Source organism: Monodelphis domestica, chromosome 2 (assembly GCF_027887165.1).
Source record: "Monodelphis domestica isolate mMonDom1 chromosome 2, mMonDom1.pri, whole genome shotgun sequence".
NCBI lineage: Eukaryota > Metazoa > Chordata > Mammalia > Didelphimorphia > Didelphidae > Monodelphis > Monodelphis domestica.
In genome coordinates, this window is record NC_077228.1 from 169,459,730 (window position 1) to 169,601,513 (window position 141,784).

The 141,784-nt window shown below is 42.6% G+C and overlaps 6 protein-coding genes and 1 long non-coding RNA gene across 16 annotated transcripts in view; 5 read left to right on the forward strand and 2 right to left on the reverse strand.

The window, feature by feature from the left end:
• Positions 1 to 3,799: 3,799 nt before the first annotated feature.
• On the reverse strand, positions 3,800 to 42,167 carry PRCC (proline rich mitotic checkpoint control factor). The gene is made up of 7 exons (XM_001367613.4): positions 39,834 to 42,167; positions 26,540 to 26,587; positions 14,714 to 15,301; positions 10,694 to 10,789; positions 8,894 to 9,037; positions 6,252 to 6,317; positions 3,800 to 4,293 (listed from the first exon to the last, which is right to left on the reverse strand). The coding sequence occupies exons 1-7, from the start codon at positions 40,302 to 40,304 to the stop codon at positions 4,207 to 4,209; spliced, it is 1,500 nt and encodes a 499-aa protein (XP_001367650.1). The 5' UTR covers positions 40,305 to 42,167; the 3' UTR covers positions 3,800 to 4,206.
• LOC107651173 (uncharacterized) lies at positions 42,167 to 60,246 on the forward strand. Its single transcript, XR_008916288.1, has 2 exons — positions 42,167 to 46,000; positions 55,367 to 60,246. It is a non-coding gene; the product is annotated as an uncharacterized LOC107651173 (long non-coding RNA).
• A 9,461-nt stretch (positions 60,247 to 69,707) lies between these two features.
• HDGF (heparin binding growth factor) lies at positions 69,708 to 86,387 on the forward strand. Of its 3 annotated transcripts, none has more exons than XM_056816237.1 (6): positions 69,708 to 70,398; positions 80,410 to 80,486; positions 80,696 to 80,834; positions 82,379 to 82,564; positions 84,030 to 84,280; positions 84,610 to 86,387. In XM_056816237.1, exons 1-6 carry the CDS (start codon positions 70,312 to 70,314, stop codon positions 84,614 to 84,616), a joined length of 747 nt encoding a protein of 248 aa, XP_056672215.1. In that variant the 5' UTR covers positions 69,708 to 70,311; the 3' UTR covers positions 84,617 to 86,387. The 3 variants fall into 3 exon arrangements, with proteins under 3 accessions (XP_056672215.1, XP_056672214.1, XP_016285919.1); XM_056816236.1 differs by lacking the exon at positions 69,708 to 70,398 and adding an exon at positions 79,281 to 79,417; XM_016430433.2 differs by lacking the exon at positions 69,708 to 70,398 and adding an exon at positions 79,339 to 79,409.
• A 9,898-nt stretch (positions 86,388 to 96,285) lies between these two features.
• Positions 96,286 to 101,622, forward strand: MRPL24 (mitochondrial ribosomal protein L24). 6 transcript variants are annotated; one of them, XM_016430429.2, is made up of 8 exons: positions 96,430 to 96,568; positions 97,177 to 97,223; positions 98,425 to 98,501; positions 99,153 to 99,337; positions 99,427 to 99,522; positions 99,728 to 99,831; positions 100,301 to 100,431; positions 101,371 to 101,622. In XM_016430429.2, the coding sequence occupies exons 4-8, from the start codon at positions 99,155 to 99,157 to the stop codon at positions 101,505 to 101,507; spliced, it is 651 nt and encodes a 216-aa protein (XP_016285915.1). In that variant the 5' UTR covers positions 96,430 to 96,568; positions 97,177 to 97,223; positions 98,425 to 98,501; positions 99,153 to 99,154; the 3' UTR covers positions 101,508 to 101,622. The 6 variants fall into 6 exon arrangements, with proteins under 6 accessions (XP_016285918.1, XP_016285917.1, XP_007482147.1 ...); XM_016430432.2 differs by lacking the exons at positions 96,430 to 96,568; positions 97,177 to 97,223 and adding an exon at positions 96,286 to 96,417; XM_016430431.2 differs by lacking the exon at positions 97,177 to 97,223 and having other exon boundaries at positions 96,370 to 96,460.
• A 367-nt stretch (positions 101,623 to 101,989) lies between these two features.
• On the reverse strand, positions 101,990 to 110,150 carry METTL25B (methyltransferase like 25B). Of its 2 annotated transcripts, none has more exons than XM_007482083.3 (9): positions 110,013 to 110,150; positions 107,455 to 107,574; positions 106,771 to 106,895; positions 106,390 to 106,582; positions 105,697 to 105,759; positions 105,241 to 105,384; positions 103,009 to 103,511; positions 102,578 to 102,762; positions 101,990 to 102,296 (listed from the first exon to the last, which is right to left on the reverse strand). In XM_007482083.3, the coding sequence occupies exons 2-9, from the start codon at positions 107,563 to 107,565 to the stop codon at positions 102,145 to 102,147; spliced, it is 1,476 nt and encodes a 491-aa protein (XP_007482145.1). In that variant the 5' UTR covers positions 107,566 to 107,574; positions 110,013 to 110,150; the 3' UTR covers positions 101,990 to 102,144. The 2 variants fall into 2 exon arrangements, with proteins under 2 accessions (XP_007482145.1, XP_001367562.1); XM_001367525.4 differs by having other exon boundaries at positions 101,990 to 102,327.
• A 5-nt stretch (positions 110,151 to 110,155) lies between these two features.
• ISG20L2 (interferon stimulated exonuclease gene 20 like 2) lies at positions 110,156 to 117,702 on the forward strand. Of its 2 annotated transcripts, none has more exons than XM_056816235.1 (4): positions 110,156 to 110,293; positions 111,287 to 112,083; positions 115,294 to 115,494; positions 116,804 to 117,702. In XM_056816235.1, exons 2-4 carry the CDS (start codon positions 111,421 to 111,423, stop codon positions 116,918 to 116,920), a joined length of 981 nt encoding a protein of 326 aa, XP_056672213.1. In that variant the 5' UTR covers positions 110,156 to 110,293; positions 111,287 to 111,420; the 3' UTR covers positions 116,921 to 117,702. The 2 variants fall into 2 exon arrangements, with proteins under 2 accessions (XP_056672213.1, XP_056672212.1); XM_056816234.1 differs by lacking the exon at positions 110,156 to 110,293 and adding an exon at positions 110,529 to 110,666.
• A 21,778-nt stretch (positions 117,703 to 139,480) lies between these two features.
• CRABP2 (cellular retinoic acid binding protein 2) overlaps positions 139,481 to 141,784 on the forward strand; it is an 11,751-nt gene continuing 9,447 nt past the window's right edge. Inside the window, exon 1 of the mRNA XM_001367482.5 lies at positions 139,481 to 139,751. Coding sequence (XP_001367519.1) covers positions 139,682 to 139,751 — 70 coding nt within the window. The 5' untranslated portion in view covers positions 139,481 to 139,681. The remainder of the gene's footprint in view (positions 139,752 to 141,784) is intronic.

Genomic DNA, 141,784 nt, shown 5'->3' on the forward strand with positions numbered 1-141,784 from the left:
AATCCATCCCACCTTCTTTGGATAACTAGCCCCTCCTATTCCCCTTACTATCCTAGATGTTACCCCAGTGGCTGACTCTCCAATGTGCTCTAACTTCCAGCTCTCATTAGCCATAGCTGTCTTTCCCCTCTTCCCAGCTTCTTTTGGGACCCCCAAAACACCTCTCCCACAGGCTCATTATTTCTTCCCACTTAATCCTTTAGCCAACAAGGCAGAGATATCTTAAAGACAGCCCAAATCATCAAGATATGAGATGGCAAAACCCTAAAGAAGTAAGGGAAATTCATCTCAAACATTCAGCTCTTAGCACAGTGTCTGGCACACAGTGTGCCTTTAATAAATGCTTGTTGACTTGACTCGATCCCAGGTAAATTATTTTATTCCTTCCATTCCAAATAAACCCAAATCAACAGTCTACCCTAGCATGAGGGTAAATCTGACCCTAATCTGTAAAACAGACAGAGGGGAAGGTGTGGGAGTGGGAATTAGACCAAATGATCTCTAAGCTCCCTTCCTGTCCTAACATTTGAAGTGTATGAGAAATTTTCGCAAAGCACATGGTACACCATGGCTCCTCCTCAGATGTGCAAACAACAGCCTTCCACCTCTTTATATTTCCACTCACCTTGCCAGCAGCATCTATCTCAGGGAAATCTGAGCTAAGAGGAGCTCAGAATGGTTTCAAGACGGTATATTTTGGTACAGATGGCAAGAAGGTATATTTTGGTACAGATGGCAAGAAGGTATATTTTGGTACAGATGGCAAGGGCTAAGAAAACAGAAAAGAAGTGAAAAGGAAAAATACAGTTGTTTAAAAAAAAGAGACAGAGAAGTCACAAGAGGTGAAATTACACAAAGGTCCTATCATCCCTGAATTCATCACCATCACCACTGCCATCTCATCCCCAGCCTATGGCTAGCAGAACCCTTTCATTATCTCCTGGGGGTTATTTTTGCCCTATTGCCAATTGCCCAGCTTGCCTGAGTACCAAACTGGGGCCTTTCTTCCCAGGTATAATGTCTTCAGAGTAGGAAAGGAAAGAACTTTGCCATGTGCACTCAGCTCTACTAGGAACCCATTTTCCAAGAAAGACTGCAATCCAAACTATTGACTGGTCTTTGTTCTAGGTCAGTGATGTTGGACCTTTTAGAGTGCTGGGTCCACCCCCCACCAACCTCCTCCCACATACACACACAGGGGAGGAAGCTCTCCCATTGGGCTGCTGGGTGAAGGGGTAGTGAGGAATGCCCTCAGTGAGTGTAGAGAGGGAGAGGGGAGTGGCCTGAGCCCTCTGCTCCCCTCCAGCTCTGTCACCTGTGAGCCACCCACCTTCCTCCTTTTGAGCTCCCACTGGATGCTTGGCAGAGGGGTGGGACGTTGGGAAAAAATATCACGGTGTGGTAGAGATGGGGCAAAGGGGGAAGGGGAACAGCTTTGCCCAAGTCCTTCTGCCTTTCTAATAACAAATAGGAGAGGGGATGGGGAGGAAGGGAAGCTATGTGTCCACAAAGCACTGAGTGCCATATTTGGCACCCATGCCATAGGTTTGCCATCACTGGTTTAGGTCTTTTCTTCTACTGCATCTTAAGCAGTATCTTCATTTTGGTTCTTGTAGCTCCAAATTCCCCCCCTAATTTTGGGACCAATTACAAATTACTTGATAGACTTTCAAATGCCTTCTATCAGCTCTTGGACATCAATTGCCCCAAGGTTTATCTTAGCCAAACTAGCTTCCCCAACAAACCAATTGCCCTTCTCTATCATCCCTACTCTACACCAAGACCTTTTTTGATGAAGTCTCACCATCACAACACAATCTTTCTCCCCATATTTTCATGACAGTCTCAAGAAACCTTCCCCAAAAAACTTCCCATTTTCAAGCCCAATTTGCCAGGATCAGTTGTTTTCACATTTCAGCCAATATGATGTTTTTTACTATTTGCCTTGTTCCCTGAAGTCTGAATTAATTTTACCCTGCATCCCAAACTACTCCCACAACACTAACCTTCATGGAACTTCAAAGGCTCAATTATTAAGCATTAACACAAAAACTATTGTCAATATATTGAGAATTCAAATAAAATGAAAAGCATCTATTGTTATTGTGAACTTAAGAGGTGGAAGGAACCTTAGAAGTCATTTGGTCTAGGCATACTATTAAAAAAACACCTCTTACCTTCTGTCTTAGAATGGATACTAAGCATCCATTTCAAGGCAGTAGTAAGGTTTTATACAGTTAGGGATAAGTGACTTGCCTAGGGTCACACAGCTAGGAAATGTCTGAGGCCAGATTTGAACCCATGAGCTCCTGGTTTTACTTTTACTTTGAAGCCCAGGTAAAGTATCCTGCTCAAGCCAAGATAGCATTAATAGCCTTTACTTCTCAAAGCACTTTTCATTCTATTTGTTCATCTGTGAAGAATAATAATGAGAAATCATATGTAAAATGTGAACTCATATTAAATTATAGAGCCAAGTTAAACAAGGGGGTGGGGGGGAAGGGGGCAGCTGGGTAGCTCAGTAGATTGAGAGACAGGATGTCCTAGATTCAAATCTGACCTTACTTCCTAGCTGTGTGACCCTGGGCAAGTCACTTTAACCCCCACTGCCTAGCCCTTACCTCTCTATTGCCTTAGAACCAATACACAGTATTGATTCTAAGATAGAAGGTAAAGGTTTAAAGAAAAAAAAAGTTAAATTGGGATCTTCAACTCCCTTTCCAGGTTTCCTTTGGTACTCCAAGCTGCTGCCCTTGGGAGTAAGCTACTCAGAAATTAAGGACTTCATGTGGTTGAGTCTAAAATGGGCTAGCTATGAAAAAGAATTGAAGGTGGGCAGTACCACCTAATTTTGGAGGCTTCTATAAATTGGAGCATTTTGTATTCTTTGGGCCTGAGAATCTACTATGTATTTTATAGACCCAGGGCACCAGGCCTCACAGCCTTCACAAATAGGGATAGTATGCTCTATACTGCCAATGGATGGACTGGACTGACTGCGAGGTAGATAGTGCCCAAGTGCCCCTTGTGGCTCCAAACTGAAGTAGGTCAGATTTCAGATAAGCCCATGGTCTTCCTGTAAATGATGAAACTCTCCTCTATACTTAATGAGAAACAGACCCCTAACATACCCAGGGATATCACAAAGCATTTGCCTCAGTCCTGACCTTTCCATTTTTCAGATTCTATTCCAGTCACCATACCTCTCTCAATCTCTCTCCTGACCTCTTCCCATTTGGCTTTAAAAACTGACTCAAGAATCCTTCAGTCCTACTCATCCCTGCTCAAACAGTAACTCCCTGTAGCCCACTGGAACAAATCCAATCCTGTGCTTCACCCTTCCCCTATTCCTTCAAAATGGGATTCTAATTCCTTTCTGACAGAATGATTATCTCTCTCCAGTAGCTCATATTTCTGTAGACAAGTGTCCTCCTCAAGTATTATGCTTGCACATTGACTTATACTATACAGTTGACTTGAATGTTGTTCTAAACTCCTAACTGAACTATAAACAATTACAGGTTCCTTATATTTAACCTCTGGGTTGCAGGTTTTGGAATAGTGAGCAGAAAGTTATACTCTATGAACCCTCCTTGAACCTTCTCTCAGTCATCAAGGATTCCTCTTAGGTGACAGGACCAAAAGAGATGAAACCAGTAAGGAGAAAATCCAAGAAGTTATCACAGAGTACTTTACACAAGGTACAAACAAATTAGGGGCAAAGAACAAATAAAGAGGTGTGGTTCAGAGAAAGGAAACCACACCAGAGGAGGAGGAGGAAGGGTGCAGGGTAAGCAGCTTCTGTCAGGATGGATGTTTTATTTCAACAGATATCTTTGTTTTTGTTTAAAAAACAAAAACAAAAAACAAAAACAAAAACAAAATCCAGAATTCAACCAGTCATCTCACCCTGTTAGGGAGCCAAGTTCCCAATCTAGAATTCAAAAGTTGTTTTCTGGAAGAGTCACAGAGTCTTTGCTGGCCCCAAGAGAGATGGAAGCTGCATTTTCTAAGTTTTATTAAGAAAATGAAATCCAATGTGTTCATTCTCAAGAAAGTGATGGCTGGGGCCCTTAGGGAAGAAGGTCCTGGACTTGAAACTGCTGGGAGCCCCAAAGGTGTTAGCTAGGAAGGGCAAGTCCAGGCCACCTGGTACTGGGTAAAGGGGAAGATGGGATCCTTGAGGAAATCATCAGTTCCAGAAGCCTAGAATCCATATTTGGCTTGGGTCTGCCGACGGCTGAGCTTGTTCTCTGACCAGGTATTCTTCAGCTCCAATTCTCGCTCCTTAGCCTAAAAAGTCAGGGAGACAATTTTAGGAAAAGATTTAGTGTACTAAGAGTTTTCCTCTTGTCTCTAGGAGCTATTTGATCCCAAATTTTCCCACTGTGATAACTATCCAAAGTCTAGACCTCTACTTGCCCAAATAGATTGGAAAATCATACCATGCTTTTGAGTAGAATAGTGAAGTGATTACTAGAGAGTAAGGAAGATACACAAAGCCAGCCAAAAAGAATGACAGACTACCATCAGAGCAGTCAGGAAAAACCCATCAAGAATACTCTGATATTTCCTCACATGGAGTTAAATCCAAATGAAAAGTAGCCAATTTGGAAATACAATCTGAAACCGGGAAGAAAGTTATAGGGAAGTTGCTACAAGGAGATATATACATATATAGCTAGCAGAACAGTAAAAAGAAACTCTGCTTAGGAAAGTCAACTTTCAACCATGATTCTATGAGAAAAGCTTTAATCTAAATCTAATCTAAAATAAGAAATTAGATAAACTTATTTGTACATTGCTTTGGAATGTGTTTTTGTTGGTTTAACTAAAGATGTGCTGAGAATTCATAGAAGTCATGAGGATACACTGAAAAGAATCCAGTTAAAAGACCAGTCTCTAATAATAAGTAGATATGTGACCCTATGTAGGTTATTGATCAAAATGCTTTGTAAACCTTAAAATGTCTTCTAAATATGAATTATGACTAATCATAACAATGCCAAATAGCTATTTACTTTCCTGACCTGTCCTTTGGTTCAACTACTTCCTGCTTCCTTCTAGAAATGAACAGCATCACTCACCTACTTGAGAAGACTGCCCATTTATTTCTCCATGTCCCCACTCCCCAAAAAAGAAAAAGTCTGACACTTAATTTTCCTGAAAGTGACAGATTTTTTTTTAAGATCAGATTCTCATTCAGTTACGAATTTAAGGCTACTGAAGTTCTGTAATAACTTATTTTCCCTAATGGTTGTAGGGATAAGACTAAAAATAATGATTATATCAAAGGATAACTGAATTGAGGAAGGTGAAAAGGTAAAAAAAAGTGAAAAATATCTGCTATGAATATTTTACTTGAATATAAGCTATCCAAGGAAAGTTTCCCTTAACAATGCTTAGCATAAATTCTGACATGCTATAAAGAGTCAGGTATTATAATAATGGCTGCCATTTATACACTGCTTTCAAGGGATACAAAGAATTTTATTATCTCATTTGTGATCTCAAGTTGAAAGAGTTAGAAGACTTAGGAGAGAAGCGAGTCAAACCCAAAGTCCAACAGAACCGTGGACAAGTTCATTAACCTTAATAATCCTAAATTTCTTTCTATAAAATGGATACAACACTTATTCTACCCTCAAAAGGATGTTTTCAGAAAAAGCACAATCTTAAAGTGATATATAAACAAGGTAATCTTAGGTATTCAGATGTTCAAGAGCTAACATAAAGTCACATTCAAAACAAAAACAAAGATATCCCAAAACCATAAAGAAATTTAATTTTTTAAAATCAAATTTACCTGTGCTAATGCTTTGATAGTCCTAAGGACTTTGATAAGTCCTATAATGAATAAAGTATTCATTATATAAGCAATTCACTTTTTATATACTAAATATGCCTCTGAAAATTTGGACAGAAACTGAATTTTGGGAAATCCAAACCTGTCAGCTGTAGGGGAAGAGTTGATTGGTTTAAGGAATTCTATGAGGGAACCTTTTAAAAAATGACTTGCTTAAGGCAAGGCACGAATAAGCAGGATCTCTTCTGGAGTTAAAAAAAAGAAATGGGGTGACAATTCCAAATGAAACTATCGCCACCTAGTGGCAAGCCATGGAATAGTTGGAGATTAATGTTAAAAGTTAGCCACATTTCAGGCAACTTTCCTCCACAGAACCAGATCTCCAGATTCAAATAGTGCCCCAAAGCTATGTGGGTGGGGAGGCTGGGTTCCTTCCCTTGCTTACCTGGTGAATAAGATATGTGATTTGGTGTTTTCGCCTCTGCTGACCTGTTGGCTGTTCACCTTTCTTCTGCAAGGTAAAGAAAGAAAATGTCAGTCTGAGGAAGGCAGACCTGTCAAAAGATTCCCCCATTCAGGGCTGGGGGCTAAAATTGCAGGGAAATAATTCAAGATAGGCACTTGAGAAATGAGATGCTTATAGCTCTTGGGAAGAAAATTCAACATCACCAAGCACACCCGCTGGAAATGTCCAGGATGGGTTGCCATCATATTAGATTTATTGAAGACAAACAGGGGCCTCTTTCTTAAACTGTTCCCAGCATACTGAAGCTGTCTTGGACATTCCCCCCACCCCCCCACCCCCAATATCCACTCCATTCCAAACTTGACAATTACTGTAGAGGGCATCATTATCCTCTTTGTAATCCAGGTTCACAATCTCAGTGACATCTGCATATCATCACTAACTTCCACCTTTCAGATATTCATATCAATTGCATGCACCTCTCCCATCATGCTCCTCTCTACTTACAAGGCTATTGCCTCAAGTCTCTCCCCTCTGCAATCCATCCTCTACACATCTTGGACACTTCCTCACCCAAGTCAACCTGCCTGACATTCACTTCCAATCAGAAACTCTTTGACCAGTTGATCTTTCCTCCTCTCCCATCCTTCTCTGGAGCCACAGGCCTAGAAGATTTTATCTCCTCTCTCATTATCCAATCCACCTCTGGAATTGCCCCTCCATTGGAAATCGTTCCCATTCCATCATATGAAAAACATTTCTCTGAATTTGTATCCCACAACCATAACTGTCCTGTCACCTCCTCCCTACCTCCATGTCCTCCTATATATCCTCCACAGGAGGTCCACCCAGAGAACTGGGAAGGGGTTCTTCCTAGTTACTAATGAATCTTCATGTAACAATTACAAAATTAGATTTAGCAATAAACTCACTGAAGACAAAAACTGCAGGCTCCTATTTCTTTTGTTCTTATACACAATAACATTGTCCTTTATATGTAAATATGTTAATGGCCTACCATCAGTGGATACACCTTTTGTTTTTTTAGTAAATAATAGTGAATTTATGCTGCTCTAACTCTACCCTCTTGCTCAACATAACCTGAGGCATTCAGATGCAAAACAAATGGCTCCAGCTAAAGTGACCATCTGGACCTTCCCTGTGTTGATCATTTCCAATTCATCCAGTGTGTATAGTTTGCTTGTCCACAGTTCTTTACATGTTGCCCCATTCCCCCCACCCCCATCAGACTATGAGATCTTTGAAAGAAAGAACTGTCTTTTGCCTTTCTTTGCATTCCCAGACTTGCATAGTTTGGTACATAACAGGTACTTAAATGTTTATAGAATGAATGTGCCCATAGAACTGAATCAAAACAAACTAGAAGGAAATAAAGCTTATGACCTTGATCTTATTACTGCTGTGCTTGCCTGGGGCTTCCCAGTATTTTCTCCTTTCCATGTTAGATCATAAATTCCTAAATCTGATGCTGCACATTGTGGGGTACAGGAATCACTCCCATTAATGAAAACTGGCACAGATGGGAAGGCTGCAGGAAAGGGACAAGGACCATAGGAAGCATATACTTTAATACAATAATGGAGGTAAAAGGATGTAGGAAAATGCATGTGACCATTTAAAATGAGCCCTACACTGTATTCTGATTCAACAGGGTAGAAAGAAGAGTGTGAATGTGGGCTGATGGGTATCTGGGGAGGAATGGGAAGACAAGAACATCTTCCAATAGCTGTATCTATGTTGAAAAATACCAACAAATTGAACATGAGTTCAAATTCTTAATACACATCATCACACTTACAGTCCTTTTCACAATCCCCCCTCCCTCTAGTACTAAAAGTAAATAATTGCCTACTAAAAAAAGTTCTATGAATACCAGATTGCTTACCGTCCAGATGAGGGGGGAGGGGAGGAAAGGAGGGAAAGAATTCAGGACACACAAAAAAGTTTAAAACAAGTGTTAAAAACTGTTTTTACATATAATCAGAGGATAAATAAAATATCAAATAAAAAAGTAAATAAAAGTTCTGCAAAAACAAGGGAATACTCGGGAAAATGAAACCTTTCCAAAATTCTTTCCAAAACCCCCAAATCATCAAATAAAGAGAGTAAAAACCCATATGTACAAAAAAAAAGGTTCATTTTAAAATGGCAAAGATCTAGAAGCTAAGAGGTCAAGCAGAACAAATTATGGTATAGGAATGTAATGCAATAGTATTGTACCATAAGAAGTTATGAAAAAGAATAATTTCAGATAAACAGGGGGAAAGTTATATAAACTGATTTGCAGTGAAATAAGCAGAATGAAAACATACAATATGAAGAAAAACTTTAAAGAACTTAAAGAACTCTGGTCAATGTAATCACAATTCCAGAATATTAACGAAGCATGCTATCCACCCTCCTGACAGAAAGGTGATCAACTCAAACAAAATGCAGAATGAGACATACATCTTCAGATTTGGCAATGTGTTCTAATTAATTATGTATATTTGTTAACTGGGTTTTGCTTCCCCCCCCCCCCCCCCTCCAGGATAGTTGGAAGAAGGGGATGGAGGACCAGCCATTACCAATAGCTCTTAAGGCCACCCCTCTCATTCTACCTTGCTGAATGACTTCATGGTTTTTTCTTCTGTCAAGGACTTGGTCATCCACTGCTGGGCCCCACTGAGCTGGTCATCCCCTTTGATCTCTACAAAGTTAATCTCCTCCCTTCCTCGGTTCCTCTTGCCCTGAAGCCGCTTGAACTAGGAAAAAATATAAATTAGAAAAGTTACAGATAAAGGAGGATGAGACAAAGGGTGGATGCAGAATAATTTAGGCCACTTGGATTCTCAATAAGTTTTGTGAGCCACCATTACCAATCTTCCCCTAAATGTCCCCTCCACATAATGTCACCCTGCCAAGCTACCTCTCCTTTCAATTTCCTCTAACATGCTACATACTTCAGGAAGCCTTCCTAGATCTAGTGCAAGGATGGCTGAGTTAGGTGCAAATATATGAAAGTCTGTCCAGAGACAGTTATATCTAATTTATATTGAACCAAAAAACACCCGAGAACATTTTCAGGATTTCTCTACTAAAGTTTTTCTTACTCACTTAGCTTTACTAACCCATGTTCCCATATATTCGAGGTATACAGGAAAGAGGAAAGCTACTGATTTGAGTAAGGATTGTAAGAGGAGAGTGTTGTAAAAGGAGAACTTTGCAAAAGAGCTAAAGGTAAAGGATTTCAGAACACTTGGCAAAAAAAAAACCAACCAACAACAACACTTGGCTATGGTTCTAATTACTGCTATTTGTTGCCCTTCCTAGAAAAATACAAGTTACCCCATTGGGGAATGAAGAGAGAATTTAAGGGCATAAAGACAGAGAAACAGCCCAAACTCCCAAAAATCTCAATTGGATCCAAATATCCAGTCTAATCACCAATGAGACCACTAAGATAACTTGTGCCTGATCCTGAAAAGAAGATTATCTGGAAGGTATCCTTCCTGGGTTTCTTTATTGAGGATAATGTACTAGAGATAACATAATCATGATGATGGTAATATTGGAAAGGGTGAACTCAATGGAATGAATAGAGTAACTTTAGATATGAAAAGATAAAACAAAGAGAAGATAATTTTTAAAAGTTTTATGCAAAGAGGTAATTTTAGTTCGACAATCACAGAAATTTCACAGGAGACAAAAATTTCCTTGTCTAAGAAATCCTATACTATATACCTCAGGACAGACTATATGTAACCCAAATAATAAGTTTGGCAAAGTGCCAAAGAGGCTGGTCACTAAGGGATAATTTTTCTTAGCTAAAGTAACTTGTGATAGTCCACTACAAAAATATAGAAGGACTATCCTATGTTATTAGTTGGAGAGAAGATAAATATCAAGAAATTAATGGCTCTTTTTATTTTTTATTTAATTATTTAATTAAAGCCCTTACCTTCCATCTTGGAATCAATACTGTGTATTGGTTTCAAGGCAGAAGAGTGGTAAGGGCTAGGCAATGAGGGTTAAGTGACTTGCCCAAGGTCACACAGCTAGGAAGTATCTGAGGCTAGATTTGAACCTAGGACCTCCTGTCTCTATGCCTGGCTCTCAATCCACTGAGCTACCCAGATGCCCCCAATGGGTTTATTTAAGGAATGCCATGGCTAGGGTGGTCTCCATTCAAAATACCCTAAATATGAACTTGAAGAATACAAAGTTTATATGCTTCCTTCATATAAATTAGGGAAGCCTTCCTGCAGGAAACAGCATTTCAAATGACCTAAAAAACACATCTTGAGAATATATTTCTGTGAAACAAATCAGCTAAGAACCCTAAATCTCTTAGTATCTGTTTTCTATACCCATTAATGGGTCCTAGAGTCAAAATTAATAAAAGTAATATGTTAACTTACCGCTTCGTCATCAATGAAAGAGGCGTCTGGGGTAATCTCCTGGGAGGGAGCTAAGGCTGGATCAGATTCAGGGTAGTAGCCACTACTATAATAATCCTAAAGTCAGAATAAATGCAATTTAATTCAAACATTTATTAAGCACTAAATATGTGAAAAGAACAATACTAAGTATTTGCAAACAAAGATGAAATAAGAGACACCAACCTTAATCTAACTGGGTGAAGGAGAGAGAAAAAACATATATGTATAATACAAGGCAGGAAGTGATATATGGGAAAGAGAGATCCCAGTAAAAACTATGAGGAAGTCAAGGAGGGAGAAGATAAAATAGTTGTGTAACACAGGGAGAAGTCTACAAGGTATTTTGAGGGAAAGAAAAAACATAAAGGTAATAAATACCAATACCAACATCCTGGATTCACATACTTGTAAACAACTTATTTTATGATTTAAATACACTATATTCTTTTAGATCTCTATACAAAGGGACAGATCATTTTCAAGAACAAGGAATTAAAGACCAGATTATCTTATTTTTACCATATTTTCATAGGATATCAATCTGGTAGGCACTCAGAGGGGTGTCTAGACCATGTCAAATTCAAATGTCAAATTCAAATAGAAAGGGGTTTGAGGGGAAAAACTCAACTATACATAAAAGGTTCCTGATGGCCACATATTGACTCAGATTATATAATTATATAATTACAATTTGTTTTATTGTTTTTTAACTGTACTCAATGTTATAGGCTGTTTGTCTGACACCTCTGATCCAACCTAACACCATCATTCCTCAAGTGAGGAAACAGACAGCATGGTAAAATGTTTTATTCAATGACATACAAGTAGGAACAGAACAAGGATTTAAAGAAAGGTCTTCTAAATGCTTTTCCCACTACACTGTCCCAATATTTCCTTCAAAAGTACCCATCAATCCCATGCTCCTGAGAAATATACCTTCAGCAGAATGTCATTAGATAAATACGAAGGATTTTTAGAATTGGGACTTTGCTTCAACCCATACCCAGAAATTAATTCCCACTATGATACACCTAACAAATGATGACCTTGCCTCTACAGGAAGACTTCCAAAAAAGAATAGGGAAACCACCCCACTACCTCTTGAGGCAGCCCATTCTACTTACTGAAAGCTCTAAAGTGAGCAAGTATTTCTTTATACCAAACCTAAGTCTGCCTCTTTACATCTATCCATTGTTCCTAGTTCTGTCCTCTAAATCTTAACCAAACAATTTTAATCCCTTTTCTCCATGACAGCCCTTCAAATGCATGTTCTCTCTGAGCCTTCTCTTCTTCAAACTCAATATCTGCAGTTCTTTAAACAATTCTCATGTGTAAGAGTCTCAAAATCTTTGCTGCCTTCCCTGGATATTTTCTGACTTAGAACATCCTTTCTAACTTGTGGCATGCAGAAATGAATACAAAATGCTACAGATGTGACCTGAATAGGGCAAAGTATAGTGAAACTATAATTTCCCTAGTCCTAGACACCGACTTCACTAATATAGCCCTAGATCTTTTTTTCATGATAAATTGTTAAGTATGCTTCTGATATCTACTATTTATGAAGTTAATTTTTGAACCCAAATATAAGACTTTACTTTTATCCATAGTGAACTTCTCGTTTAATTCAGCCAAAATTTCTAACCTACAAAGATCCTGTCCTCAGGGGCATCACCTATCCTCAGCATTGTCAACTGAAAATCTAGTAAGCATGACATTTCCTTCTCGTATCTGCATCCCTCACACAGTAGATGCTACACACTTACTAACTCATCCCTTTATCCAACTCTTGACACAAATGTTAAAAGCACAAGCCAAAGATCCCTAGGAACTTCCATTGGAAACCACCTGCCAAGGTGGCATCAAATGATTAATGATTATTCTTTTGGAAGTAGCCATTCAAAAAGCTCCAGATCTACCTAATTATACATTCGTCTAGCTTACATCTCTCCAGCCTTTACACAGAAATAGCATAAGATGCTTCATGAAATACTTTGTTAAAATCTAAGTAATTCTACCTAAAGCATTCTCCATTTAGTAACCCTGTCAAAAAAAGAACTAAAGCTAGTCCAGTGTGACCTAGGCTGTCTTTCTTTTTCTTTTTTTTAACCCTGACTTTCTGTCCTTAGTAACAAATCTATGACAGAAGGACAAGGGCTTGGCAACTAGAGTTAAGTGACTTGCCCAGGGTCACACAGCTAAGAAGTATCTAAGGCCACATTTGAACCCAGGACCTCCCATCTCCAGGCATTGCTCTCAGTCCACTAAGCTACCTAGCTGACCCTTAATGTGACCTATTCTTGATGAAGTTACAGTGGCTTTTGGCAATTATCCTTTGATTACCCAATTATAAAGTGTTTTTGTTGTTCAGTCATTTCAGTTATGTCTGACTCTTTGTGACTTCATTTAGGGTTATCTTGGCAGTGAAAGAGGAGATATCCTTGACTCCAGGTCTGACTCTACCTACTGTGCTACTTAGCTGCCCTATTAAGTAATACAGGTATGATTTGAATTCTGGCCTAGCCCCTCTGGTCACACCCAGAAGTCATAGAGTTGGATAATTCAGAAGTCTCCCTTCAAAGAATGTATACCAGACTGGTGCTAACACACAAAGAAAAAAAAGAAAAAGGAACCTTTCTGGCCATGGCCAAGTTGGAGAGTCACAGTCCTCATAAGCTACTCTCTCCTTGCTCCTGGAGCTCTCCTAACTCTTACTCCACTCTTAGCCTACATTTACTAGACAATCATTCATTTTAAACAAAGAACTGAATAGAAAATGAGGCTCAGTAATGTACAAAAGACAAAATGTGGTAGGTGATTCTTCACTTTACAAAAGCATCTGCAAGATAGTAAATTTCAATACAAGCTTCTCTAATACACTTTAAAAATTAATTTCCCCCAATCAAAGGCTGCTTGACATAATGGATAGAGTCAAACTTTAGGCCAAGAATACTTGGGTTTAAGTCCCACCTCCAACACCTACTAGCAACTTTCTATGGTCCGATTCCTCATTTGTAAGTCCCCTACACCAATCAGCCACAAGTGTAGGTTCTTATCTCTGTTCTAAAAAAGATACACTTTGAATGCAAAATTATATTTATGTAATTATACAAAATTATACGTAGAGCCTCATTCTCTTAGTATTTAAGTTCTGTAAGAGCAGGGGCTTTCTTCATGTTTGTTTTTGTAATCCTAACCCCAGGACAAAACTTGGTATAACCCTGTTACTTTGGACTTAGAGATACTTTTTGCTAAAGACATGAAAACATTTTCACACTTATAATCTCAATTTTTCTTATTATTCTTGGAAAGAGAGTGATTGGTATAAATACTGTCCTCATTAGATATATACTGCACCCAAGATTTAGAAATTAAATTTTAATTGAAATGGACACATCTTTTCAAATCTTTGGTGTATCTGGAGAGTAATTCCTCATTTAACCCAACATCAAGGCATTATGCTTCTCAGAATTATTCAGAAGCCAAGTACATTTAGCACATAGGCCATTCCTAAATTTCAACATGCCATGGCTGCCTGCCTTCCTCTCCAATCTCACTTTTATGGACTAACTGCCTAAGGTCTCCAGAAAAGCTTTTCTCACATTCACTTCCATCTCTGTAATGCCTGGAGTTCTACCTATTTACTGTCCACATTTTAAAAGGGTATCCATTTCTCTTATTTGACTGGGAACTATAAAAAAGCAAGGACTATATCTTTGTCTGGCTCTAGATCTCACCCAAGCTGTTAGTATTGAGCTTTGCTTCTAAAGGTACTAGAAATGTTTGGTATGTGGTCCTTACTGATTAAAAGACTCTAAGACATGGAGCAAATTTTAGCCAATGTTAACCTGAAATTTTTTATCGTACTTATTATGATCAGATAAATGCAATAAAACTGAGACCCCAGAAGAGTTTAATTTAACCAAAATAACATATCAAAGCAATACAGGCTCCAAAGCCATAACATACTATAAAACTATCCCAGGTCATTTCACCTACCTGATAGTAAACGCCAGTGGCATTAGCGTCACCATATGTAGGGAACTGGTTATAGGGCTGACTGCTGTAGTCCTCCCCAGGCTTAGGCACCCAAGGAGCCCCACTTGAGCCAGCCACCATCTTGAATTCAAGGGGAGCATTGGCTGCATCGTCCTGGAAGGTGGGATCTGGCTCTGTGCCTGGGGGTGGCTCTTCAGAGGCAACAGGGACAGGGTAAGGATATGGCTCAGCTCCAGGAGGCTCAGCCTTGTCTGGAAGGGAGAAGAAGTTCTCAGGGGCTACTTCCTCATCACTGTCATCCTCCTCTTGAGTGATCTGCTTTGTCACCTGTAGAGCAGCACTCTTGGCAGCTGCTTTGATGGCTGAGGGTGATGGGGTAGTAGTGGTGGCACCCACAACAGGGGTAGAAGAGGAAATAGAAGAAGCAGATTTGGTCTTGGGGGCTGGTTTGGAGAGCTTGGTGTCAGCAGAGCCATCGGTGGGTTTTCGAGAGAAAGCATAGGGCAGGAGCAATCGGTTAGTCTCTTTTGTGGTCAGGTTTTTGGGTTGGGGAAGCAAAGCTGATAAACCTGTCCCTTCACCAGATCCCTAGTAAAACAGGAGAGAAACAGGACAGGTAAGACTTTGTATTTTCACTTCAACACCACTATTATCAACAATAATAAGCCCAATATTACAAAATCTAGCAACCCTCTTTTTTTTTTTAATCTGCCCTTCAATCCCTCATCCAGTTAAGACTACATAAGATAACTAGAGAAAACTAACTGGCTTATCTTTATGCAAAGGGTGTGTTTCTTCACTTTCCTTCCCATTAATTTGGGAATACCTTCTTTCCCCTAAAGAAATTTCCTTAGGCAAAGGGCTAAATATAAGAAATATTCAATACATGTTGATAGCCAAAATAAAATCTTTTCAAACTCAATTGTGTGCTCAGAAACTTATGAACAGCTTGGTACTCTCAAGAAAGCAAACATTAACTTGTCAGTTTGCAATTATACCATTCTAGTCAGTCTCCCATAACCCAAGAAAACCTCTTGGAATCTACTTCCCTGAGTGTTCTGCTTGGCCCAAGAGTTACCAGTTCCGATGTTGAAAAGGGAATTAGAATAAGGTCACTGCCTTCTTCCCTCTCCCCCACCTCCTTCCTCACAGTCAAAAGAAACATCTAACCACACAGGGAATGATTTTTCTAGGTCAAAAGCAACAGAAGGAAGAAGTCAATAATCAGCTGTTGAAAGTAATTTTCATTGCTTACTATTAATGCTCACGATGGTAAAAGTTGGTCATTTTCCACATGAGCAGATGGTATTGTCAATACCAGCTCCAATCCTCATCATCACAATTCATTTCTATAAGGTTTTACAGTTCTCTTATGCACTTTTATCACAACAACCTGAGTAAGACACTGCATATACTATTATCCCCATTTTATAGATGACAAACTTATCCAAAATCCCAAAACCTAACTCTTAGTTCAGATCTCATTACGTTCTAGAATAAGAGAAGGTGGAAAGCCAAATTGTATGAAGTCCATTCTAGGACCACACACAGAAATACTTCCTAAAATTATGTTCAGGTTAATTTCTAACCTATGTTACTAAGAGGGATCTATCCAGAACCCCCAACCATTAGTAGTTAGTATAATCCACCAAGCCATTTATTAAGCATCTATTATTTCAAGGTATTATGCTAGATGCTGGGAATAAGATAAAATGGGAAAATAGTCCCTGACTTCTTAGAACTTATACTCTACTAGTAGAAAGGATCTTACAACATTTATACAGTTAAATAAATGTAAGATAATTCAAAGAAGGAAAGAGTACTTCAAGGAGGTACCACCCAAGTTGAACCTTAAAGGGAGAGAAGAGAAATATACTCTGAAATTTGTGACAATCCATGCAAAGGCAAAGGAGTGAGATGTGAAATGCAGATTTTAGGAAATAACAAGATGTGTGAATGAAACAGAGTATGAAAGGAGAATAATGGAAAATTAGTCTGGAAAGATGGGTTGGATTTCTTTATGGTAGCAAAAAAGTGCCAACCAAGTGGGTGCCCATATACTGGAGAATCCTAAAGAACTGGTATATGAACATTATTGTCAGAATATGAATAGCATATGAATGTGGTACCTTAATAGTACTGCACCATAAAAAATGATGAATTCAGAAATATGGGAAGCCTTTTGTGAACTGATAGAAAGCAAAGTGAAAGAAAATTATGAATAATGACCATAATAACAAATGAAAGAGAAGACCAAAAGACAACACAATTTAGATTAAATGCAACTCAGTTAAGAGGTGAAAAATGTAGCATACATTAGATGAGGACCATATGATGGGGGGGGGGGGGTGGAAAATGTAGTATAAAAAACAATGTCTCAATAAACCCTTTTTAAAATTAGGCTGAAGTCAAATGGGAGTATTTTTAAGTTTTATTGATATTTTTAGTTTTACAAAACATTAGGCAGGTAGGTTTTGTAATAGACATAGAATTAAGAATTCTGAATCTCATTTCAGATACTCATTAGCTTTATGAGGATGAGTAACTTAAATTCTCCATGTCTCAACTGTAAAAATAGAGACAATAACAAGCACCTATCACGCAAGTTTGCTTTGAGGACTAAATGAGGTAAAGACTGCTTTGCAAACCTTAAATATAATTTGCCAACCATGATTTCTTTTTAATTGTTTAATTGATATTTTACATCACCTTCATTTCCCAATACATTCTTCATCCTTTCCACTCACAGAGATAATTTGCCAACCATTATTTCTTTTTAATTTTTTTAATTGATATTTTACATCACCTTCATTTCCCAATATATTCTTCATCCTTTCCACTCACAGAGAGCTACCTCTATCAAAGATTAAAAAAGGAGAAAACAAAAAGTTGAGTCAAACATAACAACAAATTAACTAATCAAGCAATCAGTATGTATTAAGTTCCTATGTGCAAACTGAAAGTTCCTGTCCTTAAGGAGTAGAAGATTCCCCAATGGGGAAATTTCCAACATTCATAAGTCTGAGAAATTTTGAGGTTTACAGAGAACATTAACAAAATAGATTATTTTTGAAGAGATGGTTCTAGAAGCTGAGGAATCAAGAAAGGCTTCATGTAGAACACAGTACTTGGGATGAGTCTTAAAAAGAAATAAAGGATTCTATAAGTTAGAGGAAGGAATACATTCCTGGCATGGAAAACAGCAGAGGCATGTAAAAGGGAGATGTGAGGAACAGCAAGAAAGCCAGTTCAGCTGCATTACTGAGTCTGGAAAGTAGAGGCAGGAAATGTATTTGGAGGACATATTATGAAGGCTTTAAATACCAAACAGAATAGTTTTTATATTACACTAAAGACAAAAGAGAGTCCCTAGAGTTTACTGAGTAAGGAAGTGACCTGGTCAGATCTGTTTTAAAGACTCTAGCAGGGAGATCAACCAGGAGGCTACTGAAATAATTCAGGTGAGAAGTAATGAATTTAAGGGGTCAGAGAGACAGAAAGATGATGATGAGGTCCTCAACAGAAAAAGATGTTTGGAAGAAGGATGGGTTTTAGAGGAAAGATACTGAGTTTTGTTTTGGATATGCCAGGTTTGGGACATCTGTGATGTGAAAATAGAATTAACTCTCCCATGGTCTATTTTAAGTTAATCGAATCAAAAACTTGAAGTACCTCTACTTAGTACCTAGCTAACCATCAAGTAAGAGAGCTCACAAGTCACTTACCAGTTCATAACCCCAAAGGTTACAAGCACTTCCCCCGCCTTGGGCTTGTGGAAAAAGGACTATAAAAGACAAGATGGAAGGACAAGATGTTCTCTTTACTTCCTTGGTTCTTCAGCAAGGAGACCCTCTATTGGTTGTACTTGGTGGGACACTCTTAAGCTTTGAGGTCTAGTAGGACTCTTGGAAGCAGTCACGTTGTCCTACACTCATCCTTAACTGGAGCTTTCTACTCTGGAGAGGTTTGTTGGGTGAGTGACTCAGGCTGAAGGAAAAGGCTTGTGTTGATGGATTTCTGGCTGAAGATGCCACCAAGACTTCCATGTGGATATCAGGGAGCCCTTGCCAGGGGCTGAGTCGGACTTCATCAGATCAGCATTTAGGCTATTAGGCTAGACAAGGCTCTATCTCCTTCCTACATTTCCTACTTTCAATATCTCTAACTTGTAAATAAAAGCAAGTCATTTTTTTGACTTAAGGACTAATAGTTTATAAACGGCAACCCCAATGTCACTTTTATAACTCTCGTGTTGAGTCAAACCTAATTTTAAATCTTACATTGGGACACACAATTTAAAATGTGTAATGGGGCATTTCCCACCTTTCCATGCTTCCAATGACTAGGATAGCTGCCGTAGAAGCTCTGTTTTTAAAAAATTATTATTGCATGAAGTTGATAATCATCAATAAATATGACCCTGTCCTTATATAAGGACAAAGAAAGAGAACTGTATGTGATGCCAGGCATTTATTATGAAACCCTCAATGCTCAGATACCTTCTAAGGCTCTAAACTTTCATGTTCCATGATTTTGGCTCCCACATCAGAAGCAGGAAATAAGGGAGTCAGAGGAAGCCCCAAGAGAAAAATAGTCTCCAATAGAGTGCAAACAAGGATCTTTCTTTCATTGTCTGCTTTCTGACATTTCTGACATCCACCTGGGCAGAATGAATGATAGCCTAAACAAAACACATGTCCAATTTGCAGATGGCATGAAGCTCAGAAAGAGCAAGAGGCCAAATCTAATGTGATATTTAAGGATGTCTTAAAGGAAACACACACTCCACAATATAGGAGTCAAAGGACAGGCACAAGAATTGCAAGGAGTGCATTTGGTCTATTCTGAGGATAATATAAACAGCTGGGCTTCAAGTTAACAGGAAGAGTAAGAGAACTGACTGCCAAATTTTGGCTTTGCAGCCCCGATGCCAAAATTTTACTAAAACTATTTTTGTTATATATCTTATCCATGGTCATGTGTGAGAAAGAGAAACTGAGGCAGCTGAAAATACAAAAATAACATGGAAGTTTATTTTAAGACAGACAGAAGATGAAGCTTAAGTCTGACTGGCAAAATAATTTGTGTGAAACCAAGGAAAAGTCCTCTCTTTGTGAACTGTTCTTTTATGAGGAGGGGCTATACTTATATTACCTTATGTGGCTGTTCTGATGCCCAAGAGGGTGGGGGGATTGTTACCATTGACTTCCTCACCCTGTACTGATGCCTCTTGAAACTTTGGCAGCCATGACTGTCCAGTTTTCCTCAACAATCTGGAGGACTGAGAATGTTTCCATCCAATTGGTTCTCCAGATTTCAAGGATTTCTTTCTGTAGACCATACTCATCACAAATCTTTGGTCACTTTTATCCAGTGAGTTATCATTAGAGGTCACTTAATCCTATACCAGGAAGCAGCCAGTAGCACCTCACTAGTCTTTCAATAAAATCCACCAGTTATCCAAAGAAGCAATTTCCCTCCCTTCCTTATTTCTGAAGCTAATATGTTGTGACATACCAAATTATACTTGGGGGTTGGGAATTCTTGGGATCAAATGTCATCACAGGTGGCAGTTTACATTTTTCTTACAATTTTCATTTGCCAATAAACATCCTAAATCAACCAATAAAATAAAATGTCCAATGGGTAGTTCATGGTGTAGGACTAGAGCCCAGGAGAGATTCTAGAACTGGATGTATAAACTAGGGAGTAATCTACACAGAAATGTTAATTTAACCCAATGGAGTTGGTATGGTCAAAAAGGGAGAGAGTTAAAGAGAAAAGAAATCTTAAGAACAGAGCCTCTGGGGGGCAGCTGGGTAGCTCAGTGGATTGAGCCAGGCCTAGAGATGGGAGGTCCTGGGTTCAAATATGGCCTCAGACACTTCCCAGCTGTGTGACCCTGGGCAAGTCACTTGACCCCCATTGCCTAGCCCTTACCACTCTTCTGCCTTGGAACCAATACACAGTATTGATTCCAAGATAAAAGGTAAGGATAAAAAAAAAAAACCAGAGCCTCTGGATAGGCCCAGCACAATTAGGGTCCAGTATCAGATGCAGTACTCTACATTGACTGTCCCCAACCTCTGCAAAGGAGAGAGTTGCATTATCATTTCTTCTTTGGGGCTAATCAGTATTCAGTTCTGATTTTCATGGTGGTGGTTTTTTCTGTTTTCTACTGTTGTAGTCTTTGTGTAGATTCTTTTCTTAATTCTATTTATCTCACTTTGTGTCAGTTCATTTTTTTCCCTACTTCTCTATTCTTCAAATTCACCATTTCTTTTTTTTTTTAACCCTTACCTTCCACCTTAGAATCAATACTATGTATTGGCTCCAAGGCAAAAGAGTGGTAAGGGCTAGGCAATGGGGGTCAAGTGACTTGCCCAGGGTCACACATTGCCCAGGGTCACACAGCTGGGAAGTGTCTGAGGCCAGATTTGAACCTAGGACCTCCCGTCTCTAGGCCTAGCTCTCAATCCACTGAGCTACCCAGCTGCCCCCAAAATTCACCATTTCTTATATAATGTAACATCTATAATTAATCTAAGCCTTATTTTATCACATTCACATACCAAAATTTGTTTAGTCCTCCCCCATAAACGACCATTTACATTGTTTCTAGGTCTCTGCTATTACAAAAAAGTCAATTATGAATAAATTAGTTTTGAGATCTTTCTATCTTTGACCCTAACATATATGCTGAGCAGTTCTGGCTCGAAGGATATAGCCACTAATGTCAATTTCCTAACATAACTAGGTCTTGCTTTCCAGAAAGGTTAGACCAATCTACAACTCTTATCAAATAGTTTGTCTTTCCTTCCACTGTCCCTCCAACATATTTCCATCTTTTGTCATCTTTGAAAATTTTCTGAGTAAGCATTGCTTTGATTTATAGTTCTCTTTTTTGCTGATTTATAACAGTCTTTCCTATGGTTAACAGTTATTGAAATAGTTTTTATTGATATTCTTTGACCACCTATCCATTAGGGATAAACTGTGTGTATGTGTATTTATGTTTTACATATATATATATATATATATATATATATATATATATACACACACATATACAAATATATAAAATATCAGATTTCTCAAGCATATTTGAGCTAAGGAGTTTATATTTTATCTCAGAGGCAATAAATAAGAAAACACTTGACAAGGGGGCATGAAATGTTCAGACCTTTGCTAGAGAAAGATTTGTTTTGGTTTTTTTAGCAATTATCTATGAAGGGTGAGTTATAAAGAGAAGAGACTAAAAACAGGAAGACCAATCAGGAGGCTACTTCAATAGTACAGGTGAAAGGTGATGAGGGCCTAAAAATCAGGGTGAATGGAGTAAATGGGATAGATTCAAGAGATGCAATGGAGATGAGACTCCATATGAGTTGGCAAATGACTGAATGGGAGGAGTAAAAGAGAAACAAGTCAAGAATGACTAGGCTGTGAACCTGACTGGAAGGATAGGAGTACTTGACACAAAATCTAGAGATGAAGATTTTAGGTGAAAAAAGATGAGTTCCATTATAAATATGTTGGGTTTAAGATGCAAACAGAAAATGAAGATAAAGATCCACAAGGCAGTTCATGACACTAGACTGGACCTCAGGAAATATTGTTCCTGCCATCTGCTAAAGTGAAATTTGTGCTTGAAATAACTTCTAAGGTAATCTCTGACATCACCTCAACAGCTCTTAAAAGTCTACTTCTTCCAGAAAGCTCTCCTGGTCTAACTGAAGGATGGTTTTTTCTGGTTCTACCTTGTCATGAATGAGGCTTTTAAAGAAGAAGATTGGGGGTGACAAAAATATTTATAGTAGTTTTTTTTGTAGTGGCAAAGCAGTGGGAACTAAGGGGGTTGCCATCAACTAGGGAATAGCCAAACAAATCATAGTATACGCATGTGATGAAATACATTGTGCCTTAAAAAATGGCAAAATATATGGTTTCAGATAAATAGGGAGAACTGTAAGCAAAATGAGCAGAATCTGAATATCAATTTCTATAAAAAACAACACTGTAAAAAACAAGTATGGAAGACTTAAGAATTCTGATTAATTAAGAATGATTAATGAGGGGGCAGCTGGGTAGCTCAGTGGATTGAGAGCTAGGCCTAGAGACGGGAGGTCCTAGGTTCAAATCTGGCCTCAGACACTTCCCAGCTGTGTGACCCTGGGCAAATCACTTGACCCCCATTGCCTAGCCCTTACCACTCTTCTGCCTTGGAGCCAATACATTGTATTGATTCTAAGGTGGAAGGTAAGGGTTTAAAAGAAAAAAAAGAATGATTAATGATAATCAATCATGATTATAAAGAAATAGTGATATGCTGCCTGCCTCCTGAAAAGGGAAGTGATGAATTTGAAGTGCAGAATGAGTCATATTTTTGACACTATCAGTATGGGGATATGTTTTACTTGACCATAAATATATGCATATTTGATAAAAAAGGTTTTGTCTTTTTTTTTTAATAAGAGGAGGAAGGCATCACTTGTGACAGTGTTACCAAAGTGAGGGGAAAAAAAGAAAAAAGGTTATTAAAATACTTTCTAAATGTACCAAAGAAAACAAGAAAGGTCAGTAAGAAATATGGATAAACAGAACTGAAAATAATAATGTTGCATTTGCTCTACACTTGAAGGGAGAAGCAAGCTGTATGTTGTACATGTTCACAGCTGCTTCTGCAATTCTTTTCTTTTGTGTTTTGTACATGGAAATGATCATCTTATTTGATATTTACTAAGTTCAGAATTTTAAAATTAAAATTTTTTAAATATGAGCCATAAACAACTTTTTCCATCTATAACTTCTCACCTTAAATCTAGGCTTCTCTTCCATAAAAATATAACCATTTTTATGTGTTTGACATACTGGGTGCAAAGAATTCCTCCTGCCTAGTTATCTAAAAGTTTAACAGTTCATATATCTGTATAATGCTTTAAGGTTTATAAAACACCAGTAGGCAGTGTAAGTGATTACCATGCTCTACTTTTCATATATACATTAATGAGTAAGGCTCATTGAAATAGACTGAGTTGCCCAGGGTTTCACAGTAGTAGATTTCTGAGCTCTAATTTGATCTGGATCAAATTAGTTTGGATCTGCCTGGATCTGCTGGCTCTAAATCCAGTACTCTTTCCACTATATGTCATGGTTACTGTCTAAAATCTTTTTTGGAGCACAGTGCTATGCACATAATAAGCATTAAAAAATGCTTACTGACTAACTAAACTTATTGTTTTTTATTTCCTCAAAATGTTGTGATCAAAATTCCTTGCTGTGTGACCCTGGGAAATCACTTAACCCTAATTAACTAGCCCTTCTGCCTTGGAACTGATACTTAGTATTGATTCAAAGACCAAAGGTAAGAATTTTAAAAAATTGTGATCAATATAGGAGCTGAGGAAGGGGTTAAGAATGCTTGTTGCTAAATGTGAGAAAATTAATGCTAAAAACTGTATCTACATGTAATTAGGGGGAAATTAGTAGGAAGAAAGAATGCTTATTGCTGCTGACCATGGAGAAGGGAAGGAAAAATTCCTGGATTTCAGGGGTGGGCCTTTCCACCTAATGGATAAGAAACATGTCAGGGAGTAATCAGCTTAAAAATCAATCAAGTGTGACACTTCCTAGCTTGTGACAAGTCACTTAACCCCCATTGCCTAGCCCTTACCACTCTTCTGCCCTGGAACTAATACATAGTATTGACTCTAAGATGGAAGGTAAGGGCTTAAAAAAACTCAAGTGATGATAAAACAGTTCAGCAATTGTAATTGGTTTGGACCCCCAGCTTGGGCTCCTTATGAATGCTACTATACTTGTTTACATTCTCTCCACAGTTAATTTTCGATCCCTTGAATGATTCTTTTTTGCTCATACAGGCTAAGTGGGCAAAAATTAGTTTTGGATTCTCCAAAAACTATTAATTACTATGTCAAAAGGATTCTTTTCATGGTATCCTGCCTCAAGGATCAAAGCTTCAGGATAAAGAGCTTGGCAGCCTATAGATTTCACTATTCATTTAACCAGTTCAGCTAAAAATCAACAACTTTGAAACAAGAGCTTAAGGGTTAAGAGGGAACCCAGGATTCCTAGCCTCCTATGCTAGAGCTCCACACCAAAACCACCAGAGGTTGCCACCTCCAGGATTCTCTCCCTTTCTAACTATTAGCTTGTGGGGGAACCTTGATGATATTCTAAGACTTACATGAAGCCATATTGCTTTATGAGATACAGTTGGATACAGTGAAAAAAGCAGTAGCTTTAGAATAAGGGCTCCCAGCTCTGATATTTAATGAGCAACAAACAGCACAAGCCCATTCCTACCTGTTTCCAAGAGTCCAACCCACTCCATATATCAAAAAATTCATCCTGCCAAAGGATGAAAACACTTAAGACAGGATGAAGATTCCCCATCCTCCCTCAAGCCTTGAGATCAGGGATTCAAGTAGCTGAGAAGAGGTCTTGCCATTTGGGAATCTATAGGACGTCATCACAAAAAAGTCATTATCAAAATGCCTAATAACACTAAACATCATACCAAAAGAACTAGTCAAAGAAGACTGTAATGGAATGAATAATTCAATATTCATTTCTACCTAATATGTTTTAATATTTACATTTGAATAATATCAGCAATTGATATGTATGTGGCATTTTATAATGAACTTTAAAGTTATTTTCACAAGATCTTTGAGGTAGATAATGCAAATGGCATTATTTTCACTTCACATAAGGAAACTGAGGCTAAGAAGTTACATGACTTGCCTACAGTTTCAAGAATAGTAAATGGCAGCACTGGAACCTGAACCTGGATCTTCCAAACTCCACGCCCACTGGTCTTTCCAAACAGAACTTTAAGTGTGTACCTGCTCATGAGACAATCCTTCATACCAAATAATGAAACCCCAATGTAAAGTCTCAACTCTAGAGAAGCTAAAAAGCTGTTCAGCTTCCCCATCCCCCACAAACTCTGGGCTTAATTCCTCCTCACACAATCATTCCATACTTGTTCTGAACATCATCATCTTTCAGAAGTATACCAACACCTGTAGTCTGCCTCACACACCTGCCTTTAGTGAAATGTAGAATTGAGAGCATTTTGATTTAAAAGGCTTTTTACTAGGCAAGAGGAAATAGATTACTGGTATCAACAAATATTGAGCACACTTAGACAAACACTTAAAATTAAAATTTGGAGATGAGTCAAGAAGCAATTGCCAATAGACTATTACACTTTCTTCTCTTCATCCCCCAGTCTGGATTTTAGTCTAGGCTAAGATGACCATCTTCTGAATCAGAGCTAATTCGTTTATAAAATTGAAGAGGTAGACCAATTCTAAAACTCTTCTATGCCCCTAATTAGATCTTCTATTCTGTAGTAACCTCATGGAGAGCATAATCACGAACTCTCGACTTGCTACCCTTTGAGAACACAAGCAACAAGTAAATATAAGTTTATTTTATAGGTTAAAGGGACAGGGAAAGACTAGATAATTCAAAACCATTAACAACCACTTCTATCTCTTTTCTCCACAAAATCCCTGGGCCTGAGGTATAAAGTCCAAAAACCGACTTCTTTGAGTTTCTTCTCCTTTATCTACTCCTACTTATCCCTCAATAGACATAAGGAATTGGGAAAGCATCAAACCCAAGGAATAATATAGAGGCGGGAGGGACCTAAATAATCCATACAAAATAATCAATCCTCCCCCAAACTAAGAATTACCTAGAGCCTACTTTGGAAACTGCTAGAATCTGGACTTCTAGGATACAACATGAAGTTGAAGAAGAGCTAAAATTATTTCATAATGAATAAACAATTACCTGAAGGACAGTTTTCTTCTTTGTAGGTTCCTCTTCCTCTGAATCTGACTGAGAAAAAAAGAAACAGAATTAAGTTCCATTTGGGGATGGGGGGAATGGATGACTTATATAAGGGGAAAAAAAACAAATCGCAAATTAGGAGAGTCTTCCATTCCTTCCCCCACACCAGTCTAGGAATAAGAGACAGAAAAACCTTCTCTCTTCTCAAAGGAGTTATAATTCAATTCAACAAATATTTGTTAAGCACATATTTTGTATGGGAACTGTGTCAGACACTGGGAATACAAAAATAAATATTTTTCACTTATCAGTTCAATGAAAATTAATTATCTATGTGAAAAGAACCATGATAGCCACTTAAAATGCATTGAAAAAAAGGCAGTTCCTAACTTGTTGAGTTTAATAAATACAGAAATAAGAAAAAAAAATGAGGTAAAGTGTGGAGAAAAAGAAGAGATCCAAAGTTCTTTAAGAAAATAAAAAAGATAAGAATATTCCGAGGAGAAAAGAAGAGAATCAGCAAAAACTCTGGAAAGAAGTGGTATCTAAGCAGAGACTTGTAAGAGTTGATTTCAACAGATAAACACATGGAAGGAGTATGTCCAGGAACTGGGAGAGCAGGCTGAATTAATGCATGAAAGCAGAAGGGATTTTAAGACTGGAAGCCCAAATGGGTTGGGACATAGAGTTCATATATAGGAATAATACAAAATAAGTCTACAAAAGTAAACTGGAAGCAGATAGGTACCTAAATCGATAGAGAGCCAAGCCTGGAGATGGGAGATGCTGGGTTCAAATCTGGCCTCAGGCACTACATTAGTTGTGTTACCCTGGGCAAGTCACTTAACCCCCCCACTGCCTACCTCTTACTGCTCTTCTGCCTTGGAAACAATACTTAGTATTGATTCTAATATTAAAGATAAGAGGTTTGTTTGTTTTTTTAAAGTAAAATGAAGGGAAAATTATAGCAGGCCTTAAATGCCAAACTAAAGATCTATATTCTATATTATGAACAGGAAGGCACCAAATTTTTTGAGCAAGGAAATGACACAATCTTTTATTCTTTAGGGAAATTTCTTGGAGCAGCTAAAGTAAGTTGGTCAATAACCATTTATTAGGAATGTACTATGTGCTATGCTTAGCACTGGGGATACAAAGAAAAGTAAAAAATAGTCTCTGCTTCTCAAAGACCTCACAGTCTATAATGGGGGAAATGTGCTCTCAGGGTAAAATAGAGAAGATCAACAGAAGAAAAGCACTATCACTAAAGTGGGCTGGTAAAGGCTTCTTCCTATAGAAGGTGGAATTTGAAGGAGGTCAGAAAAATCAGGAGGCAAAGTCAAGAGGAGGGAGAAAATTCTAGGCATAAAAACCAGCCAATTAAAATATTTGGAGTGAATGAGGAAAGGTCTTATGCAGAGAATAGCAAAAAAGTTGATGTCATTAATGGAAGAGTACTGAGGGGTGAATAAAACAAGCTGGAAGACTGCTAAAATGGGGGGGAGGGGGGGAAGAGAGAAAAAGAGCAGGTCCTGAAGGGCTTTGAATGGTAAACAGAGGATTTGATATCTAATTCTGAAAGTAACAGGGAGCTACTACTGGAGTTTATTTAATTGGGGCAGGTAGGGTTAGGGAAAGGTAACAATCAAAGACCTATGCTAAAGCATAGACAATTTGAGAGCTCTATGGAAAAAAAAAGGCTGAGTGGGGAGTCAAGAAGACCAATCAGCAGACTACTGCAATGGTCCAATCAAAAAAGAGATAAGGGCCTGCCTCAGGGTGGAGGCAGTGCCAGAGGCCAGAAAGGGGTATACACTAGAGATGAGGCAAAGATAAAAAAAATCAGAAGGGCTGGGCTACTGATTGGCTAAGGGTGTGGAATCAAGGATGACACCTAGATTAAGAGTCAGGTTAACTGGGAAGATAGTGGTTCCTTTGAGAGTAATAGGGAAGTTAGGAAGAGAAGGTTTAGACTCTAAACCTCTACACTTTAGAGGGAGGGTAGGAAAAATGGGTTCCATTTTGGACATATGTAATTTAAGATGTCCACTGGCCATCCAGTTCAAGATGTCCAATAAACAGTTGAAGATGAAAGACTGAAGGACAGAATAGGGGTTGGGATGAGGAAGTAGGTTTAAGAATCATTAGCAGAGTGGGAGCAGGGAGGTGTATCAGTGGATAGAGAGCCAGGCCTAGAGACAGGAGGTCCTGAGTTCAAATGTGACCTCAGAGTCTTCCTCACTATGTGACCCTGGGCAAGTCATTTAACTCCCATTGCCTAGCCTTTACTGCTCTTCTGCCTTAGAACCAATACACAGTATTGATTCTAAGGTGGAAGGTAAGGGTTATTATTAAAAAAAAAAAAAGAATCATTAGCTGAGATGATAATTTAATCTATAGTAGCTGATAAAATCAAGTAAGGGCTAACTTGGATGAAAAGCCAACAAAGGAGAGGAAGGAGTGGTTCTATAGGCAGGAAAAGAGCCAGGATAGAGTAATGTCACAGAAAATTAAAAAGAATAAAGTAGGAGAAGAAGATGGCTGATATAACAAAAGGGTGAGGTCTAAGAAGGATGAAGATTGGGAAAAAGTCATTAGATTTAGTAAATGAGAGATTATTGGAAACTTTGAAGAGCTAAATGGATGGAATGGAAAAACTAGAGCATGCATTCTTAACCTGGGATTTTTGAACTTTTAAAATCCTTTAATTGCATTCCGATGATTGCTTTCTTTGTAATTTTATGTATTTCATTTTATGCATTTAAAAACATTCTAAGAAGGGATCACTAGCTTTGCCAGATTGCCAAAGGGGAACAATGACACAAAAGAGATTAAAACCCCTGGGACTAAAGGCTAGAAGCAGGAAAAGCAGTTAGAACACTATTACAAAGTGTAAATGAGAAATGAAGATGGTCTGGTGTGGGCAACATGAGAGGAGAGGAAATATGGGGGTAGACGAATCATAAGGACTTTAGTAACTGAAAAGATGCAAAGAGTGAAAGACAGAGGAGTCATTGATACCTCATAAATTTCAAGTTTGAATGCCATGGAAAATGATGCTAGCCAATCAAAAAGGGGAAGTTGGAGAAAAGATGATAGTAAGTTCAGCCCTGCCTAGCTGGGGAACATCTGGGTAGATATTCAGCAGGCAGTTGGGAATAATCTGTAAAGAAATAAATGAATATATGGGAATAGATAAGGTTTCAAATAAAATAGTGAAGTACACAGAAAGAGAAAAGGGCAAAGCAAAACATATTCCACATGCACATTCAAGAGTGGAAAGGCTGACAGAACTAAAAAGGAGAACAGAGTATCATAGGCCAATGGTGCCAAATGTGTCAACTTTTGTTGGTAATTTATCTCAGTAACCTGAATATTACTAGCAAGTCCTCTTATTATTTAACCACACTGCATCCTCCTACATCCTCTCATCTGGTCCTTGCTAGAGATGAACAGATAGTCTCTATCTAATACTTGCTTCAATAAATCTGACCACTAGAAAGATCAATAGGGACTGGCCCACAATCTCACCCAGGAAACATAAACCACTTAAAAAAGAAGGAATATATACAACCAGAAAGCAGAAAGAATCCACAGGGATAAGTGGTATGTTAACTACTTTCCGGTAGAGTATTAAAGGTCAAAGCCACTGGAGAAATTCATTTCCCCTCCAGGTTAGATCTCCAACCACAGAAACTAAGAGGTGTTAAAGATTCCCAGAGGGCCTAGAGAAAATCAAGTTTAATGGTTTGGATTAAGTCACCAAGTCATCCCCTTAATCTCCCTACTTTTATAAAATGTGGCTCTACTTTTGGTAGAGCCAAATCTCCAATCCGAAGAGAAATTTAGAGAAACTTCCTAACATTTATTTGCACAAAGGCATTCTTGGCCCCACACCCTTGCTTTTACAGCAGGAATTTTATATCCTGGTTTAATATTTCTTCACAATAGTAATCAGTACATAGCAGATAACTGCATAAAGTAACCAACAACTAAGAACTGCTTTGCTGAGCTAACTATATCCTGAATCAGCCCCAGTCATCTACTTAAAAAAACATATACATAACCCCCTTCTACCTGACAAAAAAAAAAGTTACTTTTTTCTAATATTTCATAAATAATCAAACCTCAAATCCTCAATTCTTTCATAATTTTCTCTCTCTGCCTCATTCTGACTGGTTTCTGGCTACCCTCACAGCTTTCTCATTCTGATAATCTCCTACCCCAAGAGATTAATAGGGTTAACACACTATTAATACCTTAAACTGAACACAGGCTATCCAAACAAGTTTTAAGTGGCATTCAAAGGCAAATGTATTAACATTTGGAACAACATTATACAATTAGAGATATGTTCTTTTTTCCAGTGCTTATAACAAAAATGCCTATCACACAAAAAACTGTCCCCAGAGGCTAATTAATTAAATTAATTAATAATTTTATATAATTTCTCTATACTATAAAAATAATTAAATAATTAAAATATATGTCCACTATGGAAGACTATTCAATCTATTATAATACCTATTCCATAATTTATAACAGTTTAGAAGTCATAGACTTTCAATTAGATGGTGCATCCAAAGTCAGCTAGTTCAACTTTAACCTGAACAAAATTCTCCTTTATAAATTCACTGGTAAGAAGTCATCTAGCCTCTATATCTATCTAGGTCTGAGGATCTCTATAACTTCTATTTTAAGACTTCTAGTGGCATATGACCTACTACCTCCTAAGCAGCCCATACATACCCACTTCTGAATAGTTCTTATTAGGAAGTTTTTTATTAGATCAAGCTAAAATTTGTCTGAATCTTTGTTCCTAGTTCTGTCCCTTCAGAACCAAGCAGAATATCCTCTTCTAGGACAATCCTTCAAAGTACTTGAAAACTGCTGAATTACAACCATAATTTTCTTCTCAAAGCTAAACAACCTCAGTATCTTCAAAGATCTTCATATGAGAAAAACTAGGGGGGATCGTCAGCATTTTGATGGGCCTGCTCTAGAAATTCTGAAGCTTATGTTCTAACGAAGTCTTGGACAATGCAACTTAAGAGGGCATTGGCTTGGGGCAGCTAGAGATGAGAGGTCCTGGTTTTAAATCTGGCCTCAGACACTTCCTTGCTGTGTGACACACACCCTGAGCAAGCCACTTAAACTCAACTAGCCCTTACTGCTCTTCTGCCTTGGAACCAATACTTAATATTGAGTCTAGGACAGAAAGTAAGGGTTTGGGGGGGGGGGGGGGGGGAATTAAGGGCCCTGGCTTTCTTGGCAATGTTTCAGAAGATTCTTGCTGTCCACTAAAATTCCCAGATTACAGGATTATAGTTTGAAAGTTGGAAGTGACCTCAGACATCATTTACAACTCCATCATTTTAAAGATGAGGTATATCTGAGGCTCAAAAAGATTGGCTTTTCTAAGGGTCACAATTAAGTGAAAAATGAAGGACTTAGACCCACATCTACAGATTCCAAAGCCATGGAGAATTCCATGATGACTCGCTGTCTAGTCGTGCCTATACCAATATGTACTTACTTATGAAGTTGATTTTTTTAATCCAAATGATTTTATCCTTATTAAATTCTATATTATTAGATTCAACTCAAAGTTCTAACCTGTCAAGATCTTTGAATCCTATCAACCTATGAGTTCTCTTTCCTAGCTTTATAAAATCTTCAAATTTGATAAGCAAGCTAATAATTTTTTTTTAAAGACCTTATAAAACCTACTGCATTTTGTATTTGGGAGGATTCCCAGAGCTCTTCATAACAGCAAACCTTCTCTGAATGCCTTAAGCTTCTACTAAACTCAATTATTAGAAATACAGTATCAGTTCACTATTTCCTAAACAATTCCATATAATAAAATCATAGACCCTAATGTATGTGTTTGCCTCTTTCTCAGCATCATACTGAGAAATAACATTTTGTTATAGTAAATTACCTTGTGCTCTCATGAATACTCCTTCCCCCACCTTTTTTTTTTTAAACCGGAGAGGGAAGTTCAATTTTAAAGATATTAGACTGCCCAGACATTAAAAGGTCACAAACAGGGGCAGCTAAGTAGATGGAGTGAGAGCCAGGCCTAGAGATGGGAAGTTTGGGGTTCAAATCTGACATGGCCCTGTGTCATTTAATTCCCATTGCCTATCACTTACTGTTTTTCTGCCTTGGAACCAATACACAATCTTGATTCTAAAGCAGAAGGTAAAGTATTTTTTTTTAAGTCACAAAGCAAATCTGAGGATCTCTATAACTTCCATATATATATAATGTTTTAAGAATTACAGACAACTTTCCTCACAACTATATTGTGGGGTAGACAGTACAAGTATTTTTATCCTTATTTACAGATGAGGAAACGGAAGCTCAGAAAGGTTGATTTGTCCAGGGTCAAAAAGCTTAATTAAGTGGCCAAAGTATTCCTGTTGGAAAGTTGTGGAAACTTGTGGAAAAGAGATTTTTAATAATGTGTGTGACAAAAATCCATATCAGAACTGGAGAAGTGGGAGGTAAAGGGAACTGAAGAAGGCCACAAGGCCAGAAGTACTAGATAGCCTTCCTAGTCAACCTCAATCCTGACTTTGAGATCCAGCTGCCAAGTCTGACAAGAAACAGCCCAGAATGTAGAGCAGGAACGGAAACAGACACTTTCCATTAAGCTTGGGTCCAGTGGGATAAATAGATCTAGAGACTCATTCCCCTTGACCTGCCTCTCTTATCTTTCCAGGTCTGGCTCTTTAAGCCATCTTCTCCAAAAAGCAGTCACCATCACTACTGTCAGGGCCAAGAGCCAAAGAGGAAATAAGGGCCCAAGTACAGACCCTCAGGACTCCCAACTACATTTCTCTGAGCTGTTATCTCAATTAATGAATTTTCTCTGTGTGTGTATATATGTATGTACATATGTATATGTGTGTGTGTGTTTTTTGGGAGGGGGCCATTTGGTTTCAGGCATCTCCTGAAATTGTACCCTAGTCTTTTCCCCTCAATTTGAAGTTTCTCTTTTAGTTCTCTAGAATGCACCTTTTATTTTTTTCCTTCTCTGATATAGCCCTTTTCCTTTCTCTAATTTTCTCCCCTGCCCTTCATTCCATTTTGTGGTAGGTACTAAGGAACCTAGAATTCCAAACTTTAGATAACTTTTAATTATTTCTATTTAATCAAAGGTTTGGCCTAGATAACAAAAACTTACAAATAAACTCCAACTCCTAAATCATTAGTTTGGTTATTTGCATTAATGATGAAGCAGAGGACCTAAATCCAGATAATCCCAAAACTTTTATTTGCCTTTAGAATCAGTATGCCTAACAAATATAAAGAGATAAATAGCTATGCACATGCAAAGAGCACTAGATAAAGCATACAGGAGCAAACATTATAAATAATTTATCCAAAAATTATATAAAATACGGAAATATTTTTAATACTAATATCAAAATAAATTTGCATTCTCTAAGCACCCCAAAATAGGGATCTAAAGGAATTGGGCCAAAAGAAGCACTTCAAGGAAGAGAGAATGAAGTCACAACAAATCTACACATTGATAATAAGATTTTTTTTTTAAACCCTTACCTTTTGTCTTGGAGTCAATACTGTGTATTGGCTCCAAGGCAGAAGAGTGGTAAGGGCTAAGCAATGGGGGTTAAGTGACTTGCCCAGGGTCACACAGCTGGGAAGTGTCTGAGGCCAGATTTGAACTTAGGACCTCCCATCTCTAGGACTGGCTCTCAAGCCACTGAGCCACCCAGCTGCTCCCCCCCTTCCCCCCCATAATAAGATATTATTAACAAGAACTAGGCATGTTTAACCTGGAGAATAGAACACTAGAAGAGGATATGCTATCTCTACAATTATCTGAAGGACTGGCATATAGAGGAAGGATTACATTTGTTCTGTTTGATCTCAAAGGGTACAGAACCAAGACTAAGAGATAAAAGTTGCAAAGAGGAAAATTCAGGTTTGTTATCCCCCCAAAAAATTCCTAACAATTAAAACTATCCAAAAGTGGAAAGGGCTGCCTCAAGAGAGGTGGTTTCCCCACCTTGGAGATCTTCAAATCGAGACTAGACAATGGTTTATTAGGAACAGTAAAAATTTCTTTGTGTATTAGATGAACTATTTGAAAGACCACTGAGATCCCTTTCAATTCTCAATGGTCTATGATTCTATAACTTTGAAGGTATATGTCTTTACAATGCATTTAGAGGCAAACTCAAACACTGTCTACCTGGATCTTGCTCTCTTGACAGAGACCTGGCTACAGAGTAGGGGGCAAAGGGGAGGCCCATGAAATTTGTGAAGCAAACAACTGTGAATTTACTATAGAAATAACAACTCACTTTCACACAGCATAAAACACTGTCCTTACCATACCCCTAGGAAGCTGGTATTGTCATTATTATTCCCATGACCATGTAGCTAGTTATGAATGAGCTCCTTGACAGCAGAGACTATTTTATTAGGTCTGTCCCAGAATCCCTAAAACATAGTAGACTCTTCGTAAATATGTTAATTAACTGGAAGAAGGCTTGAACCACAATCTCCCTACTCTGAATTCGGTGAGCTTTCCTTCTTATTCTCTAACCACTGCACACCTTTGTGGAGGTTCAAACAAGCAAGTGCATACAATAAAGAAATTAAGTTAAGGGGAGAGCCTCTTCCTAAATGACTCCTGAAAAGAAGCTTCCAAGCCTAAATCAGAAAAACCTTAAAAGGAGAAATGTTTAAGGGACATACACACATATCTTCTCTCTCATCAAAACTCTCACCTTTAAAATGAAGATAGAGATCATTGATCTGGAATTAATTTTCCTCCATCAATATATGTATTCAGGGATCAATTCTAATTTGGAAACTGAATAATGAAAAATAGAAAGCTCAATTCCTATTCAAAGGATATGTAGAAAATCTAAAGCAATACAGATACTAATTGGATTATTCCTGGATGGTTTTTATTACTATTACCATTACACATACCATTGCTCATCAAAGAGCTAAATGAACTAGAAAGGTAAGCTCAAAGCTTAGATAGTTGAACCACACTAGTCTCTATTTTATAGGGACTTCATTGGCTATGCTTCTGCTTAAAGAGCTCCAAGCCAGGAAATTTCCCATCACTTTTCATGGCAATTTATTCTACTTTTAATTATTAGTTTTTCCTACCATCAAGTCTAAATTGGCCTCTTTGTAACTTTTACTCTCACTGCTTCTGGTTCTGTCCTCTGGAACCAAACAGAAAAAGTCTAATGCCTTTTTACATACCATCCTTTCAAATATTTTTACCTTTCACAACTTTTCTTAGTCTTCTCTTTTCTAAACTAAATGTTCCCAAGTTCCTTTATCCAATTTTTATATGATATGGGCTCAAAGTCCTTCAGTGCCCTGAATCCCCTTCTCTGGATGCTCTCCAACTTATTCCTTATTATGTGATGGACAGAACTAAACAAATTATGGAGGTGGTGTGACTAGGGCAGAGTCCAGCAGGGCTAGTACCCCAAAGCAAATTGTATTTTTAGCTAGCAAATAACTGACTCAAAGGCTTGACTTACAAGATACCAATCCACTAAAACCCCCTAATCTTTTTGGATAAATTGCCGAACAGACCTTCCCCCATGCTGTAGTTGTCATTTTTTTAAGCCAGCAGTAAGAGTTTATTTACACTTATCTGTATTCAACTTCATTTTATTAGATTTAGCCAAATGTTCTAGCCTATCGAGTTAATTGTGAATCCTGACTCTACCATACAGTGTGTTAGCTATAGCTTTGTATCATCTACAAATATGGTTAATGTGTGCTGTCTTTCTCTTAAGTCATTGATAAAAAATGTTCCAACAGGACACGGCAAAGAACAGATCCCCTAGGACACTCCATTGGAGAACTCCTAAGTTGACAAGGAACCATTACTGACAGAAACCAGCCATTCAGAGAATCCCAAATCCATCTAATTTATACTATCATCCAGTCCATATCTCTCCATCTTTTCAACAAGCTTAGTATAATATACTTTACTAAAAATCAAAATACCACTGCCTCCCTGAAGCTTGCCTATATTCCTCCCTATCAATGAAGACCTCCCTTCACACAGTCCTTAGTTTTTCACTTCTTTAAAGCACTTATTCCATAGTTTAGTTATCTGTGTATCTTATACACTATTAAAACATAAACTATACAAAAAAAGGACCATAGGGTAACCACATTTGTGTATCTTCTCTAACTCCTAAAATAGTCCTCAACACAGTAAATGCTTAGTGTTTGTTGAATTTAATTTAAAATATTGTATATGTAAAACCCAGTGGAATTGTGTGTCAGCTATGGGAGGCAGGTGGAGGGAGGGAAGGAAAAGAACATGAATCATTTAACCATGGAAAAATATTCTAAATTAATTAAATTAAAATTTCAAAATAAATAAATAAATGAAATATTGTGTAAAATGGCAAGAAACGAGTCAGAGATCTGGAAAATCTAATATAAACTGATAAAACAATTCATACTAACAATGCAAAGACAAACAGCTATGAAAGACCAGAATTACAATCAATGCAATGACCAACCATGATTCCTGAGGTCTGATGATCTATCTTGCTACCTTCTTACAGATCCATTCAAGATTCAAAATGAGACATACATTTTGGGACATAAATAAAATGAGAATATTTTGTTTGACTATGTAAATTTGTCATATATTTGTTATTAGAGTTTTGATGGGATTTTTTTCCCTTTTAAATGGAGGGGTGAGTGAGAGGGAAAATAAATACCTGTTGTATTAGCTGGGAGAATACTGACTTGAATCCACAGAGAGAGGCTGTTCTAACCTCACACCGATCAAGCCTGGTTCTGGCAGCTAAGTGGCTCAGTGATTTGAGAGTCAGGCCTAGAGATGAGAGGTCCTAGATCCAAATCTGACCTGAGACATTTCCAAGCTGTATGACCCTGGACAAATCATTTAACCCCCATTGCCTGTACCTCTTCTGCCTTGGAACCAATACACAGTAGTAATTCTAAGACAGCTGGTAAGGGTGTCCATCAATTGGAAAATGGGTCAAGAAGTTATAGTTTATGCCTACAAAGGAATACTATTGTGCAGTAAGAAATGATGAAGTATGTGGTTTCAGAAAAGCCTGATAATATTTGTCTAAACTGAGGCATAGTGAAGTGAGAACAACCAGGAGAACAATTTAAACAATAACAATATTATAAAGATAATGAGTTTTGAAAGACTTAGGAATTCTGGTCACAATTCCAGAGACCTCATGATGGAACATGCTTATCCACCTCCTGTCAGAAAGGTCATGAATTCAGAGTGGAGAGTAAGAACAATTTTTTTGGACATGGACAACAGTGGAGTTTGTTTTGCTTGACTACTCCTGTTTGTAAGGATATTGTTTTTCTTTCTTTTTCAACAGTGAAGGGGAAAAGGTGGATAGGAGATAAAAAGATTTTTGTTAATTAAAAAATAAAATTTCTAAAACTTTAAAAAGAAGGAAAATTATTCCACAACCCAACATGACTCCAAGAAGTTCATGATGAAACATGCTATCCCTTCCCCCCCCCCCCCCCTCCTGACAGAGAGATGATGGGATCTGGAGCAAAATGGGTCATTTTATTTTTTGTTTTTCCTGGACTATGTCAATGTGAGAAAATTTTGCTTGGTTATATCCTTGCTTGTTACAAGGCCTTGTTTTTTGTTTTCTTTCTTTTTCAATGTGGGGAGGATGTGGAATGGAAAAGGGAATTTTGGTTAATTGAAAAAAATGTAATTTGATTAAAAAAAAGAATCCACAGGGGCTCTACCTCTTAACCAATTTATCAGCTTTAAACTTCCTACCAGAACTACAAATGCTCATTCTAGTTATTGATAGTAGAATAAGTCTTCTGGTTCAAGGTGATTTTCCCCCCATTCAGTACAAGCACCCCTTAATTTACTCTAAAGTTGAGGGCTATGACAACAGCAAACAATAAGCAAAAAAAAAAACGGAGAGCCTATTTTTCTTTGTTTCACACAAACCCTTCCCCCTCTGTAGGATGGGGCAAAGGCCTTAAGAACTATTACAGGAAAGTACAAGAAGTGAGTTTTGCAAGTTTTCAACTCAAAATGCCAAATCTAACGAAGGACCTACCAGATAGGGTCTATAATACTGTGTTCTCCTTCCTAGAGAGAATCCAGGATAGGAATGACACCTGAATTTACTAATAGTAAAACAGGGGAAATAATGAAACTCTTTGAGGAAAAGAACTGCCAACCCTGAGAATCAGTATGCATTATCAGCCAGGGACCAGTCAACAGCTCAGAATAGGCAGGGGTCAATACTATTTTGGGAAAAGTGAAATTAGGTGAAAAAGTTAGAGAAAGAGCTTCTGGGGAATCCCTGAGCTCCCTTCCAAAGCCGGTAAACTGAGGAGAGCAGGTAACCCCATTACTATATCAGAGTTTTGCTGTTTCATTAGAAAAGAAACCACTAAAACCAAGAGATATATATAGAACCCAAGTACCTCCATCAGACAGCCTCAGTGTCCTTCCCTCTCTCCTGCCAATAAAGGGAAGAATTGAGGTGAGAGGAAAGGTAGTCTGGATTCACAAATGTTCATGAAGTACCCCCTTTTCCCTAGACAGTGATCAGTTTTCAGTTGACATATCTTTCTGTAGAAAGGAAAGGAAGGGTAATGGACAGAACTGTTCCTAACTGAAACTCACTGAGACTGGGAAAGAAAAGCTAAATTTAGGATGCCAAGACCCTCATCCAGGAACACAGTTCGACGTTTGGTATCTATTGAGGCCTCCGGTTCTCTCTTATGGGGGAAAAGGAGAAACACAAGCCCATAGGAGAAGTGAATGGGGTGGAGAAAAGAGCGGCAAAGGGGGCTCCGGGGTCCAGATGCCTGTCATGGGACCCGGATAAGCCAGACCCTTAGAAGAGCGCGCCAATTTAAGAAAAAAACTTAAGTTGGCCTCATACATCTCCTAGCTGTGTGACCCTAAGCAAGTCACTTAACCCCAACTGCCTAGCCCTTACTGCTTTTCTGCCTTGAAACCAACACTTAGTATCGATTCTAAAACATAAAGTAAGGATTTGAAGGGGGAAGAAAAGTTTAAAGAAAGAAAAAGTGCAAGCTTCACCAACTTTCACTAAACTAGAGCACCACCAAGTGACCTCGGGCTCAGTTGACTCGAAGGGGCTCCGGGCTGGGAGGGCCCCCACCTGGAGCCTGGAGCCTGCAGCCTGCAGCCTGGCGCCAGAGCTCGGCGGGGTGGGCAGCTCTGGGGGCGGGGCGGGAGCGCGCTGCGGCTACTCACATCCCCCTGGTGCAGCTCCGGCGCCGCGATCCGCACCGGCTCCGTCGTCCTCTTCTTTGGCTTGGGAAGCCCCAGAGGGGGCCCGGCACCGCCGACAGGAGGGGGCAGGCTGAGGCCCGGGGCCCGTGGCAAGGGCAGCCCCAGCCCTAGCCCCTCGCCTACCCCTGCAGCCTCGGCCAGACTAAGACCCGGCGGCGGAGGAAAGCCGCCGAGACCGAAGGGCAGCGGGGGCGGGGGCTGCAGCCGGGGGTCTCCGGCCGGCGGCGGGGGCAGCAGCAACGGCGGGGGAAAGGCTGGGGGCAGCAGTTGAGGTGGTGGGGGCAGCAGGGCAGGCCCCTTGGGCGGGGGGAGGGAGGCGAAGAGGCCCCCCAGGCTGGGTCCAGCGGCCGGAGCCGTGGCGGACGCCTCCTCCTCAGGCTCCGCCTCGTCCGGCTCGCTCTCTTCGCTGCTAGCATAGGCGACTAGAGACATAGCGCTGCCCGCCCGCCTCTGGGGCGCCCTTGCCGGAAGGAGCGGCCTAATCGAGGCCGGGGATGCACAGAGGCCTAGCGGGCCCCACCGCGAGACGAGGCGGGAGAGGGGGCGGAAGGACCCGCCTGCTCCACTCTCCGACGCCTAGCCTCGGCGGGAGCCCATGGCCGCAGTTGCGTTCCCACCCGACCAAGGCCTCCCTCTTCGCTAGGGCTCCCGGTCCCGGGCAGCTCCACACAGGTAATGGCCGCCGAGTCACTCCGCCTCCCCCTCGCCTCACCGCTCCAGTACTACAGCTCCCAGCGTCCACCTTGGCGAAAGTCTCCTTCGTCGTCTCCAGTGATTCGGCGCGGGGCACGGCGGGAGGTGGAGTCTGAGGTGAGGGTTAGGCGCAGAGCAGAACCCGCCTTCGGCGCGGGGGAACCTGGGGTAAGTAGTTTCCTGTGCCTTGGCGTCTCCGGCGGGACTACAATTCCCAAAGAACATAGCAGTGATCGCTAGTTATGTACCGGAGTATCTCGGGACCTGTAGTACCCAAATTGGGGAAATTACGGAATGTGCCGCTTAGACTTGTGGGAAATATGGTTAACTCTGGGTAACTGTGTTGTGGTGCTAGGAAGGAGAGTGGTGCTTGGGAATTTGGAGGACTAAAGAAGGTTATATTTAAAGGGAAAGTAACCAAGTTCAATTAAATGCTAAAGCCTACTTTCTACTCTTGCTTAGTACTCCTGGGGCTCTTAAGAGTTCTGTCCACCCCACCCACCCCCCAAAAAAAGAGTTTCCCAAAAATACCAGGATTGGGTGCCGGCTTGGAGGCTTGAATGAAATCCCACTGTTGGCCTGAAAGAAATCAGGCTGTGGTCCAAAAAGGAGTCGTGCTAAAAGCCATTCATAAATTCGAAATAAGATGGAAGACATGATACCGCACCTGTTCTTCCCCTTTCTTGCCCATCCTTCCACTCCACCTTCCAACCAGTTCTTCAACCACCCCACACTGATCTTAAAGACCTTAAAGCTTAAAGTTTCCAGGTTTCCTTCCCTTCTTCCTGGAAAAGGCAATTTAATTCTATTAAATTGAAAAACTTCCAAACAGGAAAAATAAGTAATTAGAATCAGAGGGGAAACAACAGAAGAAAAACCTTCATAGCAAATTTCTCTAAGGAACTAATATCCAAGATGTACACAATATTCATACCAATATATAAAAATAAGATCCAGTTTTCAATAGAAAAGAGGTCAAATTGGGAATATGAATTGAAATCTCTTGAACTATGAAATATATGCTATTGTATAAAAATGTTTTAAATCATTAATGATTAGACAAAATTAAGATAATTCTGAGGTTCCACCTTATAACCATCAGATCAACAAATGGCAAAGGAAAAAATAGCAATTGTTGGCAGGATAGGACAAAGATATTACTACGCCCTTTGTGGGGCTGTGAATTGACTCAACTATTCTTGTAAAACAATTTTGAATTATATGTCAACATGGAATCAAGAAGCCCCCAAACTTGTAGCCTAGAAAGATTTAAACCTGAGGCTTTCACCTAGTCGAATGAGAGTTCCTCCCTGAGGGAAAGTCCTATTTCATCAGTCTCAGACTAACAATAGACCTTAAAGTAGTTTAAGTGGGAATGGCTAATCCCATCAGATGTTAAGTATCTCTTTTGTCCCAATGGTTTCTCCCCTTAGGCCAAAATCCTTTACCTTTACCTTACCTTTACTAGCCAAAATGGCCTAGCCCTTGGCTGGATCCTTCCCTTTTAAAGTGTCCGTTGTAAAGCATCATTACCATAGTAAAATCAATCAACTGCCCTTCTCATCCTCAGCTCCTATGTTTCACCTAGAAAGGTATTTAAGCTCCCCAACTTTAATGGCTCCTCGGAATTGTCCAATCTAGTGTGGTTGCCTTTTTTCCTAGAGCGACCAGAGTTCAATCCTCAGGCTCTTCGTTGGCATGTGGCGAACAGGTCTTCTATTGCATGGAACCCCTTTCCCTTGATTGAAGAGCGGTTTTTCTGACTATTTAATAGTTCTGTGTTTTTCTAAGTCAACAATACAAAAAATCAATAGATCTTCCATACTCTTTGACCTAGAAATACTATTAGGCATGTATGTAATCCAAGAAAGTCAAGGACAGAGAAAAAGGTCCTAGATATGCAAAAATAGATCGGTAGCAGCACTTTTTGTTATAGCAAAAAAAAAAAAGTAATCAGAATAAGTGCCCTTCAGTTGGGGAACCGCTAAACAAAATTGTGGTATTTAAATGCAATGGAATTGTATTGTGCCATATAAAATGATGAATATGATGGATTCAGAGAAATATGGAAAGACTCGTGTGACCTGATAGAGTGAAATGAACAGGACCAGTAGAACAATTTACTCAATGATAATATGAGAAGCAATAATTCTGAAAAACCTTCTTGGAAAAGGGGTCAAAAAATTCAAGTTTGCCTGCAAACATCTCCTTTCCCTCCCCATTCCTGTGCAGGAAAATCCTTGCCTCCAGCATTTGGTTTCAACCCAACATCTTGGAGCAGGATTGCCTTCTAATAGAACAAAGTTTGATGATGGAATGCTATAATTGAAAAAGGTCATTTAATTCAAATAATTCCTGAGCAAAAATCCTCTGTATAATACCTCTGATGATGTTTATCCAGCCTCTGCTCGAAGACTTCTAATAAAAGAGAACTCTGGGATAGGTCCCAATAGCTAAGAAGTTTTTCCTTTGAAAATACAAATTACTTGGAAAGGAATTTTCTACACAATAGGAAATGTTGGGGAAAATGCAATGGAAAGCAATCTAACAGAAACCTGGCATGGACCAACAGCTTACACTAGATTCCAAAATAAATTTGAAATAAGTACAAAATTTGATCATACTATAAAAGAATTTAAAGAGAACTTGATTGTGTGCTTTTCACAAATAGATAGGAAATGGAATCCTTAACCAAACAATGAGAAGCAGAAGCAATTGCAAAAGATAAAATAGATCATTTTGTTTACATAAACTTGGAATGCCTTTGCCCTGGTTATATACCTAGTGTCTGAGGTGTAATTCAAATTCATTGCTCTATCACTAAGCCATCTTGCTATAAGCAGAGAACATGAATCTAGAATAGAGAAAGCCAGTGACTTGGGGAAGAGGGGAATGGTCAGGAATTGTATCAAATTTCTTAGTTAAAATTTTGACATCAAGATATACACTATAGACAACTTACAACATAATACCAAAATCCATTTTCCAATAGATAATGATGAAAGGATATGAACAGTTCTCAAAAGAGTTGCAAACTATTAACAGCTATATAAAAGAATGTTCCAAATTAGTAATAAAAAAGATATTAAAACCATACTGAGGTTTCACCACATACCCAGCAAATTGGTAAAGATAACAAAAAATTGAAATAATCCTAGAGGGGTTGTGTGGAAAGACAGGCATACTAATGCATTGTTGCTAGGGATCCAAATTAGGACAGCCATTCTGAAAAAAGCCGTTTGGGATTAAAATGGACAAAATATTTATAACCTTTGATCCAGAGATTCTTCTGCTAAGTATTTACCTTGGGTAAGTCATTGCTAAAAAGAAAGGCTTAAGGAACAACTAGATGACTCAGTGGATTGAGAGCCAGTCTTAGAGACCAGAGGTACTAGATTCAAGCCTGGCTTCTGTTACTTCCTAACTATGTAACCCTGGGCTTGTCATTTAACCTCCATTGTCTAAACCTTACCACTCTGGAAGATTAAGAATAAAAAAATAATAATAATAATAAAGAAGGAAAGGCCTCATATATGCCAAAAATATAATATATATGTTGTTGTAGCAAAAAAATAAAATCTAAGTAACTTGGAATGAATGAATGACTAAACAAATTGTGGTACATAAAGGTGATAGAATATTACTGTGCTAAAGAAAAGACAAATTTGATGAATACAGAGAAGTCTAAAAAGAATTACATGAACTTGTAACATTTCTGGAGCTGCTCAGTTCCCATCCATTCAATTATGGGCCTAGTCCATAATCTGTTCTCCTAAAAAAATTTGTTCAGTTATACAAATTGGGGGAAAAATCTTATTGCACTGACTGAACCTAGGCTATATAGCTGGGAAATTAGGCCACCTGTACCTGCTGTTTAGAGTCCCCCAAGTGCCAGAAATGCAGGTCAGATCTTTAAATTGATGTAAGGTGTTTTCTTATAATTGTTTAACTCAAACAACCTATATGTCTTATCTGAAAACTGGCTCCATACCAATCAATCAGTTATTGTTTCTGTGTTTCATTGATTGTATATAGGCCCTTCAGAAGAGAGGGACACCTCTTTCCCTGAATTCAGAGAATTACATCTATTCACTCTCTCCCTCTGGAAAGTCCCTAATCTTTCATCCAATTGGAAATTACCTAATGTATTATTTCCTTTTAATTAATTGGTCTTATTTGATTAATTGGTTTTCATGTATAAAAGTCTGTCACCCCTTATTCAGGATCCAGCCCTAAACTCAGGAAGGAGCTTGGTTCTGATTTTAGGCAATTGCCATACATTGCTTAATAAATCGACATGCCCAGAAGATCAAACCTTTGTTTCCTCAGTCATTTCATCTTTTGCTCATTACACCCATAACAACCCTGAGGTAAGTGCTGTTATCCCCATTTTGCAGATAAGGAACTTAAGAAAGACAGAGGTTAAGTGATTTGTACAGGGTCCCTCAGCTAACAATTATTTTAGATCAGACTTAAATTTAGGCCTTCCTGACTCTAGGTCAAATGGCCCATCTAACTAAAGCTACTTTTAATGATGCAATTTTGGCCTAAAAGGAAATCACTTCCCCACACTTCTTTGTGGAGGATCCACAGGCATGTAACATTGCAGTCAATAAACATTTATTAAGTGCCTACCTATGACCATCCCAGTTGTAAAGGAGCTCACACTCCAACATGCAAATAACTATGTACAAATTAGATCTATCCAAAATAAAATGGAGAAAATTAACAGAGGGAAGGCATTAGCATTAAGCAAGATTATTAAAGGCTTTTTGTAGAAGGTGGAATTTTTTGGGGGACTTGAAGAAAGTCAGGGAAGCCAGAAGATGGAGGTGAAAAGGGAAAGAATAACAGGCCTAGGAGATGGCCAGTGAAAATGCCTGGAGTCCAGGGAGATGGAATGTCTTTTTCATTTTTATTTTTTATTAATTTTTTTGGGAAATGTTTATTGATGATTTAGATATAGATGATTTAGAATATTTTTCCATGGTTACAAGACTCATGTTCTTTCCCTCCACCCCACCCCCTCCTGATTCTAACAATTCCACTGGGCTTTACATATGTCATTGATCAAGACCTATTTCCATATTATTAATATTTGCACTAGGGTGATTGTCTAGAGTCTACATCCCCAACCATATCCCCATCTACCCATGTGATCAAGCAGTTGTTTTTCTTCTGTGTTTCTACTCCCACAGTTCTTCCTCTGAATGAGGATAGTGTTCTTTCTCATCAGTCCCTCAGAATTGTCCTGGATCATTGCATTGCTGCTAGTAGAGAAGTCCATTACATTCCATTGTACCACAGTGTATCACTCTGTGAACAAGTTCTCCTGGTTCTACTCCTGTCCCTCTGCATCAATTCCTGAAGGTTGTTCCAGCTCACATGGAATTCCTCCAGTTCATTATGGAATGTCTTTTTCAAACAACAAGGAGGTCAGTGTCACTGGAGCACAGGTGGAGGGTGGGGGTCAAGCAAGGAATGAGCTGAATCAAAGGCTGAGGTTATGAACTGCCAAACAGAGTATTTTATATTTGATCCTGGAAGTGATAGGAAGCCACTGGAGTTTATTGATTGGGGCAGGGTTGGGAGTGATATGATCAGAGCCACAATTTAGGAAGCTCATTTGTTTTGACAGCTGAGAGGAGAGAAAGACTGCAGTTTTAGGGAGAACCTTGTGTCAGGAAGACCCACCAGCAGGATATTGCAATAGTCTAAGCACAAGGTGATGAAAGCCTGCACCAGGATGGTGACAATATCACAGAAAAAAAAAGGGAGTTTATTGAAGAGATATTAAGGTAAAACCAACTCTTGGCAAGAGTGCAGTTGTTGGGGGTGTAGCAGGGCAGTGAGAGTAAATAATTGAGAATGATAGGTAGGTTTCAAGCCTGAGTAATTGGGAGGTTGATGGTACCCACAAATATGAGTCAATGTATTGATCAAGTTTTGCTGAATTTTTTTCCTTTTCCTTTCCCCCCACCCAAATTCTCTGTTATAAAGATTGATGTTGGGAGGGATAAGGAAAAGGAAAAGGATAGCTGGGAAAATCTAGGTGATTATAAAAAAATTAGAGCTATCAAATAATTTAATTTTAAATGATTTTAAAATAAAAAAAATTTTTAAGAGTTTTTCTTTATATGGGACCTAAATGGACCTCTCTGAAACTTTCACCCATGGCTTCTAATTCTGTCCTCTATGGAAAGGTCTCATAGGTCTCTCCAAAGGAGGTCCTAGCCCAGTGTTTTATAAGCACTTAATACAAGTCCTGTTAAAGTCACTTGACTCTAGCATTTATTCATTCTGTGACCTCTGGGGAGTCACTTAATCTTTCTTGGCTTTCCTTTTCTTAATCTTGCTTTAAAAAAGTCACTCTAGAGCAAAAATGAATAATATGGAAATAGGTATCAAGTGACAACATTTGTACAACCCAATGGAATTGCTTGTCGGCGGCTCTGGCTCTGGAAGAGAGGGGGAAGAGAGGAAGGAAAGAAAATGAATCATGGAAACATGGAAAAATATTTTAAAATTAAAATTAAATAAAATAAAATAATTAGGCACTTTTTTCCTCCTGAAAAACTTGAAAATCATAAGAGTCATAGGGAGGCAGTGTGGCCTACTAGAGAAAAACCAAAACAATTAATTTAGAGTTAGACTTTGAAGAGGTCAGATCTGGGCATGGCCCTTTAATGTGGAACTATGGGCAGATCATCTAACCTCTCTAGGCCTCTGTTTTCTCATCTGTAAAATGGAGCTAAAATACCTGAAATGACGATGTTACAGAGCTTTTCCAGGAAAGTATTTTGTCAATCTTAAACTTGCCATTAAAATGTGAGCAATTATTACAGAACTTCCAGTTAGGTTTTTTTTTACTACTATCAGCGGTGCTCTGTAATGTCTGTGCTTTGTATGTCTTTCTTTGAGGCTGGGTCCCAAAAGTCCAGGACATTGTCTATATAATCCACACTGGCTGCTCAACCCAGGGAGGTATACTTAATAAAGTTTTGTGCCAGTGAAGAAGCAGCAGGATATCATGGTGAAAAAAATACCAGGTCTGAGTCAGGAGACCTGGGTTCTAGTCCCACTCTGTCTCTGAACTAGATCTGCAACCCTGGAGGAGTCAATTCTCTGACTGCTCTTTCCCCTGTAAAACACAAATATTTCCCACCTGCTTCTTCATAGAATTTCAGGTTGTCTTTTCTTACCGTTGTGATATCATCAGCTTGGGGCTCTTGGGGAATAACTTCTACCAATGGTGATCATAGACCCCTTCTCTGCCAAATACAGCATTTGCCCCGAGTCACAAAGCCAGCACTGTCCGTGGTGGCACTTGAATCCAGATCTTCCTAATTGCTAACTCTCTATTGAATACTTTAATATTTCATTTTCCCTCTATACCAGGCTCCCTCTCATAGAGTTGTTATGAAGACTGACTGAATAACATGAAGAACTTTCTACCTATGAACAGCCTCTTAATAAATGTGGGTTGGCCTTGGTGGCTCCAGGTCCGACCCAGGCCCAGAATGAAGGCCCCGGGCAGAGGCTGAGGGAGTTCTGATCTACAGTATGGGAAAGCCCGCAGAGCCAGAGTCTACACTGAAGCCAATGCCAATATGGCGAGCCCCGGGACACGGGGGCTGCCAGGCTTCTTTCAGAGCTCTAATCAACTTTTCGGTACTTTCTGATCTGCCTCTCTTCCTAACCTGCATAGGCTTATCTCACAAACCTGCTCTGTGGACAGTGTTAACAGGCCAGAAATGGTGCCCTTCTCCACCAGAAAGCGCCCAATTTTTCTCATCCCTAAGGTGGACAAACCAGTCAGAAATGGAGTTAATTAAAGCTCTCCTGGACTCAGGCTCAGTAGTAGTAGTAGTAGTAGTTAGTAGTGGTGGTGGTGGTGGTAGTAGTAGTAGTAGCAGTAGTAGATGTTTATTGATGTGTGGGATGGAAATTGAGGGGACCTTGGAAATTTCAAAGTTCACCCTCTCTTACCACATATTAGAAATATATGATAAGGCAGAAATCAATCATTTAAAATATAAAGCTTTATTGGGGGGCACTGTCTCAGATTGAAGACCCAAGACAGATGCCCCAAGAGGTTATAGAAACAATGTGGGGTGCTGCCTCAAGTTGTGACCCAAGAAGAATGCTCAAAAATTCACAGAAAAATCCCTTACTTCAAGGAGAATCCCAGGAATCAAGTCTCCCCCAAGGGATTATAACATTTTACTAGAGGTGGAGACAGAATGATGAATAGTTTTACTTTACCAGGAACACTTTCAAGCTTATTAACATCTTCAAGAAATGGGAGAATAGCATCACAATCACTATTTTAAAGAAATGCCCAGGAAGTTGGAGACATGCAAAGAGGGGAATAGCTCCTGACAGGATTATCTAGGAGGGGCTACAAAGATATAAGGGGAGAGTCTTCCAGGACAAAAGGATATTCCTTACCTCAGGATCTAAGAGGCCAACCTGGGACCCCTCCTGGGGCAATTCCCAGACAGGCTCCCTTAGAACGGCAAAGCTTTGATAAGAATGGGGGGGGGGAATCCCCCAACCTTTAGATATTAATAACTTTTAACAACTTGAGAATAACACCAATTTCTCACTCCACACATTGAGGACTTTAAGATGGTAGAAATGATGATGTTTAAAGGGAAAGAAGGCTCTTTCAGAAGGCTCCAATAGGCAGACCTGAGTTGGACCACTTATAGCAGTGATGGCAAACTTTTTAGAGGCCTAATGTGGTGCCCTGCCCCTACCCCCGACCCTCCCCAGACCCTGGGCCACTCACTGGCCTGCCTTACCCCAAACAGGGGAGGGAGGAAGCACTCCCATTGGGCTGCTGGGCAGAGAAGTGCCTGAGAAGTGAGGAATGGCCTCAGCTTGGTGGAGAGGGGGAGGGGAGCAGCTCTGGCCAGTACCTCTGCCATTCTGACATGGAACTCTGGAGAGCAACAGCTCACATGCCCACAGAGAAGGCTCTACGTGCCATACGTTTGCCATCATGGATTTATAGGCTGTGTTATGTTGGGCAAATCATTTAATTCCTCTGGGCTTCCTAGGAGTATTTCGGGAAAATCTTCCTGTAAACCATGAAGTGTTAGGAAAGGCAAATTAAGGGTATTTATGTGCCCAGCACTGTGCTAAGCATTAGGGATACAGAGGGCAGTGAGGCGGCTCAGTGAATTGAGAGCCAGGCCTAGAGAGGGGAGGTCCTAAATTCAAATTTGACCTCAGATACTTCCCAGCTGTGTGACCCTGGGCAAGTCACTCCATTGCCTAGTCCTTACCACTCTTCTGCCTTGGAACCAATACATTGTATTGATTCCTAGACAGAAGGTAAGAGTTTTAAAAAAGAGGGGGGAGAAATACAATGGAGGAAAACACCATGGCCTTGTCCCCCAAACTGAGGCCCCCCAAGAGAAGCATACCAATGGGAGAAGGAGGCCAAAGAAGTAAAGAGAAGTTCCAAGCTGAAAGGGCAGCTGAGACTTGGTGGCAGTACCCTGAGTATCAAAAGCAGAGCCAGGGGGTGATTAAAACACACACAGCCTGGCCCATCTGCAAAATTGAGGCTCCTAGAGGGGCTATTCAACTCCCCAGACAATTCAACAAATATACATTAAATACTTTCTATGTTCTAGGCACCAAAATGATGATCATGTGGGGCTGGGGAAAAAAACCCAAAATCTAAATTGCCACACCCAGGGATTAAGAACCTCCTTAGCCCCAATCTCCCTACTAACCAAAGCAGCTTCTAATATTTTTTGACCTCCCAGTCTTCCTAACCAGCAAGTGTTTATCTCATTAACCAGCTCTAAGGATAATCTTATCAGACCAGAAACTTGTTGTCCCTCACCAACAGAACCCTCCCAGTTTTTCTCTTTGCTTCCTTCCAAGTGTTTGAGAGATGTGACAAAGAATAGGGTTTTAAGGCTTACAGAGAGCCTTAAAAAGCTCTAGGGTGTTGCTATCCCCATTTCACAGATGAGGGAACTGAGTCAGCACAGAGTCACAGCTATTGAGCTTCTCAGTCAAGATTAAAATCCTAATTTCCTGGCACCAATTCCAGTCCTCTTTCAATAATGCCACCCTGCCTATAATGGGAGGGACCTAAAACTCTGGGACTCTGGGAACAGACAATAGCAAGACTGGGAAAGAGCCTGGGAGAGTGTTGCATTTCCCCTCGTCTAGATTTTCATTCCTTCCATACTGGGAGTAGCACTTGTTTTAAGGTCCCAAAACCTGGGCCAAGGGTGGGGGAATTGGAAGGCTGCTGGTCTACTGGTTCCCTATCAGGTAGATAGATTTTGCTGCCTTTCTTCATATTTGTACTTGGGGATCTCCATATGCTTTTCACTCCTCTTTTCTGAGATAAGGCTTCTCTAGAGGTCAATTAGAGCCTCAGGAATGGGAAAGCCCAGTGTCACCTGGCCAGAACTGAAAAGGGAATCCAGGTGGTTGGTATTAAGAGGAACAATGAACTCAGCTGAGCCACCTGAATTGAATTTGGATCTTAGCTTTGCCACTTACTCCCTAGGAGATCTCAAACCTGACCCTTAACCTCTCTAAATATCAATCTCCCCTTAACGTTTTTTTGTGTGTGTGTGTGTGATAGATCCTTTTGACTCAGAATAATGTTTTTAAGTATATAAAATAAAATGCACAAGATTACAAAGGAAAAGTAACAATAGTACTGTGAAATTCTCAACTGTCATAGATTTAGCTACTCTCATCTTTACAATGATCCAGGACAATTCTGAGGGATTGAGAACAAAAGAATGCTATCCACCTCCAGAGAAAGAACTGTTGGAGTTGGAATGTAGATGAGAGAATTCTTCACTTTAGTTTCTTTGAGTTTGTTTAGGGGGAAGGGTTGATTTTATATGAGCATTCTCTTACAGAAATGAGCAATGTGAAGATAGGTTTTGTGTGATAATATATATATATAACCCAGATCAAATTGCTTACCTGTTCTAGGAAGGGGAAGGGAAGGTATGGAGGAGACAATTTTGCTCATATAACTTCAGAAATTTTATATGAAAAATTGTTATTACATGTAATTGGCAAAATAAAATATCTTTACAAAAATTTAAAAAAAATGCAGATGCACCCCCCCCAAAAGTAAACAAATTATGTTGAAATATAGTTATCAAATTATTTTTTTAAAAACAAATTCATAGGGGATAGAGAGCCAGGCCTAGAGATGCTCTAGGGTTCAAGCCTGACTTCAGATACTAGTTGTATGATCCTGGGCAAGTCACTTAACCCCAATTTCCCAGCCCTTATTGCCCTTCTGCCTTGGAATCAATACATAATGTTGATACTAAGAAGGAAGGTAAGTGTTTAAAAAATTTTTTCATTATCATTACTTATATGTAATTAGAATCTGTACCCTAAAAACTAGCACTCCACTCTCTTCCTGTCATTAAGTGCTGATATAGATAGGATATAAATTCTGTGGAGTTCTCTCACTCTCTTCTCTTCCTGTCTCAGTTTTGGTGGAGTGGGCTTTTTGATCAGGTAGAAAAACTTAGTCATGTGGTTCTATTTTGTTAGATAATAAACTTTATAAAATATATTACTTGAAGTATTAGACATTATTTTTTATTTTATTTGGAAAATTTCACTTAATAAATAAATTAAGAATATTTTTCCATGCTTACATGATTCATGTTCTTTCCTTCCCCTCCTCCCACCCACCCCACCCGTAGCCAATGAGCAATTCCACTGGGTTTTACATGTGTCATTAATCAAGATCTATTTCCATATTATTAACATTTGCACTAAGGTGATTGTTTAGAGTCTATATACCCAATCATATCTCCATTGACCCATGTGATCAAGCAGTTGTTTTTCTTCTGTGTTTCTACTCCCACAGTTCTTTCTCTGGTTGTGAATAGCATTCTTTCTCATAAGTCCCTCAGAATTGTCCTGGATCATTGAATTGCTGCTAGTAGAGAAGTCCATTACATTCAATTGTGCCATAATGTATCAATCTCTATGTACATTGTTTTCCTGGTTCTGATCCTTTCACTCTGCACCAATTCCTGGAGGTGGTTCCAGGTCACATGGAATTCCTATAGTTTATTATTCCTTTGGGCACAATAGTATTCCATCATCAACAGATACCACAATTTTTTCACCTGGACATTAATTTAAATCCTACATACACAGAAGTGGGGTTTAGAACCCTTAATTCTCTCTGAGTAGATTAGTTTGAAAAGAAACCATGTTTCTCCTGCTATGGCCTGTCTTCAGAGTTTTCCCTGTTGCTGCCAATCCTGCCTCCATCCCTAACTGCCTGGGTGGGCCCAGCCTAACTCCTGCTGCCACTCCTGCTCCTACTACTACTGTTGCTGTTGCTATTGCTGCTGCTGATTACTGCCAATTCATCTTTAGAAGACACAAGCTGGGAGTTCTTGGAACTGCTCTCCAGGCAGCTAGTAAAGTATTAAGCCCTCTTTCCCTTACATTGCTAACAACTGAGTGCTGCTGCCTTGGAAACTCAGGTATGTTTCTCTTAGGCAAGAATTAGCCTCCTAAAGGGCTTTTACCTTAGGAGATACTTCTACCCTCTTAATTCCTTGTCCACAATGTCAGGGGAAGCATTTTTTACCCCTGGGGGGAGGGGAAGGAAGTTTACTCTTCCAAACTCACAGACAGGAAGTAGAATTGCAAGCATGGCAAACTCTATGAAAGAGCAGTGCATTACCTATCTCAAACAGCTCCCAGTTTTAGGATGTCTTTTCCTACTACTGTTCCTTGATGCACTAGTCCTTGCAATTAGCTTGTGAAATTCTACAATTCAGGGGGGAGATTCATCTCCTTATACCCCCTTGTCATTTTGGCCTGCCCAGTCTCTGCAACATATCCAATGTGGGGTTCGTTCACACTATGCTCAGTTCAAAATTTCTCCCTCACTATGGGAGATCCCAGAGGTGTGACCAAAGGAATCTAGATGGATGATGATACTCTGGAGGGGAAGGAACCTTAAAGAGTCTGGAGGTGAATTTTTAAGCTTTTTCAGACTCTATTGCTTTATTGATTGCTAACTATTTTCAGTTTGTTCCCCTCCAAATAGTGAAGAAGTCTATTCAAATTGGAGAAAAAGATTTTTGAATTCAGTCCCTGTATCCTGTCACATATATTGTATTTGCTGATTGTTTTAAAATTCAATTTTGTTTTTTAAGTTTATATATATATATATATATATATATATATAAATCTAATCTAATACTATTCTGTTATACTGAATCATTTTCAGCTACTGTGTTTTGACTATTAACTATATACTCTGTTACATTGACTTTATTTGTACCTCCCCTGTGACTTTACTATATCATTGTAAAAGTCTGTAAATAACTTGTACAAACCCTATTTCTTTGGAAAAACCATAAGTCCTTATGGATGCTGGGTTTGTCACCAGATCCATTGAGGTCACATGTTGCTTTAACAGCCTTTTGTTCCTTTTTGCCTTTGTTAATTGTCAAATAGATGATGATGGATGGACTCCATCAAACTGGTTACAACCTGTATACAACCTTTGGAAAATTTAATGACCTAAGAATTTAAATTCATTTTAAGGGGTCTTCAGAATTGATTTTAAGATTTCTAGTAGCATCCCTACCTTTGACTGATCATTTGCTTGCCTTTGAGTTGTTTATAACAAAAGGTAAGGATCCATTTAGTACCTGAAGTAAAGTGCAATAGCACTGTTATATTTTCCCACCTCTACTGCATAAAAAATGTAATGAGTGAGACATATAAAGACATCCAGGAGGTGGGTAGTTTTTCCTAGGGGGAATGGTACCTCTGAATGGAGAGAGAGAGAGAGAGAGAGAGAGAGAGAGAGAGAGAGAGAGAGAGAGAGAGAGAGAGAGAGAGAGAGAGAGAGAGAGAGAGAGAGAGAGAGAGAGAGAGAGAGAGAGAGAGAGAGAGAAAGAGAGAGAGAGAGAGCATTACCCAGGTAGCCCACTGGCTTCTATCTGGATAGTTTCTATATCTTCAGCTTACTCTACCCTTCCACCAGAATGATCTAAATTCTTCGTGACCTTTTAAACCTGAAAGGTTTTCATCAGAAGTACAGAGGTTTGTGTTTTTTTCTGGGCTCCTCTGCCACATTTTGGAATGATGGCAATAATAGACTTGGTTAAAAATATCTCATACAAGGTTGAAAGATTGACTAGATCTGTAGAACTTGTTACAAATATCCATGAGTTCATAAGTTTTTTAGATGTCACACAGTAAGTGGTTATAGAGACTCATGTGAATCCTAATGATAGTGGTTTGTTTGCTATTATCATGAAATGTGCTCTTGTGATTTGGAGGATTTTGGTACTTCTTAAATGTACATTAGCGACTATACTACTGTTTTTTAAAGCTGTTTTCTTAGTGAAAATTATATACATGCACTGTGGATCATAGCTAAGTTAAAAAGGAAATGGATCTCATTTTTGAGTGAGAAACATTTGCATTCTGCCTCTCCTTGAGCAAAGACAGTGTGTCACTGATTGTGAACTATATATTTTTGATTTTGTAAATTTTTATTATTATTTATTATTGGGTTTTTTCTCCTTGTATGTGCAATAGAATATTTGAGTTTTCTTTTTTTCTCTCATTTCTTGTACTTAAAGTATATATAATCAATATTAATCTTTTTTATTTTGCATTAAAATACATTTAAAATATATGTTTGGTCTAACACTAATGCATACCCAAAAGCTTTAGACTATGGAAACCTGCCATTGATTAATAAATGTTATGAGACTGTGATTAATGATTGTGTCTGATTCCAGGAGAAGGGGTCATAAAAGAGCCACTGCAGTGCCAAGGAGAGTACAAAGAGCAATCTGTACAGTACCTGTGAGCACAAGGTCAAAGAGACCAAATCAATGCTGGTGGGATTGATATGAATCTGCACCAAGACAGAGGACTTTTTTGGGGGGTTTGAAGAAGTGGCTGTTTAACAACAGAACATGCAGGACTTCCCGGTGCCAGATCCAAACAAAGTATCTCAATCTAGCAACAATGTTGGCTCCCCTAACCCTAAGAATGAAGGTAAAATCAGAACAGGAAAACATACTTCCCTTTTACATAAAAATCTAGTCCTTTTTTCTTTCTTATAGTATGACAACTTCCTATAGTCTTGGCTGCTGATTGGGTAAGAGCATATTGCTGCAATGGTCCTACAGGCTTGTGAGACATGGATCACTTTATTGGGCCCTGATTCTAGGACCCGTTATAGGCTTACTCTTGCCTATTCAAAATTTTTATATACTATTTAATTTTGACTTTTTTTCTTTTCTTCTATTTTTTTTTCATTTTTTTACTTCCTTTTAACAATTGATTCATATTCATAACTTAGTCATATATCCCTAGGTGATCCAAGTGTTTGTCAACACCCTCCTCAGGAGGGATTGTATAATTGTCAAATAATTCTACATTTATAAAAAAATTTCTTGTTTAAGAGTAATTTTAAAATAAGAAACTTGCTATCACCCCAAATCCAGCAAGAGAACTGTTTGGAGAAGGCAACATAAAGATGCTTGCAGAAGCTATAGACTACACCAAAAGATCCAGAATGAACTTTGGGATGTAGTGAAATTGAACTGGGGGGAGCGGGGTTGAATGCATTCATTTTTAATGTACACTCTTATGACAAAGCCCCCCTGATTGGCTTTTTGTCAGTGTGTCATTGCTTTTGTTCTCTTTCTCTTTTATTTCTCTTATGTTCCCAAATTATTGTAATTTCTCCTTAGAAAGTGCAATATTGCATGTACCTCTAGTTGAAGTTTTTAGGGGCATAAAATAGTTATGTTTAAATAATCCATTGGGGAGACTACTCTCCCAAAGAATCACCAAGGGATTGTGTAATTAGAATATGTTACCCTAAAAACTACAATTCCCAGCTTCCCACTCTCTTCCTGTCATTACCTGGTGACATAAATAGGATATAAATTCTGTGGAGTTCTATCTCACTCTCTTCTCTTCCTATCTCAGTTTTGGTAGAGTGGGCTTTTTGAGCAGGTAGAAAAACTTAGTCATGTGGTTCTATTTGTTAGATAATAAACTTTATAAAATATAATAATTGAAGTATTGGACATTTATTTATTTATTTTAATTTTTTTTAAACCTTTACCTTCTATCTTGGAATCAATACTGTGTATTGGTTCTAAGACAGAAGAGTGGTAAGGGTTAGGCAATGGGGGTCAAGTGACTTACCTAGGGTCACACAGCTAGGAAGTGTCTGAGGCCAGATTTTAACCCAGGTCCTCCTATCTCTGGGCCTGGCTCTCAATCCACTGAGCCACCTAGCTGTCCCATGGATATTAATTTAAATCCTACATTTGTTAGAAAAATGCAAATCAAAACAATTCTGAGATAACATCTCATCCCTATCGGATTGGCTAAAATGATAAAACAAGCAAAATTACAAATGTTGGAAGGTATTTAGGAAAATGGGGACCCTAATATATTGTTGGGAGAAGTGTGAACTTATCCCACCATTTTGAAGAGCAATTTCAAATTATGCTAAAATATTTCTAAAACTATATACCCTCAGACACAGCAATATCACTGTTGGGGAAGAGATCAGGGAAAAAGGAAAAGGACCTATATTGATGATTACGAACCTATGACACATGTGCCAAATTTGGCATGCAGAGTGCTATCTGTGCACCACCACCACCACCCCAGTTCATTACTAGAAAGGCAGAGGGACTCTGGCCTCCCCCTCTCCACCATGTCTGACAACATTTTTGACATCACCTGTCCCTTTGCCCAGCAGCCCAACAGGAGTGCACAGAGGGTTAGGTGGGCGGCTCAGAGGCAGCAGAGCTGGAGGGGAGCAGAGAGCTCAGGCCACTCCTCTCCCCCTCTCTACACTCACTGAGGACATTCCTCAATTCACCCGCCCCTCTGTCCAGCAGCCCAATGGGAGTGCTTTCTTCCCCTCCCCTGTGTAGGAGGGGGGCACACGGCACGTCATACAGTCTGGTGGGGCAGGGCATGACATGTGGACTTTTAAAGGTTGACCATTATTGATCTATATGTTCCGAAATATTTCTATTAACTCTCTTTGTGGTGGCAAAGAACTGGAAATTGAAAAGAAGTCCATCAATTAAGAAATGGCTGAACAAGTTGTGGTATATGATTGTGATGGAATACTACTATGTCATAAGAAATGATTAGCAGGTTAATTAAAAAAAAACAACTTGGAAAGAACTACATGAAATAATGAAGAGCAAAATAAGTAGAAATAAGAGAACATTATATATAGCTATAGAAATAATATTTGAAGAACTTGTGAATATCTACCTCCAGAGAAAGAACTGATCAATGCTAATAAACAGGAACATGAAAGACATAATTACATATACTTTTTTTTGGTGAGGTGATGTCTTCATTGGTGTGGGGAGGGGAGAGAAAGAGTGAAATACTTGGAAATTTGGACATAACCAAAAACGAAATTAATTTTTTAAATATCATTTCACTTTTTTAAGTTATTGGACCCCAGTTTAAGAATACTTAGACTATGATCTCTGAGGTCTCTCCTAAATTAACTTCTATTTTTTTTTAATGCTGGAATATTGCTCCCCTGAACCTTCAATTAACACCAAATTTATTTTTTTTCAATTAACAAAAAATCTATTCACCTGCCCACATCCCCCCCCACTGCCATTGAAAAAAGAAAATAAAATCTACTTAACAAATATGCATAAGTCAAGCAAAACAAATTCCCTCACAGACCATGTCCAATTATACATATGCCACCTGAGTTTATCCCTTCTCTCAATCAGAAGAGGGTGGCATGTTTCATCATGAGTCTTCTAGAATCACAGTTGGTCATTTTGTTGATTAGAGTTCCTAAGTCTTTCAAAGTTGTTTGGCTTACAGTATTGTTATTATATAACTTGTTCTCCTGGTTCTTTTCACTTCACTCTGTATCATTTCAGACAAGCCTTTCCAGATTTCTCTGAAACTGTCCCTTAATCATTTCTTATTAGCCCTTTACATTCATAATTTGCTCAGCCAGGGGAATGGCTGAATCAGTGGGCACCCTACTTGTTTCCAGTTCTTTGCCAACACAGAAATTGCTAGTATAAGATTTTTTATGTATGAATCTTTTTTCTTTCTTTGATCTTTTTGTGGTATAGAACTAATAGCACACACATACTTTCAATATAAATGTAATGAGTGTTGTCCTGCAGGAGAAAGAGCTATTTCAAAAAAGATTTCAATGTTCCTGGCTCCACATGTTCATTTGCAGCTTCTTATGTGTAAAAATTAATCTCTAATAAAAATATTATATTTTAAGAGATTTATTAATGATCATTAGAAATCAAGGAATAAAGAAGATACAAAATAAAGATCACGTGCCCATGGCGCATCAGCCAGTTCAAACACCTGCCTTAACACCACCAATCTCCGGATAGGAAATAAAGAAGTGGGACCTTCCATGTCCCCTCCTAATATCCCCTACGTATAGAAAGTACGTAATGACAGGAAGTCAGTGGGATGCTGGGAAATGTAGGGTTTTTTTAGGTGACAGATTTTCAATTATACATATGTTTATATTTATGTTATCTTTTCAGTAACTATCCCTGCCTCTAGTCGCTCCTCTATTCAATCTATCCTATACATCATTAACAGAATGGCTTTCTTAATGCACCACTTAGGTCATGTCAAACATCTCTCCCCCTCAAAAACCATCAGTTGTACTCCATTTTATCCCACATAAAATTCAGACTTTTCAAGCATCTCTCCATATTCGTCTAACATATTCGAGATTTGGGGGAGGGGGGAAATTCTCTCTTCCTAGAATGTCATCCTTCCTTCCCTCTCCTCATCTCTCAACCGTGCCTGGAACCTTCTGTCTCCCTATCTTGACTACCTAGCTTCCCTCACTTCTTTTATATCTTACCTAAATTCCACCTTCTGTAAGAATCCTTTCTTGGTTTCTCTTAATGTCAGTGCCCTCCCTCTATTGAATTTATATGAAATTTACCCCATAGTTGTTGCCTGTGACCTCCTTAAAAGTAAAAATTGTCTTTTGCCTTTCTCTGTATCCCCAATATTTAGTGCAGTGGTGGGCACATAGTTGACCTTTAATAAATGTTTGTTGACTGGCTGAGTGACCACTACTATACCTCTAAATCAACGGTTCTATCTGTGGGTTGGGAGCCCAGTGGGGGTCCAACGACCAAAACACAGGGGTCACTTAAAGCCATTGGAAAATACATATTTCTGATGGCTTTAGCCACTGAGAACTTGTGCTATTTTATAGCAAGATCTTGGAAAGCACGGGGACCCTGCTGTCCGCACATTGTACTAATATTAGTTGCCTATTAGCAGCCCTCCCCCTATGAGGGGCTATGGATTTACCCTGTTGCCTGGAGACCTGACTCAAACAGAGACCCAGAGAGAGCACCAGGGTGCTGGCTCCGAAGGGGTTAAGAACGAGTCCTGGAGGGGATAACTCCTGGAGTGGTAACCCCAGCCAAGTAACCCCAGCAAAGTGAAGCCTCATCTCTGAGCTGGAGGTAGAGGACAGGAAGAAGGCAGGGTCTGCGGACCCCCTCCCCAGGCAGGACTTACCTCCCACCCCAGTGCTCAGGCTGCCTCCTGCTGGATTAATATTTCTCAACATATAATTAAATATTGTTTTTGTGATTAACCACTATGTTTAAATTATGTTTGATTTGTAGCAATGAGAATACATAATGCATATCAGGTATTTACATTCCGAATCATAACTGTAGCAAAATTACAGTTTTGAAGTAGCCACCAAAATAATTTTTTGGTTTGGGGTCACCGCAACATGAGGAACTGTATTGCAGGTTGAGAACCACTGCTCTAAATGGGGGGAAAAATCTGAATTATCTCTGTACTTCCAGGTCCAACTCAAAATTAATTTCTTTGTGAGGCCTTCTCCGATGATCATGGATGAAAGATCTTTTCCCTTGCTCTTAAATCCTAGTGTATTTTGTGCTCTTCACATAGTTCTAATGTGTGTTGCCATAATCTATAGACATGACTCATCTCTTCTGATAGACTATAAGTTCCTTGAGGGGAAGGGATTACGTTTTTATTAATTTTTGTCTTTCCCACAGTGCCATGCACATAAGTTTCAATCAATCAATTAAAAACCCATACCTTCTGTCTTAGAATCAATGCTGTGTATTGGTTCCAAGGCAGAAGGTTGTCCAGGGTCACACAGCTGGGAAGTGTCTGAGGCCAGATTTGAATGCAGGACCTCCCATCTCTAGGCCTGACTCTCAATCCACTGAGCCACCTGGCTGCCCCCATCAATAAATATTTGTTGACTGAATGAATGTAGCTACTCTGATTATAACATCATATATGATATTCCCTCTCCTTAAGAACTTACCCAATGTCATAGAATGCTAGGCTTTCAGACATGGAAAGTAGCTTAGAGATCATTTAGGTCAACCTTTTCCTTTTCTTGCCCTCCCATTCCCATATCACCATTAGGAAATAAAGGTAACTAGCTAATTTTGTGTCTGAGACAAGAATGTGAAACTGTAAACACACACACACACACACACACACATACATATAAACACACAGCCATGCACACACACATCATCCTAATCATGATATGCATGGAGTCATAGATGCCTGTTTTATATCATTTTCTGGGTCTCCCCAGCTTTCATGTCTGAGGTAAGCATCTCATTTACCTTGGCTTTCTCATAGTTCGGACAAAAAATGGAAAATGACTTGTTTAAGTTCACACAATGGTGAAAGCCAAGGTAAGAACCAGTTCTCCTAACTTTTTGTTCAGTGTCTTTTCTAACATGTCATATCCTCTACTCTCGCCTGTCCAAAAGTCCCTTGTGCCCACTCGCCACCATCATCTGTCTGCTGCTGACATTTCCTCCTTCATTTCTCTCCTCTGAAAGTCATTTTATGGACATATTTTCACACACTCTCCAGCAGAGAATCATTCCATGTTGCTTTGTTGCTTTTTTACCTGGGAGTTTGTTTGCACTTCCCATCTCTCCTCGACTTTCAGACCCTTGGCCCTTTTGTTTTCAGAACCTAAAAACTCATTTTAGAGATAGTATGAATTGTTATTTCTTTGAGGTATTTGCCCCGTGGTTCCGAGATAGTCCAGACCCTGTGGGCCCATTATCCATCCATCTTGGGCTGAGAGCCCCCAGGAAGTAGGAAGCTACTAGTTGTGACTGTAACTGGGCCCATACATTGTACTCAACTCAGTCATTAAGAACAACTGTGTTATGATGATGTTCTTGTAACAAGAACTCAGATCTTATATTGCAGTTAAGGTCAGGAAAATTATTACAAGAAGCTTGATTTTTAAAATCCCAACAAGAATCCTTGCTGCTGTTTTGTAGTTACGCTTTAAGAAATGAGTAGGATAGGAGAAGTTAGGTAGCTCAGTGGATTGAGAGTCAGGCCTAGAGATGGTGGGTTCTGGGTTCAAATGTGACCTCAGCCACTTCCTAGCTGTGGGACCCTGGGAAAGTCACTTAACCCCCCATTGCCTAGCCCTTACCACTCTTCAGCCTTAGAACTTATACATAGAATTGATTTTTAACATGGAAGGTAAGGGTTAAAAAAAAAAAGAAGTGAGTAGGAGAAAAGAGAGAAACTCAATGCCAGCAGAACTGGGATGTCCTGTTGTCATCAAGCCCTGAGCTGTGTTGCAACAAGGTCATTGCAACAGTAATAGGGACAATTTGTGGCAACCAAGTCATGAGTCTTCTACTGAGACACAGATCAACAGACTTGTTGCTACAAGATTTTGTGTGTTTTACTGCAAATGGGATCCTGGCCACTTGGATGCAAAGCCTGCACACAGGATATAATGCAAACCTGAATCCTTTATTGCTTCAACTGAAACAGAAGCTAAGAGCTGGGTGACCAGAATGCCTCATTCCTCCCAAATTTGGACTCAGACTGATGACAGTGAAAAATGGAGTGCCTTGTTGTAATGAAAAACCCTGACATTGTTGCAACAACAGCCAGAATTTGCTCTTGAAACAGAGATGGAGAACCTTATGGCAAGCAAGAAATCAGATACTTTGTTGCAACTAAACCTGGCCACATGTCACATTATAACAAAGACTTTATAATTGCACAGAGAGAAGCCAAAGGCACTTATGGCCACAGGAAAGGAGGTACTTCATCTGGCTGGCTTGTGCCACTGTAACAAAGGCTAAGGAACTTGTTGCAAAGCAAACCTGGCTCTGTTCTTGCAAAAGGAACCTAGACACTTTTGCATGGACACTCTGTATAGTCCCATTGAAACAGCAATCCAGAAACTTGTGACAAGAAAAAACAGGATACTTTTCTGTACTGGAAATCTGATGTTGTTCTCCTGAAATTAGATGGCAACTTATTTCATTGTAGTAGTAGTAAGTAGTCTTTCGGTAACCGAGGATGACGATTGTCTTTGTGTGTTTTCATCTATGGTGTATAGATGAGTGTGCACAAAGACACTTGTGCGTGAAGGAGATTTAAGTGGAAAAGTCGTTGCACAGAGACAGTCCCACTCTCTCGGCGTTGGAAGCCTGGGTCCAGTGGCATGAAAAATTGTTACACCTGGAGACTTCCTCAGCTGCATTGGATGGCCCTGTTGTCTTTTGTGCTCCAACACGCCCTAAGCACTCCACAGTGCCTTGCTGCATCGCCATCTCAGCCGTTGAACCTTCTTATCAGTTTCTTCCGTCTGTTCAGCCGAAGCAGTCTTCACATGCTGGGTGAGCAAAGCCCTGGTTCACCAGGGGTCGACAACCCGATGGCTACCCTCACAAGGTTTAGCCGGCCTGTGGAAGCCATTGCCTGGGGTGTGGCCGCTGCCGCATGCTAGTAGCTACTAGGAACCGCAAGTGAGAGCTGGGTGTCAGGTGAGGGTCAGAGGCTGGAGAGCTGCCCTAAAAGGGCACGACAAGCCCTCCATACCAGAGATACTATCCCTCCCTGAGCACCCCATATACCCCTTCCTTCATCTAGTGATGACAATAATATCAAAATTAATGTTTTCAGTGTCTTTCCAATCAAATTACCAAAAGATTATATTATAGAAACAAGAAATAATAAAATTTATCTGGAAAAAATAAAATGTGACAAATTTCAGGATATAAAATTGACAAGTTTCTGAACTTTCTGGGAGCCATCAGGCCACCCACAAAGCCTTGACAGAGTCATGCGTGGTAGCTAAAGAGGCCACAGAGTGGCCCTTGGCAAGATGTGATAGTCCACTCTATCCCCCTTGCTTGACCTCTCTCATTAATGTCCCTTACCTATGGAATTAACATGATTATTAATCCCCCTAGTCTCAGAAGGAATAATGCAAGAGCAAAATACCTGTACCATAATTCTCTAAATCACCAAAAGATCAGACCCTCAAACCCAACCCCAAAAGACTATCATGGGTTAACTTTTACTTAGCTACATAATTCTCAGTAAAACCGCAGCTACAGGCAAGCCCAGAACTTTCCCACTCATAGAAACTTATTCTCATGGAGCCAACACACAAGTCAATCATAGAGGTCCATACAATAAGTATAAGTACATTAAGCTTCAATATGCCTCAGTGACTCGATTTCACAAACCTATAACTCAGAAACTCCCTAGTAAAAATTATCAGTCTAAATTTGAATTGTGTTCCCAGTACCCTTCAACGTCAATGATACATTTGTATCTCCCCCATCAGTGATTGGGGAAAGAGATTAAAGTATTTATGTAGCATTATGTAGCATATATAGCAAATGTATTTCATTGTAAACTTGGACTTTTATTACATTGAAGATAAGGATACATTGTTGTTACTTGTAATATATTTTATTGATGTCTTTTGTTTTTACATCTTAGTCATTTCTAGATAGACTCCTTTAATAAAAAATTCTTAAGAAAAAAAAAGATCTAAATGTTTATGTAATATTCCACACCTGGAGCTTCCCTCCTCTACCTTTCCTCTTAACAGAGAGAGGTGCTTGCTGGTGGAGTTGTGAATTGATCCAACCATTCTGGAAGGCAATTTGGAACTATGCCCAAAGGCTTTAAAAGACTGTCTGCCCTTTGATCCAGCCATAGCACTGCTGGGTTTGTATCCTAAAGAGATAAGGAAAAAGACTTGTACAAGAATATTCATAGCTGCGTTCTTTGTGGTGGCAAAAAATTGGAAAATGAGGGGATGCCCTTCAATTGGGGAATGGCTGAACAAATTGTGGTATATGTTGGTGATGGAATACTATTGTGCTAAAAGGAACAATAAAGTGGAGGAATTCCATGTGAACTGGAACAACCTCCAGGAAGTGATGCAGAGTGAAAGGAGCAGAACCAGGAGAACATTGTACACAGAGACTGATACACTGTGGTACAATTGAATGTAATGGACTTCTCTACTAGCAGCAATGCAATGATCCAAGACATTTCTGAGGGACTTATGAGAAAGAAAGCTATCCACATTCAAAGGAAAAACTGTGGGAGCAGAAACACAGAAGAACAACAACAGCTCGATCACATGGGTTGATGAGGATATGATTGGGGATATAGACTAAATGATCATCCTACTGCAAATATCAATAATATGGAAATAGGGCTTGATCAATGACACATATAAAACCCAGTGAAATTGTGTGTAGGCTACAGGAGGGGGTGGGAGGAGGGGAGGGAAAGAACATGATTCATGTAACCATGGAAAAATATTCTAAAGTAATTAATTAAATGAATAAACTTAAAAAAAAAAACCAGAGAGAGGTTCTCCCTCATCTCTTTTCAGGGCCAAGATTAATAGTACTCAGCTTTATTATTGTAATCAATGTGTACGTCATCCTTCTGGTTCTGCTTATTTCATTCTACCTCAGTTCATATAATTCTTCCTATATTTCTCTAAATTCTTTTGTATTATAAAATTCCAGGTTATATGTTCATATAATTTTTAATATTCATTTTCTGATGTTTTACTTAACTTTTTCTTATAAGAGAAGGTTAAATGGGAGGGGTTCTTTAGAGAAGTGACTGTGGTTTTGAAAACCAAAGGCATCAATCAGACTTTTTTTTTAGATTATATTGCAAAAATGTACCCATGTCAAGAAAATCACTAAGTTCATGCCTTTTGATAGAAAAAAAAATCTATGTACTCCAAGTAGGCCAAAATGTAAATTTTGCAGCAGCATTTTTTCAGTCATGTCTGACTCTTCTTGAACTGATTGGCTATCTGATTGGTCATCTTGGCTATATCATTCCTCACACATATTTCTCTACCTCCCTGTTGAAAGGAGAGAGGTATATTTTATTATTGATCACTTCTCCCCAAAGATCTTTTCAACAATAATCAGGAGGTTTATGGCAACACTGACACTGAATTATATTGCTCATGCCTATCTGTCTTTCTTTCTTTAAAACCCTTATCTTCAGCCTTAGTACTAATACTAATATTGGTTCCAAGACATAAGAGTAGTATGGGCTAGGAGGTTGGGGTTAAGTGACTTGCCCAGGGTCATATAGATACAAACTGTCTGAAGCCAAATTCGAACCCAGGTCCTCCCATCTCCATAACTTGGGACTCTATCCACTGAGCCACCTAGCTGCCCTGCTCTTTTCTTTCTCCTTTTTATTGTAACAAAATCTTAATTATGCCATTTGGACAAAGACCTGGAACTGTGATGCCACAGAGATACTGGATATTCTTTGGAAGGAAGAGTCAAGGGCAAAGTGAAAAGAGCCATGCCTATGAAAACCTAGATTCCAGGGTCTGTTACTCCAGTTCTATTACCTTGAGCAAATTGCTTCATCTCTGACTTCAGTTTCCTCCCTTTTCAGATTAGGATTAAAGATATTTGTCTTTCTGGGGCAGCCAGATGTAGAGAGCCAGGCCTAGAGATAGGAGAACTGGGGTTCAAATGTGGCCTCAGACACTTCCTAGCTGTGTAATCCTGAGCAAGTCACTTAACCCCATTTGTTTAGCCCTTAGTGCTCTTATAAAATCTATTTTTAGTATTGATCCTAAAACAGAAGGTAAAGGCTTACTTTTTTTTTTTTGCCTTTCTGACTTCACAGGGTTATTATGTGACCAAGAAAAGTAAAGGCAGAATCACAGAATCTTTGGAGTAGTTCTAATTGTTAGGAATCTTTTCCAGACATCAAGCCTAGATCAGGCTCTTTTGCAGCTTCTACCCATTGCTCCTGGTTGTGTATTCAAAGGCCAAACAGAATAAATCTTATTCCTCCTTCATGTGACAGTCCTTGACTGACTGGCAAGAAGTCTGCATCCCTAATCCTCCCTCCCTTTCCTGCTCTTTCCCTCTTCCTTGACTGCTCTTCTTTCTTCTCCCTTCTTCCCTTTCCTCTTTTCTATTATCTCTTCCCCTTCTCTTCTCCTGGCTAAACATCCCTGGTTCCTTTACCTGATTCCTATATAACATGGACTCAAGGTCTTTCACAACTGTAGTTGCCCATTTCTGTATTCTTGTTAGAGCTATCAAAATTTAAAAGTGCCATGTAAATATTACTTTTAGAAAGCAAACAAATAAAACCACTCTGAAAACCAGAGCTGGGAGCTCATGAAATGGCCTCTTCTTTTCTTTAAAAAATTTTTTTTATTGGTTAATAATTTAGAATATTTTTTCCCTCCCTCCACCCCCTCTCAGAGCTGACAAGCAATTCCCCTGGGTTTTACACATATCATTGTTCAAAACTTATTTCTGTATCATTAATATTTGCAACAGAGTGATTATTTAGAGTCAACATCTCTAATCATATCCCCATCGAACCATATGACCAATTATATGTTTTTCTTCTGCATTTCTACTCCTACAGTTCTTTCTCTGGATGTGGATAGCATGCTTTCTCATAAGTCACTCAGAATTGTCCTGGATCATTGCATCCCTGCTAGTAGAGAAGTCTTATTACATTTGATTTGTCACAATGTATCAGTCTCTGTGTATGTTTTCCTGGTTCTGCTCCTTTCACTCTGCATCACTTCCTGGAGGTTGTTCTAGTTCACATGGAATTCCTCCAGTTCATTATTCCTTTCATCAAAATAGTTTTTCATCACCATCAGATGCTACAATTTGTTCAGCCATTCCCAATAGAAGGGCATCCCCTCATTTTCCAATGTTTTGCCACTACAAAAAGCATGGCTATAAATATTTTTGTACAAGTCTTTTTCCTTATTATATCTCTTTGGGGTACAAACCCAGCAGTGCTATGGCTGGATCAAAGGGCAGGGTGTGTTTTAAAGCCCTTTGAGCATAATTCCAAATTGCCTTCCAGAGGGGTTGAACCAATTCACAACTCCACCAGCAATGCATTAGTGTCCCAATTTTGCCAAGTCCCCTCCAACATTTATTACTTTTCTTTGATGTCTTATTGGCCTATCTGCTGCTAGGTGTGAGGTGGTACCTTGGAGCTGTTTTGATTTGCATTTCTCTAATTATGAGAGATTTAGAACATTTTTTCATGTGCTTATTGATAGTTTTGATTTCTTTATTTGAAAATTGCCCGTTCATGTCCCATTCCCATTTGTCAATTGGGCAATAAGCCTCTTCGTTCCCAAAGGCTATAGCCAGGCTTTGCTAAGCCCCGAGTTTCCCAACCCCTTCCTGGATATCCAGCTAAGTTTAGGAGACTTCTTGTGAAGAATTATAGGTTAGCCTGGAAGGAATCTCAAAGATTATCTAATCCAATCACCCTGTTTTGGAGATGAGGAAGTGGAAGCTCAGAGAGATGAAATAGACTTCACCAAGGCTACATAGGGAACAAGTGGAAGAACCAGAATCTGAATGCCTCCTAAGGCCTGTCCAGTGCTATCTCTACTATCTCCCCCTCTCCCCCTAAAATAATTTCAACCTCAAAGAGTGCCTTAATATGACCAAAACTTATTTTCCACTCATTTACCAAGACATGTTAGGTGCCCATTATATACAGAACACTTGTATAAAACTCTTAGCACAATGGCTGTCCTAGAGTAGATGCTACATAAATACTTTAATCTCTTTCCCCAATCACTGATGGGGGAAGATACAAAGTTTAGATAAGATATGGATCCTTCCCTCAAGGATCTTATGGTAAGGTAGAGAGAATTGGCACACAAAGAAAATTATTCCTCCATCCAAATCCTACCTTTGGGTGATCAGGAGCAAGGTCCTGTCTGTACCCCAAGCAACTCTTTCAGATTATAAATTATGGAATCAAGCTGGTAGAGACTAGTCCTTTCCTTGTGTGATAGCTGGTGCTAGGGTTTCCACCTCCATTTTGCATATTAGGAGGGAATGCTCAGAAAAATAAAATTACTTTCTGTTTAGTTATCCAGATAATTCAGGATGTCATTGTTTGGTGGTATTTGACTCTTTGTAACTCCATTTGGGGTTTTCTTGGCAATGCAAGTGGTTTGCCATTTTCTTCTCCAGTTCATTTTACAGATGAGGAAACTGAAGCAGACTGGGTTAAGTGACTAGCCCAGGGTTGCACAGCTAGTGTCTGAGGCCATATTTGAACTCAGGAAGATGAATCTTCCTGACTTCAGGCTCAGTACCCAATCCACTGTACCACCTAACTGCCCTAATTCAGAGTAGGACCTGTCATTTGAAACCAGGTCTTCCAGAATCTGAGCTGGAACCTCTGGTCCTCTCTCACATGTACCCATCCAAGAATCTAGGCATTCTGTAGGAAAGCAGAACCCATTTCCCTTGAGACAGTCTATTGCACTTCAGGACAGTTTTAAAGAGGCCCCTAGACTGTGGCACCTCTGGATGGTCTATTGCTGCAACATCTCCACAATTCCATAATAACCTTACTAGACTGTAAGCTCCTCAAGGGCAGCAACAGTCTTCTAGTATTGTGTCCCTCCTCTCATTGCCTAGGTTGCACGGAGCTGGGCAAGCAGTATCTGCTGAAATGGAAGGAACCTGGAGAAGGCAGGAAACTTCATAGCAATAGCATTTAGAAAGTCAATGGTGGCACGATAGTGAGATGAGATGCTTTTCTACTCTAGGACCTCTGTAACTACAATGAAATCCAGGTCGGGGAGCCAAGGAAGCAGGCCCCTTTCCCCAGGCTGCAGTCGCGCTGCGCAGAGCCCCGGATTCCCTCCCCTAGCTCTCCAGCCAAACATCTGTCCACCTTCCCTTTGCCACCCAGTTAAAGCTGCTGCACACAAAGCCCAATCGCTGCACTCGGTACTTCACTCCTCCTGCCTGGCCCCCAGGGTCCCCAGAAGCCTGAGGTTGGGAAGGCAGGCAGGGACAGGCGCTAGGCATCGAGTGGCCGGTCGCATCGAACCGGAGCCGGAGGCCGAGGGCCGGAGAGGAAGGGAGAAGTGGAAAAGGGAGGGAGGAAGGGGGAGGAGGGAAGAGGAGGGAGGAGGAGGAGGCGGAGTAGGGACTGGAGGGAGTGGGGGGAAGAGGCCTCACTCCGAGGAGGGAGCAATTGAATTTCAAACACAAACAACTGCATGAGCGCTCACCCACCTCCCGGGAGCTAAGGACCCCCGATCAGCGGCCCGCACCCCTTTGCAGGAGGCGGAGAAGGAGAAGAAGCCGCGGGGAGCTGAGCCTCGGGAGCCGGGGCCGGGGGGTGGGCGCCTGTTTCAGGGCAGGGGGGAATTGCACGAGGAAGAGGAGGGGGCCCGAGCGGCGCCTCCCCCTGTCCCCCTTCGCGGTAGCGGAGTCAAACTTCAGCTCTCTCCTTCCCCGGGCCCCCCTCCCGCTCCAGCATTGAGTTTGGGGGAGCCACCGGAACCCCCAAGATGTCCCGCTCCAACAGGCAGAAGGAATACAAATGCGGAGACCTGGTGTTCGCCAAAATGAAGGGATACCCTCACTGGCCGGCCCGGGTAAGGAAGGAAAGGGATGTGCGGAACCGCTAGGGCTGGGGCCGGGCCGGGCAGGGGGAGTAGATGGGTCCTGGAGGGGAGTGCGTGGAGTGGGGGGTGAAAAGCGGGGAGGGAGTAATAGGCCACGCTTATGCCCCAGCCGCCCGGGTTGCATAACGCGGGCACTAGCACATTGCACCCGGAGGGGGTGGGGGCAGAGGACTCCTGGGTCCCCGATTTTGCCCCCTCCCTGCCCCCATCGCAGCCGGGTTTTCGTCTCTCCACCTCCGTGTTATATAATGGTCTGGGTAGCTCGTGGGTCGGGGCAGCCAGGCCTCTTCGCTCAGGGACCGGGTAGGACTTGGCGGAGAGAGGGGAAGGGAAAGGAGGGGGCGAGCACCTGGATTGGAAAGGGTGAGGGCCCGATGCAAAGTATATGTATGTAAGGGAGGGAGGACGACGAACTGATCATTTTTATTCTCCTTTCCCCGAATGGTCAATGTCCCCCTCTCCAGGCCCCATCCTGGTCAGTTTCTCCCCTGGGGCAGTCTCGCCAGCTTGTCTGCCTCACTAGAGGGGCTGGCTCAGTCCCTCTCCAGAAACTCCTCCCACCCCCGGGGATCAGAGATGCAACCTTCCCTATATCCTTGCTCCCTCAAACACCTCCATTCTGGGGTTCCTCTCTCCAGTTCCGTGTTTCTCTGTTTCACTCACCACCACCATCACCATCACCACTACCACCATCATGATCTTCACTCACACCACCACCACCACCACTACCTCGGTCTAGGGAAGGGAAGTGCCTAGGCCAAAGTGTGTGTTTTCGTGTTTGGCAGTGGGAATAGAGTTTACTCCTAAACCTTGGAAAACTTTGGGCTTGGGAGTAGGGGTATCTACCTGACTAGGAAGGTAACTGGGGAGAAAAGTACCCCCTTTCCACCAGGAAAAAATCCTTCTAATGAACCCAACCATAATTTAGGATCCAATGGAGGGATCTGGGCAGCTCTTGGGACTGGGGGTTCATGGGAGAAAGGAGCTTCTTTGTCATTGAGGAGGGAGGGGGTGGTTGCTCCTCCCTCCCAGGTGTGTGTATCTCCCGCCACAACCGTCCTAGTCTCGGCCATGTGGTTGATCTCCACACTGTCCCTCTGCATGTAGTAGGCCCCTGGAGAAAAGCCTGGGTTGTTCTCTCAGTTCTGCCTTGGGCCTTCCTTGCTCTCAGTACCTGTCCAGGTGGGAGGGGGGAAAAAACAAACCAATATCCAAAGTGTTTCTTCAAATTGTACCCTCAGAACTGAGGAAGTAGGGGATTGGGAGGAGGAGCAGGAACTCAGAGAAAGGAGAGGAGGAGGTGGTGGATACAGGGAGGAAGAGGAAGGACAGAGTTGAGGGAATAAGTGTCCCCTAACCCTAATTTTTTTCAAGGTTTGTGTTATGAGTCACTTAGAGTAAGGGGGGGTTCTAAGTACCCTAAATTATAAGGTTTCCTTTAGAATAAATATGAAAGGGGGACTAAATGGAATTGGGGAGAGACTGTGAGGAAGAAAACTGGGAAGAGAGCCCATTTAGGGGGCAAACTCCTATTTATTGCAAGAGAATAAAGGGAGAAGGGGATTTTTCCTCTCGTGTTCTCATGTGTTATGTAGCTAAATCTCAGATAAGTAATGGGAGTCTTATTGTGTGTTTTAAGTTTCTTGTGTTGGTGCCTGTACCTGTGTATGGGGGTGGGGGGCAGAATGTCAGGGCAATTTATTTCATGTGTGTCTGGGGGAGGGCTGCCTTGCTCTGGGTGTGTATGTAGGGGGAGTTTGTGTATGTCTGAGGGAGAGTCTTCTTTTGTATGGGTCAGCTTGGGAAGAAGGTAACTCCAATGTATTGGGGGGGTCCTCTGTAACAATGACAACAATAGCTAACTTTTGTCTAAGATTTGTACATATACCTGGTCTCATAGGTCCTTACGGGAACCCTGTGAAGTAGGTCTCATTTCACAAATAAGGAAATTGAAGATAAGGGAGATTAAGTGACTTATACATGGTCACACAGCCTGGAGGTATTCTAGGTTTCTTGAGTGCCAGGTTTGGTGATCATTTCACTCCATCACTTGTTCTTCCTTGTGGGGAGGGGGAGATCAAGAGGGTGAAGGGAACTCTCCTTATGTATGTGTGTCTAGAGGGAGAGTCTTGTATATAAAAATCTGGTTGGTAGATGAATCTACTTGTGTCTACTAAGAGGGGAGTGTGTGTGTGTGTGTGTGTGTGTGTGTGTGTGTGTGTGTGTGTGTGTGTGTGTGTAGTGGTCGACAAGTCTCTTCATGTAGATATTGGAGAGGGAGTCGTGTTTTTGCGTGTGAGGGGAGGAGGACAGTGTGTTTCTGCTGGGAGTGGAGGAGTGTCCTTGTGTGTCTACTGGGAAGGGAGGGAATCTCCCCGAGTGTGTCTGGTAGTGTCCAGGTAGTTTCATGTGTTCATCTGCTGCCGGGGTGGAGGTGGGGAGTTTCTGTGGGTGTGGGTGTCTGCTGGAGAGGGGAACAGAGCATGGAACGTGTGTGCTGGTAAAGTCTCCCTGCCAGTGTCTAGTTGGGGGGAATATTGTCTGCATCTGTTGGGGTGTGTGTGTGTGTGTCTGATGGAAGGAAATCTACGATATCTCTGTTCTGGTACCTGCAGGCAGAGGGGGTGATTCTTCCATGTTTCTGCCTGGGGAGGAGTCCACTTGTCTATGTCTGCTGAGAAAGGAGGGAATCTCCTTCTGGGTTTATGTCTGGCCATGGTTTAAGGAAGTCTTTTTATAGGTGTTTCCTAGGAGGAGAATCTCATGGTGGGTATGTGTGTGGGGGGGGTCCTTGTGGGACCTCATTGTGTGTCTGTCTCCTCCTGGTTGTTATCTGCTGGGGGGTGGGGGTGGGGGAAACCTTGTTTTCTATCTTGGGGGGGGATGTGTCCTGGAGAGGATCTTGTTCTGTGCGGTTGTGGAAAGCTCCTTGTGTGTCTCCTTGGGGGGAGGCTCATTTTAATGTGTGTGTTATCTGCTAGGGGGTTGTGTGTGTGTGTGTGTGTGTGTGTGTGTGTGTCTGCCATGAAGGGGAGCTTGTATGTGTGACTGGTAGGAGCGAGTCTCCTTATGGTGTGTGTGTGTGTGTGTGTGTGTGTGTGTGTGTGTTGGGAGGGGGAGGGAGCAGAGGAGGAGCCTGCTGTGGGGGTGGGGAGCAGTGGAGTCTCCGGGTCCTGAACTTCCTGGCCCTTTTTATAAACCTGAGCCACACCCTCCTTTTGGCCTTTTGGGGAAGGACTATCCACCAGGCCTTTGATCTCCCCAGGAAAGGCCGAGGGGCCTCTGCTTGAGCCCTGTGCCCCAGCCTGAAGACGTGTTCAGAATGGTGCCCGAATGCACGTGGACACACGCACGCACACACACTATCACGATTTCATGTTCTCCATCCTGCCTACACCCCCATGTGGAGAAAGGAGCCCCAGCCGGAAACATGGGACATATATGCACATATGTGTGGGGAACGTGCACCCTTGGACTTTCACCTGCCCTTTTGACCCAGCTGGCATCTTGGTTCTGGTGCCAGAGCTGCAGTGGGCTAGCACAAGCACCAAATACAGGGCTCCCTGCTACAACTCCTCCTGGGGGGACAAAGTCCAGAGGCCAGGCTGGGGAGGGTGGGGGCACCCTGAAGGAAGCAGCCTGGGCTGGAAGAAATGCCTTCCAGAGGCCTTTTCTGTATCTTCAGTGGGGAGACCCAAGAGAGCTGGAACCTAAAAGATCTGCTGCTGTTGGTAGCCTCGGGGGAAACACTCTAGTCCCCTTGCACATGACTGGCTCTCAAAGAATGGAGGAACTGGGCTGCATCCCATCCCTGCCTTTACTTACCTTGGGCCCAGTTCTGGGGAGAAGATGGGGGGAGGATGGGCCCAAGCCACGACAGGGTTCCATAATCTGGCCCTCCCCAGGCCTCAAGTCTGGACCTTCCAGATAGGGTTATGTGGGAACAGGGAGCTTGGGCAGGGCCACTGTTGGCAGATAGGAACCCAGCTCTCCCTGTGCCCTCCCCCACTTCCCTGGCCTGGCTGGGGAGCCTGTTTTACTAGTAACCTTCAGTGTCCATGATCACACCCCTTTCTGACCCCGCGCCCTTTCCACACCCAACTACCCCTCCCCAGTCATCTGATTCTTTGATAATAAGACTCCTGGAGGAGAAGGCCTAGCACTGGATACCTGGAACATAGTGGGTCCTCAGGAGGCATTTGATGAATGAATGAATGAATGAATGAATGAATGAATGTATGAATGTGAGCACACATATATTACAATGAATCTTGTTATCTATAAAATGAAGTTTAGATGATTTCAAGACTCTAAAATAGGCTCTAACGCCAACGATTCTGCTGTAGGTATGTGATGTAGAAATGTCAGAAGTACTTGCCTCCAGAAGAGGCATTATAGTGTAGTGGGAAGAATACCGGAACTTTTGCCTGAGTCCAAATCCTGGTTGTAACACTAATTCTTTGACTGTGAGCACGTCCCTTCCATTCTTCAAGTCTCAGCTTCTTCCTCTATGAGATAGAAGAGCTAGTACTTGCATGACCTGCCTCACAAGGTAATTGAAAGTAAATATATTTTTAATCCTTAAAAGAGTATTAAAATGTGAGTTGTTAGTATTATAGGGTTATCATAAGACTAGGACCCCAAAGGAAATCCACTCTGATGGGAAAAAAGAGACTGGTAACTCTCCTTTCTCTTTCTCCTCATGGAGAAATCACAGAACCAGAGAGATTTAGAACTTGAAAGGATCTCGAAGATCATCTAATCCAACCATGTCATTACCCAGATGCCAAAATGAAGTGAGTTGTGCCAGCTCACATAGCCAGTCAGGAGCAGAGCTAGGACTCCAACCTAAAACTCCAGATTCCCTTGCTTTTTCCTAGAGAAGTACCTCCCTATCCCAGGGATATCAGAGAGTCATAGACATAGAGAAGCTGGACTCAGTAGGTTGGGGTTTGCTTCCCAGATCTGATAACTTCATGGCTCTAAGAGAAGTCATTTTATGTCTGCCTGTCTCCTGGTTTCTTTATCCATAAAATGAGATAAGGCATGAGGGTGTAGCAGATGGAGGAGAGATTGCCTTGAAATCAGGAAGGCCTGGGACCAAGTTCTGTCTCTTAATACATGCTGGCTGTGTGAACCTACGCAAGTCACCCTCACATTTTGGAGGAATTGTCTAGCCTTTTTTTTTTTTAAATATCCCATGCTTAGCACAGTGCCTGGCACATGCTTAATAAATGTTGATTAATGGATTGACTGACTGATTGACCTGCATAGGTAGAAGGATTTACCTCATCCAAGAAGGAATTCCCTATTCCAATAAAATCATAGGTCCAATCCCTCTCCCTGAAATGGAGATAATATACCACTTACCTCACAGGATAATTGTAGGGAAAGTGCTTTGCAAGCCTTCAAGCACTGTTGTTGGGATTGTTATTCCTGCTAATAAGAACAGTTGAAGGTACCTTAGAGATCCTAATCGATTCTAACCCCTCATTTGGTATATGAGAAGTGAGAAGGCAGAGCCAGAGAGCCTCCTTTATTTAAAACATCTTCACTGGGGCTGCCTGGAATCAACTTAGTTATGACAAAAGGAGTACAATTTTCTCAATCTGATGAAAAAGATGTTTTACCCCAGAATAGCCCCAGGTATAGTGGGATTGGGCCGGGCTGGGGACTAGAAGTCCAGATAGTTCCAGATTATAAAGTCTCTCTAGCCTGTAAAAAATCTAGGACAAGGAACAGGTAAGTGGTTTAGTGGATATAGAACTAGGACTAGAGATAGGAAGTCCTGGGTTCAGATGTGGCCTCTAGACACTTCCTAGCTGTATGGCCCTGGGCAAATCACTTAACCCTAACTCCCTAGCCCCTACTCTTCTTCCTTGGAAGGGGTAACAATTCTAAGACATAAGGTAAGAGTTTAAAAAGAAAGAAAATATAGGACAAGCAGAAGAGATTAAAGTAGTTAGGTGTGCTTAGAGATCCCTCAAGAAAGAAATTGGTGGTTCAGTGGTTAACTATACTATTTAAAGAAGATTAGTACTGTTTGCTATCTGATAATCATTATCAACATTAACTTCCTTAGGGATCTCAAAGCACTTAATAGTTGCCCTCCTCTTTACCTTTATACTCACAGACTCAATGACTGGAGTGTTTGTGTGTAGAATCCTTGGAATAACCACACACACCTAGATCTAACATCTCTCTGTCTCCTTCCCAGTTCTCCCCCATCCTTCTCTACATATAGCCCTGGTCTCTTCCTTGGCTCATTCCCCAACTTCTCCCTTATCCTCAACTGTCTCCTGCCCCAGATTTTCTGGTTCCTGGGTCAAATTGAACCTAGGACATTGGGTGTGTCCAACTGTCAGTGGGCCAGTACCTGTTTGGGCTCTGTGTCCCTGGCTCAGCCCGGCCCCTTTCTGGGCCCTCTCAGAGGGATGGTTTCCTGGGTAAGATTGTGTAGACTTCAGGTAGTTTCCAGGCCAGGGAAGAGTTATTTTGGGTGCCTCTCATAGCTAGCTGCCCAACCCATTAACGTTTTCTGAGTACTTATAATTTATCTTGGAGGCCTCCCTAAGCTTTAGGTGCCCCTACCTGGGAGACAGGTAAATAAGGCAGGAATAGAATCACGGAATGCCACAGCTGGAGGACTTAATCCTCTAGTCAGGGGGCAGCTAGGTAGCGCAGTAAATTGAGAACCAGGCCTAAAGAAGAGAAATCCTGGGTTCAAATCTTGTCTCAGCTATATAACACTGGGCAAGTCACAACCCACATTGCCCAGCCCTTCTGCCTTGGAACCAATACACAGTATTGATTCTAAGATGGAAGGTAAAGATTAAATCATCTAGTCCAACCCTCTCATTGGATAGATGAGGAAACAGACCCAGAGAGGGGAGAGATAGAAAATGGAAGAACCAAGATTCTCTGAGCCCATGCCTTATTAGACCAACCTTGATTTCAAAAGGGCTTGGGAAAACCAGGTATGGCCAGCTGTATAAAGTTCAATGGCCTCTTCCCTCCCCACCCCCATAACTCCAGTGTGTGTGTTTTGGGGGGAGTGTTGGAGGCAGCTAGGAGAATCTGGGGGACACGAGCTAGGGTCCCTTGCTATTTGCTTGGGCTCCACCCTGACCCATTTAGCTCTGACTCATCTACTCTGAGTCACCCCCTGGGGTTGAAGTCAGTGCTTGAGATTCAGGTCCTTTGGGAGGAGGAATATGTGTGTGCCTGCATGCGCATGTTCCCAAGCATATGTGTGTGTTTTAGGGGAGGGAGCCCCATGGTCCCCTACTCATATGGAATATGGAAATATTCTTCTGCAGCATCAAGAACAGCAGTTAGACTGCAGAGAGGACTTTCCCCTTTTGAGTTGCCTGGGAGACCTGTAGGATTTAGAGATAGAAAGGGACCTTGAGGATCCTCAGGTCCAGCCCTCCCATCTTAAAGATAGAGGAAACTGAGCGCCATAGAGAGGTCCAACAACTTTGTCAAAGTCACATGGTGGTGGAAGCAGGATGCAAGATCGGTTCCCTTAAACCCTTTATCCTTCTCTTTCCTTTCTTTTGAATCTGGTGCTTAGCACAGTGCCTGGCACATAGTAAGCCTTTAATGCTTGTTGACTACCACCACACTGCTCCCCCCACCCTAGGAGAGAGGGAGATTGGGGTGTCTGTTTCTTGAGACATCCAGAAGTGGGGAAGATTCTCCTCCACCCCAATACCCACCCACCCACCCAGAAAGCCCATTCTGAGTGGGGGCAGGTGAGGACAGAATGATCTCTTGACTATGGGTGTTCTAGTCATGCCTACATAGGGAGTCTTGAGGGGCTTGGGCACACCCTGACACCCCACACCCTTCTTTGGCCTGAATTTGGATTGTAAATTTAGTGTCTTGAATCCCTTCTATTTTTAATGATCATTCTTTGTTTTCCCACTTCCCCCACCCCCAGGCCTGGGCAACTGGATGCCTGGGTTCTTTGCCATGCGGTATGGCTTGGAGAGGGGAGGGGTTGACCCTTTCTAAGGCAGTTTTCCGGTGGGGGGGGGGGGTGCTTATGCGTGGGCTCCAGTGGAGACGTGAGGGAGGTGTGAGTTCTTTGAGATCTCTGGAATCTGGTGTAATGGAAGTCTCAGGCCTTTCCCTGGCTCTGACCCATAAATGACTGGAGTCACACCATGGGAGTGACGGTAGACAGCGTGGGTGCCTGCTGCCTTGGGAGTTCTTCCATATTCCTCTCTTCCTTTCTCTTGGCTTCTGTGAAGCCTGCTTATCTGGCCGTTGGACCTTAATCATCACCCTCACCCTCACCCCCACCCCCGGGTTTATAGTTCCCGAGGCTCTACCCAGAAGGAAGGGCCGGACCTGGGGCTTTTGCTATTATTATCATTTGTCCCTCCAGGGATCTCTAAGCCCTGGTGTTTCGGATTTTGCTTCTCGTTGGCCCCTCCAAGAGGTGGGGTGGGGAGGCTGCTGGTAATAGGGCCCAGGTGTCCTGGCAGGGGAACTCTCCCTTTAGTGCCCATCAGGTCTCAGGGTGCCAGGCTTCGATCTCCCAGGCTGTTCTCAATGTCGGAACCTTGGTATTCCAGTGACCCTGCTGCGGTTTGATGGAGAGGACTCAGGTGTCAGGCTTGTAGCCTGGAGATCTGGGGAGTGGGCCCGGAGTTGTGTGTGTGTGTGCGCGCGCGCGCGCGCCCAGTGTCCCCTCCCCCCTTATCCTGAAGGGCCAGTGGGGGAGGGGTAGTCACATTCCTGATTGCTGAGTGGCCTGGGGGCGGGGTCGGGTTGTCATGGCGACGGGGATTGTGTTGGGGGGAGGACCTGCTTTTCTACCCCCCCATCCCCACCCCCACCCAGAGCACACGTGCATATGGGGACGACCACGTTCTCGGGTTCGGGGCTGGGCTTCTGCTTTGCCCCTGGGGGAGGAGGCAGCTGGGGACCAGGACTTCTGCCCCAGGGAGGAGCTCTGGAGAAGACACATGGTGGGGAGGTTGTGGTTTAAGGAGGCTAGGGTGGGGGTGGGGATAAATCCCGAGCTCGGATAAAAAAAAAAAAGACAAAAACAACCTCTCTGAGTTTAAATAATTTTTTTTTTTTGGAGGGGCGCTATTTGCCTTTCTGAGGGATGTCTCCCTTCTCTCCTAAGGTTCTTTGTGGGTTTTTTTTCCTGCCTGCTGTCTGCTTCTCTCTGTTGCCTTCTCTTACCGCCTTTGTCAGTCTGTCTGTCATCTATCTATCCTGTCCGTGATAATCACACTTTAAGTCCAGCTATCAGACCTGCCTTCCCCCCACCCCCCACCCTGTATCAACCTCTGGGTCCTCAACCAATATGGCTACCCAGCCTCTGTCCGGCGGGAAGCCAAGCTGCTTGTGGTGCGGCAAGGGCTGCTGGGAGATGTAGTTTCCTGGGCCTTGCAGTCGACTCTTGATGGCCTAGCCCAGAATCCTGTGGCAGGCAGGCAGGCAGGCAGGCTTTGAGTCCCTCAACACTATGAGGCCTTCAGCTCTTCCCACCCCCTCCAGAGCCCTCCCCTTCTCTCATGTTTGTCCACACACTCTAGGCGTACACCTTTTAATAACAACCTCACAGACCTGGGAGGCGGAGAGAGGAAGGGACAGAGTTATTGTTTCCTTGGCCATGTTGAGCTTTGTTCTTTCCAATGGGCCCTGGTGTAGATGGTAGTTTCCCCTGCCCCAAGGAGGGGGAAGGGGCCTACTTTGAAAGTTAAGTGATTGCCTTCTTGGGATCACCATATATTATTAGCCATGTGACCTCCAGCTTCAGGGACCTCATTTATAAAATCAGGGGTTAGCCTGGTTGGTGTCCCTTCTAAGGCTTTTCCACTGCTCAAATGAGGCTGCCCTGTCCTTCCTCAGTTGTGACCTCCTCTCCCTCAAGCAGTTGTCTCAGACTTGGAGGAAAGGCTGAGCCACCAGGTTCATGTTCCCTTCTATTCTCTACCTCCCCCCTTGCCCCCCCAGATTGATGAAATGCCTGAGGCTGCAGTGAAGTCAACAGCCAACAAATACCAAGTTTTTTTTTTCGGGACCCATGAGACGTGAGTAAAGTTTGGGTAGGGGGAGGAGAAATTGGAATCCCGGAGGAAAGGCCAAGGGTTGTGGGGTGCCTTAAAGGGACTGGAGGATGGGAGGAGGGTTGAGAAAAGCTTGAAGAGAAGAAAGGTGCTATCTACTTTGCTCTCTGCATGGAGGGAGGGACAGGGGAGCTGTGGTAGCATAGTGACCTTGCATTTATTCCATCTCTCAGGGCGTTCTTGGGTCCCAAAGACCTCTTCCCATATGAGGAATCCAAGGAGAAGTTTGGCAAACCCAACAAGAGGAAAGGTTTCAGCGAGGGGCTGTGGGAAATAGAGAACAATCCTACTGTGAAGGCCTCTGGCTACCAGGTAAGGCCTTATCCCTCACACTGGAACCTCCAGAGAAGAAAAAGAGTCCTTTTTCTCAAGGAGCTACTTGTCTGCTATGGAAAAAACCCTATCCTATGAGGACTTCTGGTAGGACTGTTGGGTCAGGAGAGTGTGGGAAGAGTTCAAAAGGAGATAGTAATGGGGGTTAAGCAAATTATTTAGAAGCGCAGAGGAGGGGGAGTTGAGGCTGGATTGAGGGGCTTCATCTACCAGAACAGAATATAAGATCAGAATTCTAAGGAACTCTTTTTTATGAGTCCCCACTGAGAATTCTGAGGCCCTAGAAAAGGAAGAACAGGAGGTAGGGAAAGGAGGCTAGGGGAGAAGGCATTTGTATCTTCCTAAGGTGAAGCAGAATTTATATTTGATTTATAGTTGCTTCCTCACCTCTCGTATCCACTTAGTTACCTAGTTCTATGGATAATATAGTAACAATAAAATATCTTAGGCATCAGGTCATTCCTGCCTATCCCAATTACTACCCCAGGCCTTCATCATCACTGATCTTAAATGACAGTAGGACCTTCTTCCATTCTTCCCTCCAATACAGATTCTTACTACTGACAGTATTTTTTTTATAAAATTCATAGCTCTAATCTTGTTACTTTTATTCAGAAATTTTGATTAATCCCTTCTTGTTGGCAGACTTTTAAAGTTCAGAGTCCTTAGTATAGAGGCTATCCACCATCTATAAATGGTCAATAAACATTTTAAAAGCGGCTACTATATACCAAGCACTGTGCTAAACCCTGGAGACACAAAGAAAGGTAAAAGATAGTTCCTCAAGAAGCTCTTAATCTAGTAGGGAAAACTAGTACACAATAAGATGGCTGCACTGGGTTCCCTCCTTAAATGCCAGATACTCCACTGTCCACTCTCTCCAATCAGATGGAGGTATTTATCTGGTGAATTATCATAGAATGTTCTGTGTGACAACACCAAATGGTGTATCTTATCCACCTATTAGACTCTTTGAGTTCCATGAGTCCAAGGCTCTTGTCCAAACTTTGTACACAGTAGGCATTTAATGAAGGTAAACTCACATCAACTTGTATTAGTTAAGCACTTACATTGACTGTGATGGAGTCTAGGTCCCTGCCTCCAAGAGGCTACCCTTCTATTGAGTGGGTACATGTAGAATGATGAGTCGTGAATAAAAGGTAACAAGGTTGAAAGGAATGGAGATTTTGGAAGTGAATCCAACTAATCTCTCTAATTTAAAAACAGATTTGAGGAAATAACTCATAAAAGAGACTTCCCTGAAGGGGGGTATCCTCTAGTTTAGGTGGGAGAGGAGAGTTTGTAATAGGGACATGCAACTTTACATGCCTCTCCTCTGTTGTAGCATTTTGGCCAACATTTTTTCAGGGACTTAGAACTAAGATCTTCTTTTAAACAAGGACAAGGTAGAGGAGGAGTTGCTGAAGGAAAAAGTATGCATTTGACTAGGGAAGGAGGCACAAATAAGGGATCCTTAATCACTTCCTGAGAACTACCTCTCCTTGTTGTTCCCCTCCCACCAGCCATCCCAGAAAAAAGGATGCCCAGAGGACGCCGAGCCGGATCGAGAAGTGTCAGAAGGGGATGGGGAGAAGAAGGGGAACACAGATGGCAGCAGTGATGAGGAAGGGAAGCTGGTGATTGATGAACCTTCAAAGGAAAAGAATGAGAAGGGAGCACTGAAGAGGCGAGCAGTGGACTCACTGGAGGTAATGCTAGCCTTACTACGGGCCCTCTCCTATGGGGAGTTTGCAGTTTCTCCCCAAAGCTGCAGAAGCAAAGGATCAAAGTTGCAGAGAGGGGGCAGCTGGGTAGCTCAGTGGATTGAGAGCCAGGCCTAGAGATGGAAGGTCCTAGGTTCAAATCTGGCCTCAGACACTTCCCAGCTGTGTGACCCTGGGCAAGTCACTTGACCCCCATTGCCTAGCCCTTACCACTCTTCTGCCTTAGAACCAATACACAGTATTGACTCCAAGATGGAATGTAAGGGTTTAAATAAAATTTTAAAAAAAAAATTGATCATCACAACAATCTTGTGGGGCAGATGCTATTTTTATCCCCATTTTTCAGATGAGGAAACTTGAGGTTGAGAGAGATTAAATGATTTGCCTTGTGTGTCACACAACTAGTAAAGTTGTCTGAGGCAGGACTTGAACTCAAGTCTTCCTGCCTGCAAGTCCCAAGCTCTAACTACTCTGCCATCTAGCTGTCTATGAAAATAGCTGACACAACAACAAAACATAACAAAAATAGCACAATTCCAGGTTTTCCTACCTTTTAAATTTTAATTTCTTGCTATTTCTGAATGTTTTCATTTGATCCTCAAAACAACCCAGTGAGATAAATATCACTGGTACGACTATCCGTATTTTATAGACAAAGAAGAATTAGGGAGAGGTTAAGTCAAAATTAGTAACTGTTTGAGTCAGTATTATAACTCGGGACTCTCTTGACTGCACAAGTCCAACCTTTATACCACTACACCATGCTGCCTCTTTGGGATTCTGGGAAGTTGGATAATAGACCTGAATTGGGAGGAAGGAGAAGTCAGAGAAGGGAGTTGAAGCCCTGAGTTTGGATTTAGGAGGCCTCGATTAGATCCCAGCTCTCAGCTGTGAGATCTTGGGCAAGTCAACACCCCTGAGCCTCAGTTCATGTGTAAGAGGATAAAATTTTACCTGTGAAGATTAAGTGAAATAATGCATCTACAAGTGTTTTGCAAGTCATAAAGCTCGGTAGAAGCATGCTGTTTTTTATTATTTAATTTTAATTTTTGTTTCTTACTGATTACATGTAATAACAAATTTCCACACACGGTTTCCTAAGTTATATGATCAAACTTATCTCCCTCCTTCCCTCCCTTCCCTTCCACCTCCCAGTGCTGACTGGCAATTTGATCTGGGTTATACATGTATTATCATGCAAAACATTTTCCCATACTCATTTTTGTAAGAGAATCTTATAAAACCATAAACCCAAATAAACAACTGAAAAATCATAGGAAGAATATTATTAATGTTAAACATAGTTATATGTTTATATTATGGAGAGGGTGAGATTTGCAGAAAGCGAGGTGGGGAGTGGTCATGGGAGAAGTTCATCTGGGGATGAACCGAGGGGGAATCCGTCCTTCCCGTCCTAATGCTCCCCCTTCCCCTCCCTGATGGAATTTAGGACTCCCCCAAACGACTCAAGGAAACCCAGGACCCTGAGGGGGAGGGGGACGAGAAAGAAGAGCTGGCCCTGGAGGGAGAAAGAGCCCTCCCCGCGGAGGCGGAGAAGAACAGCGCCCCCTCGGAGCCAGGCCCCGGCCGGGGTTTGGTAGAAGAGGAAGAGGAGGAGGAGGATGAAGAAGAAGAGGAAGAAGAGGAGGAGGCTGCCAAGGAGGAAGGCCCTGCCCAGGGTGTCAGAGATCACAAGGAGAGGTAAATGAGAGGAGACTGGCCCTTCAGCCGGAGAACGGGGACCCAAGGGGTGGGGCTCGGCCCAGCACTCGTTAAGCTAGGGGGTTTGGAATGATCCCAAATACTTGCTGCACGATTCTCCTGTGCCAGGCACTGTCGTGGCAGAGCAGAAAGGAAAGCCTGGGAGACAGTCTACCAGAAAGACTTCCCCAGGCCCCGAATCAGATCCACCAGGATGTGGGGGTGTGGAGGCGATGAGGAGGGGGCCGAGTCCTGTGGAAGCAGCTTGGGGAGTGCCGGAAGAGAATGGACCCAAAGTAACTCTTTGTCTCGCACTTGTCCCCCCGCAGCCTGTAGCCGACAATGTTTCCAGAGGAGCCCCCACCCTGTTCCTGCTGCTGTCTGGGTGCTATCGGGGAAACTGGTCATTGCCTGCAAACTGGGAACCCCCCCTTCTCCTGCCCCCATCCCTGATACCCTGGCATCGGCAGCTCTCTCTCTGTCTCTCTCTCAATCTCTCTCTGAGTACCCCCTCCCCGCTTTCCCTCAGGCCCAGCCCGCCCCTGGTAAGGAAGGAAGAGATCAGGGCCTGGCACTGCTGTCTCTCTCCACTCTCTCTGACTCCCCCTCCTCAGCCTCGAGCCCTTCCCCCCTGTCCCCACTGCCCCCAGCTCCGATTTTGGGAAGACCCAGTTTTGGGGCAGGGTGCTAGCTTCTGAGGGCTCTTATTTCAGTGGGGAGTTGGCTGGGGCTTTCCTGGACTGGCTAACTTCCTGACCTTTCCCTCGGCCTTTCCCCACCTCCACCCTCATCCCTGGAATGACTAATGTGTTAGGATGTGGGTTTTGGAATGGGAAGGATGGAAGATGGGCTAAGGGAAGGGGGGGGTGCCCAAAGCCTGGGACGAGGGTACAGGACATGAGGAAAGGGGTTGTCTTTTGGGGAGAATAATTTCTGCCCTCCGCCCCTCTCATCCTCTCCGCCTCGAGATGGTCTGCTGATTCAGGGAAAGTCTGACAACTGGAGTGGGGTTAGGTGGGGGTATAAATGCTTGGTGATTGGCCCTCATTCCTGTGTCTGCTACCCTAGAGCATTCTGGGAGTGACAGCTGCCCCCTTTGCTGTTTCTAGAGTCACTGCCTTGGGGCACTGAAGGTGTAGCAAGAGGTTAGGGTAGTCTTTTAGTAGGCTCTTGGAGAAGGTGGCCTGGGGAGGGTATGGATGTATTTGAAAGGAAACCATCTCCAGTGAGGGGAGAGAGTTGGCCCCTCACTGCTTTCTGTCCTCCTGCCTCTGGCATCCCAAGCCTCCCTCCCAGGACTCAATACCTGGGAAGAAGTTGCCCTAATGAAATGAGATGGGAAAGCTGGGCACAGCTCCTCCCCTTCACTCCTCTTATTCCCCACCCCCTGATGCTTTAGGCCCTCCCCACAGGAATATTTATCACCAAGGCAAAGAAAAAAAAAAAGTAACATGGCATTTTTTAGGAAACATTTTTAATAAAAAAAAAATTAACAAAAAAAATTTTAAAAGATTCCCAAATCCTCTGCGCCCCTCTGCCCCCTTGCCCCATCTACCCACTTTCTCTTCCCCATCCTCTTGTCTTTCCTGACCCTAATTTCCCCTATTTCCCTCTTCCCAACCCCCTTACTGCTGCACCTGGATTTTCTGATTTGCTGGAAATGTAGTTGTCTTATTTGGGGTTTTATGACTTTCTTTTTATAGCTGGGCTTTGGTTTCTCCTTGTGTCTCTTGTGTTTTTTCTTCCCTGGTGTCTCCTCACCTACCCCTGAGAAATAAACCCATTCCTCTCGCTATTATCACCACAATCAATTTGTAATCTATAGAGAGAACAAAAAGAGGGAAAAAAAGTCCTCTACCCTTCCCCAATCTCTCTCTCTCTCTCTCTCTCTCTCTCTCTCTCTCTCTCTCTCTCTCTCTCTCTCTCTCTCTCTTTCTTTCTCTCTCTCTCCCCCCATCTTTCTTTTATACCAGCTCCCTTTCCCAACAACCTTCTCCTCCCTTCTCCCTGGGCTCTGATGAAAAGTTGCCGACTGTAGCTTTGGAAGTTTAGCTCTAAGAACCGGTAGACAATTTCAGTTCTAGGACAATAAACCTGTTGATTATTATTTGGGGCCCTGACTGGTTCTGTTTTTTGGTGGGTGTCATTGGGGAGGAGACTGGGTACGGACTCTTGTCAATAATAAACAAGATTCTCTCCTGCCCCCATACTCCTGATCCCAGACTATTAGGACTACATTTATAACAGCGTGGTTGGGCCGTACATACAGGGCCATCTTACAGAATTTGGATACTGGGTTCAGTTCCCCCAGTATAGACTCTGCTGCCCTAAACTTTTTAAAAAGAACACGTCTTACGCCCTTTTGTAATAATAGCATTTTTAAGATTTACAAGTTGCTTTACATATTTCATCTCATTGATTCTCACAATAATCCTATAAGGAAGGTGCTTATTATCCCCATTTTACAAATAAGGAAACCGAAACTAGGTAAATTAAGTGAGTTGCCCAAGGTCCCACAGCTAGCAAGTGTCTGAGGTAGACTGTTCAGTCTACGACCTAGCTGGCTTTTTATCCAGGTATGCCATAAGGATTCCAAACTAAAGCATGGCCTCAGGTACTCCATCCTGGCATGGATAGACCCTGGGGCTCAAAGAGCTGTGCCAGTGGAGCACAAATTCCTCCAAGTCCTACTGAGCTGGCATGGCAGTAGACAATGCTGAGTGGTACAACGTCAGAACTAGAAGGCATCTTTTTAGCCCAAACCATTCATTTTGCCGTTGCAGAAATGGAAGCCCAGAGAAGGGGAAGCACTTTGTCTAAGGTCACACAGGGAGTTATAGTGGTAGTTTGCCTCAGTTTCCTCTGTAAAATGGGAATAATGGCACCTATGTTCCAGTGTTGTAATAAGGATTCAATTAAACTCAGGTCCCAGGCCTAATGCAAAAAGGCATTAGGTTACAATGAACACTAAAGGGAAAGAATAGGAGTACAGTGTGCAGGCCAAGGGGAGAACCATGGACTCACAAGAGTTTAAAGGGACACTAAAGTTGATCAAGCCTGACCTATAACAAATACTCCATAGCATCAACAAGGGCTCATCTAGCTTATACTGAAGACTTTAGGTGATGAGCAGCCCCTTCCACCTTGGACCAGCTCTGATTTGGCAAAGTCTGTAGGCTCACCATCTTGCTTCCCACCCATCCTGACCCTCAACAAATGGGAATTTGTCACATCCTTTAAAATGTGGCATGTAGACCTGAACAGGCCCAACCATAGACAGCAGGACTACCACCTTCCTCATTCTGAACACTTCCTCTCTGTAGCCAAAGACTATGCCTCACCCCTTCAAAAAGTTAATAGATCTGTGATCCCACCAAGAGATAATCTTCATACTCATCTTGGCTCATGTTATCCCAGTGCTCAGTTGTTTCAGTTGTATTCAGCTCTTTGTGATCTCATTTGGGGTTTTCTTGGCAAAGATGCTGAGATGGCTTGCCATTTCCTTCTCCAGCTCATTTTACAGCTGAGGAAACTGAGGCAAACAGGGTTAAGTGACTTGTCCAGGGTCACCCAGCTAGGAAGTATCTGAAGGCAGATTTGAACTCTCGCAAAGGAGTCTTCCTGACTCCAGGACTGGCACTCTTATCTACAGTGTCACCTCACTGCTACTATTCTTCCTTTAAGCATTGACCTTTTCAGTAGTCTTCTGTTTTGTCCCTCTGACTAGTCTACCTCTTCTTCCAAACTTACCTGTCCTAGATGACATTCATTTTCGTATATTCTCCTGATGTTCTTATCTTTTTCATCAGTTACCTCCCTCAAATTCCTCCATTCAAAGAAAAGCAAGCCAAAGTGACTTATCTGATAATGCATACAGTAATCAGCCAGTTGTCTCCCACCTTTTTGTAGTCTGGGAGGAGATGTACTTTATTATCTCATCTCTAGGACTTTCATTGGTTTTTCCATTACTCAGAATTCAACTTCCTCTTTGAAATCTTCATTTTGCTGTCTTTCCACCTTAGCCATTTACTAGCTGTGTGACCCTGTACAAGTCCCTTAACCCTCTTTACCTGTAAAAAAAAAACACTCCAGGATTGTTGTTAATGTTTATTATTCTCTCAGCTCTGCATCCACCACACACAACTTCATATTCCTTTACACTTTAGTTGACATTTGTTGTTTATCGCTACATAATATTTCATTATATTCCTTTATTTTTTTCAGCCATCCCTCAATAGATGAGCAGCCACTTTGTTTCTTTGTTTCCAAAAAGGGCTTCTGTGCATTATGTTGGTATACTTTGGCTCCTCCTTTCTGTCTTTGACTTCCTTGGTGATGTGTGCCAATAGTTGGATCACTAAGTCAAAGGGTCATGGACAGTTTCACCATTTCACTGAAACTGTAAAGCAATTGGACCATTTTGTAGCTCCACCACCAGGGCATGTGTATATCCCCTTTTCCAGTGCCCTTTCCCTCCCATCTTTTGTCATTGCCAATTTGCAGTATCAATCAAAACCTCAGACTTGTTTTAATTTGTATTTCTCTGTTAGTCATTTGGAGCATTTTTCCTGTGATCATTTGTGGTTTGCAAGTCATTTGAAAACAGCTCCTATCCTCTGAGCACATCTCTTGATGAGGGTTGTTCTCCTTACCATATATTTTGTATTTGTCCCAATTCCTTATATGCTTTGGTTGTCAGACTGCTATCAGTAATCTGTGATGCAAATATTTTACCCCTTTACTGTTTCTCTAATTTTGTCTTCACTGATTTTATTGAGCAAAAGTTTTCAAATTTTATGTAGTAACATTTTTCTTTCTTATCCTTTATGTTCTCTATACCTTATTTAGTTAAGAAATCTCCCCCAGGCATAGTTGTAAAAGGGAGTGCCCCCTAAGGGGGGGCATCGAGGTGGCTCAGTGGATAGAGAGCCAGGCCTAGATTCAGATTTGGCCTCAGCCACTTCCTAGCTGTGTGACCCTGGGCAAGTCACTTAACCCCCATTGCCTAGCCCTTAGCACTCTTCTACCTTAGAACCAATACACAATATTGATTCTAAGATGGAAGGTAAGGGTTTAAGAAAAAAAAAAGTTTATGTTCAAGTCGTATCTATTTAGGGCCTCTCATTCTACATGATATAAAATCTTGGTCTAAACTTAATTTTTTCCAAGCTTGGTTTTACAGTTTTGCCAGAAGTTCAGGTTTTCTCCCAATTATGTAACAAACCCTGGGTGGCCCATTATTTTCAGTTGCTTCTGAGTTTCTCGTTTATCTGGCCTGTTTCACCCAATCTACTTTTCTCCTGTGGTTTAACCAGTATCAAATAGTGTTGATGGCTTCTGCCCTGGAACAGAGTTCGAGATGATCTCTTCTAGATTGGGAATATGAGACAGCCTGCTTGGATCCACCACGTGTCTTTCTATTAGCTCTTTTAGTCCCCTGTAAATGGGATTGGTGGGTCTAAAGAGTCTCTGTGGAGAGGAATGATTTAGAGGTGTTGGAAGTGCTACACGATTTTCCAACTGTCATCTGCTGTTATCTGTTATTCATTTCTGGCCTCAGTTCATTGTCTTCCTCCAAATGGATGTGTATATATACATGAATACATATGGATATGTGTTCCTATATGGGTATACATATATACATACATGTATGTTCATGTATTAAATAGAATGACCATCTATCTAACTACCTGTCATAGCATGGACCCATGGCATCATTCATATCATACAGATACCTGTAGCACTTACTGACTTAGAAAATCACAAATTAACATTATCTATATTCTACTGTATTTTTGTTTTGTTTTTGCTTATTTTATTATTTATTTATATCCACTTTAAAAATTATTTAGGTTTTATTTTATTTTGTTGAACATTTTCTGATTACATATTTTTTACATTTTTATTTATGTTAAATCCTTTCCTTCTTTCTTAGTGTGGCAAAGGCTAGGCAATCGGGGTTAAATGACTTGCCTAGGTCATATAGCTAGGAAGTGTCTGAGGCAGATTTGGTCACTAAATTTCAGGCTTGGTGTTCTAGCCACCTAGCTGTCCCCACCTCCCCTTTTTTAAACCTTTACCTTCTTAGTATCAGTTCTAAGACTAAAAAATGGCCAGGGCTAGATAATCAGGTTAAGTGACTTGTCCAGGGCCGATTATATTTGAATATGGTTCTTGCTTGGAATTTTGCTAGCTGGCCTCTAGACAATAGGCATTCTTCCTCCATTTTGTTTTTCCTGTACTGGTTAATCCAGTCTCTTGAGTGGCCTTAGGTCCTATTGAGGAAGACTTGTAATATTCTAGGAAAGATAACATTCACTTTTTTGGTCATTTTGTCACCTTGTTGATTTATCTTGAGCCTCTAGATTTTTTTTTCACATGAACTGGCATCCAGTCATGTCCTATCATTGATTTTTATGAACCCAAGGGTAGGTTCAGAGAATCAAAGGTCTAGAATTAAAAGTTCAAATCTAGCCTTGGACACTCCCTACCTGTGTGACCAGCCTCAGTTTCCTCATCTGTAAAAGGAAGATCTTAGTAGCACCTACTTTACAGGATTGTTGTAAGAATCAAATGAAATAATAATTGTAAAGGGTTTATCTAGCACAATGCTGGGCATAGAATAAGTGTTTTATTCTTATCATCTTCTAAGCCAACTCCTTCATTTTAGCCGTGAGGAAATTCTGGCCAAGGGAGGCTGTGGCAAGTTGCTCAAAGTCATATAACAAGTCACATAACAATCCCTCTTTTGTGTATAACTAGAACAATTTGTGTTTTCTGTGTAGGTGGAATTTGAATTTAATTCTGATGATTCCAGAGTAAGGCAATGGTCTTCCCACTGTGCCATGACTTTTCCAAATATTTTCACAGCAGTTCAACAATTACATCTATTAATTCTTTCCACACCTTTGAACGCTGCTGTGAACCTGGGTTCAAATCGTACCCATGATCCTTTTATTTGCACCATGGCCCTTTGGTGAGTCACTTAATATCTAAGGCAGTGATGTCAAACCTATGGCACAGGTGCCAAAGATGGCATGCAGAGTGCTCTCTCTGGACATGTGGTGCCCTCCCCCAGGGTCCATTACTAGAAAGGTAGAGGGACTCTGCTAGAGCTGCTTCCCTCCCCCTCTCTACACTTGCTGAGGACATTCCTAACTTCACCTGAAACTTAACCTCGTTGTCCCCCATTTCCTCATAAAATGAGAGGGGTTGGACTCAATGACTTTTGAGGTCTCTTCCAGCTGTAAAACTATGATCCTTAAGACTAATTTTGTCAGTTTCCTGAGCATCCATGTCGGTCTATTTAAACCAATCTCCCTTTTCTGATTTAACTAGAAAATTTTGTAGGTTTTTTTTTGCATTGTTAGAATTTGTTTTTAAACCATTCTAGTCTTGTGGAGTTTACTTTCCTTATAGAATTTTAGGTTTGGGGATCCTGCCTCTTCTTTCTCTAAACCCTTTCAAAGTTTCCTCCTGTAAACTAATGGGGTTAAGCTAGATGACCTCTGAGGTTCCTTTCTGCTACATTTCCAAAATCTAAAGTATACCTTAAAGAAGGATTTCCTAAGCTATCAGGAAATTTAAAATCAGTTTTATTTTAGCAACAAGTTTCTCTTCTTTGGTCAGATCTTTATACCAAAGAATAAAATTAGCATCAAAGCAAATCAGGAGTTCCCAGCACTCTTATGTCTCTGTTTTATATCTTTCCCAAACTGATCATCCATTTCCTTTCTCTGGCAAAGAGATTTGTAGTCTACCTCTATGACAATGGAACATCCCTTTTCTTTTTCTTTTTTCTTTTAAAATATTTTCCCATGGTTACAAGATTCATTTTCTCTCCCTTCCCTCTTCCTTCCCCACTCCCAGAACTGACAAGTAATTCCACTGGGTTATACATGTGTTATCACTTGATACCTCACTTTTTATTTTTTTTTATTTCAACACATTCAATTCAATTAAACAAACAGGGAAACAGGGTAGAATAGTCATCTTAGAGTCAAGAATATCTGGTAAGACTATAAGTTGTAGGGGTAGCTAAGTGACTTAATGGAATAGAGAGCCCAAGCCTAGAGATGGGGAGATCCTGGGTTCAAAATAGGCCTCAGACACTTCCTAGCTGTATGACCCTGGGCAAGACTTTTAATTCCATGGACTTGCCCTTAACTGATACAGAGTATGGATTTCATGACAAAGAAAAGGGTTTTAAAAAAAAGACTAAGTGGTAAAAAAAAGACTGATCTGCATTGAGAGTGAGAGTTCCCTAAACCAATGAAACATATAAATATAAACAACTCTAGGAAGAAGAGACTTAGGGGGTAGTAGGTGCTTCCTGAAGAGATAGCACTTTGGCTGACCTTTGAAGAAAGATATGCAAGAGATGAGAGATAGAACATAAAATTAATTTATGCCCAGGGTGGGCTATAAAACTACCCAACTTTTGATCCAGTAATACCACTACTAGATCTCTATTCCAAAGAGATTTTTTTTTAAATGGCAAAAGGACCTACTTGTTAAAAAAAGATTTATAGCTGCTCTTTTTGTGGTGGCAAAGAATTGGAATCTAAAGGGATGTCCCTCAATTGGGGAATGCCTGAACAAATTGAGGTGTATGTTGATGATGGAATACTATTTTGCTGTAAGAAATGATAAGCTTGATTTCAGAAAGAGCTGGAAAGAACTACATGAAATGATGCAGAGTGAAATAAGCAGAACCAGTACACAGTAACAGCAATATTGTGGGATGATCTGCTGTGATCAGAGTACAATGATCCAGGACAATTCTGAGGAACTGAGGTTAAAGACCTAAGATTGTGAGCCATGATCAGAACTTAGGACAAAGAATGTTATCCATCTCCAGAGAAAGAGCTGTTGGAGTTGGAATGCATATGAATGCATACAATTTTTTACTTGTTTATTTGAATCTATGTTTTGGGGTTTGGGGTTTTATAAAATTATTCACTTAAAAAATGAACAATAGGGGGGGCAGCTGGGTAGCTCAGTGGATTGAGAGCCAGGCCTAGAGATGGGGAGGTCCTAGGTTCAAATCTGGTCTCAGCCACTCCTAGCTGTGTGACCCTGGGCAAGTCACTTGACCCCCATTGCCTAGCCCTTACCACTCTTCTGCCTTGGAGCCAATACACAATATTGACTCCAAGATGGAAGGTAAGGGTTTTTTAAAAAATGAACAATACGGAAATATATTTTGCTTAATAATACATGTATGACCCAGATTGAATTGCTTGCCAATTCTGGGAGTGGGGAAGGAAGAAGGGAGGGGATATATAACTTTGGGAAACATGTGGAAATTTGTTATAACATGTAATTGGTTAAAAAAAATTTTTTAATTACATTAGAAAAACCCCCATAGAATTAAAGGAATAATTAATAGTTCAGTCTGTCTAGAATGGATAGGCAAAAATCTAAACCCAGTAACACCACTGTTTCATCATCTCTTGTTTATAATTTGAATGAAGTGCATTTTTTAAAATTTCAAATTCTAACTCTCTCCCTTAGTAACAACTATAAGACAGAAGGGCAAAATCTAGGCAAACAGAATTAAATGACTTGCCCAGGGTCACACAGCTGAATCCAGATTTGAAATCAGATTCCTCTGACTCCAGGCCTGGAATTCTATCCACTGTGCCACCTAGCTGTCACACCTGGGTTTGAATCTTAACTCCCATTTATTACCTCTCTGTCCTTGGGTAAGCCACTTAAGTTTTCTAAGACCGTTTTCTCAACTGTCAAACAAAGGGGTTAGACTAGATCCTTGTCCTAAATCTATGATCCTTTGATCACTCACCTTGTTTAGTATCAATAGTTTGTAACATTTGTACACAGACATCAACAGTCATAAGATCTCAATACTGCCCTTCATCTTGAATATCTTCTCAGAAGAATTGTTTTTTCCACTGAGGGCTGTGTCAGATGGTCACCATATCCACTGAAGTCCAAGGCATGCTCTCTGCTAAGGACATCAAGTCTTCTACTTTTTGTCCACCCACTACTTCCCAAGTCCTTGTCATACCTTTGTTCTTTGCACAGATTACAGATCCAAGTATAATGGGTTTGATTTACTCTTCCTTAAGCAGTGCCCCGTTTGGGTGACAGATTCTGTTCAAGTAAATACTTGCTAAGCAGAGCATTTAGGGAAATGCAAAGCTCTGCCAACTTAATCCTTGATCTCACAAATAGCTGGTTTTAATTTAGGGCTTTATCACTATGAAGCACTTGTTTTCAGTGTTTTAATTTGTTCAGTCCTGTAATATAGTTGGAACATTATTCTAATTTTTCAGGTCAGGAAACTGAGGATCCCAAGATCATGGTTTCCAAATAGCAGAGCCATAATCAGAACTTTGGCTGTTAGATTTTTGGTTTTGCTTGTTTATTTTTAATTCCAAGCCTAGTATTCACAATATAGTAAAAGATATGACAGGGCGAAACAATTCCAGAAAACAATACTTAATGGCAGCAATTCAGTTTAAGATTTGGAATAAGGAATGACCAAGGATAAGCCTCAGTTTCCTCTATTGAGTGGGGATAATAATAATTCTTGCATTAAATAATTCCATGGTGCAAATAATTCCAGATGCAGGGATCTTTAAGTATAAACCTGAAAAGTTATAGAACTGTTATTATTACCAGTAAAAGAGAAGGGCATTTCATCAAAGGTGTTATATGAGATCTGCAAGAGGATCAAGGAAAGCTTTCTAGAAGAGGCAGCATTTGTACTGGGCATAGGGAAATGTGGTTTGGGTTGGAGTCTATACATAGGAAGCAATAGAGAGATGGATGTGATAATTTGGTAGACGTTTGAGTAGCACAATTTGGCTGCAGGACAGAATAAGTAGAGGGGTGTGATAAAACGCTTGGGAAGGAGAGCCAGCAGGAAGAGGGGAAGACAGAAAGTTCATGACCAGATCTAGAGGAAAAAAAAAAAACCAAACAGTTATTCAGGTGGCAGTATGAGGAAGGACTGGAGGAGAGATCTCCTTGTAGCACCAGTCGATGAAAGCAGATGGACGGACATGAGATGAATGTGGTTACAGAGAGATGAGTAGGGATGGAGAAGAAAGAGTGGGTAAATAGCACCTGAAAAGCTGCGAGGGTTTCAGGGGTCCGTAGACCTATTACTAGTTAATACTGGAGCCTGGTTGGTAATGTTGGTGACCATGACGTATCTTTCCTTCTGGAGGACTATACTTTGTGGCCACAAACACACCTAGACAGCTAAAAGATAGGAGAGGGGAGGAGTGACAGGCAGACAGTGGGGAGAAAGATGGAAACAGAGAAACAGGAGGGAGACAGAAACAGACTGGAAAGAGAGAAGGGAGGGAGAAGTAAGGGAAACACCCTGGAGAAACAGACAGGGAGGGGGAGGGAGAGACAGGGCCAGTGAGAGACAGGAAGAGAATGAAGAGACAGAAATGGGGGAGGAGAAAGGACGGAGTGAGAAACAGAATGGAGAGGGAGACACACACAAGCACGCAACTCTACATGCTTCCATCGAACCATGTTCTTAGAAAGAACTTCATTTAACAGAGAAGGGAGCTGAGGCCGGGTTAAGTTCAGTGATTTGCCCAAGGCTACACTAACAGGTGGGTCTTGAATTCAGGTGCGGAATTCCAACTCCACTGCTTTTTGCACTCAATATACCTCCCTCCTGGATCCTGTTCTCTCCCCGCCTTCCTTCTTCCCTTTATAGGAAGGCTCATCCCAGAACTGGGGAGTATGGGAAGGATGGGAGAGTGCGGGCTGCAGAAGGTTCGGAGAATGGAGAATAGGATTTGCCAAGTGCCCTAATTACCCAGCCATCACCATCTAGAAAATGGAGTTTTTTTTGCTCCTCGTGTAACTACAATTCCCAGGCATCTCAACTTGGAACATGCGCAGAAACTCGCCAGAACAGGAAGTCCATTCTGCTTAGTCTGTGACTCCAACTCCCAATGTGCATCTCGGCGTTCCGGTTTCCCACCACCTCTTCCTCAACTACTGCTCCCGATATGCTCAGCAGCGATGGACTACAACTACCAGTATGCCCAGAGCCCCAAGACCTACATCCAGCCTCCTCTCCCGTGCAGCCCAACATTTCCCAGAAAGCCAAGCGGAGCAGTTTTGTAATCCCACGTGCGAAGGTGAGAGGTGGAGTCGGAACTGAGCTCCTCCGCAGATCGGGATGTGAGCACCACTTGATTCCTAACTGGAGGGGCAATTCGTTCCTTTCACCTTCTGCAGGAACTTGGTTACCTTTGGGAGAAGGGTCCTTGCCCCCGGGATATAAGGGCGGTAAGGTGCTTGGAAATCTTGACCCTGGGGCCAAAATGAGAAGGGGTCAACGAAGCCTGAATGCCCGGGGGAAGGGGAACCAAGGGGAACAACAGAAAGGCACAAGGTCTTTCCTTCTTGCCCTCCTCATTGCCTTAGCGCTTATCTGGACGGGCAACGTAGGGGAGAATAGCATGGAAGAGAGGAGGAACTGGATGACTCTTGGGGACCCCCCACCCCCATGCGGGTTTGTTTGGAGTGGGCTGCCCCAGAAATAGTGCGTTCTTCCATGTCGAGGAGATTGTGAGTATTCAAGGTATAGTACGGTAGGTTTAGATCTGGAAGGGAATTTAGAGGACATCGCGTCCAACCCTTAAATCATTGCGAAGCCAGGGACTTCAATGATTTACAGAAATAAGATCATTGGAATTACAGAATTTGAGAGTTGGAACGTAATGACTGAAAGAAACCGGGTATTTATTTATTTAAACACTTGCTATGTGGCAGGCATCAGGTTAAGTGCTTTATAAATACTTCATTTGGTCCTCACAACAATCCAGGAGGTAGGTGCTAAAATTATCCATATTTTACCTTAACCTTACCTTACCTTAATCCTTATTTATTTAAAGTTAGGCGAATGAAGACACAGAGATAGACTTGTTCATCCTCACGACCAGTAAGTATTAGGGTCTGGATTTGAACCTGTGACTTCTTGACTGCAGGCCCAGGGCTTTCAGGGTCTACCCATTTTTGCCCCTACTCTGTCCTAGTCATGCCACATCTAGAATATTGTTTGGTTCCAAGTAGACACATTTTAAGGACTTTAATAAACTGGAGATTCCTCAGAGAAAATAGTGAAGGGCCTTCCCTCCAAAGATTGATTGATTTACTTGAGGATTTAGTCTGGAGAAGTTCTAGGAAGCAAGCCCAAGGAGGCCCATATGATAGCTCTTTTCAAATACTGGGAAGGCTAAAAGATGGGATTACACTTGTTCTGTTTGGCCCTAGAGACAACTAGAAGCTGTGGAGAGAAGTTGCAGAGATAAGAATTTAGGCTTAATGTAGTTCCCAAAATGCTCTCCTAACTATTAGATCTATCCAGAAGTGGAGTGGGCTGCCATTTCTGGCATTGAGCTAACCCTCTTGATTCTTCAGGTATAAAGTGGATGCCCACTTACTAGATATATTATGGAATCATAGGATTAGAAATTTACAAGCTAGAAGGGATCCTTAGATGTCATCTAGTATAAGTCCTTTGTTTTACATTTGAGGAAATGGAGACAGAAGTTAAGGGCCCAGGGTCACACAAGTGGTAGGAATCAATGACAGGATTTGAATCAAGACACTCATTGGTTCAGTACCACATATTGGGGATTCCTTTTCTGGTATAGGTTGAGCTAGATCAGAGGTGTCAAGCCTGAGGCTCACCACACTCCCAAGTGCAACTTGAACCAGATTAAAATGTAATTGGGAAATACTGAGCAAAGTAAATAAAATGCAAACTTGGATTTGATACTACTGGACTAGATTACCTCTGAGGTTCTTTCAGCTCTCAAATTCATGGTCCTCATATACTTACACCTAGACAACTGAAATAGTCTGCTGGATAATCTGCCTTCCACAAATCTCCCCACTCCAGTCCATTTTCCATTTGGCAAAGTAATTTTCTTAAAGCTCCACCCCCAGCTCATTAAACTCTGGTGGCTCCTTATCACTTGTGAGATCAAATCTGAAATTGTCATTCAAAATTTGTCATAACCTAGCCCTTCTAAATCATTATCTTCTTGAATTTTATACCTCCCCACTATATATTCTTTGATCCAATGACCCTGGCCTTTTTTGCTGTTCCTTAAACAAGATTCTCCTGTCTTACTTAGCTCCAGACATTTTCCCTGGCTGTTCCCCATGCATGGGATGCTTCCCCTCCTCATCTGAGCCATCTAATTTCCTACAAGTAAGAATTAAAGCCTTTCTCAATCCCTCTTAATTCTAGTGCCTTTACTCTGTTGATTATTTCCAGTTTTCCCTTGTTTGTACATAGTTGTTCACCTATCTCTCTCCCCTATTAGATTGTGAGCTTCTTGAGGGCTTTGCCTTTGTACCTCCAGCACTTAGCACAGTGCCTAGCACACTGTAAATGCTTAATGCCTGATTGTCTCTGACAGTTTTCTACAGGTATCTCTGAAAGGCTGTTAACATAGAAAGGGATTAGATTCAGAGGGCAAGTTGGAAGATATAGTTAAGCTGATTAAAAAAAAATCTAATAATTATAGTTGAAAATGGCAGATGTCTTGTGAAAAGTTAATTTCCTATCATTGGCAGATAGAGGCTGATTGATCATTTATTGGAAGCTTTTGAGGGGTAGGATGTCCTACATGGAATAGGTGGTTAGATGATCTCTTGGATCCCTTCCAGTTGAGATCCTGGGGTTTCTTTTGGGCTAGAAAACTTTTTGTCTCGAGGTCAGCTTTCTTCTCTCTTTTGGTCCCTTCTACCTCATATTTCTCATCCCTGGATTGATTGATGCTATTTCTGGTCTTAACAATTAATTGATATTGGTATCTGACTCTTCTCTTCTGGCTCCTTTCTTCATCCCCTCCTCTAGATATGCGTCTGTCAGCCTTGCTTGCCCTGGCAGCCAAGGTCAACCTGCCTCCTAATTATCGATATGGAATGAGTAAACCTGGATCTATGGCTGACAAGAGGAGAAACCCTCCCTGGAAAAGGCAGCGCCCAGTCCTTGTGGAGCCTATACCTGAAGATTCCTGGAATGTGTTTTGTGGGGACATAGTGAGTCAGGAGGCTCACATTAGGAGTATGGGGGCAAGGGAGAGGATGGGTCTGAGAGTCTTTCTCATGTGACTGCTATGTACCTATAGGTAGAAATCCTGGAAGGCAAAGATGCTGGAAAGCAGGGCAAAGTGGTTCAAATCATCAGGGAGAGGAACTGGGTTGTCTTGGAAGGACTGAATACGGTAAGTAGTGGGGATTCGGGCGGTCTGCATTGGATTTTGTCAGGCTCTCTTTTTGCCTGCTTCCCACCAAACAGTAATTACTGATAACAGCAAAGGGAGGGATTGAGGGCTGAGCATTCTCTCTCAGCTTAAATGCCCAGGATGGTCCATGGGAGGGGTTTCCTTTAATGTTTCTGACCTCCTCCCACTTTCCCCACCACCACAGCATTTCCGATACATTGGAAGGAGCAAGGATTACCGGGGGACCATGATCCCCAGTGAAGCTCCCCTGCTTTTCCGCCAAGTCAAGCTCGTGGATCCCACTGACAGGCAAGAGGGCAGGACCATAACCTTCTGGAAGATCATCAGGGCAGGAACCTGGCCTTTCTAGGTGGTGAAAAGGATAGAGTGTCTTCAAGTCAGGAAGACCCAATTTTGAATCCTGCTCCAGGCCAGCGCTCGCTCTGTGGCCTTTAGGCAAACCACTCATTGTCTCTCTGCCTTAGGCTCATCTGCCCTTATGCTCAATTTGCACATATTGACCAAAATAATAGTCCTGAGGTTAGACTGAAGCAGAACCTCAGGAGGTATTGCCTGGGGGGCCAGAGAGCTGGGGAACCATTTTGAAGAACTAGAGGAGAAATGGTGGATTAGCATTGTAGCACAAAGATATTTAGACTTCAAGCAAAACTTTCTAGGACTCAGATGAATTCAGTCTTATATCCCTATTAACTATTTCTTTGTGGTTGGAGAAAGGATGTAGGGCCATACAAACTTAGTTTACTCTTCTTCCCTGTAGGAAGCCAACTGAAGTGCAATGGAGGTTTACAGAGGAAGGTGAACGTGTCCGAGTGTCCCTGAGGACAGGGAGGATCATCCCAAAGCCTGAGTTCCCCAGACCGGATGGCATTGTTCCCGAACAGTGGATTGGTGAGTCAGTTTATACAGGAGATGAGAGCCTCACAGGGATGGGTATTCATGTGAGGAGTCTTTTGGGCTAGAGCCCTTAGCAGCACTGGCTGGTATAGACATGCATGGGGTCTGTATTAATGTTCTTCAGTTACCCAAAATGTAGTAGGAAGAAGGGATATCCCCTTGCCCCAGAGGGCAGAATGAGGAGGAATAGGTGGAATTCGCAGGGGCTGGTGACATATAGCCTTAGAAGACAGGGAAACCCTTTCCTGTTAAATGGAGGCAGCTAGTTAGGTGGTGTCCTGGGCCCGAAATCAGGAAGATCTGAATTTAAGCCAGTTGCTGAACACCTTTCTTGCCCATTTCCTCAACTCTAAATAACCACACCTACCTCCTAAGTTGGTTGTCTCAAATGAGGTATTTGGAAAGTGTTTAGTACAGTGCCTAGCACATAGTAGGCACTTAAATACTTTTTCCCCATTCCTTTCCTCATTTAGCTTTACGATCCCCCCCTCAAGCACATTAAGTTGGAGGTAGAGGGGGAAAATCAAAGCAAAGACCAAATGAAAGAGTTGGGGCAATATCTATAGATGAGTGGGTTGGTGTGCAGTGTGGAGGAATGAATTTGATGGCATGTCCGGAGGCAGATTTTGGTCCAATATATATATTTTTTTGAAAACCCTTACCTTCCCTCTTGGAGTCAATACTGTGTATTGGCTCCAAGGCAGAAGAGTGGTAAGGGCTAGGCAATGGGGGTCAAGTGACTTGCCCAGGGTCACAGATTTTGGTTCAATATTAAGAAAACTTCCAAACATTTAACTGTGTTCAAAAATAGAATACCTGCCACTGTGGGGAGTGAAGTAGCTGAGCACTTAAGGATGCCCTCTAAACTAGGCTAGATAGCTTCTGAGGTTCCTTCCAACTCAAGTATCCCTTGTAACCACACTGGCTCTACAGATGGCCCCAAAGACACATCAGTGGAAGATGCTCTGGAGAGAACTTATGTCCCCTGTTTGAAGACCTTGGGAGAAGAGGTGATGGAGGCGATGGGAATCGTGGAGACTCGGAGGCACAGGAAAGTCTACTGGTATTAAGGCTAAAGAGAGGACTGTCTTCTTGCTACCTACCTCCCCTCAGGGTCACAATCCTGGAGTCTAAAGAATTGCATTATTTCCTTTTGTCCAATAAAAATAAAGATTTTCTGAGGAACATGTGGATGTGTCTTGTAAGAACAGAGGGGGCCCTGCAGGGCTCCATTTCACCAGTGATATCGACAGCAGTGGAATTAATCAGGTGTTAAATGTTAGGAAGGCCTTCTTAACTCCAGGAATGGGAATGCCATGAGGTTTTTTGTGTAGGTTCGTCTCATTCCTTTCTTCAGGGATCCCCCTGGGTCACTTGGCATGGTGGCAAAGAGTGAGAACATTAGGACTCCTTCAACAGGGGAGGAATGAAGGCAATCTTGGGGGTGGGGGAAGGGACAGGAAGGGTAGAGGATTTAGAAGAGGCCTGGGTGACAGCCAGTCTATACCCTGCCCTCAGGATCTGTTCTTGGCTCACACAGCATACAGAGAAGTAAAAAACAGTAAAGATTTAATTTTTTTTTAAGGTTATTTTTATATAACAGAAAAAAGTCTTGATATCCAAAGAAGGGTTAGGGATTAGCCAAAAGATCTGGTTTCTTTAAGTGAGAGAGGGCTGGCTAAGAGTCCCTCATCCCTTACCATGGCCTCACCTTGGGAAGTGGGAAGTTTTAAGGGGTTTCTTGAAGCTTTCCTTCCCATCCTCAGTTTCAGCTTTCCTCCATTTCCAGGTCAGAAAGTGCTGGACCCAGTGGGGTCTTAGTAGCCACCAAGACCAAGTTTCGAGGAGATAGTTCAGGCCTAAAGACAGGGAGGAGTTCCGCATGGCAGCCTGAAGTGGGAAGAAGTCGGAGAGGCTCAAAGGGTCAGAAGCTGCCCCTCCTTCAACTCTCCCCACCCCAGAGGGCCCTCCAGGGGAAAGATCTTTTGAGCATTCCTTAGTTCCCTAGGGAGGCTGGGGCTTCCCGAAGGCAGTAGAGGGAAGGCTGGAGACAATTCCTGGCTCTATACCCTCTCTGCTAGGGTACCAAGCCCCCTTTTGGTATCGCCCTCTTTTCACTCCACTTGTGTCTGGGACCCACCTTGCTCTTGGAGGAAAAGCAGCCGATCCAGTAGGATTAGTGTCTCCACCAGTGGTGCCAGCAGCAGTGCCAGGCTGAAGAATGCCACCACCCGATGTTCCTGTGCCATGCAGGCATGTAGGGAGGCCAGGTCCAGAGGAAGCCCAGGGTCTAGTCCCACCCGCTGCAGTCCCAGTCGTACATATCTGCAGGGCAGCAAACAGACAAAAAAGAGCATTTTAGTGCTAATGATTTCCCCCTATTGGAGGTGTTTCTGAGATAGAACCCTCCATCACAAGTTCCTTCCAAGATTTCACTTTAAAGAGGCTCCCAGGCCAAGGTCTGGAGTAGAGCTTCTGTTTTGAGTGCCTGGAGGCATCTCTACTTTCCCAAGCCCTTCCTTGAAATGCTGCTTCTTCCTGATTCCCCTGTCCATCCATCCCCATACTTACTCTTCCAAAGGCAGCTCGTGGGCCCTTGGGATGCTTTGTACCCCTGGTCTGCAGAGCCCAGGCTGGGCACTCCGGATCACTGTCTCTAGTGCTGCTCGGTAGCAGTGGGTACGGAGGGTAGGGCCTGCCGCCCGAAGCCTCCCTGCATATTCCTCCAAAGCATGGCAAGCCCCCTCTCGGAACTTGTAGGGCAGCCTGTGGTCCCGGAGTCCACTGACCCAGTGGCTGAGGGGGTAGCCCCCAGGGGTAGTCAGCTTCATATAACAGCAGCCCACAGAGGCCAAGGCCACCACCTCAGGGCAGTAGGCAAAGTGCTGTAGTATAGTCACGCTTAGATCTCCACAGGCATGGAGGCCGGTCAGGAGCACACGACGAGGGCCTGAGGCAGCAGGGTCCTGGGATGCTTCTGACTCCAGGGGAGATAGGAGCCCCTCAGACAAATTGGTTGGGTCTACCCAGCTAACAATATGTTTTGGGGGGCGATGGGGGACAGCTGAGATGATCTGTGTGAGAAGAAAAGCAGCAGCACATAACTCGGTGCCGAGCGTAAGGAGACACTTAATAGATGCTCACTAACTTGAGGTTTAGGGAGCCTAAATTAGTATCTATAAAATCACAGAATTTTGAACTAAAAACCTTACCTTAGAGATTACCAATATAAACCTAATTTGTATTGGTGAGGCAACAACCCAGAAAAGAGACATGACTGTTGCAGGAGAAGAGGCTAAATTGTCACAGAAGACTGTCACAAGGAAGAGGCTAAATTGAGATGTGAGCTCGGATTTCAGTATTCCAAAAAGAGTTTTTTCCACTCAGCATCACATGGCCTTCTTTCTGCATCTCTAACCATTACCTGCTCACTAGCATCTGTCTCCAAATGTTCATAATCTCTTGGTACAAAGGATCCTTCCTCCACAATCTGGTACCTTCCTACCTTTTGAGAATTCTCATACCTCTAAATACCCCCAGAATATTCTCTCTTTCATTCTTTTTTCTAAAGCCTTACCTCCCACCTTAAAATCAATACCAATTCCAAGGCAGAAGAGTGGTTAAAGGCTAGCTAATGGGGTTTAAGTGACTTAGCCAGTTCACACAGCTAGGAAGTGTATGAGGCCAGATTTACTAGAATGGCTCTTTATCTACTGAGCCACCTGGCTATCCCTCATTCTAGTTAATGAATTCCTAATCATCCTTTAAGTTAAAAAGCCCAATTCAGCTATTACCTGCAGGAAGTCTTCTCTGATCACTTTCCCCAACCACCTAGAAATCTGGTTCAAAACTTTCTGGTGCATTTGTTAGGAATTATAGTAATATGTATTTGCTTTATTTCCCATTAGTCTATAAGTTCCCCCCAGGGTTGAGGAGAGCCTGCTTTTATCTAACATTATTACCTCCCCCACTTCCTGTGCTAGGCACAGCGCTTTGAATTCCTGTGTACCTGTTAAGGAGGTAGCACTTTGTGTGCGTCTCTCAAATTCCCATTCTTTCCTCTGCTGTCAGAATCTGCACAGCCCCACCAGGGTGGTGGTAATCAGGGCCTGGGGGGTAAGATGGTGTAGAGTCAGGATCCTTCTCCCCTATAGTCAAGAGGGGGAGCAGTGGACTGGAGCAGGAGGTCTGTCCTGAAGAGACAGTCTAAAATTATTTGATTCTGACAACAGGAAAGAGAGAAAGAGGTCCACACCTTCTTGGCCCAAGTCTTTGGAATTGTCAGAAGAAGCCCCAGTTGAAGATCTCCCAGTCCAGGAATTCTTGGGAATACTGGTTATCACTCCTACCATAAATGTTGTTAGGTACTGTATCATGGGCTTCCTATTGCCAGGCCTCCTCCCAAGAAGAAAAACTTTCTGCTCTGTGGTCCAAAGGTCAGAGACAGGAGCAGGGCTGGGCAAAAGACGGGAAGGAGAGGGAAGCTGGGGGCACAGACCTTGGGACAGCTGAAATGGGATAAGGTTAGGATTAGAAAAGCTTTACATGGGGGGGCGGGGGGGGGCCCCTAGGTAGCTCAGTGAATTGAGAGCCAGGCCCAGAGATGGGAGGTCCTGGGTTCAAATGTGACCTTAGGCACTTCCCAGCTATGTGACCCTGGGCAAGTCACTTAACCCCCTCTGTCTAGCCCTTACTGCTCTTCTGCCTTGGAATCAATATAGTATTGATTCTAAGATGGAAGGTAAGGCAAAACAAAAGCCTTGTATAGCTTTCTCAACCACCTCCTTGGGGATGGAGACTCACCTGTGGTTTCCTCCTTTTTTCCTTCTTCAGGATACTTAGGAGTTCCTGGTCGAGATGCTGGGCTCTTTCCACCAGTTTCCTATCCTTTTCAATGCCAGTCACAGAAAGCCCCAGCCCTAAGGCCAGGAATCGGGTGAGATGACCCTGAAGCCATGAGAGTAGGGATCAGAGTACATAGTAGGTGTCCTTTCCACCCTTCCTTAGGCTTGGAGGCCTAAGATTGCATTAGAGGGTGAGGAGAAGGACTTGGGTGTCCCTGTCTCCTTAATCCTGTCTCTTGTTCTCTCCCCCTTCTCTACCACAGTCCAATTCCTTTGCTCAACCCCTTTTCCAATTCTGTACTGATGGTAGCATGCCTCCCCCTTTTCTCAAACCCAGAATGGATTCTGGCTGTACTACCTCCCAAATTCTCTCCAACAGAGATTGGGATACTAGGGAGGCTTGACCTGGACTCACCTGGCCAGAGCCCACATCCACCACCTGGTTGCAGCTCGTAAGATCACTCAGTTTCTTCACCAGCTGGAGAAGAGGGTAGAGGGTTTAGAAGTAGAGGAACAAAGATCTCTGAGCCATTGGCTCTTGCTCACCAGGGGCAGGAGCCAGTAACTGGGCAGAGGGGAGGGGGAGTGCTACAGAGGGAGCAAACAACAAAAAGCCAGGATACCCAGAAACTGGAGGAGTGGAGTGGGTGGGGGAGAATGTAAGAAACAGACTAGGAAGAAGGTCCCTGCTCTTCTCAGAGATCTTCCCTAACCTGTTCCCTTTCTGCCTGGATCATGGAGTGAGAAACACTGCCCTACACTACCTCACCTCCATCTCCCCATAAATACCACCATCCCTAGGGGCTTCAGATGTGAAAAAAGGACAGAGCTGGAGATAGACATAAAGAAAACTGCTCAAACATCCAGAGAGACTGACACCAGCGAAAACAGGAAAAGGAAAACAAAGCAACAAACTCAGAGAAAGATGGAGCCTAGAGAGTAGGGGAGACAGCTGTGTATGTGTTGGGGGGATGTTGTGGCCTTGGAGTCCTTAGGAGGAGAGAAGTCTCCATGTTTCCCTCCTTTGCCTCACCAATCCTAACCCCCTCCCACCCCACTTCCCCCATTCTTCCCTTAGTTCTCTCTTCATTCCCAAGCCATTCCTCACCTCTCCTAGTCTCCTTATCTCATGCTGTTTCTTGGGCTTGACATGTTTCCGGAACTGGGCTGCCAGCTGAGAGCTCTGGCTGGGGTTCTCCTGGAACTCAGATGGGCCCAGAGATTCAGGCATCCGGGTAAAAGTCAGGGCACGGGCAGTAGCCTTCAGGGCCAGAAGGGTCAGTGGCCACACTGATCTGTACCTGAGACAGCCCAGGCCCCCCTGTGAATATTCCTACCACAACCAGAACAGATTACCTGACCACAAAATGAAGCACTCATGAAGTCCTGGAGGAATTTTTATCTCCAAATAACCCTACCCATGAATTACAGATGGCTACATGAAGTTAACTTCTGATAATTATTGTTTACCTGAAAACTAGTCCCATACCTGATCTCTTCCCCAGCACTGGGCATATCAAGTAGCATGGTGGCAATCTCAGGTGGGGTCAGCCCATCTAGAGCTTCTTGCCATGAGCTGGGGAGCTTTTCCCACAAACAGTCTGTAAAAAACTCCTACAGAGTAAAAGAAAACCAGTTAGCTCTAAACTGCTAAGGGCCTCCCAAGGCAAGCACCACTTTCCCCCTTTCCCTCAAATATAGGGATGTATGATCCCAGGCACTTTGGATCATAATATTTAAGAGATGGAAGGACCTTTGGAGGCCTTCCTCCCTCCTAGGCTATTTCCCCCCTTCATTTTAAAGATGGAAAAAAGGGAATTTGGAGAGCTTCCTGATCTGAAAAATAAAAGCAAGATTAGACCTTTAAGATCTTTTTCAACTGGGGTCCTAGGAACATGAGTGGTTAACTGGCTTTCCCTAAATCATAAAGATGGCAATGCCAGGACCAGGATTTGAGTTCATGTCAGCTGATGCCTCTCATTTGTTTCTGCAACTTTATCACGAAGGCCTTGGTTGGAAGGCAGTACAAAAGGATAATGGATAAATGAAATCTACAGATGTCCCCAAAATAAATACTTAAAGTTTCTATCTTCATTTCTTCTTCTACATGCATAACAACCCCCCATTCCTGTCCTTAAACTACTTTACCTACCCTCTCTCCCCAATTACTTACAATGATGTAGGCATCCAGGATGAATCCATAGAGGGGAAGAACATGGGTCAAATCCACAGCTAGCTGTCTCCTTCCCTCTAAAGAGAGGTTTCTAGCAGCAATTCCGGGCATCCTGAGGACCTACAAAGAGAAGATATTAGAAGACAGAAAAACTCTAGATGGGCCTCTTTTGGCCCCTAAATGAGGCTGTACCAAAAATGAAAAAAGATCTGTAGGATTTAGTGGGCTTAGGCTGAGTAGGATTTAGTGGGCTTAGGCTGAGGAATGAGGAAAGAATTACAGGATCATTGAATGTCAAGAGTCAAAAAGAATCTTGGAAACCATATACTTCAAACTTTTCCTCTGATAAAATGGGGAAACTAGCCCCTAGAACCATGCTCCCCATCTCATGTTCTACCTCAGCTCCCTCAGAGGCCAAATTCTTAAGTGCTTATAACTGGTCATAGTAATAACATTAATAATCACTAGCACTGATATGTTGCTTTAAGGTTTTCAAAGCACTTTACAAATACTATCTCATTTGATCCTTACAACAACTCTTGAAGGAAGATGAAATTATCCCTACTTTACAGATGAGGAAGCTAAGCCAGACAGATTTAAGTCCCTTGCCCGAGGTTACCCAGCTAGTGTCTGAGGTCAGATTTGAACTGAGGGCTTTTTGAATTCAGGTCTAGTCCTTCATCTGCTTAGCCATCTACCTGCCTAAATTTCAAAGAAAGAGGAAAAGATCTTTATATGTACAAAAATATTGACAGCAGCATTTTTTTTTGGTGATAAAGAACTGTAAACTACATAAGTCCTCATCATTTAGGGAATGGCTATATATGAAATATGGTATGTAATGTAAGTATATTGGAATACAAATGTGATGAAAGAAATGAAAAGATGATTTCACAGAGGTCTAGGAGGACTTGCAGGAAGTGGATATAGAATTAAATGTGTAGAACCAGAAAAATTTTGATATAACATCAATACCACAAAAACAAATAATTCTAAAATTTTCAAAGTAACACTAATCAACTTAATAAACCATGATTCCAGAGGAATGATGAATGCTCTTCACTTGATGACAGATGATGGACTAACATGTAGAACAAGAAAATCATTTTTTGATGCGGCCAATTTATTTTGTCTGACTGTTTCTAGGAGACAAAGGCTCTGTGTTTGTCCCCCCCCCCCTTCTTTCCAGGAATTGGGAGAAAAAAAAACAAAACTGAATGTCTGATAATTTTTTAAAACGAAAGTTCAGTTAAGAAAGGCATTAAGCGCCTACTATGTGCCAGGTGGTTTACAAATATCACATTTGAGACCACAACAACCCTGAGAAGTAGATGCTGTTATTGCCAGTTTATAATTGAGGAAACTGAGGCAGGCATAGGTGAAGTAACTTGGCCATCCATCCTTAGTTAGGAAGTATCTGAGACTGCTAAGAAGTCAGGTCTTGATTTTCGTGCTCTTGCTCTATTCATTTTTCCACTTAGCTAAATAAAGGGGGAAATGACTGGTAATGATAGGGATTAATTTTGAAAATTAAAACCTCCTCCTGGCTGTTCCATGAAGAAGACACAATCTTTCAGCTTAGAGCATTCTTTCTGGCAGTCCCCTATTCCTAGAATACCTTCCCTCCTTTGCTCCAAGTAGGAGCCTCCCTGGCTTCCTTAGTAAAATGGCACCGAAATTCCAGCGCTTTCCCCCGCTTTTAACATTTCCTAATTATTCTGTATATAGCTTGCTTTATATACATTTGTTTGCATGTTTTCTCTCCCACTTGATTTTAACCAGATTTCTGTCCAATTAGATTTTTGGGACTGAATTTTGCCTCTTTTTGCATCCCCAGTACGCAGCCTTGGTGACTAACAGACATACAATAGGCACTTGCTAAAGTTTATAGGTATCTCCTATTCATCCTATATATATCTTGATATATATGTATATATGTATGTATTTGCCTGGTTGTCTCTTATTAGATTGTAAGTTTGAGGTCTGAGACTGTCTTTTGTCCCTTTTTGTATTCCCAGAGCTTAGCACAGTGGCTGGCAAATAGTAGGCACTTAATATTCATTATTTCCTATTTATCTTGCATGTAGCTTGCTTTGTGTGTGTGTGTGTGTGTGTACATATATATATATACACACACATATATTAGCATGTTGTCTCTACCACTAGACGGTAAAACTTCTTGATGGCAAAAGCCTGCCTTTTGCCTCCTTTTATATCGCCAGAGCTTAGTACAGTGGCTGGCACATAGTAGACACTTAATACACGTTCAGTGTTTGATAGTAAATCGCTTGGAAAGAGGTGAAGGGAAGATACCGGACACGTGCCCGAGAAAAGGAGGAGGAGATAGCGTGGGAACGTAGAGACGTCATAGAGCGGTAACGCAGGGCAACGTCAAGCGCCGGCCAGTGTTGGGGCGGAGCCCCCATGCCTGGGCAGGAATGAAGGCAAAGGAAAAGGCTACCTCAACAACCCCAGGCTCCGCCCCACCCGTTCTCCCGGAAGTGAGGCCTGACTCGACGGCGCCCCCCGGTCCCTCTCCCAACAGCCCCTTTCCTTACCGTCTGAGTTGTACTTCCGCGGCGGCCGAGGGGCCGGGGAGCGCGTGCCGCCCCCGCCCCCGCCGACCCCTCCGTTTCCTCTCCAGTCCCCCAAGTCGGAGTCACTCTCCTTCTTCCTCGAGGTGGGGGTCACTAGGGAGGCCGTGGGTCCTCAGGCGTGCTCCCGTCGCACGACTCCACGCGTTCGCCCTCGTGTATGCCGCCTGCATCCGCGCAGGCGCGGTTCCCTCTCCATTTCCGGTTTTGGTCGCTTCCGGCTTCTACGGGGGCCGTCAGAGGAGGTGAGTGAAGCGAGATGGGGCTCGCGCCTGGCTCCCGGCCCGGGGTCCCTCCGGCCGTGTTGGGGCTAGGTCAGGGGAGGGGTCACACTCCCGGGCCGAAAGGTTCATCGAGGCCCCAGTTGGCCCTTGCGGCGCTGTGGGGTAATGATGCCAGCCTGCAGCAGCCTCCTTAAGCTCAGCCTCAGTTTCCCCTCCTGTTTTTTCATCCCTTTCACGGGTCAGGAGCCACCGCTCGGCGGGACTGTTTCGCAATCACGGGATTGAAAGCCGCAAGGCGTCTTAGAGAGCATCTAATCCCCTCTCCTGGTTCTATAAATGGGGAAACTGAGGCCCAGAGAAGGGGAGGTGGACACCAAGGGCCTGAAGCTTCAAGGTACTTTAGCTCCTGAGATGCTGAAAGGGCAAAGTCTGGGGGGGGGAAGCTGAAAGATCCTGGAGGACTTGGAGAGGGGGCAGATATCTCTGAGGGGGCAAGGACAGAGTCCACCCACTTTGGGGGTTTAAACTTGAAGGAGGGCTACTCTTTGGCTGACATCGACATGGTAATAATGATCGAGGTAGCAAGTGTTACAATCCACATTTTTCAAAAGGTGTTGGATCTTGAACCATGTGGGTTGCAATCACTTTCTAATTGCAGGACATCAGGCGAGTCACTTTCAGCTTCTGTGCCTCTGTATCCCAGGGAAACTGATTTGCCACGAACAGGATTGAAACCTACATACTCTTTCTAAACCTATTGTTTTTTCATCTGTATTATGCTGCCTCTCAACATCCCATTCATTCCTCTGCTTTTAAGGAAGTTGTCTTCCCCCACTTCCCACAAGCACTCCGACTTTTAAAGTAATTCCTCCATATCCTATCTTAAATCCCTTCTACTCTGGGTATTTTCCCCTATTATCTAAAGTTATGCCAAGGCTTATAAACAGTCCTTTTACTACCAATCTATTGGACCCTTAGACTCTGGGGTCAGCTTGGTCATTCTTCTCTCCATAGGATATGCTACACACCTCAAGATGTGGGTCTCTGTCCTTTGGCCAGGAATAAGCCCCCCAAATTACCTGTTTTTAGAAAACATTGTCTAAAGCGAGATCCCCTCTGATCATTCTTCTCTCCAACCCTTCTTGACAATGTCTACTCTGATTCTCAACTTGGACTTTGGGGACTGTCCTCCCCCAAAAAAGGCAACTGAGGGGAACCACAGGCACCAGCGTTTCATCCAACGACAGCGGCGGCTGCAAAGGAACCTTAAGCAGAAACAGACGCAGGTCTCGGCCAAGACTTCAGGATTGGGGCATCCTAAACCCCAAAATAAAGGGGTGACCCTTAGCACGAGTAGCAAACAGAAACTCCATCCCCTCCCTGAACCTATAAGGGAGAAACCCAATCAGAAAAATGGAATTGACAGGCCCTTGAGCAGGAAAGTATCAACAGTGTCTTGGTTGACACCAGCTCCTTCACGGAAGACCAGTTCACTATCTGTGGTATCTAAGGTAGATCTTCTGTCAGAGTTCCAGAGTGGTCTCTGCTCCCTCCCACCTGCCCGAACCCTCCCAGCAGGAACAGAGAAGGGCAAGAAGATGGTGGCCCTTGACTGTGAGATGGTGGGCACAGGACCTAAAGGCCATACCAGTTCTTTGGCCCGATGTAGCATTGTGAGTTACAGTGGTGATATACTATATGATGAATACATCCGTCCTCCCTGCAAAATTGTGGATTACCGGACCAAGTGGAGCGGTATCAAGAAGGAGCATATGATTAATGCCACCCCTTTCAAAGTGGCCCGGAGAGAGGTGATGGGAGAGGGGATGGGGTTGGGGGAGGCCGGGATTTGGATTTCTTGGGTCCTCTTAAAAGGGAACAATCAGAGGGAAAAGGCTTGACGGAGGTTAGGTGAAAAGGAAGGCTTCAAGATAGGAAGGAACTGGGCTTTTTTGAAAGGTGGTGGGGAGAGAAGGGGTAGTATCTTAGTCAATACTACATACTGAGCACAGTACCCTGTTTTGGAACTAGGTAGAGAAATGGTCCCTAAGACAGGTTAAACTTATCCTTCCTTTCCCCTTTGCCAACTTGAATAGAGACTAGAGCAAAAGATCAAGTTGTACAGAGATCTCTAAATATTATGGGGAAAGGAATGGTGTCTATTTGGCCTTCTAGACTAAGAAAGATGCAGAGTAGGATTGAAAAGGAAGACAGATGGGAGTAATCATGTAGAATGTAGGTGATTAAATGTTCTTAGGTGTTTTGTCCTCAGTCCTGCCACTACTCTTAGACCTTGGACTGCTTTTCCCTATCACATAAAGAAAGGAGTCTTAGGGTACCCCTAGGTTCCTAGGGTACCCTTAGGTTCCCCTTGGAAGAAGGGGAATACATCTATTTCTCAAGTGATCAGTGGCTAGCATTATTTGGCCTGAAGTCATGCAAGAATGTCAGGACTAGATGAAACGTTAGAAAGCATCTCATCCAACACCATTATTTTACAAATGAGGAAAATGGAGGTTCAGAAAAGTGAAGTCACACAGTGAAGTGAAGTCATGGCAAACATGGCGCTATACTCTCCTACCTGTCTTGTCCTGACTTAGTTTAGCATCCCCTTCACAGAATGTGGTCTTTGTGATTCCTGACTTCCATCATAGGACCTGCTTCTGGATTTCTTCCAAGTGGTACTGTTCGATACATTTGTGTGTATTCAAATTAAGCACCTCTTATGATACCCAACTCCAGCACAGTGAGGACCTAGGCTTTGGCTGCAAGATTTGTCAAAAACCTGCAGGTGGTGCCCTTGGGCCAATTCTCTGAGCTGCTCTAAGGTGCTTGGTATATTGTGCTTTCTATTAATCTCTGCCAATTGAGCCTGTCCCATAAACTCCCATTGTACAGGAGCTTGTTCTGGTTGCCAAGAAAGACTCAGGCAGAGGTGAGAGAATCACTGCTCTTGGGGGGGAGGGGAGGGAGCTCTCTGTATTGGGAGATATCAGAAGCCAGAGGATAGAATTGAAGGGAAATTTAGACGTAATCTAGTTCATTTTAGAGATTGAGGCTCCAAGAGGGGATATGACTTGCCTCTAGTTCCAGAAATGGTAAATTACAAAGTCAGACTTCAAATCCAGGTTTTTTGCTAAACGGTTCTTTCCCCTCAAAGTCATTCACAACACAACATAGTTTAGGTGGAAATATGGAGGGGAAATTCCAAATAACGACATAATTGGTTAAATCAAGAGAATTCTGGAAAGGAGTTGGAAGAAGTAGAATGTAGCAGGGTGAAAAAGGGGAAGAAGGATCACAGATACTGAGGCCTTGTAAAGCTCAAGATAACTGAGCTAGATTGGGAGTCCTGAACCTGCTCTGGGGAGATGGTAAGAAATGAGGGAAATAGCAAGTTGTTGCTAGCAAGGAGGAGCATGAAGGCCTGGCCTGGGTTGTTTTATCATTTTTAGAAAGCATTTGCTGCCTGTTTACAGATAGCCATATGCTTTAGGGCAAATAAAGTATAATAAGGGTAATGGCCCTTGTTTTTGTTTTTAAACCCCTTAGGGTACTGAGTATTAGTTCCATGGCAGAAGAGTGGTAAGGGCTAGGCAGTTGGCCATAAGTGACTTATCCAGAGTCACATAGCTAGTGTCTGAATCCAGATTTGAACCCAAGACCTCCCTATCCACTGAGCCACCTAGCTGCCCCTTGCTACATGTTTTTGGACAGGCATACCAGAACATATGTTACCATTTCTTGCAGAGTAGACTTCCTGAGGAGGCCCTGTGCATACTCTAATCACACTGTTTCTACTTGAGATATTTGAGGTCTGAGCTAGGGAACTTGTCTTCAGAGCAGGGATTCCTCACCTTTCATCATGGACTCCTTTGGCAGTTTATTGGTGCTTCTCAGAACAATGTTTAAATGCTGGATGCCAAGGAAACCTATTATATTGAAGTGTAGTTCTCAAAGGGTGTGTGTGTGTGTGTGTGTGTGTGTGTGTGTGTGTGTGTGTGTGTGTGTGTGTGTGTTTTTAAAGTACAGGGATTCCAGGTTAACAACCCTTGCTTTATAGCTTGTGGCCTGTTCTTTTGGCTCCCACAGTATTGCCATGTAATGTTTTGAGGATGATTTTTTAAAAACAATCAGGAATTATTTGGTACCAACTCCAGCAAATTAAGTAATAAAGCTGAGACTATGGAGTTTTTAATTTTTAGAAAGAGTTGTGGTTATAATGTAGTAAAACTTTTTTTTTTTAAGGAAGGCAATGATCATATAGTATAATATAGTGGAAAGAACCTTGGTTCAAATTCTCACCTTTTCCTTTGTGGAAAAATCATTTAATGTCCCTAGGCAATCATTTCTTCATCTATTACATGAGGGGTTTGGATTAGATAGCTTCCAAGGCCCCTTTCATCTTTAAATTTGTGATCTTATGGTTTTCTTATGAAGCATGTTTGATAGGGGTCAAAGGAGTTGGTGTGGTGGAAAGAATATTGGATTTGAAATCAAAAGCCTAAATTCTAATCCCTTCTTTGTCACAGATTAGCAGTGTGATACTGGATAAGTCATTTCTTGGGGCCTTAGTTCCTTCATCTATAAAATAAGTGTGATGGATTAAGGTCACCAGCACTAAAATCCTATGGTCTTCCCTCTTGAGTACTCTAAAACAAACGTAAATACAGTAAAAACTTAGGCAACCTTACACATTGGTAATGAGTACAGTTTTGGCTAAGAGTGAGTAAATTTTATCATTGAGTTGGTGAAGGAAAGGGAGAATCAACCATTATATTTCCAATTCCACATAGAGTGGAGCTCTCATTTGATTAAGCTAGACAGAGATATCTTAAAGGAGGGGAATCACAGAATTTAGAAATAGTGACAGGAGGAATATAGTTTGTGGAGCTAGAGTGGCTCTTGAGAAAAACACACTGGACAAAGAAGATATGGAAGGGGCATTTCAGCTAAGTAGGGCCATGCTGCATTTGTACATGGAGCAGAGACTTCACCCAGCCTTCTTCCTTGAATTTCAGATCTTGAAGATACTCCTTGGGAAGATTGTAGTGGGCCATGCTATCCACAATGACTTCAAAGCCCTTCATTACTTTCACCCCAAACCCCTTACACGGGACACCTCCCGAATCCCTATCCTTAATTCCCGGGCTGGCTTCCCCGAGAATGAGTCAATCTCTTTGAAGCGCCTGACCAAGCAGCTGCTTCAGCAGGACATTCAGGTAAGTGGGTGGGAGTGGGGAAACACTTTCCAAGCTCCAAAAAGCATCTCTAAACTCCCTAACCTGTAACAATCTGCACTGCCCCCCCCATTCCTCCTCAGCTTCAGTCTCTGATCCTTTTAGTCTTCTCTTTCTGAGCTTAGACCCTTCAGCCTTAACTAACTGTACATATCTAATGTGGAGGTCTAATAGGGATAGCTCTTGGCTTAAAGGCAGGGCACCTGGACTCCAGCCCTAGCCTTGCTTCTAATTTGTTTTATGTAACCTTTCTCAACTCACCTCCCTTCTCTGGTCTCATTTTATTTGTCTGCAAAATGACGATAGTCATAGCTATCCTCATTTCTTCACAGCTTGATTTTCTGAATAAAATGAGGGTAAGGACCTAGAATTGGATTTCAATAAGAAGATTAAGTAAAGGATGGTCTTCTCAAGAATAGTCATAAAAGGGGCAGCTAGTAGCACCATGTAGAGAATACTAGGTCTGGAATTTGGAAGATCTGAGTTCAAATTTGACCCCAAAGACTTCCCAGTTGTGTGGCCTTAAGCAAGTCACTTAATTCCAATTGCCTAAATTAAAAAAAAAAAGTCATAAAACATTATTAGTTATTCACATCCCTGGATATGATCTCATTATACCAGTCTCAGGGAAATACCATTTCTTCCAGAACTCAATTTATTTCTGCAGTTACAAAGAAAAGTGAAAAAGAGCTGAGACCAAGGACCCAGAGAAGAGAAGCTAATGATGTCCGAGGCTTCAGGGTTCTGAAGGGCAGTTCTCTGAAAGTGGAGAATAGATTTTATCAGTATAGAATGCAGACAACAGTAGGGATTTCTCAAAGGAGAAACCCTGAAATGAGATAAAAGGAATTCTCACTGGGGCATTATTTCCAGAGTGGTCTGACTTTGTCAAAGGAGAGAGAGTGAGATGGTTTTTGTTTTTGTTTTTTAAATCAGGATAAGTGATGTCCTGTTAAGGAACTTTTGGGGCTGGAACTCTCCTTTTCTCATCGCAGATCAGTAGCTGTTCTGCTTGAGGTAAAAAGAGATTAAGTTGATCTGCCTAAACTTACATAACCAATATGTGTTAAAAGTGGAATCTGAACCAAATTCTTCCCAATTCTGATGCTAGCCCTCCATCTACAACACCACATAGTCTCCTTACAGCTGAAGGGAACAACTTAGATGAAATACTTATTAAGGACCCACCACATGAAGGGCAGAAATAATTGAGAAAACAGAGGTGGTACATGGGAAATAGGAGAAGCCACACCTTCTAATCTCACCATAGTCTCATTCCTTCTTCCCTTAGGTAGGGAAGAGCGGGCATTCCTCAGTTGAAGATGCCAAGGCAACCATGGACCTCTACAAGTTGGTGGAAGTTGAGTGGGAGCAACAGCTGGCCCGGTCTCCTCCCTCTCAGGAATAGGGGAGGTGGGATCGTGGGGCTTGATAGCCTTTGCAGGAAAAAGGCATCAGATGAGAGTAAACAACTGCCCCAGGTGGAACAGACTAACTAACCAGCCCAAAATTTAGGCTGGAGCTGTTGGGAAGTGAATCTGCCCCAAACTCAGTCTCTCCAACCATAGACCATTGAAACTTTCATCACAGGTGTTGTGTCCTACTTTTCTAGAGTTTTCCCCTCTCAATCCCAGTGAAGGGGTGGGGTAAGGGGAAACTCCCTACATTCAAAGCCAGCCTTGCTGCCCATCCCTTCACATTGATACTTTAGGCTGGTCACAAGTCCCAGTGTGCCTTGCTCCAGCCAAGTGACTTGACCAACAGGACAGTGCTGGGATGTGTAGTTTCCCTAGGTCTCCCCAAGTGGCTATGATGAAGTACTTTTGTCCCAAAGTACTGTCGAATAATGCCATTTGTAACCCAAGACCCTCTTCTCCTCATCCCGGATACTTGGAGGAGACACCTTTGATGACCAGTTGATTCCCTTTTTTTTTCCACTGGGGTAGTAGGAAGCAAGAAATCCAACTTTTTTCTGGTAACTTTTTAAATAGTCCCTTTCCTAAGGAGAAGAGGTATTTATTTGAGTCCCAGGTGCCTGCTGAGAAAGCATTTATGTTTTCAATCTCCCTCCTTCATGTTAAGTGAAGCTTCTAAATGCCCAAGTTACTGCCTTGTAAACTCACAAAGGAATTTTTATAAAGGAAGAAGTATTGTTTTTTGCTACTTATTAAACCAATTTGGGACAATGTATTTTGTAAAAGAATGCATAATAGTGGGTAGCTACAAGAAGTTCAGTAAAGGAGCTTCCTGTTATTTGAGTTTGAAAAGCTCTGATTAGCACTCATGTGGATAAGACCAATCACATGTTCTCATCACGGACATTTACTAAGGATCTTTAGGTTGCTATTTCATGCCCCATTCTTTGTTCACAAATCTGTTCCATGCTGCCGCGCCCCCCGCCCCCAACCAGACATACTGTGGGTAATAGCAATAAATTCGAAGGAAGAGGTATAAGTGTGGCATCTCAAAGCCAGTAGAACATGTGTAAGTCTAGATGGTATGTCTCAGCAAGAGTATGTCTGAATGCCCTGCCATAGTCCCATCAAGTCTGCTATTTGGTGTTCAATTTTGAGCATGCGCCATTTTTCATAGGGAGATTAATAAGCTGGAGCTCACCTGCAAGTGGGGCCTGGGGGGGCCTTGAAACCATGCCATTAGAAGCATGGTTGGTGGAGGTGGTGTGGTTAAGACTGAAAGAGGAGAGACATATTGGTCTTCAGATGTTTGGAAAAAAGATATACTTCCTCACTCCACTGGTTAGAATTGAGAAGAGACAGATTTCAACTTAATATGAAGAGGAATTTGACCTAGAAAGAACCTTAGAGATCACTTCCTGGTTTTCAGATGAGGACAGGGTTAATTGACTTGTTCTAGGTAACAGAGGGTAGGTAAGCTGCAGAGCTGAGATTTGAAAATTTAGGTCTTTTATTCCAAACTAGGGTTCCTTTTGGACACCTCAGTGGGATTCATGTTTTTGCTGGGGTCTCTGAAGACCCTTTGCAGTTCTGAGGTGAAATCTATAAAATGGATCATTTCAGTTAGTGCCAGCCCTGTTTAGCATGGAAGCCCCGAGGGTATTCTTTGTGCCCTTCCTGGGTGTGCAGGCTAGACTCACTTTGGGCAGCGCAGGCATTTTGTCCACATGAGGGCCATGCTTCAGTACACATTGCCTTGGCTCTGGAGACCAAAGCCACCTCTGTGGCTGCCATTAGAAGAGAGGTTTCACTACAGTAACAGGCCCCAAGCATTAGCTCATTGAGCCCTTCCTAACATGACTACATGCATAGGCAGCCAGCAAGGCCTGAGCAAGTTGGGTCCTGTCAGCTCAGTAGGCAGTAATGTCCATGTTGGCATAGAGGGAGTGACACTGCAGAGTCCTTGAAGAGAGAGAAGCAGGCAGTGTGTGAAGTCTGCACAGCCTGAACAAGGGTTATCTACATTGGCCACATCAAGAACCAGTGTTGGACACAAAAAACAAATTAAGTTACAAATATACATTATGGTCAGGGAAGAAGAAAGAAAAACTCATGTCATCGGGGTCGACTCAAGTCCAAATCTCTTGCCTTTATGGGGACTCATCATTAAAAGAGTGACAAACCAGCTTATATATGTGGAATTCAGAGTACATCTATCTAGCCTGGCAGAAGGCAGTCTTGAGAATTGTCTACTAGATGATAAGGCCTCCCAGGGCCAGAGAGAGTGTATTTGCCAAATTGGTCCAATTTGAGTAAAACCCGAGTGTCCAACAAATGTTATTTTTCAATGTGTATATCATTTTTGAGGTTTCATTTTAGTGGTGAATCCTACATTTCATTTAATATAAGCATTTTGTCAGTCCCCTAGGAAAAGGAATTCTTTAGGGCAGGCAGTTGAATGAATGACAGAGAAGAGGTTCAAATTTGTGATTTCATTGGTTTTAAGGTATCCTAATGAGAAAACTAATTACCAGTGAAGATCAGCAACTGCTCTCCAATTTATAGCCTTAGTTTCCTGGGAGCCCTGAAAGCTTAAGTGACTAGTCTAGAGTCAGACATTACTTTTCAGATTATAACCCAGGTCTTCCTGACCGTATGGTAACGTGTCGCATTCAGACAAATGACAACAGTTGACAACAAGTATATAAATGCTACCATAATTTGTTGGTCTCACAGAATTTCATCGCTGCAAGGAATACAAGATTGACCCAATCTGTACAAAAAGGATTGCCGTGCAGCATAATGGACACCAGACATTTGTTTAAAGACCTGAAATGGGAGGGAGCCTACAGTGTACACCTGTTCCACTTTTGAATAACTTATTTTGGTTGTTGGGAAACCTTTATGCAAATCAGGGTCAAATTTACCTTTAGTGCAACTTCCATCTATTGCTTCAAGTTCTGCCCTCTAGGAGCAAGTGGATTAGGTCTCATTGACCTTTTACATAGGCCTTCAGATCCTGGAACATATCTGTAATGTCCCTGTTGTGTCTTATGCAGACTAAATATTTGAGTTCTCCATCCTGCTATGGCTGGAATTTGAATACCTTCACTGCCCTTGTCACCATTCTCTGGACATGCTCCCAACTCAAATGTGTGCGGAGCTGAACATGGTCTTCCCACTGTGATCCGAGCAGTGAAGAAAATAGCAGAACCCCGCGTTCTTGGACATTGCCTCTTAGTGTGGCCCCAGATCACATTAGCTTCCCAGGGCTGCCGCATCTTGCCTAGTGGACTCATTTGGAACCGTGACCCACTAAAACCTCCAGACACCCATTTTGTACTTGTGAGGTTAACTTTTTGAACTCAATTTGACTTTACGTTTATCCCTATGACTACTGTATTTGCTTTGGCTCAATGTCCTAGCCTACCTTAAGACCTTCTTACATCCTGATATATCTGTCAATTGGAAAACATGCCTCCTGTGCCTCTGAGTCATTCAGATGCACAGGGCCCTGCACAAACCCCATGGACTACCTTCCAAGTTGACAATTAGATGATTAATGATTATACTTTGAGTGCAGCCAAACACTTCTGAATCTCCTTAATTGTAATATCATTTAACTCATATTCCTCCATCTTTTCCACAGCAATAACTTGTGAGACCTTATCAGGTGCTTTACAAAAATCTCAGTAAACTAAGCTATTCTGATCTACCAGGACAGTAACCCTGTAAAAAAAATGGAAATAAGTCTTAAAAAAAAAACAAAACCCTTGCTTTCTGTCTTAAAATTAATACTAAGTATTTGTTGCAAGGCAGAAGAGTAGTAAGCGCTAGGCAATTGGGGATTGAATGACTTGCCCAGGGTCACACAGCTAGGAAGGGTCTGAGATCAGATTGGAACCCAGGACCTCCCATCTCTAGGCCTGGCTCTTTATCTACTGAGCCGCCCTACCTGCTCCAATAAGCCTATTTTTATAGTCATTCTTGACACAATTGCTTAATTCCTTCTTAAGATATTCACTAGTCATTTTAATGTTATTTCTGAGTCCCTACAGAAATCAAAGTCCACATATTTGGTCTTAGCTCTTGGTAACTTCCATTTTCTTCCCCTTTTTGAAAATTGAAACATTCTTCTACCTTTTTCTGTACCTGAGTTCTCCCAAGATCTTTCAAACACCAGGGAATGGGAGCTCAGCCAATGGGAGTATCTGCCAATTCTTTCAATACTTGAACATCAGGTGTGTCTGGGACAAATAAGTACCCTGAATTCATCAAGGGCAAGCAAGTATTCGCACAGCAGAAAGAGAATCTAATTTGGAGTTGGAGGACCCATTTTCGAATCCCATTTCTGCTGCTTACTATCTGTGTGGTCTTGAGCAAGTCAATTCATTTCAGAGTCTCAATTGCTTTAGCTATAAAATGAGGGGGTTGGACTAGATTAATCTTCCTTTTAGCTCAAAGTCATCTTATATTTCCATGAAGTGTCTAAGAATAGCTAAAATACAGCTGCCTGATGTAGATCATAATTTTATGAGTCAAATTTAGAGCTTACTTATCTATAAATAGGAAAGTTGGTCTAAGTGAGCTCTGGTCATCTGTGGGCTATAATATCAATGGGATTTGGAATTGGAGTACCTTGTTAAAATCCTCTACTTTTTTATACTTGTATTTGGTCCTTCTCTATAAATTGAAGGGGTTGGATTATTCAATACTGATCCCTGATGGATATTAACTAGAACTTAAACAAAATCAACTCCATTGTTATATGGATGGTTATCATCTAGGTCATAGTATTATAGTATTTAAGAGGTCAACAAAATACTTTCATCACAACAGTCCTGTGAAGCAGGTGGTGTAATCCCCATTTTACTAATGAGAAAACTAAAGCTCAGAGGTTAAGCGACATGGTGTCGGAACTAGGATTCAAATTAATGTCAGAACTGTTTTTGAAAATTAAGGGTTTTTTCCCTTTATTCAAAGTCCTCTCCACCCCCCCCCCCCCAAGAAAGACACATAACAAATATAATCAAGCAAAACAAATTGTTACCTCTCCTGCTGGGTGTGTGTACACATTTGTAGATGGCTCAATCTGCCCTCTGAGTCCATCTCTCTCAGGAGGTGGGCAGCATGTTTCATCATGAGTCCAGGGGAAGCACAGCTGGTCATTGACTTGATCAGAGTTCTTTTAAAGGACTCTTTCAGTCATTTGTCTTTGTAATATTGTTACTATTATTGTACAAGTTATTTTCGGTGATTTGCTCATTTTAGTCTGCCCCAGATCATCAGTATCCCCCAGTTTCTCTGAAATCTTTCATTTCTCACAGCATAAGTGCTGCATCACATTCATGTGACTTGTTTAGGCTTTCCTTAATAAGACATGTCTACAGATTCTAGCTCTCTATCACCAAGAAAATAATAATTGTTCATTTCTGTTTTCTCTTTGATTGGGGTTGGAAGGGGCGGGGTAATAGACCTCCTAGTGATATTTATTCATCAAAGGGTAGGCATAGTTGAATAGCTTTTTGGTTATACTTCCAGATTGCTTTTCAGAATTGCCTGGATCAATTCCCAACTTCTGCATTAATGTACCTGTTTTCCCAGGGGGCCTCTGGTATTATTTTCCCTTTTGGGGGTTAACTTTAACCATCTGAGGGATCAGTTGAACCTTAGAATAGTTTTAATTTGCATTTATCTAATTAACGATTTAGAGCACTTTTATTTTCACATGGCTATTGATAGCTTGGATTTTTTCCCCTGAAAACTTAAGCATATCCTTTGACCATCTAGAAATTGGGGAATGGCTCTTATTCATATGAATTTGAATAATTTTTCTTCATGTCTTAGAAATGAGATTTTTAGCAGAGACATTTGCTACAAGATTTCCTCCATTTTCTTGCTTATCTTCTAATTTTAGCTTAATTGGTTTTGTTTGTGGAAAACTTTTTTAATTTTATGTAATCAAAACTGCCCATTTTGCCTTCTGTGATCCTCTCCCTTGTTTGGTAATGAACTCTTCTCTCCATGGACCTTTCTATTGAACTATGAGATCTAGTTCAACTTCCCCATTTTACAGATGAAGAAATTGAGATGAAGCAATTCCCAAGGTACTGTGTGGCACAGCTGGGACTAGAATGGAGGTCTTTGAGTTCCAGGCAAAGGTAAATATCCTTAATAAAACACCACAGATCATTAGATATGCAAATGAGCTACATACAAATACTATAACTAGTTAAAGCATATTGCCTTCACTGGATTTATGGGTCAGGGTGTTTTCATAGTCTTATGTGTTTGCAGCATACAAACCCTCGGGAGACCCCAAAGCCTGGCTTTAGTTGGCAGGGCAGGCCTTCTGTCTTGTTCTACTCTACTGCCCAGGAGGAAAGTTCTGTGCCCTTGCACCATCTCCTTTCGCTGCTCCATTGCTGTTCTTCCCATGCCCTCTTATTGGAATCTTGCTGAGCCCTTTCTTGAGGACAGAGAATCCATTGCAGCTAATATGACCTTTTACCTCTACCTTTTCCCTTCTTTTCCTCTGAATATCAATCAAAACATGTTCCATTTCTGATGATTCTATCACTAGCTTCCCTCCCACGCCACACCCCAGACTGAAAAAATCTTCTGTCTTTGACTCTTTCCCTCACCTGGCATCTAATCGGTCACCAAGGCCTCTCCATTCTCCTTATTTTGTATTTATGTCCTCTCCACTCCCATGGAGACCCCCTTAGTTCAGGCCCTCGTTAACTCAATTAGAGGATGCAGTCATCTCCCAAATCACCGCCTGGCCTGTATCTCTCCTTTCCAAACCCTCTTTCTTATGGCGGCCAAAAATCCCCCTGAGGCATAGCTCTGACCTTGTTCTCCCTCTTCAGAAACTTGGCATAGGTGCCTTAGCTTCCAGGTTCAAGGAACCCCCCCAGCCCAGAATCGAAGGCTGGCTGTCTCCCTCTGCAGCTTTATTCCTTGGTGTTCCCTCCCATGTGCTCAGTGCTGGCTGTCCTGTTCTCTGCCTTCTCTGTGCCTCCATGGCCTCCCCACAAGGCCTTTCTTGATACCCACTGGCCATGAACAATTCTTCCCTCATTGAATTAAAAAAAAGCAACCCATACCTTCTGTCAGCATGGAATCTAGAAACCCCAAACTTGTGGCCTAGTGGGATCTGGAAACCCCAGGTTTGACCTTGTCACCTGAGAGTGCCTCCTTGAGGAAAAAGTCCCACTTCACTGCCTCTTAGACTAACAATAGACCTTAACATGCCAAATGCCTCTCCTGGTCTCCAGAAGCCTCTCCCAGTATATCACACCAGGGACCTTCAACTTGCAGACTGACGCGGTACCTACTGTGCCAAATCTAGCCTAAGAGGCACTGAAGTAGGACTTTCCCTGGGGAGGAACTCTCATGTGACGAGGTCAAAGTCTGGGGTTTCCAGATCCCACTAGGCCACAAGTTTGGGGTTTCTAGATTCCATGTTTGGTCAAGACTGGACGTCACTGACCAAACAAATAGACAAATGGGGTTGGACTTCATCACTAAGGTGGGAAAGCCTTGGGGCACAGGTACTAACAACTGGCATTTAGGGGCATTCCCCAAAGCAGCCAGCACATTGACATTTGAGTCAGAAAGGTAGGCAGTCTGCCTTTGGCAAAAACTAACAATCAAAACACTACCCCATTTCCCCAAAGTCTTTAAGTCCTTCAAATCTGGTGGGCTCTGAAGTAATGCCTTTGGCCTCCTCTCTCCTGCAGACTTCTCATTCCTCCTGCAGAATTCTCCTTTTGTACAAGACTGCCTCATTGCTGTAAGAGAAAACAAGAGAAATCCATAAACACATTCTTTAACAAGATTTGATCAACTCCCAATATACTTACTCACTATAAAGATTATCCCAGATGTTAACCTTACTTTGCAATCCCATATTATTAATTCTATTAATGTCTATTCTACACCAATTATAAAATTATGTAGGCTACAAGCTTAATCAGAAAGATTGCCTTACTCTACCAAAATAATCATATAAAAAGCAACCCTACAAACTATAGAAGTATAAAAGCAAAAACAAAATCCACATCACAGGTTATTCAGGACTTGTAAATCCGAAAATGACCCTTTCCTCCTGTTTCGTGGCCAAAATTAAAATATTGTCTAGCACCAAGTAAAATTCTAATTGAATATTCTATTACAAAAATCCTCAAATCTTATTTTTAAAAACTGCATGACAATTTCAGCTTCAAAACAATTTTAAAAGTCAAATTTAAGTTTCAATATTGAAATTGACTCCAAAAATTCTCAAGATTGCAAATGCTTCTAATTTTCCTTAATTTAAAAACCTCTCACACACCCCCTTGGGGAGGTTGAAATACTAGAGATTTAAAAACTGTTTTCATTCACCTTTAACTACTTAACAACCATAATCATACTTAAATAGCTTAGATTTTTTACTTCTATTACCTATTTTACTTTATATGAAAAAAAATGTTGCAACTGAGTCAGCCAATGTAGTCTGTAGATAAAAAATATTGTTAAAATAATTCCCATATTCTAGGCCTTGCCTTTCTGAGGTTTTCATCATAGGATTACAGAAAATTTGCTATAATAGGAGAAAAGTGGGAAGTAACTTAAAATGGGGGAGAAAAGCTTCCTAATTTTGAATATTAATGTCATGTGTAAGTTGGTAATGATCAGCAGTCACCTGTAGAACTTGACAGAAACTTTGCCCTTCCATTCGCCCTGTTGACTGTATCAATAACCAGTTTCCTCCATAGCATTTCTTTTCCCAATTTATCTTCCCATAAAATTCACCCTTAGATGGCAACTCTCTCTAACTATGCTCAGGGTTCAAAATAGATTATCTTCTGTTATTAACAATTATTTCTAGGCTCCCTCATTTCTTTCCTAACTTCTTCTGATGCTATTTTGAGACCAACTAACACTCTGGAATCTCTGCTGCAAATTCTCAAATTAACAGATGTTACTTTCAAGCTTCTTAACAAGGTAAAATGCTCCTATTTTAAACTTTTCCTACTTCAACTAAATTTGGGGAATAAAACTCTTCTTTCCAGATTCTCTACCTAAAAGGGACTTTCCTCAAGGTCAATATAATTCTCAGGGAATATAAAATGGCCAGTTTTATGTCTTTTACCAAAATATTTCTAACTTATCCGGATTCAGTATCTTGGGGGCTCCTTCGGATTTCTCATAGATGTCTTCAGGAATCCTTCAGATTCTAGGCTGCAGGAAAATCTTGTCCAGGCTTTTGGCTCCTAAGAAACGTCTTGAGGTAAAACTTAACTTTAATAGGTTTTAATCACTTCACCTACACTCCAGAACTGGGGTGGTAAAATACAGGGCATTCCTAGAAATTTCATAGGAGTTTCCCAGGTGGGGAATTCCTTTCTCTATTAGCGGTCATGTGCCAATGATCATCAGAAATAATGCTCACAAAACAATTAGTTCTCTCCACTTAAAAAGGAAAATTAGTTATCAGCATTTACTGGTCTTTTTAAACAAAAACATATCTATTGTAATGGTTGAAATCTGGAAATTTACCTTAAAAATTCCAAAAATCAGGTTTTAGTTCATTGTCCTTTACTTAAGTAAAACCCACAAAAGTTTTCTCTCCAAACACAAAACTTAGGGTTACAAAGGAAAAGGTTAAAAATTATCTTTAACTCAGAATACCTATACAATTCCCTTCTTGTCCTAAGTCCCTCAGAATTGTTCTGGATCATTGTATTGCTGAGAAGAGCAAAGTCCAATAGGTGTTTTCTGAATAAATATTGAGTTTAGGTGACTCAGTGAACTGAGAGCCAGGTCTACAGATGGGAGGTCCTGGGTTCAAATTTGACCTCAGACACATCCTAGCTCTGTGATTCTGGGCAGATCACTTAACCCCCATTGCCTAGCCCTTCCCACTCACAGAATTGATTACATAATATTAGTTCTAAGAAGGAAGTAAAGGTTTAAAAAATAATGTAAGATTTAAAATTAGGTTTGAATAAATATGAGAGTTATAAAAGTAAGATTGTGGTCGCCATTTATAAAATATTAACCCTTAAGTCAGAAAAACTGTTAGAAGCTCTTATTTACAACAAGGTGGAGATATTAAAGCAGGAAATATAGGAAGGAGGTAGAGAATTGTCTGGTCTACCAGACTAAGTGCTGATCGGTGAAGTCCAGCTCAGCCCCTGGCAAGAACTATCTAATTGTAACAAGTCCCAGTTTCCAAATTGAAGACCCAGTGGTGGTCTTCAGCCCAGGTCACTCACTCAGCAAGCCTCTCCAGAGGCAGAATGCAGAATACATGAATGAATCCCCAGGCTGGCCTTTTTAAACCAGTTTTCTTGATGTCACTTCCTATTGCTCCCCCACTTCACAGAAACCAATCACAGCTTCTCAATTTGCCTAACACTGGGGGAGGGGGTGTGGCCTTTGGAGGTGTGAGATTTCTCTAGTGACTTGTGAAGGCTCTTAATGGTTAGCAAGGTGCTAAGTAGGGGTACTTTAAATTCTTGATTTGACTAAATTAAAGGTTGCTGATTGATTACATTAAAAATAAACTAAGAGAATTCAATTCTCTCTTCTCAATAAATAAATATTGAGTTGAAGTATATTCTTAAGTTCACATTTCCTCCCTCAATGCTTCAGTAATATCTGCGAGACCCTTCCTTCTCTAAAGTCTATGATCCAGTGACCTCTCAGCCTCATTTTTCTCTCCCATAAAAAAACTGAATGGAAGGCATCGAGGTGACAGTTGATAGAGCGCCAGCCCTGGAGTCTGGAGGACTTGGGTTCCAATCTGAATGCAGATACTTCCTAGCTGTGTGACCTTGGGCATGTCACTTAACCCTCTGCCTAGCCCTTACCCTTCTGTCTTAGAGATCTTACTAAGACAGAAAGTAAGAGTTAAAAACAAACAAACCACTAAATGGGAGGTTAAATTAGACAATATCTAGGGCTCTCTGACCAGCTTTAATAGTCTTCCACAAATACAATTGGAGTACTGAGATGCAAAGAAGAGTTCTATATTCAAACAAGTGGTGCTTCTGAGCCCCAGCACTACTCTACTGGCTGTGGTTACTTCTGTGAAGGGGGCTTTGTTTCACCTGCATTCCCTCTCTCACAGGGTTAGTGTGAAGATCAAATGAGATCAAATGCTTTGTAGCTTCCTGTGATGATAAATGTGAGCTGTGTAGTTAACTTATCTGAGGTTCAGTTTCCTCATGTATCAAATGGGAATGATAATTGCATTATCCACCTCATGGAGTTGTTAAACTCAATCCCATTTATTAAGTACTTCTTAGGGGTGAGGCACTGTTCTGTGTAAGGGGATAAAAAGATGAAATAGGCATGGCCCCACCCTCTTCAATTTCACCCTCAGTATCATTGTGAGTTAATATCACTGGGAGGTGACTTGCCCAAGATGTCTACAGGAGGGCTCTGATACTTTCTTAGGGAGTAGGAAGAGTTTTCATCTGCCTATGAATCCCCTCTATGATATCATTCATAAGGCTGGCCCATTGGCCTGGCCTATCCTTCATCTGAAGACTTCCTGTGGTCAGGAGCTCATCCCACACCCCATACTGGATGCCCGGGTCATAGTGGAAGCCCTTCACACCCTGGAATCTTGTTCTGTTGCTTGTTTGGAAGAAGTCCAGGAAAGGTATCCAAATGAAACAAGCCAGATTATCCCAGGGAAGAGAAAGAAGACAGTCCCAGCCCTAGTGGAATGGGGAAGATGGAGTCCACACCCACAATACTGAGAGACAGAATTGAGCTAGATGGGGCCCAGTCAGAAGTAACTAAGTGTGACAGGGGGGATGCAAGAGACTGGAGCAAATGCTGTTCAGGGAGGTCTCCTGAAGGAGTTTATTCACAAAATGGAACAATGTCAGGACTAGAAGCAATGAATTCACTGAGTCTACTCTGAGGTACCCCAGAGACCCAGAGAAAGGAAATATGCCCAAGGTCATGCAGGGGCAAATTGAAGATTTGAATGCAGATTTTCTGATTCTAAATTCAATTCAACAAAGTACTAATAAATTCAGAGCACAGGTTAAGCCTAGGGGATACCCAAACCAGTCTCTACCATCTTCCTGCCCTTTCTGCAGAATATTTTGTCTCCCCTATCACACCAGGGCTCCCCATTGCAAAGAGAGTGCCTCTTCCTTCCAAGGTTTAACTGAGATCCTGCTCCATCTACCAGTGTGCAAAATGTGGGAGATTGAGAGGGATGATGAGTCTTAAGTAAGGAATTCTTAACTATTCTGGGTCATGGACCCTTTTGGCACTAGTGAAGCCTGTGGACCCTGCCTCAGAATCATATTTTTTAAATATATCAAATCAGACTCATAGGAACCAAATGTAAATTGGTTTATAAAAATCAATTACAAATAAAATAGAAAGGAAGCCAATTATATTGAAATGTAATTAATAAAAATGTAATAAGAAATTTTTTATCAAGTTTATTGGGCAGTTGGGTGGCTCAGTAGATGGAAAGCCAGGTCTAGAATCAGGAGGACCTGGGTTCAAATGTGACCTTAGACTCTTTCTAGTGTGATCTAGTTCACTGTATGATCCTGGGCAAGTCACTTAAGCTCCATTGCCTACCCCTTATCATTCTTCTGTCTTGGGATCTGTACTTTGTATGAATTCTAAGACAGAAGGTACTGGTTAAAAACATTTTTTTTTTTGCATAGCCCAGGTTAAGAATCTCAGGTCTAAAGAGAATAAACTTGCTGATGGGGATAGTTTACACCAGGCAGAATATGATGAAATGTCTGAATAAATGATATAGCTGTTAAGTGATATGGGATTTCAGAGGAGAGAGATCATGTCCAGGAAACAACTCTTTGTGTTGGAGGCACTCAGAGGACTAACTTGAAACTCAGATTATCTGGAATCTGAAGGCTTTAAGATTTAGGAGGTGTGAGACCTTGACTGGGAGATTGGCAGCTGTGAAATTCAGGAGCTGCTGGCTCCTTTGATCCCCCAGAGACTTGTCCCTGTGGATCCCAAAGCTCCAGTCAGGATGTTTTCCTTTTCCTTGGTAAAAGGAGATGAAATGATGTGTGTTGGGGGAAGGTTTTGATGGGGGAGAATTTGTATGTCCCCTATATAATGGACCTAGTGATATTCAAGAATCACCCTCCCCCTTCAGAAAATGGGAGAAAGAGTTGAAAGACACTAGAAAAGAAGGGTAAAGGCCTGGGGTGACATTAAGTGGGGCTGAGCCTAGGAACTGGATGACAAAATGGAAGTTGGGGAAGAGGTTGAGAGGATTACAAAGGAGAAGGGGTTGGGGAGCAGTGGGGAAGAAGGGTAGGGTTTGGGAGGGACATATTAGAGAAGGGGCTGGGGGGACAGTGGGGAAGAAGAGAGGGAGCTGGGAACATGGCAGCTGTTAGGCACAGTAGGTGGTGGATGTCTTTTTCAGCTTCCCTGACAGCTGAGTATATCCAGAGCTGCATTCCCCCATTAGGGAGGGAAAATGAGAACCTCTTGCTTCCCACATCTTTTTCCCATTTTCATCTTGCCACCAGTTAGGACCCTAGGGTCAGGTTCGGGCCAATTCCCTACTTTTCTTATCCCTCTCCCCCATCTCCCTGGTCCTGCATGACACATGAAAATACATGGGGAAATAGGTCAGTGGAAGGGCAGAGCCCAATGAAGGCTCAGGTATGGAGATGAGGTCTTATATTCTATTGTGTTACAAGATGGGATAAAAGGGGGGTTAGGCTGGAGATGGCAGAGGGATATGAGCTGGACTTGTGTCTATTCCTATAAACATACTGTATCATTTTCTGAAGCCCAAGTCTTTATTTTGATGTGACACAGGTTGTCATTAGATAGCATAATAGAGTAGACCATTGATGGCGAATCTATGGCACGGGTGCCAAAGATGGCACACAGAGCACTCTCTGTGAGCATGTGGCTGCCTTCCTCCCCACCCACCCCCAATTCATTACTAGAAAGGCAGAGGGACTGGGTTGGAGCTGTTCCCTTCCCCTTCTCCAGGGCACCTGAGGACATTTTTTCACATCCCTTGCCTCTCTGCCTAGCAGCCCAATGGGAGTGCTTCCTTCCTCCCCTGTGTGGGGTAAGGAGAGAGCAGGGAGAACCTGGCACTCAGTGCAGGGGAGGAACAGGGCTCTCTGTCTAAAAGGTTCACCATCACTGGAGTAGAGAGAGGTCCTTAGATTTGCAGTCAGAAGACCTGCTCCTTCCTACTTTTATGACTTCAGGCAAATCACTTTTCCTCTCTTAGACCCCCTTGGCTCATCTCTAAAATGAAAGAGTTGGACTAGACATTAGCCAAGGTTCCTTCCAGCCTGAAATCCTGTGCATCCCAAAATGTTCCTATGCCTAGGGTTAGTCATGAGCGGATGGCTCTTTGTTCCCTTCTTCCTATTCTCAAGTTTTAAGATTATCTGTCCCCTTCCTTGTCCTGCTCTAGAGGGAATCCTGGAAAGGCTCCAAACTAGTTCCAAAATCCAGTTGCCATAGAGAGAAGTAACTATTTCGGAGAGAGATGTTGGGAGAACAAGAAGCAGGGACTTGGAGAACACATCAATGGTTGTTCTGCTTTAGTCTCACTTCTGGGCAGAAGCAGATAAGGTAGCATATTGGATGGAACATTGGACTTGGAGTCAGGAAGACCTGAGTTTGCATCCTGTCTCAGACACTGACAGTAAGACCCTGGACAGGTTACTCCATTCAGTCTCAGTTTCCTCATCTATAAAATGGAGATTAAATAAAACATCCCACAAGGAGCTTGTGAGAATGATCTGAGATCTTGTGTAAAGTGCTTTGCAAACCTTAAAGGACTCTATAACTGCTAGCTATTATTATTATAGATTAGTGGGCCTTCCTTTTCTAGTCTGGCCCTTTCTTTACTTGCCACCTCCCATGGAGAGGGAACTTAAGAGCTTCTTTTTGTGCAGCCCACCCTCCACCCCATCTCCATTCTGAGACCAGCCCTGCATCCCCTTTAGCATCCCTTCCTGCAGGACCCCCAGGCCCTCTCCCCTCCCCTCATTCTCAGTCCTCTTTGATCTTTCCTGGGCCCCTGAGCCGGGGAGGCCTGCTCTTGTTCTCTTGCCCTCCTATGGCCCAGGAAGGAGAGAGCTGACCTCCCTCCTTTCCCTCCTCCTTCTGACTCTGACTTTGATCTCCTCCCTCTCTCTCTGGGCCTCCTGGGTCTTTCAGGGGCAGGGGGTGGGGGGTGGGGGGTGGGGAGGAGACATGGGGAGATGGGGAACTGCAGACGGGGCAGCTCTGCCTTCTTGAGTCCAATAGGAAAAGCTGCAGTTAGTGAGAAGCAGCGGGAGGGATGGAGGTTAGACCGCTGGCTGTTTGTCTTTTCCTAGGGCTCTGGACTTCCCCTTGCTGATGGCCCTCAAAGAGACTTCTTGACCCAGCAGCCATCAGGGCCCCTAGCCTCCCCCTGTCCCCCAACCCCTCCCACCCAGGCAGCCTAGGAACTCTAAGAGTAGGCGCTGGGATGAGGATTGTGAAGGGGTCTGGGGGCCCCTGGGTAATTGAATCATAAAAGCAGAGAGGAGTTTAACTACAGGTCACAGAACTGACTAACTTTACCATCCGGCCCTTGATGCCCTGAGGGAGAGGGGGAGGGCCACTTTGGAGGCTACAGCTGGCCGCAGTCAAGTTGAGACCTGCCCAGCACCAGATGTTGGCAGCTGCCTCCCTAGCTCCCAAACAACTCCCTTCCTAGCTACCCCCAGGTTCTCCCTTTTCCTCTGCCTTAAGGAGTTTTCACTATCTCCAGCAGGAGTGAGTCTAACCTGCACCTCCCTCTTTAGAGTGGCAGAAAAGGGGGCTGGGGTCCTGAAAGGAATGGAGGAAAGGCATTCTTGTCCTCTGGCAGGATGGGACTTGTGAGGGACTAGAGTGCTTGGGAAAGATGCATGGGCAGGGGAAGAAAGACAGACACCAGTGCCAGGAGAAAAGACAAAAATGGAGACAGATGGGCAGGACTCACCTCCTTCCACAAATCTCTGAGGGAGAGTCCTGCTCTCCCTCACTTTACCAGAAAGCAGAGTCAGGATTAGATGCGTCTTCCCAGTTAGAACAAAAACCCAGGCATCCTGACCTCCCAGCCCAGCAGTCCCCACCTCCTCCCTTAAGTTAGCCCAGCCCAGCCCAGCCCTGGGGAGACTTGTTGGCAGCTGGAGCTGGGAACTGGGCAGGCGGGGCCAAGAACAACAAATGCAGGATCCCAACCCAGGAACTGGGCAGGCTCTTCTCCCTCTGTCTACCTTCAAGCCCATCTACTCCAACCCTGTCTCCTGATTCCTCCCACCCCCCTCTCTCAAGGAAAACCAGCTTTCAGATCCTGGGGTTTCCTGGTAAAGCCATCAAGAGGGGCTTTTCCTCCATATTCCCTATAGCTCTACTTCCAAAGAGTCTTGTCCTCTTTTTCCAGCTGCCCACTGGGAAGATCTTGTTGCCTTACTTTCGCCTTCTTACCATAATAACAGTCTTGGACAGTCAGAGATCGGATATCTTAACTTGAAAGAGGTTGAGCCCCTGAACCCAAGGACAATTGGGCCATAACATCATTTGGAGAAAGAAGGGGCCTTCAAGATCACAATTCCACCCCTTAGAAACCGAGAAAGTTGAAAAGATTTGCTCAAGAGGGCAAAATTAGGAAGTAGGAGAGCCATCTTTCAAACCCTCGTCCTAGACCTAGACTCTAGAACAGAACCTTTCCAATGAGTTGGGGACCAGGCAGGAAGTCCAAGTTCATTTCTCTGCACTTGGGAATGGAAGGAGAAGAAGCTCCAGTTGCCTTGCCTTTTATCGGTTCATTACTTCTTTCATCAAGCCCTTGTTCAGTGGGTAAGCTAGGTGGCTCAGTAGATATAGACAAGAGGTCCTGTCTTCAAATCTGGCCTCAGACACTTCCTAGCTGGGTGGCAAGTCCCTTAACCCTGACTGCCTGTCCTTATTGCCTGAGCAACCTTGGCCAAAACTCCCCAATTCTCCAGGTCTCAGCTTTGTTTTCTATAAAATGAGGGGGTTAAACAACATGATCTGCAGGAGAGGGGTTCATGATCTGGCCATGAGTGATGTGCTGTGTAAAGGGGAGTTTGTCTTTTAGTGTGTGGGCATGGTCCACATGGTCCAGATGGACTAGAATGGACAGTGTGTGGAGAGTGCACCAAAAAGACTCTAGAGGTAGACTGTAAAGGGCATTAAATACTAGGGTAGGAGTTAGGTGTTTTTTTTTTTTAATTAAACTCTTACCTTTCTTCTTAGAATCAATACTAAGTATGTTGGTTCCATGGCAGAAGATCCAAGGGTAAGGCAATTGGGGTTGAGTGACTTGCCCAGGGTCACACAGCTAGGAAGTATCTGAGGCTACATTTGAACCCAAGACCTCCCATCTCCAGGCTTGGCTTTCTATCCACTGAGTCAGTCACCTAGCAGCCACAAAGAGTTTGTATCTTAACCACTGTGGGGAGCCACTAGAGGATTCTTTGAGCAAGTGATCAAGTACCTTAAAAAGATTAATTCAAGTAGCTGGGTGAAAGATGAATTCCAGAGGGGAAAGCCTGGAGGTAAGGAAGCTAATTGGGCCACTCTTCCCCTTCTTTCTTCCTGTTTCCATCTTCCCCTGCATTTTTCTCCAGCCCACTCATCCTACCTCCTAGCTTTCTTACATGAACTTTCTGTATTTCTCTGCCCTCTCTCCTTGTCCACTAGAATCCACTCTCCTATTCTTAGCCCTCTGTGGGTGAGAGGCAGAGGGCCCAGGTGGCTAGGCCAGAGCTTGAGCTCCATTTCTCAGTGACGCCCAGTCAAACAAACTCTGACCCAGCAGATGTCATAACACTGCTTAGGGTGAGGCAGTTCTGCAAGATGTTGAATTTGGCTCAGATCCCCCCCCCCCCCCCCCCAGCTCATGATTCTTGATGCACAACCCCACAGAGGTCTTCGGCTCCCTCCCTGATCACTGGACCCGGTGCCTCTCCCCTCCCCAGTCTTACTGCCCTTGCATTTTCCAGCAAAGCAGAAGAGGTGAGGAAGAAGGGAAGTTCTTGTCTTCTCCAAAAAATGCAACCTTCTATTACCTATTACCCTGTCTCCTAGCCTTAATTATCAGGAAGACCTTGCTTTTGTTCAGCCTCCATCCTTCCTGCTGGGGTAGCAACATCTTTTCTCTGGATCCTCAGTGAGAGCAAATCCCCCCAACTTTCTCTTTCCCTAGGCCTCTCCTTTCTTAAGAACTGAGGAGTTTTGCCTGCCCTTCTGGAGAGACCTGGGATGAAAGTTTCCTTCAGAGGAGGGGGCCAGGGCATGGGGCGCCAGGGGCAAATCTGTTGCTGATTTGGTCATAATTAAAAGGCCAGCAACTTTGGGAAATTCCTTCCCCTTATTGATCCCAGTGGGAAATTAAAGCCAGTTGTTTGCAGACTCAGTGCAACTGATGCTGGATAGAGTCCCTCCTTCAGTGTCCTCCCAGCCACTGACTCTTTTCTCTCCTGGTCATTCCCATTACCCAAGTGTGTCACCAATTTCTTACCTCCGAAGTGTCCCCTGGCCATAGCCCTTCTCCCTTGGTACTTCTAGCTCCTGCCTCTCTTCCCCAGCTCTTGCGTCCATTTCCAGGTGTTTTTCTCTCCTCTAGTGATCTTTTCAGTGTCTTTCCCTCTCTTCAGTGTTGTTTCCATCTTTTCCCTTTTCTCAGAATCCTTCAGCCCCTGATGCTCTCCATCAGATCCCCAACCCCACCTCTTTTCTAATTCACCCCAGTCCCTTTCCTTCTCCCCTACCTCTGTGTCTTTCAGCCTCTGCCCCTTTCCTTGAATATTCCCCAGCCTTCCTTGCTTTTCCAAGTTCATTCTAACCCCTTTTTTCTTTCCTTGTGTCCCCTAGCCTTCTTTACTTTTCAGTCTCCTAGCTCATCTCTTTCCTAACTCTTTCCCTTCTCCTCAGTGTCCTCCAGCTCTTGTGCTTCTCCCTCAGTTTCCCCTAATTCCTTTCTCTGTCTCTGTGTCCCTCAGTCCCTGCCCCTATTCTTCAGTATCCTTCATTGGAGTCCTTTCTTCCCTAGTACCCTTTAATCTGTTCTCCCCTACAGTCTCTCAGTCCCTAATCTCTTTCCCTAGGGTACTTTCCCCTCCCCCCCCTCTGAGAAGGGGAGGGGATGGAAAGGGTGAAAGAATATAGGTCCTGGCTTTCCCACCTCCTGACCTTATTCAGTCTGGTCCGATCCCCTCCCAGCAGGCAAAACAGCCCCCTCTGTGCAGAAGATTAGGCCCTGAAGCAGCCAAACCACAAACTCTCACATCTGGAAAGAATTCCCCTCCCAGCCCGACTTCCCTTTGTCTTACTCCTGTCTCTTTTGGAAATCTGGGTCTGGCTAGGCAGAGGCAGGATTTGGAGAGTCTGAGTCTTCTTGTCCCCCCAGCCCCAGGTTGTCCTGCCCCTTTCCTCCTAGCCAGGTAACCCCTCCCCAGGCTGAGGTGTGTGGAGAGGTTGGAGCAGAGAAAAGGGGGGAATGTCTCTGAAAAGATCATCCCCATCTCTTACACTATCAGGCTGTTTTCTCCTATTCTGTCTCAAGTGGATTTTAGGGTGGATTGGCTTTAGAGCATGGTGGGGGCATTATTTTAAACCCTTACCTTCTGTCTTAGAATTCATACTGTGTATTGGTTCCAAGTCAGAAGAGTGGTAAGGGCTAGGCAATGGGGGTCAAGTGACTTGCCCAGGGTCACACAGTTGGGAAGTGTCTAAGACCAGATTTGAACCTAGGACCTCCCATCTCTAGACCTGGCTCTCAATCCACTGAGCCACCCAGCTGCCCTCACCCTTCTGTCTTAGAGTTGTTACTAAGTCTAAAAGTAAGAGTTAAAAAAAAAAGTAATTCAGGGCTCAGTCTGTACTCTTACTTAATGAATCCTGTTGATAATGGCTCCCTTTGGAAATCCCTTCTGTCTAACCACCATCCCTAAAGTTGCAGGATCAGCCCAGCATCATCTTTCTTTAACCATTCTTTAGAGCCACCAACAGAACTTCCACTCAAACTTTGGACCCTCTTCTCCAGCCTCTAGAACCTCTAGAACTAGAAACGTTGGCCCTCTGCACAAGAGCCCTCCTCTTCCCAAAGCCTTCTCTTCCCTGCTATGCCCCTCCCATCTCCCACCCCTCCCCCCTCAGTGAGTCCACCATTTGAAGCCTTTCTTGTAGCCCCTTGATCCCAGAGGCTCATGCCTTATAGCGCTTAGAGATCTGGACAGCTTATGTTTCTTACACTGTACCATCCCCCAGACCAGCTCCCTCCACACTGCAGGCTGGGTTGGGGCGGGAATGGGGGACTGGGGGGGGGGGAGCAGAATTGCTCAGAGGCGGGACTCGGATTGAGTTTTCCATCAGAGCCTTTGGAATGAGTTGAGCTGGCGGGAGCTGGGGACCATTGGGGGGGGGGGTTGGGGCGGGAGCGAGGGGGACACATGCACAAGATTTTCCGAGGCGAGGCCCATTCAGCCCAGCAGCCTCTCCCTCCGCAGAGATCCTGGATGAGCCAGGGAGGGAGAGGGGGAGATGGCAGAGAAGTAGGAAGGGGGAGGGGTGAGCGTCAGTGTTGCCTACCTCTGCTCACCTCCCTCCGAAGCTCGCTGTCTCTTTGTTCTTCCCTCGTGCTATCTCTGGCCCTAGTTCTCTGCTCTCTGTTCTCCAGTTCTTTCCCCAAGCCTCGCTTCCTCTCCTCCTCACTTGCCCTCTCCCTGTCGCTTTCTGTCTGTCTCCTTTTATTTCTCTCCTCTGGCCGGCTATGGAGAGACCAATCTGAATTTCTCCCTCTCTGCTTTGGTTTTCTCTCTCCTCCCTCCTCCAGTCTTTGTCTCTTTGTCTCCCTCTCTGTCTTTTTCCCTTTCCCATCTTTGGCTCTCTCTGCTTCTCCATTTCTCCTCCTCCTCTTCCTCTTTTCTGTCCTCCCCCTCCTCATCTCCTCTGCCTCCTCCCCCCTCGTTCCCGCTCCATCTCTCCTGGCTTCGTGTCTCTATGTCGGGACCTTTCACACATGACAGCGCCCGAGGGACTGAGACTGCTGCCCAGAGACTACTGGGTGTCTCCCCCACTCTCCAACTGCTTTGATCTCCAGACTTCAAAGCTGCTTCCAAAACGATTCCTGCTTCTTCCGCTCTTATAACTGCCCAGAAAAGTGATACCTGAGTCCCTCCCCACAGGACCCTCCTCCTCACCCCCTGCAATCTAACTCCAGCATCCGCCTCTCCCTTCGGGAGGCCGGGTCCATTCTCCCGGGGGACATCAAGTACTGAGGCAGCCCCCATGCCCCAGGAGATCTGGACAGCTTCCCATCCCCAACCTCCCCCCATAGGAGACCCAGGCAGCCTTCCTCCCGTCCCCCCACTCTCCTCCACCGGGACTCCGGAGTCCGGTGCTTCAGCCTTATGCTTCTCCCTAGGTGGTTTTTCAGCAGAGCTTTCCCCTCCCCCTTGCCCCTTCTCCCTGCTTCCTCCTCCGCCTTCTGGCCCCCCTCTCTGCCAAGACCCAGGCGGAAAAAAAAAGTTCTTTATTAAAGGGACTGTGTCAAGTGATTGGCTGTGACCTCTGGCCTTCACAACCCCCTTCTTTTACATTCTTCATTAACCCTTTAATGTCTTTTAAGCATACAGTTACGGAGAGAAAGGAATCTGGGCTCTCCGCCCCTAGCCTCCCAGGGGGGACTCAGGTGCCCGCTCACCCCCCCTGGCCGTCCCGACACTTCCTAATCGCTTCCAGCAGGGGGCGCCAGCACCTTACCCGTTGTCCTGACCTTCCTGACCTAGGGACTGGCCTCTCCCCTTCTATCCGATTCCCCTCTGGTGTGGTGAGGAGCAAAATGCCTGGCTCCATCCCATTTAAGTATGAGGGCGCCTGAGCATCTAGCCTGCTCTTCTCCGTTCTGCTCTCCCTTTCTCTTTCCCAAGTCAGTTCAAAAAGAGTCTGGCCTGCAGAACCCCTTACCACTTCACTTCAAAAGGCGGGGACAACAGCTTTACAGTGCTTGGAGATCTGCCAGAATCAGAGCACCGAGGCTGACCTGGAGGAGAGCAGGCTGAAAAAGGGAAGGAATGGGGGAAGTGCGGAGGTGGGAGTAGAGTCCCAAGGTGGAATCTTACTAGGAAGCGAAGAAAGGGAAACTGAGGCAAGAAGGGTCCAGGAACCCGGTTTTCCTATTCTGCCCCACCGCCCCGCCCCCACCATCTATTTCTCAGTTTTTCTCGTGCCCATCAAGCACATTCTCCGTCTAGCTGACCCAGGGAGAGAGAACCCAAACATCTCTTCCTTCTCTTTCCCAGTACCAGAACTCCCAGAGAGGTCCGGTACCTCCTCCTCTACTCCCTCCACGGCCTGGACCCTGGATATAGGAGGGGAGATGTGTGGTAGGGGGGAGCAGGGAAAGGGTCAGCCTAGATCTCTGGAGGTGGCGATTGGAGTTGGGATCTCCAAGTCCCGGCTGTTAACCAAGGGGAGCCGGCCCCGCCAGGTGGAGAGAGGATGGGGTGGGGCGGAGCCGAAGGCGGGGGCCGAGGCAGGGGCGGGACCAGTGGCCCTTATAAAAAGAGCCCAAGCCCGAGCCCTTTCCCGGCTTTGGGGTTTCGTTGTGATTGTCTCTTTGGCTCGTGGTGCTTAGAGATCCCGCAGTGGGAAGGAGGAGGAGGTGGCTCCGGGTGCTTCCAGTCCTCTAAGTCCCATTTCTAGGGGAAAGTCTTATCACTCCTGCCAAGATGCCCAACTTCTCCGGGAACTGGAAGATCATCGGATCAGAAAACTTTGAGGACTTGCTCAAGGCGTTGGGTGAGAAAGTTTTGGGGATTAGCCAGGGGGTGGTCAGAGAACGCCTGGGGCCTTGGGGAAGGGGGAGGTGCCAGACACCAAGACGCCCGGGGAAAGAGGTAAGTGACTGGGGAGTAGGGTGTTAAATGCCTGGGTCATTTCCCGCCTGTCCCCCCGCCCCCTTCCCCGTCCCGAGTGAGGGTAAGGGTTGGCAATTGTTAGAATCTTGGGAGGTAGGGTGGGAGATGCTGGATGCCTGAGTTCCTTCTCTTCATACTGGTGTGTGGGTCTGATATATGGGTCCCTAGGGAAGGAGAATTATAGACCCTGGGGTTTTCCAAAAGGGAAGAGTTGGGAAGAGCCAGACACCCGATTTCTTCCCAAGTTTCCTGGGAGTCATCCACTCAGCTCTTCCCCCAACCCCCCAAACCCACTGACTCAAACCCCTGGGAAGGGTGAAATTAATTTCTTGGTTTGTATGGCTGGGACAGAGAGATAGGGACAGGTAGGGGGTCTCACCTTGGTAAGGTTGCCAGCTGAGACTTGATTGGCTGTCTATCCCCACCTGGGAAAATTCCTCCTGGAGCCAGATGCCTGGGTCTGCCTGGCATCAATCCCTTTTATTCTTTTATATGGGTCCCAGCCTTTCCCCTCTGATGAATAGTAACCCAATCTCTAGGAGGTTCCTGATGAGGGTGTGGGTGGCTTCCAGTTCTCCCTGGTCTCTTCCTCCATCTAGTTAAGGAGATGCTAGACCCAGAGTGGGGTCTTCTTTCTTCCTAAAACCAAGCCATTCCACCTCCCTAATTCCCAGTTTTCTTCCAGAGCCATCCCAGAATCCCTTCTCCATACCACTATCCTTAGCCATCCTGCCTTTCTTCTCTCCTGCTCTATCCCCACTTCCCTACCCCCATTCTGTGAGATGAATATTTTCCATCAGCAGCTTCTGGATCCTAGGAAAATAGTTCTGGATAATTATCACTTTCTTAGATTTCATCAAATGGCTTTTCGTGAAGCCCAATTCTCTCACCCCCCCATCCCACAAACCCCAGCTCCCTTCTTTCTTCCCAGTCCCCTCCATATACATCCCCCATACAGGGCTCTCCTGCTAAAAAAATATGGGGAGTGTGAGGGACCACCTAGGCATTGTAGTCTTCCTTCATCTCAGACCCTCCCTCCCTTCCACCTCTGATTTCAGTTGTTCTCACTGACTCCAGGAGAATAAATTGGAGGATTTAGGACAGGAATCTAATACACAGAGTTCAGAGATCCAGGGGCTACAGATTGTCAGGAATGCACAGGACCTTAGAAAGATCATCTAATTTGGCTTCTTTTCCCCAACATCCATGTTACAGATGATGAAACTGAGGCTCATAGAGGTGAGGTGAACTGCCCTACATTTCATAGCAAGTTAGTGGTAGAGCTAGGATTCAAACTCCGGGTCTCCTAATTTCTAATCCAGTATTCTTGCTATTACACTGACCACTAACACAATTTAGGGGGAGGGAAAATAGTGTCTTTTAGGCCCAGGACCCTGAAGAGAAATATTGGGGTAGAGAGAGTAATTGATTCTGATATGGAAAGGGGATGGAAATTAAATAACAGGAGGGACTCCCCAATATCAAGTATGGAGACAACAGAATAGGAGAGTAAGGACAGGCAAAGAGTGATGCTGTCAAGTGGCACAGCAGATAGAGTATCAGGCCTGGAGTCTGGAGGACCTGGGTTCAAATCTGACCTCAGACACTCACTAGCTCTGTGACCCCAGGCAGTCCTATTTGCCTAGCCCTTGCCCTTCTGTCTTAGAGCTGTTACTAAGGAAGAAAATAAGGGTTGTTGGTTTTTTTTGTTTGTTTGTTTTTTAAAGAAGAGGCAAATAGTGCTACTAGGGTCATTCTGAAGAGGAGAGGAGAATAGAGAATGAGCAGGGGTTGCTCTACTAGGCAGGCAACAGATAGTATGACTTGGGACTCTATTAGAATGTCATAGAATTACAAAATGGAGACCATAGCAATTGTGCATCTCTGTCCCCCCCTCCCATTTAACTAAGGAGG

Bases quoted from the DNA above. Each gene is read 5' to 3' on its own strand.
- PRCC (XM_001367613.4), bottom strand. From the start codon at position 40,304: ATGTCTCTAGTCGCCTATGCTAGCAGCGAAGAGAGCGAGCCGGACGAG. The intron at 15,302-26,539 runs GTAATTGTTTAT...CTGTTTTACTAG, and splicing joins AGAAGAAAACTGTCCTTCAG to GGATCTGGTGAAGGGACAGG. The intron at 4,294-6,251 runs GTAAGCAAGGGA...CTGACTTTTTAG, and splicing joins TCACATATCTTATTCACCAG to GCTAAGGAGCGAGAATTGGA.
- HDGF (XM_056816236.1), top strand. From the start codon at position 79,295: ATGGGGACGACCACGTTCTCGGGTTCGGGGCTGGGCTTCTGCTTTGCC. The intron at 80,487-80,695 runs GTGAGTAAAGTT...TCCATCTCTCAG, and splicing joins TTTTTCGGGACCCATGAGAC to GGCGTTCTTGGGTCCCAAAG. The intron at 80,835-82,378 runs GTAAGGCCTTAT...CCCTCCCACCAG, and splicing joins TGAAGGCCTCTGGCTACCAG to CCATCCCAGAAAAAAGGATG.
- MRPL24 (XM_016430432.2), top strand. From the start codon at position 99,155: ATGCGTCTGTCAGCCTTGCTTGCCCTGGCAGCCAAGGTCAACCTGCCT. The intron at 99,523-99,727 runs GTAAGTAGTGGG...CCACCACCACAG, and splicing joins TCTTGGAAGGACTGAATACG to CATTTCCGATACATTGGAAG. The intron at 99,832-100,300 runs GCAAGAGGGCAG...TCTTCCCTGTAG, and splicing joins CTCGTGGATCCCACTGACAG to GAAGCCAACTGAAGTGCAAT.
- METTL25B (XM_007482083.3), bottom strand. From the start codon at position 107,565: ATGCCCGGAATTGCTGCTAGAAACCTCTCTTTAGAGGGAAGGAGACAG. The intron at 106,583-106,770 runs GTATGGGACTAG...GGGCTGTCTCAG, and splicing joins AGTGCTGGGGAAGAGATCAG to GTACAGATCAGTGTGGCCAC. The intron at 102,763-103,008 runs GTAAGTATGGGG...GCTGCCCTGCAG, and splicing joins CACGAGCTGCCTTTGGAAGA to ATATGTACGACTGGGACTGC.
- ISG20L2 (XM_056816235.1), top strand. From the start codon at position 111,421: ATGTCTACTCTGATTCTCAACTTGGACTTTGGGGACTGTCCTCCCCCA. The intron at 112,084-115,293 runs GTGATGGGAGAG...CTTGAATTTCAG, and splicing joins TCAAAGTGGCCCGGAGAGAG to ATCTTGAAGATACTCCTTGG. The intron at 115,495-116,803 runs GTAAGTGGGTGG...TTCTTCCCTTAG, and splicing joins TGCTTCAGCAGGACATTCAG to GTAGGGAAGAGCGGGCATTC.